This window comes from Ruditapes philippinarum, unplaced genomic scaffold (assembly GCF_026571515.1).
Source record: "Ruditapes philippinarum isolate M1 unplaced genomic scaffold, ASM2657151v2 ctg3465_1_1_1_1, whole genome shotgun sequence".
NCBI lineage: Eukaryota > Metazoa > Mollusca > Bivalvia > Venerida > Veneridae > Ruditapes > Ruditapes philippinarum.
The window spans coordinates 1-143,266 of record NW_026852323.1 but is presented as its reverse complement, the minus strand read 5'-3'; the positions used below and the strand labels follow the sequence as shown (position 1 = coordinate 143,266).

Genomic DNA, 143,266 nt, shown 5'->3' with positions numbered 1-143,266 from the left:
GTAAACAAAGCAAAGGGATAATAGTAAAATTACAAGCAAAAAATAAACAAATAAAACGTGTTTCACTATACAGTAAGATGTTTTACATTGTTTTCGTTTTTTCAGTGTGCGACGAATACTTCGATTCTTCCGACGGAACCTCGGATATTGACGAGGAAATTAGCCATTTAGAAAACACAATACAGGCATTGACTGCTGAGAGGGATAGACTTAAACAAGAAATATTGGGGCAATAAAGACACAAGGAAATTGCGCGGGAAATCACCTAACAATATTGTTTTCTTTTTTTTTTTGTTGCAGAAAGACTATGACATTTTTATTTATATATTTCTAGAATTGCTTAACGAACTTGTTTAAACAGTTTTGTTAGGCTTGCTCAGCGCTTTACAAATACGTGTTAGATACGTAAAATGTCGAAACTTGCCGAAATTTTGAGAATATACATGAATATTTTACTTACATTGTAAGAAGAAATACACAATACACAACAAATACAGAAGGCTTTCGGTGTTTGCATAAATTGCTAAACTTGTATTTACTTAACGCTTAAATATGATTTTTCATTCTTCATTCAAAGATTTTTTTCTTAAACAGCGGCTCGAAAGTTTCCACCCCACCCTGCCCATTATACCCCTTTTTAGAATCAACTTCCCAGTAACATAATATTATGGTATGGCTATTCCAAGGAGACGTGGTTAAGTTGCAGTATAAATTTACGTGACTTTCTCAAGATTTTCTTCACTAATAAACACATATTTCAATAATGACAAGGATGTCTTCAAAGTGTCTCACTGTCCTAAAAATGTGTATTTATAGATTTAAACTTGTTTTAAAATCCACGTTTAGGACGTGCACGTCCTCTCTATTTAACGCTCATGAAATGGGTTGTCGATTACCAGGCCAAGACCACCCAGCGATGAATACTATCAAACCCCGCGTACTGGTTACGCTACTGCCATCACACAAATCACGTGAGGATGATCTTATCACATGGTTGTATCAAGCTGGCGGATACGCCAAAGAAATCGTTGAACAGTTGTTCTATCTGTAATAAACAGCGACATTATATAATTATTACCCCTCACTTTTTTCGTAATGCTAATTTCCCATACGCCTCTGGGAGTTATTTTTACTGCTAATGCAAGTGTACCACGTGACTAAGAATTTTGTACTGTTAAATAGGTAACAGTATTTTTTAACTGTATAAAATCTGGTCACGTGGTCTATTTTCTAAATAAAATGAAATAAAATGGCCGCCATTTTTTCTCGATTCATTCTTATTTTCAACGTTAAAGCCCGATAGGACATCAATTTCTTCTCTGGAGTAACTATGACACTCATAAAATTTAGTTGTTTGCAACCTGGTGTGCTTTTCGCGTATAAAATATCTTTTTGTTGAATAGTCAAAAAGTGAACATCCGTTTTCAACGGAAGTAATTTCAATGTAAATAATAATTATATGTGTCAAACTGGAACATGCATACGATTTAAGCACGCAACAAAGGATTATTTTACAATTTTAATCAGTGAAACGTTACAGATATGGTGGACACACATAGGATATCATCGTTATTTTGTCAAAAACCATGCTAAGAATATTCTGGAAACAGAAGGATCAGATTTCACAGATCATAACCGTGTAAATGGGTTAGTGATAAAACCTAGCTTATTTTATATTTATGATTTGTAGATATCATCACTTGCTTAAAGAATAAAAGAAAAAGAAAACTTCTTAAGTAGGCCTAAAGTACACTTAAAACTTATGTGCTATTTAAAATAATATGAAAATACTGTTACCCGAGGCGTAGCCGAGGGTAACAGTATTTTTACGAGGGATGATATTTTTACTGTTACTCACAAACCCATGTGTTATTTATTTTATTAACCCGAACTAAAATACTGATCTGAAATTGTCAACTAAATCTAACTGTAACAAAAATAAACCAAGAGTAACAATAACTAAACTGTCCTTACCTTTTAAGTTTTAAGTGAACTTTAGGCCTACTTTTCTTTTCTCGGATCGGCTACGGAAGAACCAGGAAAGAGCTTGCAGATGTTGTAAAGAGAATTATTGATGAAGACGGTAGAAAGACCCCTTTTAAGGACAACCTACCTGGTAGGAAATGGATGAATGGCTTTTTTTCACGTCACCCTGCTCTTAATTTGCGTACCACCGTACAACTAGGGAAAGAGCGGGCCATCATAAGCAAAGGCAAAATAATGAAATGGTTCGAGGATTTGAAACAATACGTTACGGACGAAGTTGGTGATGCTAATTTGCTAGAAGATCCGAGTAGAATTTATAACGCAGACGAAAGTGGAATCTCTTTGTGTCAGACAAAGAATCGCAAAGTTATAGGAGAGATAGGAGCACCAGTTGTATAACAATATGGAAATTCTGATAAGACTCAAATGACCATAATGGCCGCAGCAAGTGCCGTTGGTCATTATATTCAACCCATGATCATTTACCCCGGGCAGCGGTTTTCGTACAACCCTCTTGAGGGATTTGAGGAAGCTGCCATGGGTCGTTCAGAGAACGGATGGATGGACTCCGAAGTTTTCATATCATGGTTAAAGGAGGTCTTTATTCCATGTGTTGAAGCCAGAAAGGTCAAAAAGCCCATCCTGCTACTCGTAGATGGGCATAAGACTCATATTACAATGGAGGCATCTAATATATGTGTGGAAAATGGCATTGAAATGTACTGTTTATTAGAACATTCTTCTCATTTGACCCAGCCTTTGGACTTGCGTCTTTTTGGCAGTTTAAAGCAGTCATGGCGCGAGGCTGTACGGGCGTATCAGTCAGAGAACATAGGTGAATTTGTAACTAAACAAACCTTTGCAAGAGTCTTCAAGGAAGCATGGCGTAAAAGTGCGAAGATCGAAGCGGTGATAACGGGATTTCAAGACTCTGGTATTTTCCCATGGAATCCTCAGAAAGTTTTGGCATCTGTGAAGCTCGAACCAAGCACCATGTTCATTGAAGCTCCAGCTGCTAAGAAATTGACGACAGATTCTGACCCAACAATAATTACAACACCTGTTATTTTTCCAAAAACCACTGTCTTGGGATCAGTTGTAGATCACGTATTACGACTGATTCTTCTCCTGTCGCGTCCATGCCAGTGGAGTCGACAACTACAGCAACTACTGTTGTTACAGCAGCTTTAACTCCTCCTACATCAGCTGGTAAATTATCGCCGTCAGATATTGTAAACGAATCTGTGCTTGATGCAATACCTACAGCTTCAACTGATTTAGTCACCACTCCATCTAAGCCATCTACCGTCGTGTCTCTATCAGTGGAGCCGACTGATACATCAACTGCCTCCATGTCTACTGTGACACCTAACATTACGACTGATTTTGTTACAACACCATCTAAATCTTCGGATGAATGTGTTTCTAAAGCAACAGACGAATCTATATCACCATTTAGCAAACATTTAATATTCCCAAAGACTGAAACAAAGAAACCAAAAGCACGTAAAATGATAATGCCAAAAGCAATTACAGGGGAAAAGTACAGACAATGGTTGAAAGAAAAAGAAGAAAAGAAAGAAAAGGAATTGAAAGAAAAACAGCAACGACAGAGAGAACGATTACAAAAGAAACTCAAGAGAGCCAAAGAGCTGAAGGAAAAACAGATTGCACTCGAAAAGAAACGGAAGGATAGAGAAGAGGCGAAGAAAAAGCTAAAAGAACTGAAGGAGAAAAAGAAGCAAGAGAATGAACAGATCATAAAAGAAATTGAGGCATCCGATTCGGATGATAATATTGCAGTAAGTCCTACAAGCTGTTTTAAGTGCGAAACACCTTATGAGGACTATATACAGTGCTCAAATTGTTTCAGGCGCTTTCATCTTACATGTGTTGCCGATGAACTTACCGACTGCCCGGATGATCTTCCTTTCGAATGTAAATACTGTTAGTGTTAGTGCAACAACATATATTCTCCACATATAGAAGATGAATAGATTCAGCAACACAAATTACTTGATGCAAACTGTAGTTACAATGTAATATTGTCGCTTAAAATATGCTATCGTTTGAATTTTTTTTGGTATTTGAAACTATATATTTTCCTTTTCGTTGACATTCAATACTTTTGTTGTAGAAATGAATATGTTTAATAAATTTCTTGAACATTTTAAAAATACTTTGATGATTGACAAAACGCTTTTCTAAGGTAGATTTGTGCCATGGCTTTTAGAAATTAATATAAAATGATACACACTTAGTATTCTTGAATATACTACAAAGTACGAAAATGGTGTTTATTTGTTTACGCAACATATTTTTTAAAAAAGTTCCTCATGTTCGGAATTAGGAACACCAATGTTCGGAATTACAATCATTGTTCGGTATAAGGGGCAGTTGGTAGATCTTTTGATCGGACGATAACGCCTTTATTTGTATTCGTTAGTGTTCTAATACCGGCGAAAATTGTAGCATAATCACTAATCTATTGAAGAGTTGTCTCTCTTTAGTTTAAAGTGGTCATAATATTCCGACCGAAGTAAAACGCGGCTAAAGTGTTCGGTAATAAGTACACCCGCTCTATTGTTTCTTTTAAAGAGCTCGCTTTGAGGCTTTGCCTTTTTTATATTATTCATAATTAAGAATTACGAAACAAAAAAAATGCGATATTCTCTGTTACGATTCATACATTATTATTTGATTTTCATGAGCTTTAAAAATGGTGCGCTGTTTAATAAATAGAGGATATTGAATGAGTGTAAGTTCAATACTGAATTTATTGCACGAGTTCAATAAAATTATATAATGCGAGCCTTTATCATATACCCAAAATAAGGACCGTTTAAAGAGAAATAAGTCATTTTTCATTGACGCGCCTATAGTATAAAGCTAACATTTAGCGCGTCTTTACACTATGTTTGTATAACGCTAATGACGTCACGTCAAAATATATGCACGGCCGTGCAATACCATGTTTACGGAGTCGCAAATCGGCACGGGTGTGTGATAAGTTATTTTACCGCTACATACGGTAACTGCCTGATATCAAAAATAAGCCCCGCCCTTTTCAATTGCTTATATTCTTATTTTTATCAGCATGTGAATTCTACAATTTTATCTCATACCCATACAAGTCTTGAATCAAGATGCGATAATGATTTATTTATAATTCATTTTTCGATTTCAATTACGAATAAATTAGATAGCGAATAGTGAAACCCAAACTAAATGTAGTGACATAATTAACACTGCAAATGACATCATCGCCTTCGATGTCCACGTCATACTATAAAGTAACATAACAAACCATGGACAATTTTCTTTTGAGAACTTGTAAATGTTGACTTTATTTCGCCAAATTATCATTTAATAAGTGAACAAATTGTTTCGTCCAAATAAAATATACTGTACGTTAATTTTTTAGTATACTGTAGATAACTGAGGAGTCTAAGTTCTTGCATACAATACTGATATTGAATTTGATCTTCTTTGACCTTGATCAAGTATTTAGATACCATATAAATTTACTGCAACAGAAACTTCTGTTTGATTTGTTTTCTTTTATTTAAACAAATAAAAACAGTTTTATTTATTTATTCCATTTTGACAGAAAAGGTTTTGTTTTTTCCAGATTTTCAGACATTGAAAAGTTTTCCGTTGTAACGGGATATGTCCCGAACATAGAAAAGGTTTCAGAAAAGATGAATTATACAAAACAAGGTTTGTCTATTTTGTTATAACTGGGTTTTACAACAGGCTTATTTTTCAGCAAGATCATCTATTTACTGTGTTTTTTTTTCAAAATCTGTCTAGTAATAAATTTTTCATAGGGTATAACTATTACTAATTTCATATTTCTATGAATTAAAGAATTTTCTTTCAAAGCAATTATAGATTTGTCTCTACCCCTCTAAGTTGTACCTCTGAAACTTTTCCTTTAAATCTCATTTACATGTACTTGTGTCTAATCTACCCGGTATCTTTATCATGTCGTCTGCAATAATAGCGTTCCTGAATGTCGTCTGCTATGACATAGATTTCTCATTTCTTAACAAGTTCGTATAATTCCCACTTTATCTTTCACTTTACTTTCTTTCCTCTTTACCATTAGACAAAAGATTTACAAGTGCCCTCCGCACTTTGAGAAATTCTGTTTTCAAGAAATCACGAAAAGATTATAACCTTCTCACAAATGACAAGTCAAAAAAATCATTGTAAGAAATATCACCTTTCTTTCTTTCCTTCTATCTTTCTCTCTTTTCTATAGAACTAATTATTAAATTAACAAAACTTTCCTGTCGAAAATGATGATATCTGAAAGAAACATTTAGTGACCATCTACAACTTAAAGATATTTAGCTCATCAATTGTAATCATAAACAGTCTGCAATCATCACATAAAATGTGTGTCTGCGAATTAAATTCGAATTTTCTTACTCTTAAAATAGTTTTTGTCCTTAAACTTTCAGTATTCGATGTCATTATTTAATATTTGCTTGCATAGATTTTCATCAGAGACCAAAGCCGAGTTAAGAGAATGGACGCAGAAATTGGTACAGTTAATAAAGAGACACGAGAGGGCGCTGCTAGCCCTCAAAAACGCTAAAATGGTAAATTAGCATTACTTTAATATTGTTTCCATGGAAATTATTTTCTATTGATATGGAAGTATATTTTTCTTTTAGCACACGCAAGGAACAGGACAGGGCTAGAACTATTTGAAATATTACTGTACAACTTTGTTAGAACTTTTAACACAGAAAACGTTGTGTGTTTTCTACAATGGACAAAATTCGTTATGTATTTTAAAGGCCCAATAAGATTCGAATTCTAAATCTTTTTCGGTAATGGTTTTTTTTTAATTATTAATTATCCTTTCATTTGAATATAACAAATTTACAATATAATTTTGTTAACAGAAATTGGAAATCCAAAGACAAACTAGACGAGTACAAACTTTCTCTAGTGACACAGAAATCCGCTCTTAGATATAACCAAGATGAAAAGAAACCAAGAACCGCTGCTATAAAGGTTCGTAACTTTCTAGACAGAAAGAAAATTTATTGGGTAAACATCACTTTCAGTGGACATTATTGTCGTCACTTCCGGTTCTGTTCATACGTAAAGAGACATTTTCTTTGACGTATAAACTAAGACGAAATAAATGTTCCGTTAAAATAACCCATTTTCTTTCGTAAATTTCTGCCGAGTGTATTGAATAATTTATCTACATGTATTCTATATTTTTTTAATTTACTCCAGTCATTATATATTTTGTTGATTTGTTTATAGCTTATGCAAGTATTGCTAGAGAAGAGAACGCTTTTACACGAGAAAATCCTCAGAGAGTTGGAGACAAAATTCCTGGCTGAAATAACCCTTAGATAGAAAATAAACAAGTTATGTTCTCAATTCCTTTTTAATTGAATCTATAAACTTAAAAGCAACAACTATATTTTTACACGTATTTGAGTTCTAATTCACTGATAAGATTGGCTTGACAGGCTGACCTTGACTGGTAGCACAAAACCAGTCAATGGTAAATGAAAATGATCGGCAAATTATGGAAACAAATCTTAAAATACCTTTTTTTAATTATCCAACAGAGATCTTCCTTGGAATCGTCTTCTAGTGGGAGGGGTATTGAGTTTTTTCTAGATGTAAGAAACACACAAGACATTAAATATGAAACTTTTAATAAGAATGTAAAATTATCTTTAAACTGTAATATAAAAAAAAAGGTATCTAAGTTCTTCCTCCTCATTTCTGATTTTTTTTAATTATTCTTTAATTATAAAATATGTTGAACTGACATCACATGAGAATGGAAATTGTTACAAAATTCCTAAAATCAGGAAGTACTAGTAAGCATGTTTATTTTCTTGTTTAGATTTCTCGAGATATGGAATATGAAATATGATAAACAAGATCAACAAGGAAAGGCGGCGTTCAATGAACGCAACCCCCTGACATAGTTGATATGATGGTAGATAGCATTACAGTAATGATGACTGACAATAAACAGGTTATAAAATTCCGGAAATAAAGTGATTCCTCGGAAGCATTAATCACAACAAAATAACATAAGAATTGCAGACTCGGTTTGATTGAGTCTGTACATGAGGGATAATGAATAAGTGCAACATCCCTCACGCCCCCTAGCACCGGCTTGAGCGGTACTCAATTCTCAACACTTTATAGTGTTGGCATCAATGATCCCGAAGGACCAGAAAATATAACAACACTGAAGTGAAGTACGGGGCAACTTTTTTGTCGCACAAAATTTACAACTTTTCTATATCAACATATTCGTAAAGATGGTCATTCATTAGCTCGACTTTTTTTTTTGAAAAAAAAAGTAGAGGTATTGTTATAGTCAGGTCGGCGTTCCCGTTGCCATTGCCGTTGCCGTTGCCGTCCGCAAACTTGTACCTGAATCATAACTTTTTTATTTCTTGGTGTATTGTCTTCATACTTGGCCACAACAACCCTTGGGACAAGACCTTTCAGTAGACCACACTAACCTTGACCTTCATCCATAAATGACCTTGACCTTCAAGGTTAAAAGTCCAATTTTTGCTTGTTCATGCTGTTATTGGCTGTTACTTTGTTATTTTTGAATGGATTGTCTTCAAACTTGAACATAATAATCTTTAAGGATATCCCTTAAAAATAACCAGCCAGACCTTGACCTTCACTCATAAATGACCTTGACTTTGAAGGTCAAATTATTGAAATTTTCATTTTTTTGGCTTTTATTGGCTGTAACTTTGTTATTTTTGAATGGATTGTCTTGAAACTTGAACATAATAATCTTCAAAGATTACTGTTAAAAATACACCGAAAGACCTTGACCTTCACTCATTAATGACATTGTCTTTGAAGGTCAAATTATTGAAATTTTCATTGTTTTGGCGGTAACTGACTGTAACTTTGCTATTATTGAAGGGATCAACTTCATATTATAAGAGAACATTCTTAAGGACCAGACCTTGTTGTTTATCAAACCCAAATTTGCTTGGGCTCTTTAATGACCTTGACCTTGAAGGTTAAATTACTGAATTTTCTCAGATTTGTGCATTAAATGACCATAATTATATATTTATTGGTGTGTGTGTGTGTCTATATATATATATATATATATTTACAACAACAACAACTAGAATTGCGTCATTGTTTCTATTTATAGAATTGCGTCATTGTTTCTATTTATAGAATTGGGTCATTGTTTCTATTTATCGAATTGCGTCATTCTTTCTATTTATAGAAATTGCGTCATTCTTTCTATTTTTAGAAATTGCGTCATTCATTCTATTTTTAGAAATTGCATCATTGTTGCTATTTTTAGAAATTGCGTCATTGTTTCTATTTTTAGAAATTGCGTCATGTTGCTATTTTAAGAAATTGCGTCATTGTTGCTATTTTTAGAAATTGCGTCATTTTTTCTATTTTAAGAAATTGCGTCATTGTTGCTATTTTTAGAAATTGCGTCATTTTTTCTATTTTAAGAAATTGCGTCATTGTTGCTATTTTTAGAAATTGCGTCATTTTTTCTATTTTTAGAAATTGCGTCATTGTTGCTATTTTTAGAAATTGCGTCATTGTTTCTATTTTTAGAAATTGCGTCATGTTGCTATTTTAAGAAATTGCGTCATTGTTGCTATTTTTAGAAATTGCGTCATTTTTTTTTAGTTTTAGAAATTGCGTCATTGTTGCTATTTTTAGAAATTGCGTCATTTTTTCTATTTTTAGAAATTGCGTCATTGTTGCTATTTTTTTTAGAAATTGCGTCATTTTTTCTAGTTTTAGAAATTACGTCATTTTTTCTATTTTTAGAAATTGCGTCATTGTTGCTATTTTTAGAAATTGCGTCATTTTTTTCTATTTTTAGAAATTGCGTCATTGTTGCTATTTTTTTTTAGAAATTGCGTCATTTTTTTCTAGTTTTAGAAATTACGTCATTTTTTCTATTTTTAGAAATTGCGTCATTGTTGCTATTTTTAGAAATTGCGTCATTTTTTCTATTTTTAGAGATTGCATCATTGTTGCTATTTTTAGAAATTGCGTCATTGTTTCTATTTTTAGAAATTGCGTTATGTTGCTATTTTAAGAAATTGTGTCATGTTGCTATTTTAAGAAATTGCGTAATGTTGCTATTTTTAGAAATTTGCTTAATGTTTCTTTTCATATATATATACAAAATATATAAACAAAACTTATGTGACAAGACAGACCAACTAAATTTATAAAAAGGAAACATTAAGATATGTTCAAACCTTTCTATGTTTGCGTTTAGAAAAAGTAAAAAGTCGAGCGTTGCCCCCGCCCGGCGGTGGCTCTTGTTTAAAAATGTTTCAATCCAACCAGTGGAACACATAATTTATGATTCTAATGCTTTGGCGAGTTTTAAAGTAAAAGTTAAGACACTTGGCAGAATTAAAATGGATCAAGAACTTACAAACGCCTTTCCCACTTGGCCTAAATGACAATATTTTTCAACAAGGTAACATCTCTAAAGATCCTAACATTGATATATTTTCTATTCTGAATATTCGTAAACGTAAATCCCGATCTCACGGAATACTTAAAAATGGCAACATCAAACGTAAATCTAAAATTACCCTGTCTGTCATCGACTTAATTGAATTGAGAATTAAGTACCGCTGAAGCCGGTGCTAGGGGCGTGAGGGATGTTGCACTTATTCATTATCCCTCATGTACAGACTCAATCAAACCGAGTCTGCAATTCTTATGTAATTTTGTTGTGATTAATGCTTCCGAGGGATCACTTTGTTTCCAGAATGTTATACTTCACAACAGCAGGTGTCAAGTGCCGTGTGGCAGCTGTAAAAAGTTGCCCCGTACTTCACTTCAGTGTTGTTATATTTTCTGGTCCTTCGGGATCATTGATGCCAGCACTATGAAGTGTTGAGAATTGAGTACCGCTTAAGCCGGTGCTAGGGGGCGTGAGGGATGTTGCACTTATTCATTATCCCTCATGTACAGACTCATGTTTCTAAATTCATAATTTTACTATTTCATGTTTAAATCTGTTTAAGCCGGTGCTAGGGGGCGTGGACGGTAAAATTGATAAATACAGAATCCCTAAAGAAAGCCCAACACGGCAAAATTGAAAATGTTGCAGGCTCGGTTTGATTGAGCCTGTTCATGGACGGTACTGGAAAGTGAAAATTACCGTCCACGCCCCCTAGCACCGGCTTAAGCAGAATTCAACATTTAAACATGAAATAGTAAAATTTTGAATTTAGATACATCCAATACGGCGGTTATCATGGAACCTTCAATGTGACACTTCCGTGCCATTCCATGAAAAGCGGCGTATGGTCCCCAAGTAATAAAAAGCTTGTGCCCTAAACGAGAAAACAATGAGCGGAACCAAATAAAATGGAATTTTGAAAGGGGATCAGAGGTTATGAAGCCTGCATATCACAGATAAGACGTCAAAAGACAAGTTAAAAAGCAGGCAACATATCCTAAGGGTGATTCAACATTATTCAAGTAGGAATATTGGAACCACCCAATTAGAAAATGCCGAAAAGTTAAAACTAAAAATACCACAAGCACAACAATAATGTCGTGCTGAACGATCTTCAAGGATCGGAAATATAACATCCCTGATTGAATGTACGGGGCGACTTTTTACAGCCACCACACGGCACAAACAACGCTGATGTGGCGATAAAATATAGAAAATAAGAATCCCTAAAGAAAGCACAACACGGCAAAATTGAAAATGTTGCAGGCTCGGTTTGATTGAGCCTGTTCATGGACGGTACTGTAAAGTGCAAACTACCGTCCACGCTCCCTAGCACCGGCTTAAGCAAAATTCAACATTTAAACATGAAATGGTATAAATACCTCAAACCGAGCCTGCAACATTTTCAATTTTGCCGTGTTGGGCTTTCTTTAGGGATTCTGTTTTTATCTATTTTATGATCACATCCGTGTTATTTGTGCCGAGTGGCGGCTGTAAAAAGTCTCCCCGTACATTTAATCACCCTTAGGATATGTTGCCTGCTTTTTGTATTTTCTGATCGCAAGATCAGTAAATACAAAGCTAACATCCACGGTCTAACACAAAATTTCCTTACAGACCTAACAACGCAAAGTAGTTCTCACTCAAAACTGCTTAAAACCAGCTATTTAAAAGAAAGAATAATTTTTAATGTAGGCATTTAACGAATTACAGTGCATTAAAAGTTTAGATTAGTCAATAGAAAAATATATTACAATCACAAATTTCGCGGATGAATATCTTTTTTTACCCTATGAAAAATGTTCGGCTATTTCCGTAAAGCTAAAGCAATGAAAATGCTATTTTTAGCTATGTCGATTACCGAATACTCCAGAGCGTAGTACACAAATAAGTCTGACTGTCGAGTAGTGGAATATATACATGCCCGACTGTTTCGGCGAGAAGATTTTCGCTAAATTATGTTCATCAATGTTAAACAACAGGTTTATCGTGAACAAAATACCTCGAAATTAATAAGGATTACAAACACGAAATGGAAATTCTCAATTTAGAATTTCAATTTATTTGTTTTTATTCAAGCTAAATATGTATTACTTCACCGTGGTGCAGCGGTAGCGTGTGAGAGGCATCATGTTCAAATCCTAGTCGATGCAACTTTTTTTTTGAAGTGTCTTTTTAAGGAAGTAGCCACGATATGCAAGGATAAAGTGTGGCTGTCATAAAAAATGAAAAAAGATTTTTTTTGACGCAACTCTAGTCATGCAAAATTCCATATGTATCAATCTCAAACTGTTATAGAAAAAAATCTAAACGCAGTCGCTGCGTAAGATGAATTATAGTATATAAAAATTAACTTATACAGGAAAATACATGCAGAAAGTCATTATGATTTAGATTGCAAAGATCATAAAATACCACAGAGCTTGCAGCCCTTTGATTAAATTTGTCTTTTGACGCCTAATCTGTGATATGCAGGCTTCATAACCTCTGATCCCCTTTCAAAATTCCATTTTAATTAGTTCCGCCCATCGTTTTCTCGTTTAGCGCACACGCTTGTTTGAGCCGCTTTTCATTGAATGGCACGGAAGTGTCACATTGAAGGTTCCATGATAACCGCCGTATGAACACATCTGCGGATGTTTCTTATTTCAAAATTTTACTATTTCATGTTTAAATGATGAATTCTGCTTAAGCCGGTGCTAGGGGGCGTGGACGGTAACTTGCACTTTCCAGTACCGTCCATGAAGAGGCTCAATCAAACCGAGCCTGCAACATTTTCAATTTTGTCGTGTTGTGCTTTCTTTAAGAATTCTATATTTATCTATTTATTGAGTCTGTATATGAGGGATAAAGAATACGTGCAAAATCCCTCATGCCCCCTAGCACCGACTAGGGCGGTACTCAATTCTCAACATTCAATGATCCCGAAGGACCAGAAAAATTTAACAACACTGAAGTGAAGTACGAGGCAAAAATTTAACAACACTGAAGTGAAGTACGAGGCAACTTTTTACAGCTGCCACACAGCACTTGACACCTGCTGTTGTGAAGTATAAAAATCTGGAAACAAAGTGATCCCTCGGAAGCATTAATCACAGCAAACTTACAAGAGAATTGCAGACTCGGTTTTATTGACCCAGGTACTCCTGGGCTCTTGGTCACTGACGCTTGTTACTGGGTCGGGTGGGGGCTGCGTTCATTGAGCGCCGCCTTTCCTTGTCGATCTTGTTTATCATATTTTATTGAGTCTGTACATGAGGGATAAAGAATACGTGCAACATCGCTCACGCCCCTAGCATCGGCTTGAGCACAGACACTTGGGGTTTGGAGCTCAAAACGCCTTTAAAATCCAAATAAAATGCATATTTGTCAATCCCAGCACATGTACTGATCATATATATCAAAAAAAATTAATATAAGCCGTTTTGAAAAAATTTCATATTTCAACATCTATAATAATTATTATAGATGTTGAAATATGAAATTTTTTCAAAACGGCTTATATTAATTTTTTTTGATATATATGATCAGTACATGTGCTGGGATTGACAAATATGCATTTTATTTGGATTTTAAAGGCGTTTTGAGCTCCAAACCCCAAGTGTCTGTGGGCTTGAGCGGTACTCAATTCTCAACACTTAATAGTGTTGGAATTAATCATCCCGAAGGACCAGAAAAATATAACAACACTGAAGTGAAGTACGTGGCAACCTTTTACAGCTGCCACACAGCACTTGACACCTGCTGTTGCGAAGTATAAAAATCTGGAAACAAAGTGATCCCTCGGAAGCATTAATCACAACAAAATTACAAGAGAATTGCAGACTCGGTTTTATTGACCCAGGTACTCCTGGGCTCTTGGTCACTGACGCTTGTTACTGGGTCGGGTGGGGACTGCGTTCATTGAATGCCGCCTTTCCTTGTCGATCTTGTTTATCATATTTTATTGAGTCTGTACATTAGGGATAATGGAATACGTGCAACATCCCTCACGCCCCCTAGCACCGGCTTGAGCGGTACTCAATTCTCAACACTTAATAGTGTTGGCATCAATTGATGATCCCGAAGGACCAGAAAAATATAACAACACTGAAGTGAAGTACGAGGCAACTTTTTACAGCTGCCACACAGCACTTGACAGTTGACACCTGCTGTTGTGAAGTATAACAATCTGGAAACAAACCCAGATCAGCGGCCACATCCGGGTCGTTTGATCTTAGTCTGCACTGTTAGCTGTTCATTCAGAAATTATTCGGAAATTTTCCGACAATGATGCATTGTTTTGTCCACATTATAAGATAAATAAGCATATTTAAATATTACGTAGAGTAAATAATTGAAAGAGCATCGAAACACGAGGCTATCTGATTTGTATGAGAGGGGCGTACCCATGAGAATAAATTGGATTGCCGAGTGTTTTGATGTTCTTTCTCTTTGTCTTTTGCATCACAGGCAATAATCTGTTGTCACAATATGAACTCCCGGAAAAAAAACTTTTCCTATATTGACGCAGTTTTGTCTACATTAAAAAAATACAACCATTTAAATATTAAAAAGGGTAAAAGTTAAAGGATCTCATTATCGAAATGCCAACAAATATACAGGTTGGCCAGACAACAATCTTATGTAGGATAGGGTCTAGCCTGTAGAAGTTTTTATTTTGATGACATAGTTGATGTTTCAAACTAGCAGCTGTATGAGTAATTAATTATTTAAGTGTTGATATCGCAAAGTGAACTCCATGGAATGGCACGGAAGTGTCACATTGAAGGTTCCATAATAACCGCCGTATGAACACATCTGCGGATGTTTCTAAATTCAAAATTTTACTATTTCATGTTTAAATGTTGAATTCTGCTTAAGCCGGTGCTAGGGGGCGTGGACGGTAACTTGCACTTTCCAGTACCGTCCATGAACAGGCTCAATCAAACCGAGCCTGCAACATTTTCAATTTTGCCGTGTTGGGCTTTCTTTAGGGATTCTGTATTTTATATATCTATTTCCTTGTGTTCATGAGCGTCACTTAATTTTCTAACAATTCTCAAATTTGATACAAATATCCCATTTGTTAGTATAACATTACTTTGAGATATTTATTCTCAATTTAGTTTGTTTATATTCTACAGTGATACAGATATGAGAAAACTTGCCCACCAACTTTACTGTCAGACATGTCGGTCATACAAGTTTGTCATCTATTGTTTATGCACGTTTTCACATTAAAAATATCCCTTGCAACGGGAGTAACACTGCGCGCATGCGCAGCATGCTCTCATGTTTATCAGAATATCACTGATAATCACTGATAAAGATTAAAGGTCGGCAAAATCATTTAAACTTGGATCATTCAAAAAAACTTGTTTGAGATGTGGCAAAACCATGTCTAATTAACCTATTTTTAGTAAGTCGGTACTTTTTGTTTCGTTTAGGAATTACACAATTGTTGAGGCAAAAATGTGGATTTGATTAACGGAACTTGCATTTATTTTTAGTCTTATTCTTCTTACATTAACATATTTAACTGTCATGAGTCTTATGTTCATGAAGAGTTGTTGCACGTTTTCAAATAGCTTGTGTTTTAAATTATTAGCCAATTATTGCATGACTAAAAAGACAGATATAATTATGCAAACTGAAAATAATGAAATGTGAAAATGTGACTGTTCTAGATAAAGCCTACAGTATATGAGTACATGTATATAATTATTGATTTATATATTTATTTATGTTTTATTTTTTTGGGTGAAATAAATTAATATTGATCCAAAAAAAATCATAAAAAATATGCTTATTTAATGATTTTGAGGGTCATATGGATTCTTTGAACCAAATGTTGCAAACACGCAAATTATCCAGTTTTGAGTCTCAAAATCTAGCTGAAAATATAGTTTTGACCCATTTCATTTGTCATATGTATACAGAAAGCGTTGTACATTCAATTCAAGAGGTATTGCCATTTATGCCATGAATCGCCGTATTTAAGTAGCTGATAATACATACAAGACACACATTTTATTTGCCTTTCACCTTCTTAAAGATCACCATTTTCAGCTATTTGTGTTCTTTCCTCTTGAAAATAATTATAAAAATAACAACATAATAGCTCAGTTTATTACAATATTATAATTTTATTTCTCCATGTTTACCTTTTAAAGTTGTATTGATACTATGTAATTATGTACAATAAAAGTTATATTTATGTTATTTAAAGTGATATCATGCTGACGTGTAATATAAAATGAAAACAAATATGACAAAATGTAGTCATTTTGATTTCACCTGAACACTCACCATTTACTCTTGTATGGACACAGTGTCACTTTAAGTTTTGTTGTGTAGTTCTGAATAAAAAAGACGATCGTTTCAATAAAAGTTTCTCCTATGAAAAACTTACCAAATATGTAATTTTATTTCTGCATGAAAATAATTGACTACTTCTGTCACGTTTACATAACATTCCATGCCAGAAAGTCTGGGTTGAAAAACCACTATACGTCAGAAGCAGTTTAGATGTAAAATCCATCAAAAACAAGGTAATAAGTTTTCCTTTTTGAAATTTCGTTAGACTTAATCGTTTTAACTGTAATATGGAGAGTGAAGCTTGTAGCATTTTCAGGCACCGGTAATAATTCAAATGGAATCACCATTTTGTGATGTTATTTCTAAAAAAACAAGCACTATAAAAGAGTTTACCGTACGTTTATTTCGAGGAATGTCACTTGGATTCCTTCAGTTTAAACTTTTTAAAATCTAAAGCTACTAAGTTAGAAACTGGTTGTTCAGTATCTGTCGCCCCGAACTTTTAATTGGATAACCCAACGATTGTTTCAACAATTTAATTCATTGAATATATATATATATATATATATATATATATATATATATATATATATATATATATATATATATATATATATATATATATATATATATATATATATATATATATAATAAAAAACGCTAATTTAAATTTGCCGTAGCTTTCGGCCTTGCGGCCTTCTTCAGCAGCATTTATTTTACATACAAATATATCAAAACAAAACAATGGAAGTGACGTTACGTATATGTCAATGAACGACGCCCGCCGTGGAGTTGCTTGCCATCGGTTGCGTTATTCTTTGGTATTAACTCCATATGATCTATATAGAGGATATTTGTTTGTTTGTGTGTAAGATGAAATTTTATTTCATCGAATGGGCTTTAAAAACAGTATTCAGCCACGAGTGAGAATACTGTTTTTAAAGTTCACGAGATGAAAGAAAATTACATCTTACACAACAAACAAACACATTGTCTTTTTATTTTATGCTTAAAGACAAGTTAAAACAAAATTTCCTTAATATTAACGTTTATATTTCCCCATTGAGAGCCTCATTTAGTCGAATTTCTCATTAAATGGGCTGAAAAAGAAGTCCGAAAATGAACGTTAAATGGCTGTGATGTTAGTCATTTTATTAAAAAAATATCAATGATCTTTTGTTTATATAATAAAAAACAAATATCAATCCATATTTCTGTTAATTACAGCGAATCTATATTCGACCTGGCTTTGTTAAATGTAAGCGGCCGCCATTTTTAAAAGTTGTGTAACTCACGGGAGGAAAATAATTGTGTTTAATTCAGAGGGATGTCAAATATAATTTTCACGGATAAATCAGTAATCCACTGAAAAGCATAAAATAAAGGTTCTTAATTTGTTGTTCCACAAATTTTCAATTTTTTCTTTATTGGTCATTCCCGTATAGTTTTTCCAGCCCCATTATTGAATCAAAGGGCTGCAGCTCTATGGTATTTTCTGATCTTTGCAATCTAAATCATACTGACTATCTGTATGTACTTTCCTGTATAAGTTTATTTTTATATACTATAATTCATCTTACGCAGCGACAGTTTTTTGATTTTCTTCTATAACAAATTGAGATTTACATATGGAATTTTGCATGAAAAAAAAATAGAATTGCCTCGACTAGGATTTGAACCATAGGCCTCTCACACCCTCAACGAGACCGCTTACCTCTGCACCACGGCGAAGTTATACATATGAACCTTGAATAAAAACGAATACATTATGTAATTCTAAATTGAGAATTTCCATTTCGTGTTTGTAATCCTTATTAATTTCGAGGTATTTTGTTCACGATAAACCTGTTGTTTAACACTGATGAAAATAATTTATCGAAAATCTTCTCGCCAAAACAGTCCGACATGTATATATTCCACTACTCGACAGTCAGATTTATTTGTGTACTACGCTCTGGAGTATTCGGTAATCGGCATAGCTAAAAATAGCAATTTATTTCACTCGTTAAACTTACCAGTCATAAATATACATGTAGGATTTACTTCCCTTTGTTTACAATCGGACTCGCCGAGGCGCATGCGTAAACTTAAAAGCAAGCGTCCATAGGACCGGTAAAAGCATGCGCCCCTCAGTTTTACTTTTAGCGTGAAAACAATCGGACGTTTCACTTATGCTCGCTTGTTACAGCGATATAGTTTCTTTTGTTGGACTTTTATTTATTTGTTTTTTGTTTATTATGGCTGAAGCAGCGGTTCGGGCCGCTAGTGATAAGGATGACAGTTTTATTGATACCGAAAAAAGTGACAAATCTTCGACTTCGGTGAAATCGGTTCATTCGAAATCGAACACTAAACCACGTGCTTCGTCTAGTGGTCCAAAATGCAGTGTCAAGGATTTGGATAAAAGAGTTTCGGATATGGAACGTAAGTTTGACTCTGGTTTTGAAAACTTTTTCAGTCTTTAGAAGCTTTAAAATCTACGTCACAGTATACAGAGGGTTCAGCCCTGCTGAGAACTGTTGATAATATGGGACAGCACACAGTGGGTTCAGCCCAGCTGGGAGCTGTTGATGAGGGTAGTAGCACTTTGGCTCACAGACCTCGTAGATGTATGAACATTAATGATGATGCTGTTACAGATGATATTTTGTCCTTGCATCCTAGAGATCAAGAAGAGACTTGACAGTTTTGGTCTTTGTGATGATGTTGCCTCAATTCATTCATCTATTTCTGACAGTTCAGCACCTCGTAATGATGCTTTTCAGGGGTATTTAAATCCAGAAATCCTATTATGTTACAAGAGTTATTTGGCTCAGATAGTTCACAACATGATGGTGCTTCTAGTGGTTTAATTTTAGATGATTTACAAGTGTCTATACTTAATAAATCATGGAGAGCACAAAATCCGGAGCGTATTTCGGCTTATAAAGAAGAATATAAATCTTGCTTTCCTGTGCACGAGAAAAGTGTAGAATTTCTAGGGGTTCCTGGATTGGATGAATTATTGGAACCTATGCTACAAAAACGACATGAGTGCAAAAATGACAAAAGCATGGGGTAAAAGCAGACAATTGTGCACTCAACCATTAAAGTCAATTGAAACACTAAATTACCAAGGACAATTAGCGTCTAGGTTGAACATTATTGCTATTTCTTATATTCAAAAAAGTTTAGGTAGCTTATTGTCTACTCTTAAGGAAAAAGAACCAAATATGGACAAAGCAGTTCAAACTGTAAGAGATATTTTTTGAAATGTCGTCAAAAGCCTTGGATCAAGCTGGAAGATCAGGGGCGTTTCATCATTTTTCCGTAGGAAGGCCGCAGTATCAGATTCGGGTTTAAATACATTTGAAAGACATTTCAGTCAAAAAGTTATGTATTTGCCTCTTACGGCAGATGGTTGTTTGGTTCGGGTCTGCAGTCTAAATTAAAAAATAGGAAAGAACAAAAAGACCAGTTAACAAAGAATTTAGTTCCCAGAATTTTTTTGAAAGGCAGAAAAAAAAACCTGAAGACTTTTCATATGAAAGGTCAAATTTTAAGAAGGCTAAAGTACAGCATAACACTGGAGGGCAAAGATAGTCTTTTCCATACAATTTATCTAACAGAAGGACTTTTCCATTAAGTGGAAATAAAGAAAATAGACGGAAAGATTTCAAGTCTCAAAGTGTGAAACCTAGAAGCACTGGTGCTATACCTACTTTTCGTATCCCAAAGAAACAATGACCAGGTAAGAAAAATTCTTTGTCTAGAACCCCAGATACCTGTTGGGGGTCGTCTCAGATTTTTTGTGTCAATGTGGAAAAGATAAACCACAGATCAATGGGTAATTTCAGTAATCAGAGAAGGTTACAAAACTAGAATTCGAGAAAATTCCTGCATTTATGGGTGTTCGACATACTGTCGTTCCCCAAAAAGATATTCCTATAATTTCAAAAGAAATTTCTTCTTTAAATAGAAAAAGATGCTGTAGAAATGGTTCCATTAAATCAACAAAATCAAGGGTTTCTACAGTACATTATTTCTTGTCCCCAAGAAAAATGGGGAGTTAAGAACCTGTTATAAATCTGAGACCTCTGAACAGGTATCTGGTCAAGAAACATTTCAAAATGGACACATTATCGAAAATAATAAATCTAGTAAAGCCAAACGATTGGGCATTTTCAATAGATCTCAGCGACGCATACATGCATATCCCAATTTTCCCAAAACATCGCAAGTATCTAAGGTTTGCATTTCAATGGAAATGCTATCAGTGGAAAGTAATGTGTTTCGGCCCTACTGTAGCAACAAGAGTGTTTACGAAAAATTGTTTCAGTAGTTGCAGCTCACTTAAGAACACAAAACATACGTCTAGCAGTAAATACCTAGACAAAACTGGTTATGTTTAAATCAAATACATCAGCATTTACTCAAAGATCAGTATGTTTTGCCTCAATCTCCTCATAAAACTAGGATGTTTGGTCAATCTAGAAAAGTCAAATTTGATACCTCAACAGATAATAACATACATTGGGGCAGTATTCAGTCTGAAATTGGGTCTTATTCTTCCAACAGAAGAAAGGTTTTTGAAAATTCAGAATACCATCTTGGACTTAGTCATGGCAAGAACAAAGCTCAAAAATTTCCTTCATTTTATTAGGTCTCATGGCTTCTTGCTTGGAACATATTCCAAATGCTCGACTTTTCATGAGACCTATTCAACTACATCTGCTCAGTTTTTGGAAAACCTTCAAGTCATTCAATTGGACATGATCATTCCATTTACTTTCAACATCTTCAATCAAAAATCAAAAGATGGGGGTTTTTAAATCCAGCCAAAACTTTTAAAAAGGGCCCGTTTTCATTACTTTCAGAATTTATCAAAGTAAAAAAACCCCGGGGATTCCCCAAGAAAATTTTTATGGGGGGCTTTCTGGGGAACCAAAATTTTAAAGGGAAACTTCTTTTTAATCAAAATAAATTTGGGCCCACATAAATTCTCAAAAAAAGGGGAAGCTGTTTTTTTTAACAGAAACCATTTTCAAAGTAAAATTTCGGGAAAAACCCAGTTTTGATAAAAACAACAACCGACTTTTGGGAAAATACATAAACAAAAAAGGGGGGAAAAAAAATTTCAAGAAAAATTTTTCATTCGGGACTTAAAATTTTGGACTTTAAGCTTTTAAAAAAACAACTTTTCATTGAGGGCATTCACATAGTGGGAACCACAGACATTTTTGGGCAGATCCATTTGAGCAAGACACAAAATAAGGGCAACACAGAATTTGGTCCCTGAACCAATTTTTGTTCAGAAAATTTTTCAATTACGGGGAACTCCTCTAATAAACCATAATTTTGCATCAGTAGACAACATCAGACTCCCAATTTTTTCTCCCTGGTTCCGACCCAAATCAGAAGCGTTTGCGATAGATTGCTCTGAGTATTTCATGGGGAGAACATGTATTGGCGTATGCTTTCCGCCTCTATTGCCTTTAACCGAGAATACTGACATATATACAGCAGTTTTTCCATTGTCAAATTAAACTCATTAGCTCCTCATTGGCAAAGGAAACATTGGTATCCGGAAATTCTGAACTTGTTAGTAGCATGTCCCCTAAACTACCCTGTAATTCCCAGAGATCTACTAGTTAAAACCAAAAACTCTTTTGATAAAACATCCGAATCCGGAAATTTTTCATTTAACAGCTTGGCTGTTATCGACAGACAATACGAAAAAGACTGGATTTTCTGAAAACACTAGAAAATTGCTCAAAGCAGCCTGGAGATCAGGTACTGCAAAGGGACTATGGTAGCAAGTTCAGAGTTTTCAATAGCTGGTGTCGTACAAGGAAGTTGATCCTATTCTTCATCTCTGATTAAATATATCACAATTTCTAACAGACATGTTTCATAACAGGTTTACAGTATAGAACAATAAGTGGTTACAGGTCTATGTTATCAGCTTATTCATCCCCCCTATTGATGGTCATAAAGTAGGTCAAACACCCTTATATAATTCAACTACTTAAGGGAGTTTTTAATTCTAGACCGCCTACAGTCAGATTGATTCCTGAATGGGATTTGCTGAAAAGTGTTAAAGGCTTTACAAAAAGCACCTTTTGAACCTTTACATAAAGCTCCGTTGAAGGTTTTAACATACAAAACTGTATTTTTTATTTGCAATAACTACTTTCAGGAGATGTAGTGGCTTGCAGTCTCTGAAGTTAGGAGAAGGTTCAGTAAATATTCAACAGAAAGGTATCACCTTTATTCGTCATGGTTTAGCTAAACAGGACAGACCATCACATTTCGGAGCAAACTATTTTCATACCATCTTTTCCAGAAAATATTAAATTGGATCCTAAAAAGGTGTTTATTTTATTATTTGAAAGCAACTGAAAAAATATAGAAAGTCTGGGACTGGTGAAGATGAAACAAAACTTTTCCTTGGGTTAAATGAGCCACATAAACCAGTTAGTTCTCAAACGTTATCAAACTGGATTGTTCAGAAATTAAAGTTAACACTTCAAGATGATAAGGTTAAAGTTAAAGCTCATAGTACCAGAGCTATTGGTCCATCTTTTGCATTGTTCAAGGGTGCATCAATTGAATCAATTTTAGCTTCAGCAGACTTGAGTAGAAAGACTACTTTTACACGTTTTTATCTAAGAAATGTAAATAGTACTTCAACAGTGTTGAAAAACTTGAAATAAGTTTTTTGAACTAAAATTAAATTTTAACTTTTAGCGAGTCGCTATATCAACTTATTGAGGGATTTTTCATATTTATGGCACTCGATAAAGTGCATTGGTATATACATATATAACATATATTGTGTACATTAGTGAAGATAGTGTTCTGAGAATATAGTGGACATAGTGTTATACAAGTGGAAACAGTATTGACAGTGTTGTTCTGTACATTTATACAAGAGGAAACATATATTCTGTACATAGTGGAGAATAAAGAATGGATTTTTTCATGTACATATTGGGAACAACAGATACATATTTGTTGCATAAAAGATTTTTGTCAGTAGATATTACCCTACACCACCATCAGAGGTGAGTATTGCTTTGAAATCAATCCTACATGTATATTTATGACTGGTAAGTTTAACGAGTGAAATAAAATTGAAAAATTTGTAATCAAGTTAAAATTTTATGAATAAGTTAAACTTACCAGTCATACTAGTTTCCCACCACCACCCCTTGGTAATATTTGGATGGTGTAATTGTTTTCACTTAATCAGTAAAAGGGGCGCATGCTTTTACCGGTCCTATGGACGCTTGCTTTTTAGTTTACGCATGCGCCTCGGCGAGTCCGATTGTAAACAAAGGGAAGTAAATCCTACATGTATATTTATGACTGGTAAGTTTAACTTATTCATAAAATTTTAACTTGATTACAAATTTTTCAATTTTCATTGATTAAAATGATATTCATGATAATCCGAAGCTTTACGGAAATAGCCGAACATTTTTCATTGGGTAAAAAAGATATTCATCCGCGAAATTTGTGATTGTAACCTCATATTTCTATTGACTAATCTAAACTTTTAATGCACTGTAATTCGTTAAATGCCTACATTAAAAATTATTCTTTCTTTTAAATTGCTGGTTTTTAAGCAGTTTTGAGTGAGAACTACTTTGCGTTGTTAGGACTGTTAGGAAATTTTGTGTTAGACCGTGGATGTTAGCTATGTATTTACTGATCTTACGATCAGAAAATACAAAAACTGTATGGTCGTTCGTTGTAAAAATGCACCGTTAATGGATCGTTGTACTTGGTTCGTATTCTGGATAAATTTAGAAGATGTATTTGGTACAACGTATCCCCTGTTTCACCTATAGAGGATATAAAATGAGTGCAAGTTCAATACTAAATTTATTGCACAAGTTGAATAAAATTATATTATGCGAGCCTCTGGCGAGCATAATATTATTTTATTCAACGAGTGCAATAAATTCAGTAATGAACTTACACGAATTTAATATTCTATTTATCACATACCTAAATTAAAGACCGTTTAAAGTGAAACAAGAGCCATGTCAACATGGCCATCCCCCGCCGAAAGTGTTTGCTCATTGGAAGAGTGTATATGTAGTAATAATTCAATTTTAAGAGGTCTTTTGGTAATGAAAACTGATGGCTGAAGTGATGACAGATTTGAAACCTATGTGAATACTGCATGATGGCTGAAAATAACAAAGGGCAATAACTGAAAAATAATGCAGGGTAGGTTATCATTCTTGTGTGCTGCACCCACCTCAGTAAAATCTATCCACCTATGAGGTTTCAAGTTGATGCCTCAAATACTTTTTGAGATAAGCTCCCAACAAAATACTATGAAAAAGAACAAATGGCAATAACTCAAAAATTGTTTAGGGAAGAGTTATCATTCTTGTGCACAGCATTCCTCCTCAATAAGATCTATCCAGCTATGACATTTCATGTTGACATCTCAAACACTTTTGAGTTATGCTCCACTCAGGTGAAAGTATGAAAAATAACAAAGGGCAATAACTCAAAAATTATGAAAGGTAGAGTTATCATTCTTGTGCATTGCACACCTCCTGAGCGATGTCTATGCACCTATGAAGTTTCATGTTGATATCTCAAAGGCTTTTTGAGTTATGCTATGGACAAAAATTAATTTTGAAAAATAACAAAGGGCAATAACTCAAGAATTATGCAGGGTAGAGTTATCATTCTTGTGCACTGCACTCCTCCTCAATGAGATCCATCCACCTATGAAGTTTCAAGTTGATACCTCAAATACTTTTTGAGATAAGCTCCGGACAAAATAGTATGAAAAATAACAAAGGGCAATAACTCAAAAATTATATAGCAAAGAGTTATCATTCTTGTGCACAGCATTCCTCCTCAATAAGATCTATCCACCTATGACATTTCATGTTGACATCTCAAACACTTTTAGAGTTATGCTCAACTCAGGTGAAAAATTAAGTATGAAAAATAATAAAGGGCAATAACTCAAAAATTATGAAAGGTAGAGTTATCATTCTTGTGCACTGAAAACCTCCTGAGTGAGATCTATGCACCTATGAAGTTTCATGTTGATATCTCAAAGGCTTTTTGAGTTATGCTATGGACAAAAATTAATTTTGAAAAATAACAAAGGTCAATAACTCAAAAATTATGCAGGGTAGAGTTATCATTCTTGTGCACTGCACTCCTCCTCAATGAGGTCTATCCACCTATGAAGTTTCAAGTTGATACCTCAAATACTTTTTGAGATATGCTCCGGACAAAAATGGCGGACGGAAGGACGGACAGACGGAGACTATTTCTATATCCCCCGCCGCCTTTTCGGCGGGGGATAATAAGAGTCATTTTTCAATGACGCGCCTATAGTATAACGCTAACATGTAGCACGTCTTTACGCTATGTTTGTATTACGCTAATGACGTCACGTGAAAATATATGCACGGCGTGCAATACCATATTTAAGGAGTCGCAAAATCGGCACGGGTGTGTGATAAACATGAATATAACGTTCGCAACGCTTACAATAGACTGCGTAGATTTACACGTGATCTGATTGCGTACCTTGTACGAGGCCCCGTTCACACCAATAAGTGTGTCTGATGTAATGACATATGGACAAATCACACAAGGATCGCAGAAATTCGGCTGTTGCAAGAATAATTTGTTGTGTTTTTTATGAACAAGAATGTCCTGTAGGTTATTGTCTCTTCCATATGCCGTAATTGGAGGATTTGGGAATACTTCTTGCATTCTGATTGATGTGTGTAATTCAGGTAGGTGTTTTCGTAATATTTGTCCTATATTCGGGAGCGCTCTGGAAACTCGAAATAATTTTGGGCATAATATGTTATACATCCTGGCGTCCTTCTCTCTGTCTGTTAGCAATTTGGTTTCCGGAGCATATCTTAACTTCCATTTGGGCCACAATATTCAAACTTCATAGGATGATTGTCCATATTGGGTAGAAGACCCCTATTGATTTTGGGGTCACAAGGTCAAGGGTCAAGGTAACTATAACCTTAAAACTGAAAACAGTTTCCGAAGCATAACTTAATGAAGTTCCATTTGGCCCACAGTGTTCAAACTTCATAAGATGATTGTCCATATTGGGTAGAAGACTGGTAGAAGACCCCTTTTGATGTTGGGGTCACAAGGTCAAAGTCACTATTACCTTAAAACTGAAAACAGTTTCCGGAGCATAACTTAAGTTCCATTTTGCCCACAGTGTTCAAACTTCATAGGATGATTGTCCATATTGGGTAGAAGACCCCTATTGATTTTGGGGTCAAAGGTCAAGGTCTTTATTTCCTTAAACTGAAAACAGTTTCCGGAGCATAACATAAGTTCCATGTGGCCCACAGTGTTCAAACTTCATAGGATGATTGTCCATATTGGGTAGAATACCCCTATTGATTTGGGGTCAAAGGTCACTATTACTTAGAAATTGAAAACAGTTCTCGGAGCATAACTTAACTTCCATTTGGCCCACAATATTCAAACTTCATAGGATGATTGTCCATATTGGGTAGAAGACCACTATTGATTTTAAGGTCACAAGGTCAAGGTCACTATTACCTTAAAACTGAAAACAGTTTCCAGAACATAACTTACGTTCCATTTGGCCCACAGTGTTCAAACTTCATAGTATGATTGTCCATATTGGGTAGAAGACCCCTATTGATTTTGGGGTCACAAGGTCAAGGTCACTATTACATAAAAACTAAAAAACAGTTTCCGGAGCATAACTTAAGTTCCATTTGGCCAACAATATTCAAACTTCATAGGAGATTGTTATTTGAAGGAGGTAATACATGTACTTTTAAATTATTTAATTCCCATGCAGGGCTAGCACTGGCAGATTTTTTCTTTGAGCCAATTTTTCGTGGCAAAAATTGCGTGCCTGTATTTTATTTTCAAGAAGGCAATGGTACTGCAAAATAACCAGAATTCAATTGTCAGACTTATCTATAGCATTAGTTCATATATTAAAAAGGCATGAGATATTTAGAAAAAAAACATAAACTACATGTATATCCAACTTTATTTTGGTAGCTACATTTTTATCACTTTAAAACTGATCATAAAAGCTTGCGGCTCAGTAGCTATAAGAATAACATTTTCCAGGCTAATTTGGTCAGCAATGTTTTCATAAAATCTAAGGTAGTGGCATGACAGTGACATCAGAACCACATTCCAATGTGCTGCTTCAGCTTGCTTGGTTAATGCCAAAGATTTGGTTTGAGGACTATCTGAAATTATAAAAACAGAAACATTTGAGAGTAAGAAGAATAATTATTGAAGAAGAAAAGAATATTGAAAAGTTCAAAAGTTAAACTAAACATAATTCAGGGGAAAAAAGCCAAATATTCATTATAAGAGTAAAGTAATTAGCATAAGTTTCCTAAAAATATGTTGTATGCTTCTTGAATTTTCCATTTACATTTCACAGCCATGTATGCCATTTGTAACAAGAATGCTCCAGATAGAGGTTATGTACAATTAAAGTAAGGTCAATTTTTTTTTCAGGAATACTAATTGTCAAATATACTCTTTGTCAAATTTATGCTTTTTTGGAGCCATTATTAGGTCAGATTTAATTTGCAATTTTTTAAAAAAAAACTTCTATTCTATAACTCTATAATAATTCCTTTGATCTTTTTAATTTTATCAACAACAATAAAATTATATGAATGCAAACTTACCTTAAAGTCATCCATTTCATAACCAAGCTGTTGATATGATTGGCGATAATCTTAAGATGCCGCTAGTTATTGTTTCATATTGAATATAAAGACTAATTATCAAGCGCACATTCAACAATTCACACCAATTAGTGTCATATTTATCAGCTGATAAACATGTAAACATACCATGAGGTCAGTGTATTAGGCTGTGTACTGTTTATATGGAAGGGAAGACCAGTCAATGACCCCACAAAAAGGAGACTGTGTCACAGTGTTTTGTGATAAGAAGCTGTAAAGCGGAAGTTGTAAATGGAAAACCAAATGTGTACTTTTCCATTCTTAAAATAGCAAATGCTAAATTTAGACTGGATATTCCAAAAGTTATACTTTTCGTAAGTTGGAGCCAATCATGATTTTCTTGAGCCAATTTAATAATTTTGGAGCCAATTTGCTCATTGGCTCCTGCCAGCGCGAGCCCTGCCCATGTCTTACAAATGCTTCATCTTTACTAAAAAAAATCACTTTCGGGCATATAATGCTCCGCCTTGCGGTGCTCTTGTCTTACTATCTACTTTATTTAATTCTGATTCAATATGTTGATCTTAATAGCCTAGTTTCTGTTACCGAGTTTTAATGTTCCCCGTATGTTTTTTTCTAAGTCAATTCATTAGTACATATTCGCGTAGCACGGAGGGCAAGTTCAAATTGTATTGACTGATTTGTCAATTCCAGATGAGACGAGTCTGTATGCCAGTTAACAGGTGTTTATCTGTTGGTTTAGTGTAAAGGTCTGTTATTATATATATATAATTATATATATTTGGCTTTTGAATTGGGTTCAATGATTTAATTCATTAAAGTGTCGATATATGTTTTTTCAGATAAAGAATTCAAACCAGCCCATTGTGGAGAAGATGGTTGTTTGATCTGACGATTTTTTGTTGTTAGTTTTGTTCTGTTTTTGCTTCGTTGTCAGGGACGGCCTTTTTTTACAAAATTATTTTCAAACATTGAAAGCAGAAAAGAATATAAGCATACATATTAAATATTTTTTATATGCTTTCAATTATGTCTCGTGTTGTAATTTAATTCCCACAAATGTATTATTTAATGAAAGTAAATAGCACAAAATCCATGGTTGCATCTTAAAATATGCGATATCACATTTCTTGATTCATCGAACAAACGGTTAAAGTTTCTTATTTCAATTTTGCTAGTTGGTTATTTTAGTACCTAATAAGCAGTAAGGGCTATAATTTTGCATATTTTGACCTATTTTTGCTAATATGCATGGATTGTAAGTGCCTTTGTACATTACTTTCTTTTGATCATGGCATTTTTTTTCAAATGAACTTGTAAAATAATAACAAGCATGAACAGACCTCCATGTAGAACCGCACACCTAACTCCTAATTAAATCCCTGGCAGCATTAAATGCCACTGTGTCAATCTAATCATTCATCTTAAATACCCTTCAACGAATGGTCTATTTCCGTTTATAAGGGGGTGTATGAACACAAACATTGCGCCAAACACTTTGGAAAAAAAACTCCATTCAGAGTATTTCAGAAGCTCGTTACAACGAACTAATCAAACCTTTATAAAAAAATCAACAAAAAATTTAGCTTCAAAACTCTATTCTAAAGCATTATATATGACAAATTGCAAATCATGATAAAAAAGATTAAAATTAGACTAGAATATTGCACTCAAGGTTACATAGAAAACATAAAATGATGGGTTGGTCCAAAAATAAGCTATGTATCTTCAATTTCCATATACACATCTAGTCTATAGTCTATGCTTGCACTGACCCATCAAAAATAAAACACAAAATTTATTCAATCATACTTAAAACAGCACACCTCCAAAGTGAGAAAAAATAAATCTTCCAATTATCTTTCAGAAATAGATAGGCATTCACTATAAATATTCAATTTGCAAACAAACTACGACAGAATTTACACTTTTCATAAAATTTAAACCCACTTGATAATGGGATCAGAGAAATTGCCGCTAATATTTCAACACATACTGGATATCAAGTATCATAAGCTATACTAAATTTCTTTTTTATACATTTGACTTAAGAAACATTTTTTTAAGATTTCATAAAAAAATAAAAACAAAATTCTGGAGACGTGCTGCCTTAAGAATATGCTTTTCACTAAAACAGGAGTGATCAGTGATCATATGTGTTGCCTCATGATAGCCGATTGCATGTTGCAGCTGCAGTGTAGCAGGAGTCACAAAAATCATTAACAGTGCAAAACACAGTTTCTATTCAAGGACCAAAAACCATTCATCCGGAAAACACATTGGACCTGATAATTCTTGTAAAGTTTGGATGGAATTGCACAAGTTGATATTGAGGAGAAGTGCGGACAAGTTTTGTGACGGACAGACAGGCAGACAGCGGAGAAGTTATCCCACTACTCTGTAGAGATGACACAAACAGGAAGCTGAAGATTTAACAACTGACGTGAGACATTTTGTAATATATTTAACTAGGATTATACACATCAGCAGCTGTTGCTGACAGTAATACTGTAAAATTGAACTCCATAATAACACTACAATATTATATTCCATTATTGTCAACTGTAAAAATACAAAAAACACCAATAAATATCCAAGAAAATATCTCTCTCTACGTTTCCAAAGTCTATCTTATAACCTGTCAACATAATTTTTGCTGACATATCCAATCTTCTTTAAAGTGGCATCTTTAATGCAAAATAACAAATAATATTCAAAAACGGGGATTCAAAAACAAAACAAGATATGTTTGTAAAACATGTATGCACCCTATCACCAGCCAATTAGTCATGTGATAAGGTTATTATGCATGACTTCTGACCCAGTGATCAAACAATTAATAAGGGTTATAAAGTATCTACTGGTCATGACTTTGACCCCTTGACCCAAAACTCAATAGGGGTCATCTGCTGGTCACGATCAATCATCATACAAAGTTTGAAGTTCCTAGGCGTTTTTAGTAAATTGATCAGAAACCGTTTTTACCTACAAGGTCAATGTGACCTTGACCTTTGACCCCTTGACCCCAAAATCAATAGGGGTCATCTGCTGGTCATGACCAATCACCATGCCTAGGTTGAAGTTCCTATGCCTAAGGGTTCTCTTTATTATTGATCGGAAACCGTTTTAACATACAAGGTCAATGTGACCTTGACCTTTGACCCCAAAATCAATAGGGGTCATCTGCTGGTCATGACCAATCACCATGCCAAGTTTAAAGTTCCTAGGCCGAAGCTTTCTTTAGTTATTGATCAGAAACCGTTTTTACTTACAAGGTCATTGTGACCTTGACCTTTGGGCTTAATCCCAAAATCAATAGGAGTAATCTGCTGGTCATGACAAATCACCATACCAAGTTTGAAGTTCCTAGGCCTAAGTGTTCTTGAGTTATTGATCAGAAACCGTTTTTACTTCCAAGGTCAATGTGACCTTGACCTTTGACCCCTTCACCTAAAACTCAGTAGGGTCATCTGCTGGTCATGACCAATCATCACACAAAGGTTGAAGTTCCTAGGCCTAAGCATTTTTAGTAAATTGATCGGAAACCGTTTTTACCTACAAGGTCAATGTGACCTTGACCTTTGACCCCTTGACCCCAAAATCAATAGGTCATCTGCTGGTCATGACCAATCACCATACAAAGTTTGAAGTTCCTAGGCATAAGGGTTCTTAAGTTATTGATCGGAAAGCATTTTTACCTACAAGGTCAATGTGACCTTGCCCTTTAACTCCTTAACCCCAAAATCAATAGGGGTCATCTGCTGGTCATGACAAATCACCATACCAAGTTTGAAGTTCCTAGGCCTAAGGGTTCTTTAGTTATTGATCGGAAACCGTTTTTACCTAAGAGGTCAATGTGACCTTGACCTTTGACCCCTTGACCCCAAAATCAATAGGGGTCATCTACTGATCATGAACAATCACCATCTCAAGTTTGAAGTCCCTAGGCCTAAGAGTTCTTTCATTATTGATCGGAAACCGTTTTTACCTACAAGGTCAATGTGACCTTGACCTTTGACCCCTTAACCCCAAAATCAATAGGGGTCATCTGATTGGTCATAACCAATCACCATACCAAGCTTGAAGTTCCTAGGCCTTAAGGTTCTTTAGTTATTGATTGGAAACCGTTTTTACCTACAAGGTCAATGTGACCTTGACCTTTGACCCCAAAATCAATAGGGGTCATCTACTGATCATGACCAATCACCATACCAAGTTTGAAGTTCCTAGGCCTTAAGGTTCTTTAGTTATTGATCGGAAACCGTTTTTGCTGAAAAGGTCAATGTGACCTTGACCTTTGACCCCTTGACCCCAAAATCAATAGGGGTCATCTACTGATCATGACCAATCACCATACCAAGTTTGAAGTTCCTACGCCTTAAGGTTCTTTAGTTATTGATCGGAAACCGTTTTTGCTTTCATGGTCAATGTGACCTTGACCTTTGACCCCTTGACCCCAAAATCAATAGGGGTCATCTACTGGTCATGACCAATCACCATACCAAGTTTGAAGTTCCTAGGCCTTAAGGTTCTTTAGTTATTGATCGGAAACCGTTTTTGCTTACAAGGTCAATGTGACCTTGACCTTTGACCCCTTGACCCCAAAATCAATAGGGGTCATCTACTGATCATGACCAATCACCATACCAAGTTTGAAGTTCCTAGGCCTTAAGGTTCTTTAGTTATTGATCGGAAACCGTTTTTGCTTTCAAGGTCAATGTGACCTTGACCTTTGACCCCTTGACCCCAAAATCAATAGGGGTCATCTACTGATCATGACCAATCACCATACCAAGTTTGAAGTTCCTAGGCCTTAAGGTTCTTTAGTTATTGATCGGAAACCGTTTTTGCTTTCAAGGTCAATGTGACCTTGACCTTTGACCCCTTGACCCCAAAATCAATAGGGGTCATCTACTGGTCATGACCAATCACCATACCAAGTTTGAAGTTCCTAGGCCTTAAGGTTCTTTAGTTATTGATCGGAAACCGTTTTTGCTTACAAGGTCAATGTGACCTTGACCTTTGACCCCTTGACCCCAAAATCAATAGGGGTCATCTACTGATCATGACCAATCACCATACCAAGTTTGAAGTTCCTAGGCCTTAAGGTTCTTTAGTTATTGATCGGAAACCGTTTTTGCTTTCAAGGTCAATGTGACCTTGACCTTTGACCCCTTGACCCCAAAATCAATAGGGGTCATCTACTGATCATGACCAATCACAATACCAAGTTTGAAGTTCCTAGGCCTTAAGGTTCTTTAGTTATTGATCGGAAACCGTTTTTGCTTACAAGGTCAATGTGACCTTGACCTTTGACCCCTTGACCCCAAAATCAATAGGGGTCATCTACTGATCATGACCAATCACCATACCAAGTTTGAAGTTCCTAGGCCTTAAGGTTCTTTAGTTATTGATCGGAAACCGTTTTTGCTTTCAAGGTCAATGTGACCTTGACCTTTGACCCCTTGACCCCAAAATCAATAGGGGTCATCTACTGATCATGACCAATCACCATACCAAGTTTGAAGTTCCTAGGCCTTAAGGTTCTTTAGTTATTGATCGGAAACCGTTTTTGCTTTCAAGGTCAATGTGACCTTGACCTTTGACCCCTTGACCCCAAAATCAATAGGGGTCATCTACTGGTCATGACCAATCACCATACCAAGTTTGAAGTTCCTAGGCCTAAGGGTTCTTTAGTTATCACTCGGAAACCATTTGGTCTACGGACCGACGGACCGACAAGTGCAAAGCAATATACCCCCTTTTCTTCGAAATGGGGGCATTACAAAGAAGGCTCTTGTAATACTATTACTTAAACAATGTGTAATGACAGTGATACATGTAGGTTTTAAACCCTTAGTTTTTAATCAGATGTGCCCTTTTCAGGAAGAAATCAGTTTTAGGCAGAAATTTGCGGTAGTCATGAAAGTGAATAATAATAATAATAATGTTAGTATGAAGAGAAAAAAAATTGAAACCTAAATCAAACAAACTTATTTAAAGACAATAAAAAACAATGATTGAACACATAAAACAACTTCAGATCTGACCTCCATTACAGTTAAGAATACATTACTGATAAAACAAAATAAATTGTTTGAACATACATGTATTGTAATTGGTGATATTTTTTATACACTGAAGTTTGAGTAACAAATAATGCATGGTATATGCAAATTTATTAATAAATTCCTAAATTTACATTAGACTACTGATGGAATAAAACTAAAATGAGCCACGTCACATCAAAACCAACATAATGGGTTTGCGACCAGCATGGATCCAGACCAGCCTGCGCATTCGCGCAGTCTGATCAGGATCCATGCTGTTCGCTTACCAACCCTATAAAAAGTAGAGAAACTGATAGCGAACAGCATGGATCCTGATCAGACTGCGTGGATGCACATGCTGGTCTGGATCCATGCTGGTCACAAATGCACTATGTTGGTTTTGTCCTGACACGGCTCAAATTTAAATAACGCCAGTAAGCTTTCATTATTTTTACAATGTCACACTTACAACTTTATACTATATAAGTGGTTAAGTTAGCGACACAAAAATAAATGGCAAATTTCGCATATTGACAAAAATTACTAAACTTTCCTCTAGCGTAATAAATATCAACCAATCTATTATTAAATTCTACACTTGCATGATTCGCTGATATTTCCTCACAAATCTCTGGAATTTTAAATTTGCTAACTTTTTGACATGCGGAAATATCCTTGTATACAGTAAACAGGAATTGCATTCAATATTTAAAAACACTCTGTATAATACAATGTAATCAGTATAACTTATCTATCATTATCTGAATACTAGGTAAATTATGTTTTTTACTAATTTATTTTCGGGACAAATTTGTTTTTGGGACACCCTATACAACTGTATCTGGTGCAATCTCGGATCCCTGGGACATTATGTCATATACAGGTGTAACATATGAATCTGTTTAACAACGAACCCCCATATCCATACTGCAACACTGACAATATTTTAGTAACACATTCAAACCAATACCTTTAAATCCAATTATAAAATTCAAAATTAACAAAAGTGCAAAAAGCAATTCTTCTAGAAGTAGTTAAACTACTTAAGCAAACATCACAGTTTTATAAGCAAGGTAAAACTTCTCATTTCTACACAGTTCTAATAAGGCAAGCTCATTTTTTACAAATATTTCAACAACAATATCATAAATTATGGCAACTTAATTATATATCAACATGTATTAAACATTTCAGTGATAAAATGATACCACCAGTATAAAAAACATGGCAGACTATATATCAGTGCAACTTTAACTAAACCCTATACTTTATACAAATGGTGGTATTCCAAACTTAAAATCGCTAACACTAACAAAAATAAGTTACACAAACAAAGCAGGGTAAATGTTAAATGCCCAATGATTGTACAAATCATATCACATACATACATGTATAATCATATTTATTTATCAAAAAAATGATATTCAATGTCAAATGTGTCATTTTGGTATTATAGCTGACGTAAGATGACACATAAAAATTTGACACAATGTGTCACAATTGTCGAAAAAATTGGTACCTTGATACCTCATTGATTATCGAAAAAAAGAAGAGAAAATGAGGTATATATGACCAAACCAAATTTTTTAGCTACTAGATGAAATAACAGTAGGAGTATATAGTCTAAACCAGGTCATACATGCCTTAATCATAATGCATGTGTAAATAATAATAATTATATGCCTAAATGGCCATACATGTGCAAATAATCATAATTATATACCTAAATGACAATATATGCATAAATAATCATGATTATATGCCTAAATGACCATACATGCAAAAATAATCATACTTATATGCCTAAATGACCATATATGCATAAATAATCATAATTATATGCCTAAATGTGCAAGCAAAATAAAGTCAAATACTTGCTTCATAATACAACAAAATATTTTTAGTAACACATATACAATATCCCATCGCTAAAATATGAACTTCAGATCTTCCTTGATCCCATTAAGTATGTTTGGCAGTTATGTATGATTACATAATGGTACATCTTGATGCAAGTAGTATTGGTGTCTCTTCTGACATTAGGAATATGGTTCCATTAAAATGTTCATTTTCTTAAATAAAAGACAGCAAATTGTTATTTGAAAATTTATTTTGTGGCTTAAGCTACACTTGTGAAGAACTTTGAGTTGTGCTTGCTACTTGGTGATGCTTTCTGGACTCTTTACCTTCCCTGGAACAGACAAAAGCATTTGAATATGACTGAACAATAGAGTCTTTAGAGTAATAAAGGTAACCCTTACAACAAAAGCCAAAATAATAACTTAAAACAATAGTAGCCAGCTTATATATTGGTGTCATTTTAACTGGCTGCATATTCTTAGGTTGCTCTCTTCCTTTTTGAACTTTTGTTTTTCTTTTTGAATAAATAGAAGTTAGTGATGCATATTTGTTGTAATTTTTATGGCATTTACTACTATAGCACAAACATGTACAAAAAGTACATCTGTAGTATGGGATACTGAGGTAAATATTGCGGTATGGGCCATAACATGGTATACCACAGTATATTTGTCCTGGTGGTACCCAGCTCTACTAGGTGTGCAAGATGCAACCATTCATTACAAAATATCACATTTGGCCATTAAAATAAAAGTGAGTACAAAGGAAGGGATGGAAGAACAAACAGGTTATCACACACTCCTCTACAATTAATTTGAGGTGATGAACATAAAAAGTAATATTTCCCATACCTTCTATGATGCTTTGTACGTTTAAGTGTGGCTGCATTGGATATCCAGGGAAGAAGTTTGCCTTTTATTACATGATAATTTCTCTCCAGTTCTCTCTGATATTCCTTCTGCTCATGTGTAATTAGTGATTTATTTCTGTGTAGGGCATCACAACACCTGGAAAATGAATAGAGGATATTGAATGAGTGTAAGTTAAAAACAGATTTATTAAATGAGTTGAATAAAACTATATTATGTGAGCTTCTGGCAAGCTTAATATTATTTAATTCAACAAGTTCAATAAATTCAGTAATGAACTAACATGAATTTAATATTCTATTTATCACATACCAAAAATAAATACTGTTTGAAATGAAAAAGAACTTTTTTCATTGAAGCGCCTATGATATAACGCTAACATTTAGCGCGTCTTTACACTATGTTTATATAACACAAATGACGTCAAGCAGCACAGGTATGTGATAAACATTTGTTTTTCTTCCATTCAAGTCATGAAAACACAAATAATGTTTTATGTTTACCTGTTTTATGCTTATCTTGCTAAAAATCTTGTCAATCTCTCAATTAAGACATAGCCATTCAAAATTTTTAGGGAAAATTTAAAAATATGCAGTGCCTGAACAGCAAACAGTGCAGACCATAATCAGACAGCATAAGGGTGCAGACTGCTGTGTATAATGGCCATATTAGTAGCTGAAAGCAGGCTAAAGGTTATTTGAAGGATGCTGTTTAATTTACTTAATTTCAAAATAAAACAAGTAAATAGTTGTCTAATAGTAAAATACCTTAATATATTCTGCATCTAACTATAAATAGGGAAGTAGCAATGAAAAATACCAAATAAAATTATCTTAAATAATTAAGTGATTAAAATGTCTTGAATCACAAATTTCATGCACAACTTTTGGTATATGAATTAACCTGATGTCAAAATCACAATTTAGAAACTTATTATCAAAGGCCCTACGAGAAAATTTCACTTACTTTTTCAGGAAATCTTTGAAGCAGAGTCTCAACTTGTTATGATGTTTCATTCCAACCTGTTTCCCTTCAGCAACTTCCTTCAGGAATACATTTGCTACCTCCACTGGTCCCTGTAACAAGAATTTGTAACAGAGTTACCAACATTCCCTGCTTAAGGAAAGTTTTACATGAAGCACAAAATTGTGCCATTGGTATGGATCTGGACATTCACTGCAAAATTTTTTATTAATGCTAGATCTACACATGCAAGTTACAATAATTTCATTTAAGAAATTTAATGATATAACTCCTGTGTATGTGTCAACAGAAATACATTTGTATAGTTTTCACTATTTCAAAGCCACAAAATGTGACAAATACATAATCCATACAGAATATGGTCAGTTACAGGTTATATTTTGTGTACAGTCAGTAACTTTTTGCATCGATCAAGGTATGTGGGCAATTCACAAATGACATTTAATATGACAATAATTTATATATTCCCCTCACTCTGTATTTCCAGAATAATTGTTTAATTGTTAAAAATGACCCAAAATTGAAAATTGTTGTAACCTTTTTTTCACTTAAATTGGATAAAGAAAAGCACAAAAAATATACGATTTTTAATTTATTTTGAAGTATATTTCTTAATTATCTTTTGCATATCTTTCTGTTTAAAGTGCCCCAGTTGATCTACATAAGAAATTCAACTTTTATGTTTTTAGGCTTTTGGGACCTCAGTGGAGTTTCTTTAAGCTTTAACCTCAAAGTGTGACCTTGGGTTTTTATGGGGGGGGGGGGTGTCTTTTCAAAGCGGAAAGGTCCATTACATTAAGTCAGGGTGGTGAGAGTTAAATGATGAATAAGTACGTTTTCATAATTGCAAAAATATGACATGAGGTTATCAGATGAATTCAGGATAATTTGTTTAAGAAAATACCTACAAATAATTAATCAAATGTTGAAGAACTCTTAACCATTAATTGGAGCCAGCATAATTAAAATATAGACAATACCTGGTTAACTGTGGTACCAAGACACCCCTGCATTACCATCTGTAACATCTTGGTATCTGGTGGATCCTGTCTCAGTGCAATAGCCAACTCCTTCGTCTTCTTCATAATATCCTCAATAGCTACTTCAATCGGTGATAGAATTACCTACAATTAATATAATATATATTCATTTTCTGTTGTTAACATAGCATGTTTGTTTGTTTGATTGGATTTTACATCACACCGGCACAGTATAGGATATATGGAGACGTTCCAGCTTTACTGGTGGAGGAAGACCTCGAGTACCCTTCCATGCATTATTTCAGGCACAAACGGGCACCTGAGTAGAACCACCAACGTTCTGTAAGCTAGCTGGATAGCTTACCCACATGAAGCCTCCAAAGCCTCTTGAAGGATTTATTCCCTAAAGGGGTTAGGGGCAAGTAGTTTGAAGTCAACAACATTAAATACACGGTCATGGGCTCCCCTACCTGTCACACAAACACATTTTTTATGTATGACTTATGGCACATTTTCAATTATATAACAGTTGAAGAAATAATTGTGTGGTCCTTTACCAATAATTTTAGCTCCAAGTGTTCTTTATTGATGTTCAGTTTTAAGCCACAAAAACACTGCAAACATCATTATGGAATTTTCCTGTTTTTTCTGATGGAAAAACCTATCAAGCGTCTGTCTGTGCACAATCTATGTTCAAGCAGGCAGCTCATTAGAACCGTCTATCATTTTACAATAGAGCTTCACCAGAGACTGATAGCAATTGTTGAACACTGTTGAACATCAAGAGTCAAAAGGATGGGTTTTCAATACTTAACTTTCCTTATGATTTTTTCTGAGAACTGTTCCAATAATACACAATTATTTTGTGCCAGGATTCAAACCAACTAGGGTAAGACTCTTAAAACCTTCCACTAAGATACAATGAATGGAATACAAGGATCAGATAACGCAAATTAATGCAAAATATAGAATTATATTCACCTGCTCCCTGTTTATAACAGAGAGGCGTGTCTTGACATATGGGAAGAAATGATTGGTTGTTAGAATGGTTTTCCTCTTGTACTGTTCTTGTAGCTCACCATGAGCCCTTCCATCAAGAGTAAATGGTGTCGCATACATAAACCTCTCTGGAAATATACAATACATTTATGTGGAGTAAAAGTATGTACTTTGAACATATTGAAACTGAAACATTTAAAAGTCCTGCTCTGAACACCAGATATTGATTAAAAGCAATAGGTCAAGGTAAAGCAATTCGAAGGAAGCCTTCTTATTAATACAAAAGGAGATAAATAAATATTCTAGCTGTACAAGTCTGCTTTCCCCTATATCATTAAATTAAATTAAATTATATATACTTACAAATAGAAATGTTTTTATTGCTATGGAATAAACTTTGATAACTTGAAATTAAACTGAATTTAAACAAAATTAAGCAAACCACTCACTGATGTTAATGTTTTTCTCATAGTAAGTCACCCGATCTCTCAACTCATAAGAATCAAAATATGGCTCCACATAGGTGATCTGTATAAATGCCTACAATAACAAAATTATCACAATTCTGAATTTACAATAAAAATTCAACAAAGGAATAATCACAAAACTCTGAAATACTTTCAATAATTCAATTGAATAATTATTTGTTCATCATTATTTAAAATAACATGCAATTTTGAATTCAGATTTTGACACTTTTTTGTGGAATTAAATCGAAACAGATGAGCCATGACCTAATGGTTAATGGGTCTGCCTCACAACACAGGGATCATGGGTTCGAGCTCTACTCAGGTCACAACCATGTTACCTCATATGACACCAATACTGGTAATTCCCATGGAAGTAGACACCTACAATGTAAGTGGCTAAAATATGCTACCAGCCTTGATAAAAAAAACAAGTTAAAACAAACAATTTTTAAACTTTAGATTAAATAGAAAAACTGCTAAATCAAAGAAACCTACTTTGTTTTGGTCAAGTTTTTCCCTCTCTACTGTATTAGAATCCTTAATCATAGATATTACATCATGTCCAAACCTATCTCCATAGAAACTCTGCAAAATAAAATTAAAACAATCATAATAATTACAAAGCCTTTCAATTCTATTCTGGATGCTTTGAATTTGGACATGTCCAATGTAATATCGTGGAATTTTATTATCCAGCCTGATTAGACTTCAAGGTTGTGCACACTGGCCTTATTCTATACTGATGGCATAGTGCTGCTAGAATTCTTTGGCCTAATGAGTTAACTGATTACTTTTATTTAAAAAATCCCGCGAAGGTAAAATAACAGCAAATAAGGACAATAAAACTAATATAAAGGATAACTTATAAGCAGTAACTAACCTCTAGTCTGTGAGATATTTCTGGTAGTTTAGTAATGGCTGGTTCCTTGTACACAAACTCTTCTCCATCCAGGTCACCAAACTTGTGCCCATAGAAACCAACACGAAAATAAGTGCCAAACATACGCTTACCCTCCTGTAAAATTCATTACACAAAACCTTTAATAAATGTAAATGTATAATTATGTTTCTAGAATAAACTGATTTATATCTTTTCATGAACATTCTGTTTTAGATATGGCTCTTGTTATATCCAATTCTATCCAAACATCTGTACATTGAAAAGTTTACCATGATGCAAAACAATAAGACAAATGAGATTTTTAAAATCATAAATACTGTACCCCCCCCCCCACCCTTACTCAACCACCCCCATCCTTGTGATATCATGATTTATCTATTTCTGTAATATTTTAAATTAGATATTTGAAAATTACATGAAATAAACTAACCTGTTTAATGACTTGGTTGAAAGACTCTTGTAGTTTACCATGAAGATGTGCCAACTTCTTAAAATCTCTGTTATGTTCATGTATAGGTATTAGAACTCTGTACACCTTGCTTAATGCCTCGTACATTCCAGCCTGAAATATACCACATGATTTACATTACAATCAAGCAAGAATATTCTAAAATGCCTTGTACATTCCAGTCTAAAATATACAACATGATTTACATTACAATCAAGTAAGAATATTCCTAACTGCCTCGTACATTCCAGCCTGAAATATAGTATTATACCACATGATTTACTTTTTAATCAAGGAAGAATATTCCTAAATGCCGTGTACATTCCAGTCTGAAATATACCACATGTTCTACATTACAATCAACCAAAATTACTGATGACACTGACAAATGCTTTCCAACACAACTTTTTCCAGAGCTGGCCAATAATTATAAATTTTGGTGCCATGATTTGTTTTGTTGGATTACACACTGACAGTCACACTATAAAGGTCATATGGCAACTGTACAGCTGAACATATGGAGGAAGCCCTCTGGTGCCCCTCCATGAATTATTTTATGCACAAACAGACACCTTAGTACAACAACTACTGACATTCTGTTAACTAGCTTGACAGCTTCCTCACATGAAAGAATCCAAAGTCTCTTGGGAAATTCTAACTGAAAGTGGTGCTGGGCAAGTACTTTGATGCCAAAGACCTTAATCATTTGGCCACGGAAGCCCCTTTAAAATAGTAAGCAAGTACACAGAAGGACATAAGGACAAAATGGCTTTACTGGCTATTATTAAAATGTTTTGGTCAATTTGTCAGAAAAAAACTGTCATCTTGACAACTGTGTTCAACAAATTTAAGTTTGAAGTGAATATCTTTTGAAAGTTATTTAGCAGTGATCATTAACAATCAAGTAAACAAAAACTCTCGCCATCAAGTTGGTCAATAAAATGGCTATAAAACATCTTTCTCCTAAATCTTGAGCTAAAAAAACGTTTGCTATACATAACTTACCATAGTAAAACAGCTTGCAGCTTGTTCTAGCAGACCGACCAGACCATTCTCTGTGAAGTACATGCCGGTACAAATACCTTCCTCATCTGGTGACACTATATCATCTGATACGGCACTCTCCTCCAGCACGTTAGGTGTAATACGCTGAAACTCCACACAGCCTACAGGCAGGTACGTCTTGTCTTCAAGCATGTTCAGATACTCAGATATCAGTCCAGCTGCATGGACCAAACAATGGGCTGCTTCAGCGTGGTTACCTCTCTGTAAAGGAAAAACATAAAAATGTTATCTTCTGTTTTTTTTTAAACAAGTTAAGTCTTGTTGTTGAGTTTTAAGTCGAACCAACACAGTATAGGTCATTTGGCGACTTTATAGCTTTACTGGTTGAGGAGAATGACCTCAGGTGCCCTTCCATGCATTATTTCAGGCATGATCGGGGACCTGAGTAGAACCTCAAATTTTTCGTAAGCTAGCTGGATAGCTTCCTTATATGTAATGCAATTAAAACACTTCAAAACTGAAAAGGCAGACCCTTTCCATAAACCATAGTCAAAAACACTTATTCCTGAGGGTACCTGTTGTTTTTGTTGTTGTTTTTTAATATAAATATCAAATGATCATAAATCAAATAGTAAAGAAGTTTTGGAACAATTTCTTGACTCAATGCATTACCTCACTATGTTTGGTAGCCATATTTTGTAGCCATGTCAGGCGGAGATCAGGTGATGTCTGGTAACCCTTGGCGATTCTGTACATTAAATCTAGCAACATCTCTGGATCTTCCTGGAATTCTTTCATCTTGACAGTGTCTGACAGAATCATGTGCAGGTTGAATACTAAATCTTTCACCTATAAATACAGAGTAATATCCACAAATATACAACATTCAATGATACAGTTACCTCCCTTTATAACAACAGATTCATTTTACTGTAAAATTAGATGCTTTGTTAATATTTTTTAAATGTTCTTTTTGTCGTTGTTGGGTTTTACATTGCTCTAACACAATATATGTCATATGGCAACTTTCCAGGATAAGTGGTGGAGGAAGTCCTCAGGTGCCCTTCCTAGCATTGTTTCAAGCACAAATGGGCACCTAAGTAGAACATTCTGTATGCTAGCTAGATAGCTTCCTCACAAGAATAATTCAAAAGTCCCTGTCGGGATTCGAACCCATAGTGATGAGGGGCAAATGGTTTGAAGTCAACAACCTTAACAACTTGGCTATAGACGCCATCTTTATTTATAATACTTTGCCAGAGTTGTTTAATTGTTACAGTGAAGATAATGGTGAACTTTTGAAGTGGTCACCTTCAAACATAAAAAACACTCTCAAGTCCTAAGTGAGTAGGATAACTTTATAATTTTTCACAAAGAGACAAGACAAGAGGGCCATGATGGCCCTGAGGTTGCTCACCTGTATATAGCCCCTCCCCCCCAGGCCAATTTTTACCCAAGGGCTTTTATACGTTTATTTGAATGGTAGCCCAGTTTTGAATTTGTATAATAATTTGAAGAGTGGGTTTGGTTATGAACATTATTAAGATCTTATACCAGGAAATCTTAGAACTTATATAAGTAGAATACGTATGTCTTCATATGCATGACTGATACAAACCGGACATTATGGTGTAAACAGAATTCCTAGAAATGAATGATATTGTATATATTGTAATCTTTGTGATATTGAAGATGAATACCATTTTATATTAATATGTACCTGTTTTCTTGAAATTCGTAAAAAATATATTAAGAGATACTACTATGTTAGACCAAGTATGTTCAAATTTATTGAATTGTTAAATTGTAATAATAAGAAAATATTGTGTAACTTGGCTTACTATATCAGAGATGCTATGGCTAATAGAACATCCATGTCTTATAATATGTAATAATGAATGGTTAATCCTCCATGTAGGAAGTAAATAGAATATTTCATGTTGTATTCTTTATCTATATTTTCATTGTTAAAATTATGTATGTTAAGATCTATAGCTATATTTATGTACATTAAATGTCATGTGACTATTGTATAGTATATTTAAATTGTACAAATTGTAAGATGATGTACAATGTACAAATCTTGAATAAAATTTCTGTTCTGTTCTGTTCTATGTTTATTTGAACAGACTTGGTAGACACCCATAAGAAGATGTTTCAATTGCTAAACATCTAAGTTCTAGCTCATTGGGTTTTTTAAGTTTTTACTATACACATATAGTTAAAATCAATGACACCCCTGGGGCAGGGCCAGTTTTGACCCCCGGGCTTTTATTTGAACAAACTTTGTAGATATTTACTTAAAGATGTTTCATGCTTAATATCTAAACTCTAGCTATTTGGGTTTTTTCAAAGAAGATTTTTAAGTTTTTGCTATACACATATAAGGAAAATCAATGACCCCAGGGGCGGGGCCAGTTTTGACCCCAGGGCTTTTATTTGAACATACTTGGTAGACACCCATTAGAACATGTTTCATGCTAAATATCTTAGCTCTAGCTCTTTGGGTTCTTTAAAAGAAGATTTTTTAAGTTTTTACTATATGCATATAGGGAAAATCAATGATCCCCTGGGGCGGGGCCAATTTTGACCCCAGGGCTTTTATTTGAACAAACTTGGTAGACACTCACTAGAACATGTTTCATGCCAAATATCTAAGCTCTAGCTCTTACGGTTCTTGAAAAAAGATTTTTAAAGTTTTTACTATATGCATATAGGGAAAGTCAATGACCCCCCGGGGAGGGGCCAATTTTGACCCCAGGGCTTTTATTTGAACAAACTTGGTAGACACTCACTAGAACATGTTTCATGCCAAAAATCTTAGCTCTAGCTCTTACGGTTCTTTAAAAGAAGATTTTTAAGTTTTTACTATATGCATATAGGGAAAATCAATGACACCCTGGGGCGGGGCCAATTTTGACCCCAGGGCTTTTATTTGAACAAACTTGGTAGACATTCACTAGAAGATGTTTCATGCCAAATATCTAAGCTCTAGCTCTTACAGTTCTTTAAAAGAAGATTTTTTAAGTTTTTACTATACACATATAGGGAAAATCAATGATCCCCCGGGGCGGGGCCAATTTTGACCCCAGGGCTTTTATTTGAACAAACTTGGTAGACACTCACTAGAAGATGTTTCATGCCAAATATCTAAGCTCTAGCTCTTACGGTTCTTTAAAAGAAGATTTTTTAAGTTTTTACTATATGCATATAGGGAAAATCAATGACCCCCTGGGGCGGGGCCAATTTTGACCCCAGGGCTTTTATTTGAACAAACTTGGTAGACACTCATTAGAAGATGTTTCATGCCAAATATCTAAGCTCTAGCTTTTAGGGTTGTTTAAAAGAAGATATTTAAAGATTTTTCTTTCGGTTGCCATGGCAACCAGAGTTCTGCATGGAATTAAATTCTTTGAACAATTTTTAAAGGTGACCACCAAAGGAACATTCCTGTGAAGTTTGGATGAAATTGGCTCAGTGGTTTATGAGGAGATGTCATTTAAAGCAAAAGTTTACGGACGGACGACGGATGGACGGACGATGGACGGACGCCGGGCAAAAAGCGATCACAAAAGCTCACCCTGTCACTTTGTGACAGGTGAGCTAATAAAAATAGAAAAGTAGAATTACCTGATCTGGAAACGTAGTCTCCTGTAGTTCTGTGTCAGCTTCAGCGTATGTCAGTATAGTTTTCAACGACTTACGTAGGTATTCTTCATTAAAATCCTGATTTTGACCAACCAGTGAACTCAGTGACATAGTAACTTGCATCTTTACTCGGGAAAAGTTCTACAATGAACAAAAATACTTTGATGACAATTAATTCAAATGATTTAAATAAGACAACAAGCAGATGAAGTTTCAACCCATTCCTTTAGTAGTTTTTTTGATACCAACTTGCACGCAAAAACTAAAGCAGTGTGACATCGACACCTGAGTGAGTACAATAGCTGTCCCTATTTTTTTGTGTAATTAAGCTTATGATACACATGTAACATCAAACCTGACTGTTTAAATGACTGTTTTGTTAATTTCCAAAGTTATGACAAAAAAGAATACTGTATCTGTTGAAATTAACTTTATTGAACTCATCCAATAAAGCTTTCAAAATTTATTAAAGGAACATGACTATGTGTCTTAGGAAAAAAATAACCATTTAAAACCAACATGAAATATCTTACATTTCCTAGTTCAAAGTTTTGTCTCATCAGCATATATAGAGAAGCGCTGGCCTGGGCACGCGTGTTACCTATACATGAGCTACAATGTCGCAGCAGACGCAGGCACAGATCTGCACACTGTTCTGTTTCCTCTTCAAACAGGAGGTCCAAAAACTGTAAAAAAAAAAAAGAAATTTTAATATCATTAGAGCGAAAAAATTTTTACTCATCAAAACTAATATCAAGTATGTTTAGTAACTAAAAAAGAAATAAATGAATAAGAGAAGGAACAACATGTCAATACCAACAACAAGATGTATTATTAGATCTATCAGTTTCGATTCTATATATAGTATTATAGATTTAGAAGATATATAAAATAAAAGAATCTTAACTCATGTAAATCCATCTCAAAAACAAAATAAAATCATTTAACTTGTAAAGTGAAAAACATCAGTCTGAAGCAAAAAAGAAACTTCCTTGCATTAAAAGGGTGAAATGTAAAAAATGTATAAAGCGAACAAATCTCAACTTGTATAAATAAATTTTTGTCATCAAATTCAAAGAAAACTGTCAGAAAATGTTAAAACAAATGTAATTCCCTCAATCAACTTGTGTATAATTATTATCATTATACTATATCTTACCTGTATTTTGTTCACACTTATGTTTGCATTCAAATGTTAATTAAGTTATGAAAAGGCAGAGCATTAATTTTATCATTAAAATAAGCACTATTTTGTGTTGACACTTATTAGCCATAGTAAACATATACTGCTGTCTTACTCATTGAAGTTGATACACTTATCCTTTGATGTTGATGATGAACTGTTCCAAAACTCAAAACAAGACATGAGCAAGCCAGAAATTACTTAAGCAAGTCAACAGAAAATAGTACTATAACTGACAGCTATTTACCTTTGTAACAAGTGACCTTTGTGAACTAAACATGTGTTGTAGAACAAATGTACTCTGGTTAAGTCCTAGACCATGTAGAAGTACCCTCAATGCACTGCTCAGTAATGGTTGCATCATCTCTGAAGCTTGGGCAATCTGGAAAAGTTATAGAAATCATTATTGTATTTTATATTCAGTTTAAAAAGCTGTTGAACTTTTATGAAGTGGTTAAACCTCTTCCATCAGTATAGAGCTAGGAAAGTCTGCACATCTGTGGGGCGATAGTTAAAAGACAAGGTTAGTTTACCTGCAATTTAAAGATTTATCACATACCCGTGTAACTTTTGTGACTCCTTAAAAATGGTATTGCACAGTCGTGCATATATTGATGTGACGTCATTTGTGTTTTACAAATGTAGTGTAAAGACTTGCTTAATGGTAGCGTAATACTATAGGCGCGTCAATTTTGCATAAATTGACATCCTTTTGGTAATTTGTGTGAATTTTAAGTGCCATTGATAATTTTCATGAAAATTAGCATTAATCTGGAGGCATGCTACTTCAACTTCAAATTGACTATTCCAGATTCCAAGTTGGGTAAATCCATTACATAAATTCAGCAGGTTCAGCATCAATCAGGTAAGAAAAACCATGTTCCTCACAACCTTCCACTATTTGATAAACTGATTCAGTTATTACAAAAACCAACCAACCTGTATGATGAGTTCTAATGTATCCAAGGCAACCATGCTGACTTCTGCTGCAAGGTTACCTTCTATATGTGCGTCTGCTTCAACATCTCTAGGTTTGGGGCTGTAATATTTTATCAGATGCATAGTTAAAATTTATCTTTAAAAAGAGGTGGCAATAAAATGAGACCAATTTATTTAGTCTTTATATTCACTTTTTCTTCAGGCTCAATTCTTTAGGCAGCAATAATGGTCCCTGTAATAATAAACAAAGTGTATTTTTTGCAGAGCTTTTTTTATTATTATTATTGGTTTAACATCGCACCAACACAGTATAGGTCATATGGCTACTTTCCAGCTTTCCTGGTGGAGGAAGACGTCAGGTGCCCCTCTGTACATTATTTCTGGCACAAATGGGCGCCTGAGACGAGCCACCGATGTTCTGTAGCTTTCTCTGGATAGCTTTCTCACAAGAAGAGTCTGAAGCCGCTAGCGTGGCTCAAACTTACAGTGGTGAGAGGCAAGTGGTTTGAAGTCAACAACCTTAACCAATCAGCCATGAACCCTACACTAGTAAAGCTGTGAAGCCATCCTAGTACCTTTGACAATAATAAAATGACTTAAAGTCCAAAGCTTTCTGGGTCGGTTTTTGGGAATTTCAGCAGACCTTGACCTTTCAAGAGAGAGAAAATGCCAAGTCTTCAGTTGAGTTAATCATTTTTCATATCTAGGATTGATCTGCAGTGAAATATTTGGACTAACAATAATCAAGTACATCAAAACATGTCACAATCAAGGAACCAATAAACAACAAGCAATTATCATAGTATTGCAAGCAATCCATAAGTCCCCTACCGGTTAGAACCCCAGCAACATTCTGATTTCAATTTTACCAGTGAATAAATGACACGAATGAACTTAAATCTTTTGAGTTCTAAGTTTGTCTATTTCACAGTAATGTGTTAAGTTTCCCTGCCTAGTAAGGAAATTATGTTTATACAACCTTGTCATATTATTACGATGTGGGATTTTAAAGTAAATCCTATAAGGAATGAAGAAGTTGGAGTAAAAAATACCAATTTCTCGAAAAAAATCTAAGTTCAAGGGGGACATAATTCTGGAAATAGTCTTGCTAGAGTATTTAACCTTCTCAAAAATGTTGAGTGATAATAAGAAACATATATATGAAGTTTGAAGTAGATACATTAGGAAATAAAGAAGTTATTTAAAAAAAACGTTTTTTTCCATAAAAATTCTAAGTTCAAGGGAGGTAATACTGATAATTTTTGTGCTAGAGTTGTAAACCTTGTCACATATGATGTGGTTGATGACCAGAAACTTATATTTAAAGTTTGAAGTAAACACCTTAAGAAATAAAGAACTTATAGTGAAAAAGCTGAAAAATTCAAATCAGAAATCTTGAAATTCAGGCTAAATAACTTTTGAAACTAAAATCAGTAGACAGTAAATCAATAACTAAGGGAGATTATTACATACCAACTGTCATCATAGAATACCAAAGATGAGAACATTTTATAAACACACAAGAGTATAAAGAGAAGAAATGATAATTTTTTTACCTATCAAAAGGTTCATGAGAATGCCTCCATTGAACCTGTTCTTTCCTCCATCTTAGTTTCCCTCCTTCCATTGCAGCTAGAGGACTCTGACCTACTGCTGGTGGTGTCCTGTCACCTATAAACCAATTATCACAATTCACAGAAATTACAAATATCACAAAATAAGTGACTATCCATATAATGAAAACTGCTGACTGGTGTTCTATTTACACAGTTACTCTAACTTGACATATTTGATTCTTATTTTTTCAAGGTTGAGGGAAGATGGACAGAGTAAGGGGACCTGTGTTGCGAGACTTGATGAGACTTCAAAACAAGGTCTTATATATTATATTTCAGAACAGCAGATACTTAAAGAATGAAGAATCTGACGTTGAAAAGCAAAGGTGGTGGTAGTGTTAGTTATTTAACCTTCGGTACACAACAATAAGCCACACTAAATTCATCAGAGCACAGTTCAGCTACGGCATTGTTCCTGGGCAGGCTGTCAAGCAGTTTACCAGAAATAATTGCCTTCACTTTTGCAAAAAACTGGTGATTTCTGCACATGCCAGAGCAGAAATACAGTGTGAATGACCTTAGAGAAGATTTCGTGATCAATGACAAATGAAAGAGACCTACACAGTCCAGGTCACCCGATGGACAGTCCAACACTTTACCTATTGAGCTAACTGGACAATACTTTGGCAAGATAGTTATCCAGTAAGATATTAAATACCGCTGAAGTATGACTGTAGGTGATTCAGTCAGCAATAAACATACTGCTGGAGACTATGAATAAACAATATATACATACAAATACATTATAACTGACCATTCAATCTTTATTAATAATTAATATAATTAGCACCTATGTCTTACCTGATAAGCTCATGTTGGCACTTTGTCTCCGCCTCATCATCTCCGCCCTTGCATTAGCTCCGCCTAGAATAGCCTCTTCAAGGCGGGACTTCATATCAACACTTTTCTTCATGGTTTGCTGGGAAAACTGGGCCATGCTTTTTTTACCCTGGTATTCAATGGGTGTAAAATTATTATTTAAGTGAATATTTACATATACATTGTATATTTTACAATACAAATATAATGTAACTATTCACTACACATGTTCAGTGCTAAATTAGAAAAGTAAACACGTTTAATTTTAACAACCCATGTAACTTTAAAATCACATATACATGGGAATTCATACCATATATAACAATGTCAAGTAAATAACTATACATTAAAGGTACAGGCAAACTTGTGAACACTTCTCCAGCTTCATAAATTATGATGTAACTTGTACCTATGGCATCAAGATCAAAGTTTTATTAATGTATGCTGTTTATGGTTTTGGTCACATCATAATCATTTTCTTTGGAAAATAACTGCAAAGAATTTATTTTCATTTTTATCTGAGAAAAGTTACATGTAACTAGCTTTCAGTGTTTACATCACACAAGTTTGACTGTACGTAGGAAGTTGTACTAGCAACAAAGCATTATGATTATATTGAATAAAACAACACGGCTGATAATTGTACCTAAAATAAATAATCAGCACATCTATACAATAACACAACTATTTTCAAACGTTTCCTAAAAGTGATAATCTTTTCCTTGTCTATAAAAGTTTAATTCGAAAACTATCAGTGCCAACAGGATAATGCAGTCCTTAACAAGAGCTGTCCGTAAGACAGCGCGCTCGACTTTTTTATTGCTTGCCAATAAAAAAAGTTTTTGCAGTAAAAGGCAATACAAGAATCTCTGTATTTTTAAAGTGAACTAGTTGTTTGATACCCTTGAATATTACAGCAATGTTTATATGACATAATTTATGGTAAAGTGAACAAGTGGATAGGAATGAATTTTTTTAGATTTTTTAAGTTTTTTAGTGCTTGCCTATAATACAAAACATTGACAGTTAAGGGCCATAATTCAAATAAAATCTTTGACAGAATTACCTTCTCCTGGACATGTTTGGGAATCATGATTGTAAACAAGTATTCCAACTTTCAAATTAATATCTCAAACAGTTCAGTCAAAAAGTGGACTGGTACTAAAAACTTAACCAAGATTCTAAGTCGATAAAAGGCCTTAATTTTTAAAACAAATCCTTGACAGAGTTACCTTCTCTTGCGTACAGATGGGGGAAATGATGTGAAATAGCATTAAAAGTTTCAAAGCAATATCTCAAAGGGTTAAGGCAATAAGTGGATTTTACCCATATTCAATGTATTTTCTAAGTCAAAAAGGGGCATAATTCTGTCAAAAACCTTGACAGAGTTATGTCCTCTTGTCTGTTGATGAAGGTCGTGATGGTAAACAAGTATGGTCAGTTTCAAAGCAATACCTCCAATGGTTTTGAAATAAAGTGAGGTGGTACAAAAAACTTAACCAAGCTCAATACACTTTCTAAGTCAAACAAGAGCTGTCCGTAAGACAGCGCGCTCGACTTTTTTATTGCTTGCCAATAAAAAAAGTTTTTGCAGTAAAAGGCAATACAAGAATCTCTGTATTTTTAAAGTGAACAATGGCCATGAGCATTAAGATATTTAGTGAAGAATTATTTTACTGAATTGAATATTACAGCAATGTTTATATGACATAATTTATGGTAAAGTGAACAAGTGGATAGGAATGAATTTTTTTAGATTTTTTAAGTTTTTTAGTGCTTGCCTATAATACAAAACATTGACAGTTAAGGGCCATAATTCAAATAAAATCTTTGACAGAATTACCTTCTCCTGGACATGTTTGGGAATCATGATTGTAAACAAGTATTCCAACTTTCAAATTAATATCTCAAACAGTTCAGTCAAAAAGTGGACTAGTACTAAAAACTTAACCAAGATTCTAAGTCGATAAAAGGCCTTAATTTTTAAAACAAATCCTTGACAGAGTTACCTTCTCTTGCGTACAGATGGGGGTAATGATGTGAAATAGCATTAAAAGTTTCAAAGCAATATCTCAAAGGGTTAAGGCAATAAGTGGATTTTACCCATATTCAATGTATTTTCTAAGTCAAAAAGGGGCATAATTCTGTCAAAAACCTTGACAGAGTTATGTCCTCTTGTCTGTTGATGAAGGTCGTGATGGTAAACAAGTATGGTCAGTTTCAAAGCAATACCTCCAATGGTTTTGAAATAAAGTGAGGTGGTACAAAAAAACTTAACCAAGCTCAATACACTTTCTAAGTCAAAAAAGGGCCATAATTCTGTCAAAAACCTTGACAGAGTTATGTACTCTTGTCTGTAGATGGAGGTTATGATGGTGAACAAGTATGGTAAGTTTCAAAGCCATACTTGTAATACTTCTGAAATAAAGTGGGGTGGTACGAAAAACTTAACCAAGGTGTGACGCCAACGCCGACGCTAACGCCGACGCTAACGCCGACGCCGACGCCGGGGCGAGTAGGATAGCTCCCCTTTTCATAGAAAAGTCGAGCTAAAAAGGGCCATAATTCTGTCAAAAACCTTGACAGAGTTATGTACTCTTGTCTGTAGATGGAGGTTATGATGGTGAACAAGTATGGTAAGTTTCAAAGCCATACTTGTAATACTTCTGAAATAAAGTGGGGTGGTACGAAAAACTTAACCAAGGTGTGACGCCAACGCCGACGCCGACGCCGGGGCGAGTAGGATAGCTCCCCTTTTCATAGAAAAGTCGAGCTAAAAATGTTTTTTTTCTTATAAAGTCAAATATTTGGTATGCAGAATTCTGAAGTTGACCATCTCTTTTAAAATCTAATGGCTTTGTCATTTAAATATTTTGGACAAGCCTACTGCATCACTCAATCATTACCCCAGCCATTCCACCACTTGTCCAAACAAAACCATGGTATTGACATAGCCAATACAAAGACAAATGGATTAGGCACAAAAATCTCTAATTGTTTTTCCTTGCTGTCCCCGACATCGCCAAGATAATATTACACTGCTGGTATGGCCGACTACTAAGGATCATAGATATCTGCATGACTTTAAACCCCATCAGGGGCGAGCTGTTTGTCTCCCTGAACAAGAAACTTTACACCCATTGCTCAGAACTGGTTGGGTCCATAGTGGGTCAATAAGCTTTAAGCGTCCTACACAATCAAACTAAAACAAATTCTGTATAAACTAAATAACAGATTGGCAACTTTGAACAAAAACTTCCATGATGGACTTAAATTGAATTCTCATCCAAATTTATGACAAAAAATAACACACAGTTTCAGCAAATAATAATATATTGTGGATATATAAAAGCAATGAATTTGAATATACCTCTTTCAATACCACTGAATGTTGTTTACTGTAATTCACTATACTTTTTAAATATAAATCTTTCAGAAAATGCTAATGATAATATAATATCAACGATGGGCAATGAAACAGGTACATTCAAATAAACTAAAACATATAAATATACATATGTATAAAGCATTATTGGACATTAACTATCATTATGTACCAGTCAGTTGCAGTCCAGGCCTATCCCCCACCCCCAAAAATATAACAGGGACTTTGAATTATGGATAAAAAAAATCCCAATAATGGTTCCACACCCTACAGGAGCAAAAACATGGTGCAATCTTAGCTTTAAATGCCCCTACATTTTAAGATGGAAATGTCCCCTTGACAACCCCCATATACAGCTGTGCTGGAACATGCTGAAGATAAACACTTGGCTCATTTTGTTCAGCATTCCTCTCCACTGCCTCGAGGGGCCCTGTGTGGGAGTGGGGAGGAGGTGGGGGTGGAAGGAGCAGGGTCAGGATCTGGATCACAAATGACTGATGCATTATACAACACTAAGTTTTGATAACATAATATGGGATATGGGTTTTCACTACAAATTATAAACACATAATTATATAAATTTTAAGCTGAACCTTTTTTCAACTACATTTGTAGTGAATTTTAGACTATAGTCAAACTCATCATGGCCTTTCTAGGAAAAGGCTATAAGCATATTTATTTTGAATCCCCTTATTTCCTCCATAAATTATTATGAAATGCTTACATGATACACTTGTAAAAATGAAAATTATTAAAAATGGGTCAAGCATGACAATTTAGAATAATGACCTTTATTTAAAAAATGTCATGCATGACCTCAAGAATTAAAGGTCAAACTGAAATTGATTAAATTCCTCAAAACTAAAAGTATTTAAAATATCAAGTTTTGGATGGAAATATTAATCAATTTCCATCTGATTCAATTTTATATTATTTAATTAATCATAATTATATACGAGTTCATTTTATTTTTCTATGATGTTTCAAATATTTAAAATATTAAAGTTTAATCTTGTTTTTTTTTCCATCGTTTAATAAGATTTTCTTATAAGACCCAAATACTAGTAGACTGGAGAAGTTTCTAATCATAAACAAATTTATTTCAATTTTGTTATTCAGCACTAGTCCCCCCTATAAATTAAATAATACAGACTCCCACTCATTAGAATCTGTCTAACATCATGTTACTGTTCAGAATTTTCAATTTTTTACACAAAAAACATAATAATATTATAATCATAAACTCAGATTCTACCCAAGCAAAGCTATATACAAAATATGCATAACATATATGCATTAATAAATGCAAACTAAATAACTTTCTATAGAAAACTGTTCCAATAAACAATTTCATATGCAAATAAATAACAAAATGCTGATTAATATTTCAAATCAACCAATCAAATGCAAGCATGCTAGATGCTGCGCAGTACCTGATTGGGTGAATCATCTTTACTGTTGCTGCGATAGAGCATTCCCGTTCCTTTGAGAAAATCTTGCGATTTCCGCTGAATTCCTTCCCACAAGTCACTTTTGGACAGAGATTTTGGCAAACTGGCGCTTTTTAAGCGCGACAATGTACTTGTGGGGCTTTCTTTCCAATCCTCGAGGGTCTCCTGCGAGTCACTTAGGTGCGGGGGCATAATCGTCATATTAATATTGGACCATTTAGCCTGCAGATAATACACATTTGACAGCCTATGTACAATTATCCAACTGCAAATCAAATCTGTTATTCCAGAGAATTATCTTTTTTAAATATTAAAAAAATATTTTTCTTCTTTTCCACTTATAAATTTCTTTTTAAACTATTAATTTTCAAAACAATTTTTCTGTTAAATTATTATTTTTTTCTAATTTATTTATTTATTTTTTTTTAATTTTTCAGGTAATATGAAGTTTTGCTTATGTACACAATCATCCCTGGGCTGATTTTTTTTTTTTACGTGAGCAAATTTACATGGAAAATTGGAGTTAAATTTTAGTTATTAGTACTTCATCAAATGCATTATACACCACACTTCTATAACTCCAAACTTTTATCACAAACTCTCAACTACTTTTTTATGCATCCCATGCAATGTCAGGTACAGTGGGTGGGGTTATGTGTTGGTTGCATGACTGTACAAAAACTGACCTTCCATATCATTGCCCTGTTTTTATGGTTTCCATGGCAACATTTAGTGTTTTTATCTACTTGGACATGCTTATTTTTGCAAGACAAGTGATTTTTTAAAACATGCGTGTTTAATCAGTGACAAGTCCAACTGGTGGAATTTTCTTGATGAAAACGTTAGTAAAACCAAAAATAATATTCACATGCTTGACCTTTGACCTGAAAATCTAACAAGTGGTAACACTCCTTTTATTTCTATATATATATCTTCCATCAAGCAGTTACACATACCGACATGGTATGATGGCACTTAAATTTGATGACTGAATACTGCTTAAATGGGTGCCATGGGGTGTATGAAGAATGTTGCACTTTTTTATTATCTCTCATGAAGAGACTCAACCAAATGGAGTCTGCAATTTTCATATAATTTAGTTGTTTGTGATGCTTCCTATGCAGATCACTCCTTTACAATAGGTAAATTATGTCATGACCTTGAACTTTGACCTATTTATTAATACAAAATCTCAATATTTAAACTTCTAAATTCATCTCTTTAATAACAATAACATCATAGTCAATAAGAACTTTATAATGCTTGCAACAAACACTGAAATTTATCATTGTGCTGTTTTGTATTTCAATGACCTTGACCTTTTACAAATACCCTTACACATGATGTCCAAAGGAAATTGTGTAAATACCATTACATTATCATATCCATTATAGGTAACCATTTGTAACAGATAAGCCTCATAATTTGTTTAAAGACATAGGAATTACTGTAGATCAACTCAAGGTCAAATTACACCAAGGTCAAATAACAGAAGGTCAAATTACACCAAAAAATGAAATATCATAGTACATGTACAACCCAACAATGTGCCATTTATCAGAATATTCAATGTTATGACATCCATATTATATAACAAGTTATGACCGGTGATGCGCAAGTGTGATAGTGTTCAATTAAAGATCAGTTGCCACTCATGCCAGCTTTGTGTTACAATAAATTACTATCTAGAACAATGTCAAGGACATCTCAACGCTTTTGAGTATAGAAATATTGAATGATTGTTGTAGAATTACAAATTTTTATCATGAAATAAAGTGTGAAAATAAAAATGTTTTGTGCATATTTATGACTATGATTGATTTACCCCGGTACACCCACTTGAACCAAAATCCCCCTATTTTTTGGTCAAATCCCCTGCTTTTTAAAGCCAAATCTCCCTATCTGGGTGTCTGGAAATATGGCATGTATGCAAAAGACTGGAGTTCATACAAATTCAGAAACAGTAAGTCAAATGTTGGCACTGGGACTAATATAAGACATAGCTGTTGTCTACTTAAAATGTTAAAACATTTTGGAAAAAAAACTTGAGGTCACTCAAACTTTCTAATCAATACTTATAGCCCATAAACTTTTAAGTCCTCATATAAGCTAGTCCAGTTTTCTAGGAACTTTCGCTTTAAGGGAAGGTGAAGGTAAATAAAACTAGAACTGCCACTATCATGGCGTGAATACCCCCGCATACCACTTTGTCAGAATCAACAGTGGCCATTTAGAGCTCAAGGACAACCTCCCTGCCAAATCTGAGGTTACTAAGCCAGTGCATTGCTAAGTTATGTATTCTACATGCTTCAAATGTGAAAATGTCAAAATAAATACATTGCGGACAGGACATTCTTTAGCAATTGAGAAGAAAAGCTTTTTTTTGTCAAGGTCCCTGTGACCTTGACCTTTGACCCAGTGACTTCAAAATCAATAGGGGTCACCTTATAGTCATGATCAACATCCATACCAAATATGAAGACTGTGGGTCAAAGGAATCTTAAGTTAATGGGTGGACAAACTTTTTGAAGTCAAAGTCCCTATGACCTTGACCTTTGACCTGGTGACCTCAAAATCAATAGGGGTCATCTACTTATCATGACTAACCTCCATGCCAAATATGACGACTGTAGGTCAAAGGAATCTTAAGTTATTGGGCGGACAAGCTTTTTGAAGTCAAGGCCCCTGTGACCTTGACCTTTGACCTGGTGACCTCAAAATCAATAGGGGTCATCTACTAATCATGACTAACCTCCATGCCAAATATGAAGACTAAGGGTCAAAGGAATCTTAAGTTATTGGGCGGACAAGCTTTTTGAAGTCAAGGCCCCTGTGACCTTGACCTTTGACCTGGTGACCTCAAAATCAATAGGGGTCATCTACTAATCATGACTAACCTCCATGCCAAATATGAAGACTAAGGGTCAAAGGAATCTTAAGTTATTGGGCGGACAAGCTTTTTGAAGTCAAGGCCCTGTGACCTTGACCTTTGACCTAGTGACCTCAAAATCAATAGGGGTCATCTACTAATCATGACTAACCTCCATGCCAAATATGAAGACTAAGGGTCAAAGGAATCTTAAGTTATTGGGCGGACAAGCTTTTTGAAGTCAAGGCCCCTGTGACCTTGACCTTTGACCTAGTGACCTCAAAATCAATAGGGGTCATCTACTAATCATGACTAACCTCCATGCCAAATATGAAGACTAAGGGTCAAAGGAATCTTAAGTTATTGGGCGGACAAGAAAAAACCGACGGCCGGACGGACGGACGGCCGGACGGACAGCCGGACGGACGGACAAGCTGATTCCAGTATACCCCCCTTACAACTTTGTTGTGCGGGGGTATAAATTAACTTTAAATGTATGCTTGTGCCTAAATCACAAGGATAGTGAAGACCAGTTTACACAATGCCAGCAGTCAAATCAGGACACACTTGGCTGTTCTACCCTCCAACATTAACCCCTTGCTTTTGGCTGTTCTTTTTTTTCCCCAATATTAAACCCCTTACTCTGGGCTGTTATTTTCTCCCCATATTGAACCTGTTCTTTTCCCCCAATACTGAACACCTAACTCTTGGCTGTTAATTTTAAGATATTAAGTGTAGTAAGAGTTAATCAAACCGAGTCTGCAATTTTCTTGTTATTTAAATTGTGATTAATGGTTTTTCGAGGGATCACACTTTTTTTCAGAATTTTAAAACAACAACAGACAGATAGGAAATTATTAAATGTCAGGGCAAATCTATGATACAAAACTGTTTTGCTTAAACATAGGTAATTTAGCTTTACTATAAAACAAGTCCTTGCAAATTTCATTTATTAGATTCTAGTCTCTTTCCTGTACGTAACCAGTACTTGTGTCATATAAAGAAGCATGACTGTGACCAAGCTTGAACCTATTACCTCTGGGTTGAACGGCAGACACTTTTTATACTACTGGACCAATGATTCCCTACATATGAGTATAATTATTATTTAGCAAATGTACAAATTTAACTGTAAAATTCAATCGTAACATTTCACAGGTTATGGCTAACTGATCATTACTTAACTATACAAATTATGAAATTTGTCAAACATGCAAAGCAATTCACATGATGGTGTAATGTCAAAGGTGGTATGTGTTATGTCAAATATATACTTGTGAATATGAGATGAAATTTCATAATAAATTATATATAAAAAATGTAACCAAAAAACAATCAAGATATTCTATTAGATTATTAGTATAAACAAACCAATTCACTTTAAAATTCAAAATCTAATATCAAGCTACAAAACCAAATTGTTATTTCACTTTAATGAAAGCATTTTGAGGCAAAAAAAATCATTGGTAGCCATTAAGTTAAGCCTTAAAATACACCAGAAGAGCAAATTTAATCAAAAATGAGAATTTCAAAGTTCCTTCTTTATATAAGCCGCGTCACGACAAAACCAACATAGTGCATATGGGACCAGCATGGATCCAGACCAGCCTGCGCATCCGCGCAGTCTGATCATGATCCATGCTATTCGCTATCAGTTTCTCTACTTGTAATAGAGTGGTGAGCGAACAGCATGAGGCTCAATGACCATGAATCTGCAATTACTGTTTGCAAAGACATGTAAAACTCCAAAACTGCTTCTCCATTAACAGTATAATGTATTTGAATTTCAAATATATAAGTTTAAAGGTAAATTATTAGATAAGATAACTTTCAAATATGAAGAAATTTAAGTACATGTAACTGGTGGCTATTTTTTTTAATAAACTGGAGCAATGTTAATTCAATCTACAAAATATCAAAACTTCAACAAAATATTGGCAATATATATTAACCTAAAGGGCTTTGAATAGGAGTTTGATTCTACAGTATACAGGGATTTTCTTTCTGAATAATATAACCCTTGAAATAAGAGAGCATGATTTCGGACTGATATAAAAAAGGTCTATCTGATTAATCAATTGTGCCGCTACTAAGCATGAATGATATGGAATCTTGATGAGCATCTGGTCATCTTAAGTTACAGATTGACCATTGTCTTATTGCCTTATGGTTTCAGACTGACCTGCGCCTTATGGTAATGAATTTATGTTTAACTAATTGTAACTTACTGACCTTTGTCTTATGATAGCTGATTGAACCTTGTCTTATTTTCTTATGATAACTGACTGACCCTTGTCTTATGATAACTGACTGACCCTTGTCTTATGGAAACTGACTGACCCTTGTCTTAAAATAATGATTCATGTCTAATGATAACTAACTGATTCTTGTCTTATGATAACTGACTGATCCTTGCCTTATGGTAACTGACTGATTCTTGTCTTATGATAATTGACTGATCCTCATCTTATAGTAACTGACTGATCCATGTCTTAAGATAACTGACTGATTCTTGTCTTATGATAACTGACTGATTCTTGTCTTATGGTAACTCACTGATCCTTGTCTAATGGTAACTGACTGATCCTTGTCTTATGATAACTGACTGGCCCTTGTCTTATGATAACTGACTGGCCCTTGTCTTATGATAACTGACTTGCCCTTGTCTTATGATAACTGATTGATCCTTGTCTTATGATAACTGACTGACCCTTGTCTTATGATAACTGACTGACCCTTGTCTTATGATAACTGACTGATCCTTGTCTTATGATAACTGACTGACCCTTGTCTTATGATAACTGACTGATCCTTGCCTTATGGTAACTGACTGATCCTTGTCTTATGATAACTGACTGACCCTTGTCTTATGATAACTAACTGATCCTTGTCTTATGATAACTGACTGATTGTTGCCTTATGATAACTGACTGATTGTTGTCTTATGATAACTGACTGATCCTTGCCTTATGGTAACTGACTGATCATTGTCTTATGATAACTGACTGACCCTTGTCTTATGATAACTAACTGATCCTTGCCTTATGATAACTGACTGATTGTTGCCTTATGATAACTGACTGATTGTTGTCTTATGATAACTGAGTGATCCTCATCTTATGGTAACTGATTAGCCCTTGTCTCATTGTAACTGATTGGGTCTTGTTTTATGGTAACATATTGACCATTGTCTTATGGTAACTGACTGACTCTTGTAGTAAGTTTACCAATTGACCCTTGCCTTGTATTACCTTAATGACCCTTGTTTTTATGATAACTGCTTGTCACTTGTCTTAGAGTAACTGATTGACCTTTGTCTTCTGGTAACTCACTCACATTTGTCTTAAGGTGACAACAGACACTTTCCGTGGTACTCGCATAAATGTCATTTAAACCAACTTATTTTAGTGATAATTGTTATTTATCTAATCTTTGTGCATTAAATATTGTTGATCATCATAAAAAATAACATATTTGAAAAAAATGCCTTTGTAAATGATTGATTTTTAATAAAAATCCTAAAATTTTAAATCGTCATATCAAAGTCATTTTTTATTTTTTTGTCATCAAACTTTTGGAAAATAAACATACTTATAATATCTGGGGAACCGTGTCTCAAATTTTTTCTATCTTTTCTCAAAAAAATATTACGTAACGTCAACCATTTTATGCGACTTTTTTCACCATACATATTACGTAATTAAAAATAATTAAGACGCTGATTGAGCAAACAAAAATCCCTGACATGGTTCCCTCCGTAAATGAATTCCCTTTCATGTGCTTTAAACCGCATGTTAATTGCTTGATTATTAAAAAAGTTATGCCGATTCAAAGTTAGTCCGACCCGCATCAAACGAAGTTTCATAAATCAGCTGTTCTCTCTCGGACCCCTACGTTTCACGCTTAATAATTGCATAAAACACAAATATCGCACCAGAGAGGGTCACAAATTGCGGTAACATACTCTAACAACATTTTATGACCCATTGACATCTGACCAATTAAAAAGTTGCTGATTAATATCAGTTTATAACAGAAATTTCTTCAAATCTTAACGTGATTTACCGTCTGTCTTGTATCGGTCGCACATGTCACGTGACTTTCGGTAAAATTTGAGGCACTCGGTGGGGGGAAATGGAACGTATTTGCGGACCGCTAGCGGGGTATTTAATTGTTTCACTTTTGAAGTTTATTATTATTATTATTATCAGCATTTCAGCATTATTATTATATTATACCAGTGTCACTCTGTGTACTCGTTTATGAAATTCCGTTAAAATATAAATTAAATAACAAAAAAACTGAGCTTCTGACGGTCTTTTAAAGTCCATGGTAGATGTACAAATGAGAACGGGATATTATATATTGTTTCCTCCAAATTGATATAAATCTTAGACAACCTAAAATGGTTTAGAAATTTGTCAGGGACACCTTACCACAAGTCATATAGGCGTTCACATAAAAAATGTTGTCTGTTTTTGTTGTTGTTTTATATATATATACTTGACATTGTTAGAAAACGAGGTTGAATGTAAAGCAAGCCCTTGAATCCGTTCAAAGTCCATAAACTCAATGTAATATCTATCAGATTAACGGGACAGACAAATTATTTTCACACATTATGGATATTTAGCAACTATATTTTTAATCAACCCCGTTCGCAACCCACGATTGATAATCATGTCACATAACATGTAATAAATGATAAATGTTAATGGTTCGACCGTGGGTATCCGACGATGGATTATTTCTGTTTCATACATTATGTTACGTACATTGGCCGACAATTTCTTATTTTATAAAAAAGGGTAAATAAAAGGTAGACGATATTCGGTATTTGTACGATACATGAATTACGAGTAGTATGGACTGGTAATTCACGCATATATGGAACTACCGATTTCCCTCATTGATGCCTCAGCAGGAGGCAGAGCGTTATCGATAATTGACAGGTAACGCGAATAGCAGATAAAAATGGTACAGGTATCGTTTTAAAACGTTTAAAAACACATTTTTTGGACTAACTGCTCCCAGAATTAAATCACGAATGTGTTCAGAAAAGATGGATAAATCTACTAAGCAAAAAATCTCATTTTAGGTATTTTCAGTGATAATTGACTCCGTTGTCACCTTAAGTTAACTGCCTGATGCTTAATTTCCTCTTACTCAGTAACTCACTGACACTTAATGATAATCAATAATGTGTTTTTACAATTATGAACACCAGTCAAAACTAGACCTATCACTGAAGGTGATTAATACCCCCACCAGCAACTTTGACTCTTGAACAATAAGTTGTCTGAAGAAAAATTTGAAATAAACCTACAGTAAATAAAGTACCATCAGCACTGTGTACAAAGACTTATTTCAATTTATTGCAATCCCAACTATCTTGATCTTGATATAAGCTTGCTATATACACCAAGTTTGATAACAATATCTCATTCCTAACCCTAGTAATTGTCTGGTAACCATTTTTCTACTTTTAGTAACTGTGACCTTGAACCCAGGGAGTCCAAATGCAATACCAAGTGCGGTCTTCATGTAAGCTTGCTAAACACCAAGTTTGATTACAATATATGATTCCTAACTTTAGTTATTGTCCGGAAACCATTTTTCTATTTTTAGTAACAGTGACCTTGACCTTGGCCCAAGGGGGTCCAGATGCAATACCAACCGGGGTCTTCATATAAGCTTGCTATATACCAAGTTTGATTACAATATCTCATTCCTAACTTTAGATATAATAATAATAATAATAATAATAATAATAACTTTATTTACCGAAGGTAACACATTAAGACATATACAGATTGCAACATCTTATTTACAATGTGGCCTTCTAAAATAAAAATAAAAAATAAAAACACACACACAAAAGAACACATATAACATGTAAAAAGAAATGATTAAATGGTTATCACAATTTTAACATATATTAACACATATACTGAACATTCATACAATTCATTTTATTTATCATTAAACATAATACTTCCATCAGTGCATCATTTTAATCTGCAATTTAAAAAGTAAAATTAACTTACAAAATTAACACAGTCAAAAAAACTTGAAACTAAGACAGACACCCATTATTAGAAAACATAATAATAAAAAAACACATGTATGAATATAAAGAGCGTATCCTGTATATATAAGACATACGGACCATGCTAAATTTGATTAAATAAGTATTTCTTGAAACATTTCTTAAATATTGGCAATTTTGCTTTTCTTCTTATAGTCAGTGGTATGGAATTCCAAATAACCATGGCATTAAATTGGAATGTGTCATTAAAATAATTAGTACGTGGTTTGTAAGACGAAATTAAATTTCCGTGAGATATCGATCTTAGATTATACTTTTGATTATTAGATATGGTAAGTAAGTCTCGGATATATTGAGGGGACATATTATTCAATGCTTTATATACTTGGACACCGCTGTGAAAAATACATCTTTTCTTGAAAGGCAATATTTTTAATCTTTTGTATAAATTTTCTGATTGTTTTCTCATTGGAAGGTCTAGAATAATTTTGCAAATTCGTGTTTGTATTTTGTATATTTGGCATATATATATTTTTTGTTTTCTTTTCCCCATATATTACAACAATAATCAAAAATAGGAAGAAGGTATACATTATAAAAAAAGCATGTGAGATTCCTTATTTAAAAGTACTTTATACGCCTAAATAAATTAACTTTAGAGTTCAATTTTTTACACACATCATTTACCCGACAGTGCCAATTGAGTGTATTTTCAACATAAATACCAAGCAGTTTTTTGTGATTCTACATTGTCAAGAGTTGAGTCGTTAATTTTCAAATTTAATGCTTTTGCAATCTTTAGCTTTTGTCTACTACCTACCAGCATACTTTTAGATTTTTTAGGGTGTAAAAGCATATTATTTATTTACACCACTTAATAATCATAGTAAGGCTATATTGTAGTTTTTCCCCTATAACTTATATGTCATCTCCAGATTTATGCATCATGTGTAATCATCAGCATATAAATCTATGTTAACATCCTCGCAAATATTTGGGAGATCATTTATATAAAGAAGAAACAGTAAAGGACCTAATATTGAGCTTTGTGGAACGCCAGAGTTAACATATTGTACGTCAGATTTAAAGTCTCCATTTTGAATTATCTGTATACTATTAGACAGGTACGAATGAAACAGTTTTAATGATGTGACAGAAAAGTGATAAAGTTTCAGTATATAAAAAAAGTATTTCATGGTCAACTAAATCAAACGACTTTTGCAAGTCTAAAATGCTGTAGTTATATATTTGCCACTATCAACATCTTTTAGCCAGGAGACTTTCAAATGTTTTGGGCCGTATTGCATGAATGATTCTTTCGAAAACCTGATTGTTTATTATGTAAAATGTTTGTTTTTTTGGAAAAAATGCTGTAACTGATTAGCTATGTGACGTTCAAAAATCTTAGAGATTGTAGGCAAGATAGAAATAGGTCGATAGTTGCTCGGATCATCTTTCAGTCCAGATTTGAAAATTGGAATAACTCGGGCATTTTTTAATTCATCGGGAAATATTCCTTGTCTTATACTGTTATTAATTATGCTAGCAATCATTGGGGTCACAAAGTCACCACACGATTTTATTATTTTTGGACCTAGTTCATCTAGTCCAGTGGCTTTATTTGCATCTAGTTTATCAATAATGTTTTTAACTTCAAATGCAGAAATGCTTTCAATTTTGAATTCTTTCCATTTCAATTTATTATCTAACTTATCCTTCAATATTTTAAATTCGTCGTTAGATAACTGTACTTTTTCGACAATATTAGAAATGTTTACAAAATGTTTGTTCAATTCATTTATAATATTAGCATGATCAGTAAATGTAGTATCGCCAAAAGTGAGCCGTTCGGGAATAAGTACATTTTCCTTTTTACCTAAATTAGTTAAATCATTAATATTTTGCCAAATGTATTTTGGATTTTTTCTTTCATTTATTGCATTATTGAAGAAATTCTTTTTGCTTTTCTTAATCTCTGAGTTTATTTTATTTCGTAATAATTTATAATTATCGAAATCTCCATTTTTGTGATATTTATCTCTTAAAAATATCATTGCTTTAATTTCATCAGTGAACCATTTAGGCTGTGCATCAAATTTAATTCTCTTTTCTTTTATTGGAGCATGTTTGGAAACCATTTTTCTATTTTTAGTAATGGTGACCTTGACCTTGGCCCCAGGGGTCCAGATGCAATACCAACCTATGTCTTCATATAAGCTTGCTACATACCAAGTTTGATTACAATATCTCATTCCTAACTTTAGTTATTGTCCGGAAACCATTTTTCTATTTTTAGTAATGGTGACCTTGACCTTGGCCCCAGGGGGTCCAGATGCAATACCAACCGGGGTCTTCATATAAGCTTGCTATATACCAAGTTTGATTACAATATCTCATTCCTAACTTTAGTTATAGTCCGAAACCATTTTTCTATTTTTAGTAATGGTGACCTTGACCTTGGCCCCAGATGCAATACCAACCGGGGTCTTCATATAAGCTTGCTATATACCAAGTTTGATTACAATATCTCATTCCTAACTTTAGTTATTGTCCGGAAACCATTTTTCTATTTTTAGTAACGGTGACCTTGACCTTGGCCCTAGGGGGTCCAGATGCAATACCAACAGGGGTCTTCATATAAGCTTGCTATATACCAAGTTTGATTACAATATCTCATTCCTAACTTTAGTTATTGTCCGGAAACCATTTTTCTATTTTTAGTAATGGTGACCTTGACCTTGGCCCCAGGGGGTCCAGATGCAATACCAACTGGGGTTTTCATATAAGCTTGCTATATACCAAGTTTGATTACAATATCTCATTCCTAACTTTAGATATTGTCCGGAAACCATTTTTCTATTTTTAGTAACGGTGACCTTGACCTTGGCCCCAGGGGGTCCAGATGCAATACCAACCGGGGTTTCCACATAAGGTTGCTATATACCAAGTTTGATTACAATACCTCACTCCAAACTCTAGTTATCGGCTGGAAACCATGATGTGGACCGACCGACCGACGGACCGACCGACCGACAAGCTGTCTCCTATATACCCCCCCTAAACTTCGTTTGTGGGGGTATAATAATTTTGCATTTGTCAGCGCCAGTATATAGCCAGGCCAGTTTTCACTATAGTACAGTCTGACAATTTCAAAATTGAATAACTCTTCAATTTTAGTATTTTGAAATTTAAATAATTTACTAGTATATACATATCATATCATTTACCAGTTCAAAAGTCAAGGCAAGTCAGTTACACAAGCTGGGAAGTCAAAAGAGTAAAAAGCTTTATTCAGCTTACCAATTCCAAGTAATATAATACATACTGATTTACTGAATGTCTAAATAACCCCCAAAAAATAAACAATTGTTAATGAAATGCTTATTGCTTATTAAACATTAAATCCAGAGTTTTTACTTTCATTTAGAACATAATGATTTACTTTTATCAAGATCTACTAAATGATAGGATATTACCAGTTATATGCTATGTGTCATTTCTGATTATGTATATAATAGTTGAATACCAAATGTCCCTTAAGTAGGTTACACAGAAACAGAGATATTAACTAAGAGAAATACCTGTGATGTATAGAAATCTACTTAATATATCTATCTATATTGTTATATATAATTGATTGATCTGAATACAATTTTTTATATTTTTATTGTCATCATCAAATTAATACCCTAATACCACATTATTTTACCTTTAAAAGTGATAAAAAAATATTGCACTGGATTTTTATTTAGGAAAGTAATTTAGTAAATAACGACTGATCTTTTAATCACAAATCCAAATAAATTCTAACATAATCTAAACATGATTTTCTCGGTACGTTACGATACCGAAATCAACTTGATTTCGGTAAAGTTACCGAAATCAACTTTTCATTACCGAAATCAACTATTTAAATCACAATTAAGCGTTTTATTATATTTTTTTCATTATAATTTATTACAATGGGTTTAGTTTGACTTTAATGCAAAAAATCAGTTCGAAATAATTTATAATTATGAAATTAGAAACAAATATCTAAATATCCCTGATTTGTCACAACCGAAATATATGTTACCATACCGAAATCGGCTTGTAAAAGTTAAAATAAATATTTAAATTCATCTTTTCTAATTCATTAATATAAAATAATTCAAAGTGAACCACAAAAAAAGGAAAATGACATATAATAATAAAAAATGATGATGTTATAGATAAATACGTATGTTATATCATGATTACTTCCCTTGTTATTAATGTATCGCATTATCGAAATCAAATTATTACGATTTCAACAACCCCTAAATAATTTGAGGATAATTACCTCACAAATATGTTCTTTATTTGCCTTTGATTATAATTGTATTTTTTTTTGTTATGAATCCTTATTTTATAACGACTACAATTTGCATAAATTTCAGAAGTCTATGAAAAAAGGTATTTCAGTGAGTTTTAAACTTTGAATCAAAACAAGGATTTTTCCAGCAAACATAAGATGATTCATGGAATATTATGTTCAATATTCAATATATATATTGCGCTTGCATGCATAAATTTCAAATAAACAGACGTCAACCTACAATATTTTTATAGTCTGCACTTCACTCATTTTATCATTTTCTAAAATATAAAGACATGAAGAACACTAAAGTCCTATAGACTTAAAGTAATATGATTTGATTAAATTAAAAAGACGTAGCGGTAGCCATGAATCATATAATCATAACACCTTTACTAATAAAGATCAAACATACACGTGCTCGGACAATGGAGGTGCTAGTTGACATTACATTCTCGTTTACTACAATCCTTTAATATACAGCCGCGCATGGAAACTTTAAATCATCCAAACAACATAATTAGACGTAATTAGATTAATCTGTTACATGTTTAATGATGCGTTCCTGTATATAAAATGTATACTGTTTTGCAATTTTTTGATGTCCTTGATACGTTATAACATATTCATAACTACATATTTTACTTATTGGAAAAGTTGTTAAATCATGATTTTATGTTGATCGATTTAAAATCCTTTTTCATATCTGTAAACAGCATAAATTTCTGGAATGACTGATATATTATATTTATATGATGGAACAAATTGAACATTTAATACTGACACTTTTCAAATTTGTAAAGTTGTACGATATGGTATTTATTGTACCTGGTTGAATATGTGCTGTTATTTTGAATCTATTCAATTTTAATGAAATTTACAAAATTAGGAAAAATGAAATGCCGGGTGAAGCGGTACATGTTGTGTATTACTGTATTAAGTAAGGTGTTAAATGATTGAGACAGGAGATGCAGTTGACAGATATACAATGTACATGTATGTTAAAAATAAAAGATTATAATGAACCATCTGTTTACATGTATTTCGTAATAAACATTAAAAACTAAAACATATGGATGGACAAGGGTAATTTGACTAAAATATAAAAATGATGTCATATAATAAAGAGTCCCCATAACATATGTTAGCGATTTGTTATTATATTGTTGAACTGTTCAATAAAAAAAGACACAGATTGCTGGATTACAAATATAAAACACAAACTTTCCAATTTCCAATTTTACTGCCTGAAACATTATACAATGTTTATGGCAAATTTTAGAGCAGTCGAATTATATATCTGTATTCAAATTTATAAAAGAAAATCATAACTTCCAGAAGAAGTTGGATATTTTTACTTCATAAAACAGATACATGTACAAAATTTATAATTAGCTCTAACTCACATTACACGTACAGTATTGTATTTTTCCATCATAGTCCGATAAGTTATCCCATCCGCTCAAAATTAGCATTTTAAAAATACGATTTGTTTAGAAAATTGTTATGCACGACAATCACGTGCAGATATATAACATGCTTGTGCTAATGTCTTGTTATAAATGTCGTGATGTAATACATAATTTGCGTATCAAATATCTCTAAACCTGCAATATATTTTATTGCATAATGACTTAAAGTAAGTCAACCCCTGTTCGAAAGTTCATTTCATAGGTTAGAACAAAATTCTTACTTCGCAAATTAATATTGTACCGTGTTAAATGAATATATTCTACTTTTCAGTTGCAACTGAACGCTCTCATCAATGCAGTCGGGTTTTCTTTAATTTCAAAAACATAAATTATCTTAAATAAACACTATACATGTATCATATGTGTATCATATATACATAATTTAAACCCCACAGCTGATTTCGGTAATGCTAAACACATAACTGGATGTAGAACAAAGGGAAGTAACTCTAATTACATTTTTGTTAATAACATCATTAAAATAAAATATTTTCACTAGATTTTTTAACTGAAAGTCTATTTTACTAATTTTCATCAAATAATGAAGAAATAATAGCAATATTTTAACTAGGCTAGTTTTTACGAGTTGATTTCGGTAATGAAAAGTTGATTTCGGTAACTTTACCGAAATCAAGTTGATTTCGGTATCGTAACGTACCCTGATTTTCTGCATTTCAGAAATATTTACCAATCAAGTGTAAGCTAACATCAACCAATTACAGGTATGCTTATATAGCTGGGATCTGCCTCAAAATTTGATGAGAGATTTTAACCAATCAAATAAAAGTGGCTATATTTGGGGAGTGGCTAATATTTTCAACATTAACCAATCAAAAATAGGAAAGCTCCCAAACACTCAAATGAATAATTATTAAACAAAAAATATCCAATTAAAGCAGCATTTATTTCAATGTATATATCACTGCTACCATTCAAGGGGAAAGCAAATTAAATAGTCTAATTGTTTCTAACTGATGAAAAATGATAGAAACTTACAAAAAAAAAAAATTTAGGAGGTGGGGCTTTTACCTGAGGTCATGTATTAATCAACCAATGAAATAAAAGAACTCCAAATCTACTGTTAATAATCAGATATGGCCCAGGAATGCTCAACCGCAACAAAAAATGTTAAATGTTCCACAAAAATAAATTTAAACAATCATTAAAATGCAAGCAAACTGAAAAGAAAAAAATTGTGTTTTTGTTTTGTTTTTTTTTGTTTGTTTTTTATAATTAATGTGAGGTTTTTATATAAATGGGAGTAAATAAAAGAACAACTGGATCATCCATGCCATATTATCATGGCCTGAACTGTTTGTTATTCAGCCAATATTGATTTTGAAATTTGTCCAAATATGATGGAATGGTTTTATCCAGATTGAAAGGAAGATAACTCCATTTAATTTTTTTTAGCATGGTAAGAATAAACATGTTCGGAGACTAAAGAAGGGATGATAAGAAAACTAAAACATCCCTTTTTTTCTCTGTTTTTTTTCTTTAAATCTATGATATATTGGTAAAACAGAGACTTCCTAAATGATTCAAGGTATAGCCTATTTCCATTTCAAACTACATAAACTTCCTTTCACATATAGGACATATAGGCAATTAACAAATATATATTTGTACATACTGATCTAAAAGTCTACATTTTAAGAATATGATTTAAAAAACAGAACTTTTTTTATTCACTATTACCAAAATCTTTAACTTTGTAAAAATAAATATGGAAAAGAATATTATCTCCAACATATGTGAAAGAAATTTTCAACTACTAAATTCAGGAATATATATAAATAATCGAAACTTAAGTTCAAACTTTTACACTAAGTGGACTTACTCAACACTCACTGAACTGATATAACTTTATTAATTTAACTAGCTCCAAACACCACAAAAACTATTTTGATTTTTTTTTTCCGTTTCAAATGAATTCCTATTTTGAAATATATCCCTAAACCTGCAAAATTTGTGTAAAACATTGCATTGCTTTGAATTTGGTACAGAACATTTTAAAATCAAAGGTTTTCAATATCAAAATACAAAAATTCAGCTATCAACAGTATAGAGCCTGGTCAAACTTCACGGTAGTGCAGGCTGGCCTGGCCCTATATTACAGTGGAGCCTTGCTAATCCGAACCCTTCTAATCCGGAATCCTTTCTTATCCGAACGAAGTGTCCGGTCCCGATTTTATTAGTTCTATTTTCAATAGTAAAAAACCTTTCGGATCCGGAACCTGTCTACTCCGAATTCCGGACGATTTTTTCAATTTTTGTTCTTATTTTACTCTAAAATTTGCCTCTCGGATCCGAACAGATTTTGCCAAATGTCACACCTTCATTCAAAATAACAAATAATCAGGTGTAAACATACACCAAATTGATAAGTGTTATTTCGCTTGATTAATGGGTGAAACGTGTGATCTGCGAAGGTGTGAAAATTACACTTAGCTTGCCTTGATATCTTCTATAATTGCTTAATTGATTGTTTTTCGTCAGCTTCTATAAATATTTTGATATAATGCAAAAGAATTCAAATATCTTTTAATCCTTTGTAATCGATTCAATGATACGTGATTAAGTAATGAAAATTTATGGAAACTGTCAGTGAATTCGGATAGTCGCTGAATCGGATAAGAGTAAACAACAATTGACAACTGCTGGTACGAATATTTAATCATGTCTCGGCCTCCTGTTTAACATCGTAGGTTAACTTACCCTTGAGGACATAATATTTTTGCTTATTTATTTATTTTTAGTTCTTTATTTTTGTATTCACATGTATTAAAATGAACGATAAGAGACTGCAAAAATAAAATATCTAAATTGCACTTTCAAATGCATTCCCGTTTTCTATACTTAAACTATTTTGCAAATAACATGAAAAAAACATGATAAAAATCTTCTAATTCGGAAACCTTTCTAATCCGGAAACCTTTCTAATCCGAACATTTATTCTGGTCCGGACGATTTCGGATTAGACAGGTTCCACTGTAGTATAAAAGGCTACCCACTTTCGGTTCGAGAAAGCTAAGGGATACACTTCAAAACTGTACTAAATAAATCCCACAAAGTGTTAAAGTTTCAACAAGATGGGTTAATGATGCATGACCAAGCTATTGCTTTTAAAGGTTAAAAAAAATTAACTTTGAAAACTAAAAGTAAATAATTCTGAAAGCTAAAAAAATAGAAAGCGAAAACTTATCCAAATGCCATATCAAGCTAATTAATCAATCTATTTTGATAAACAGTCTTATTTATTTGTGAAAAGAAGTATACAATTATATTGTCATTGTTACATATTGTTACATGCATATTAATTTTAGTTGCAATGGTGTTATGTTATGCAATAAGCATGCAATTCAAACCAGCAATTCAAACCATAATGCTCGTTACTTTCAAAAATTCATTTCTATTAAACTACGTATTTCTACTTTAATTTCATCGTCACTTAATTGAATCTGTCCAGACATATAAAACAAGTGTATCAGAAGAAAGAAGGAATTCAGTAAAACATATCTTTTTCTTAAAAGAACAAAGATGAGGTAACTTTCAATTCAGTACCAAGATGCTGGAAATATTACTGAATATATGCATTTTCTTTTTTTTATCATACCATTGTAAATTCCATGTCAAAAGTCTAATCAGTTTTGTTTTTGTTTTACTTTTGCTATCTTAAAGGTCAAGTTACAGTATGTTTTTCTGAATGTCTGAAAATTCAATAGTTTTAATAGCATTTTCAGTCTAATTGCATACATATGAAACCTCTTATGTTCTAGGATGAATAGGAATTCATAAATTCCTGGCAATAACTTTAAAGTAAACACTTAGCATGCATTGTGGCTGAATGACCAAGTTCCTATTCTGACCTAAACTATTATATACTGTATTGCATTAATGACTGTGCTAAATTTATACCTAAACTTGATCATGAATATGAATTTATGACTGGGATAGACTTATGACTTGGATAGACTTATGACTGGGATAGACTTATGACTGGGATAGACTTATGACAGGGATAGACTTATGACTTGGATAGACTTATGACTTGGATAGACTTATGACTTGGATAGACTTATGACTGGGATAGACTAATGACTGGGATAGACTTATGACTGGGATAGACTTATGACAGGGATAGACTTATGACAGGGATAGACTTATGACTGGGATAGACTAATGACTGGGATAGACTTATGACTGGGATAGACTTATGACAGGGATAGACTTATGACTGGGATAGACTTATGACTGGGATATACTTATGACTGGGGTAAATTATGACTGAGTTAATCTTATGACTGGGATAGACTTATAACAGTGATAGACTTATGACCGAGTTAGTCTTATGACTGGATACTTAATACTGGGATAGACTAATGACTGAGTTAGTCTTATAACAGGGATAGACTAATGACTGAGTTAGTCTAATGACAGGGGTGGACTTATGACAGGAATGAACTAATGACTGAGTTAGTCATATGACAGGGATAAACTAATGACTGAGTTAGTCTTATGACTGGGATGGACTTATGACTGAGTTAGTCTTATGACAGGGATGGACTTATGACTGAGTTAGTCTTATGACAGGGATGGACTTACAACTGAGTTAGTCTTATGACAGGGATGGACTTATGACTGAGTTATTCTTATGACAGGGATGGACTAATGACTGAGTTAGTCTTATGACTGGGATAGACTTACGACTGAGTTAGTCTTATGACAGGGATGGACTTATGACAGGAATGAACTAATGACTGAGTTAGTCTTAAGACAGGGATAGACTTATGACTGAGTTAGACCTATGACAGGGATAGACTTATAACTGGGATAGACTTATGACTGGGATAGACTTATGACCGAGTTAGTCTTATGACTGAGATATACTTCCGACTAGAATATATTTATTATTAATGACAAGTGATGGATTATTTACAGAATAAAAGAAAGTGTCTAAACTTATGATTGAATAAAAAGGTTAATTATAAATGAGTAAGACTTATGACATAGCAAATACAAGAGTGACTTAAATTGGATAGATGTTATGCTATAAATACCCTGTATTCAAAGTTAGAGATGGCATAGTAAATGATCTCTAGTATACAGTTCAGCCTGTCGATTTTCATATCAGACCACCATTGACGTAACACTGACTTGTCAACATTCTTCAACACCCATGTGAAACAGATCAACAAGTTCCTCGTATCCTCGGCGTTCAACTGGCATTTCCTTATCTGTGAAATATCAAAATAATTGTCAATACTGTACATTATACAGTCAAAGATAAAAACCTACTAAAAATATATTTTAGAGCATTTTTTTGGTTATTACTACAAAGTTATATCGCAAACACATAAATTTAAGTTTATCTGTGTAAAGTTAAAAAAAAGTCAAACAAGTAATAAGTTACATAAAGTAACAAAACTATTAAAAATAAAGATAAAAATTTCAGTCCATTTAGATGGCATCAGAAAATTATTTTTATTGTATATAACTTTCATAAATAGCTATTCAGTATTAAACAAAATAAATGTTACATCATAACAAGACCTGTCAGTAGAACAGCATGCTCAACTATTCTCAGTGCTCGATAGTAAAACAACAGCCTGGATAATGTAAAATTTTCTAAGTTGAAAATCAGTCATTATTTATGTAAGAGTTATGGACCTTGGATAGTAACCTCTTATTATGCTCTCAAATAAGTGTGTACAGTTTCCCAGGATTCCTTTTAGAAATTTTGCAGATACCACTTGCATGTAAAAACTTAACCAAAGACTGATTCCTACCCTAGGATGAGTACAATGGCTCTTCCTTTTCCTCAAACAGTAATTACTTTTTAATCCATTACATTTTTTTAAGTAATTACATTTTTTTATTTAAAATTATTTTTTAACATTAAAGTAAAATTAAAAATCTTGCATGATATCACAATTTTTAGCTAAAAATTGTGATATCATGCAAGATTTTTTTATTTTCATTAAGAACTAACTTATTTTTCCTAAATTTGACAAAAAATCTTAGTCACGAAGCTGTCTGAATCGAAGGGGTTTCACTGTATTAAGAAATTATAAAATATAGGAAAGATAACACACTTTGGCACTGATATCACCATGACTCTGTGATGGTTCACTGTATTTGCTGAACAAGTTTTGACCGGCTATAGCTAATGCTACACGTTGATTTATCGTGTCCATCTCCTCGTCTGTCCGGTAACGACCCTCCATGTTTGGATCGTACACCTGCGGTAAAGCTGGAATCATTCGAAGTATGAAATACTTTATTTTTATACAATATTGTACATGTATATAGACTTACAGTAATGGATTGAACGGTGATACTGTTGAAATTATTTTAATGTTAAAAAAACATTTCTATTAAAAATAATTCCTTTTTTAATCAATTACATTTTTTAAGTAATTACATTTCTTATTAAAATTATTTTTATTAACATTTACACATTCATTACATTTTTAGCAAAAAAAATACATTTTTATCCAAAAAAATAAATACATTTTTATGCCCCCCCACCCCAAAAAAAATACTATTTACTAAATACTATATAACATTTTTATATAAAATATATTAAAATTAATTACAATTTTATTATAAATTAATTACATTTTTATCTAAAGAATAACATTTTTTTTTTTTTTTTTTTTTTATATATATCGAAATAAAGAGATATGGCCACTTAAACTAGGTTCTAGTAAATGTTTAAACATTCATTAACAAATCAGATAATACAGGACAATTGATGTTATTTGGAATTCAGCAAAGGTAGATCTTATGGCTGTGACGAACAAACTTTTATTGTTAAAACTTCACAATGCATTACTGTTCACAATAGAGTGGTCAAATTACATACTGTCCTTATTACTGATATAAAGACCAAGTTGTTAAAACAAAAGCTTGTTTATAACTCTGGATAAGAGTGGAAAATCCACTTTTTTACCAAGTTCCGGAGTTTCGCTATTACATGTATTAATAAACATTAATACACTTGTTACTATATATAGTAACAAAATTGCCTATGATTTCAACTGATTATGAGTGTCACGTGACCTATTATGAGTTTGCGGCCCGGGGCCGAGAACTAGTTATCAGCCCGCAGAACATGTGCACGTGCACAAACTGAAACAATGACGTCATATTTTACGTCATCAAACAGTTAACTGTAAAAGTGAAAGTAGGTTGTCAGCACGAATTGCTTTATTTTTATTATGAGAGCTTAAGCGTATTTAGTACAAACACATTTTTGTTACTATTGAAATTTGAAGAAATAATATGACAAATTCATTCCGAAAAAAAATGAAAATAAAACTTGCTTCTAGATTCTACTGCTTTCAACACACAAACAGTAAACATCTCTGTACAGAACAGTAGAAGAGTAGACAAGAATTTCAACGAAAGAACTTTGTTGTTGTATTTTTTTTAAAAAAAAAATGCTACTAGAATCTATTAGATCTACAAAGTGTATTAAAGACATTAATACACGTCAGAGTAGGGCCGGGAGGTGATAATCGGCCCTGAATGAATAATGGCCCTCGGGCTAAAGCCCTCGGGTCCATTATTCATTTTGCGGGCCGATTATCACCTTCCGGCCCTCTCCTGCCGTGTATTAACCTCTTATTTCATTCATATGTAAAATCTATAAGAAACAGGCTCAAACACAATAATACAGATACCAAACAGTGAGTCATACCTTTTATAGTAATACCAACAAGAGGCAGGTAGAGAGCGGCCAGCCTCGCTTTCATCTCAAGGTCAGTGTATCTAACATCAAGGTCGTGGTTCTGTAGTAAATTGCCGACCACGTTGATGGCTTTGTGATGTAATGTAGGGTTACTGTGAATAGTAATATCAATATTTGAAAGCCCAAATCATCAATATCAGATCTATGAGATTGACTTTATACTGTTTTATTCTCATTAATTATAAGAATTTTTGTATCTTATGTGTAGATCCATATTCAATTTTTTTTGAAGTGTATATTGCTGTATTCATGAAGCAATGTTTAAATTGAAACATTCTGTTTATATTTGATACAGCTTTTATTCCCGCCTTAACGCTACATTCCGTTTAGCGTATGATTATATGGACATTGCGTCATTTGTTATTGTATAAACATCTTTTTTTTTTCTGAAAAGTACAAAACGTCGAAAGCATAAAAAAGTATTTGTATTCATTAAACTGATTATATACTGTATACAGTTTGCTGATCAATTTTATCATTCTGATATTGACATCCCTAAAACTGATAAAGAGTAGTTCCTAATTCAAAGAAAGATAAGTCTATTACTGAATTTCAGCCAGGGTCAATGTTAACCTGTTCTTATGAAAAGAAACTATAGGAAATAATTCACTACTTACTTTGTATCCAATGCCAGTGATAGATCCTTTAAAACCAGCCCTGTCAGATAATGTTGTGACTGGAACTCTGGCGTCAAGTCGTAGAACACGCCTTTGTTGGTAATAGTACTGGTGGAAGTGTATGAGGACTGGGAATCCTGGGACGTTATACTGGCGATACTTGGCGTAGGACTACTACTGTTGGCTGAAGGTGTCAGAGGCGTTCCAAATGGCAGGTTGAGAGTGAAGTAGTGCTCGTGAGCACAGATTATACGAAGAAAGTCCAAGTGGAGGAGGCGTAAGCTTGTGGCGTCTGTCAGGGACTTAATCTTCAGGTTCACCTGTTTTTATCATATTACTTCATTATTTACTCAATTATAAACAATAAAACAGCAACACTCTTCCTTAGAACGCAGTCATTATTATTTCTAAACATATAGGAAATTATGACCAAATGGCTGTAACATTTAGATATTTGTAATGGAAGTGCTTTCGTTGAAATTTAGTTTATTATAATTATGAAGAAGTTTTCTTGAAACTTTTTTAAATTCAACAAACCAACATATATATACTTTTATCTTGAAAATATTTTTAAACAACATACTTTTATGATGAAAATAATTTTAAACAACAATATTTGATATTCTAATGGAATTTTAGTAATTACAAATTCCTGCAAACATTTAAGATTCATACAAAGCAAACAAACAAAGACTTGCCTCATAAGTGTACTGCTTTACAAGCTGGAATACAAATCCCCTGTCCATGTATGAAAGCAGATCTTGCAAGAAGAAAGCCAAACTTGTGTTCAAACTGCGGATCATTGGTGGGTCCTGCAATAAAGATAAATACATATCTCTAACAAATTTCATACACATGAAATGTCTGCCCAACAAAAAAATATTTGAGTTCAATATACAGCTACCTTGACATACCATTTTCATGAGGCTTAAGTGGTTCAGTGGTAAAGGTCACTGACTCCAATCATGTGTCTCTCACTGTTGTGTGTTCGAATCTTGTCAGCCAAATTAAGCAAAAAGCTAAGACGCCTAGGAAGCTGGATCTCTAGGAAGCTATGTAGGTAGCAGATCATACATGAAAAATACATCTGAAGTTTTTCTCCACCCAGTTGGTTTTGTAAGTGGTAATACAACTTCCACACTGTGTCACAATGACCGACTTATCAACCAGAATTTAGTTGTGACTCAAAAGAATTCATTCCTATAATCCATGGGTTGAGAATCAGATGCGTACAACATTGCCACTTAGACAATGCTCATCATTTACTCAGAGAAGAGCTTCCTATTACCTACTCTTCAACTGTATAAAAACCGATACTTTTCTTCCCATTCATCTCAAATACTTCCATATCCTACAAAAACAACAAGAATTCCCAAACAATTCCTTACCCTGACATATCTGTCCACTATGTCTTTAATGAGCATGTATACAAGAGACTGTACATCATCTATAAACTGTGGTGGAAACCTCATTTGTCTAGGTGCACACAAACTGTCTGTCTTTGATAGATGCTCTGCCATACTCTTTATCTAAAAAAAACCCCAACTTCTGGTGAATAATTTCCTTATATATCAGGCTGGATTTTCTAGGGACTAATATGGTACTGTAATGGTAAATATTACCTTTCTGTACCCCTCAAAAGAGGCCATACTTAGAATAACTTAATAAATACTTACATTGTATTCCAGAATGAGTTACAAGCTTTGAATACATGTACTACCAACACAAGTTGCAAATTTACATTTTTCAAAGAAAATACAATTTAGTGCTTAACTAAAAAATTTGATTTTCGTTATTCTTTTTCCAAACTATCATTAACATGTAAAATAATGACTGAAAAATTAATTCCTGTTCATGCCAGCAGCTAGTGTAAGAATCTTGTAAAAACAGCAAAGTGAAACAGAAAACAAGTGTCAGACAAGAGGAAATAAATATAAAGAATATATTTAAAGTATTAAATTCCATATCTGACTTTATGTTGAAGATTTATCATATAATCAACTAGGAGCTGTCAATGGTTCACTATGGCATGCCTTTTTTATATTCCAATATTTAAAATTTAATACACCAAAAGAGCTGTCAATAGATTGCACAAATACTTACCATGATTTCAAAGAAGAACCAGGAGTTAGATAAAGCAGTTTCTCTAGTAGACCCACTCAATACCACCCACTGCAGAGCAAATTCCTCATGGACAAGCTGAAATAGTAAACATAAATTGTTTTTTATTTAATATTAAGATGTTCTTTTTTTGTGAACAAATAAATTCTTGAGTAAAGTGAAATAAACTAGATCTTTAGCAATGTAATATGAGATATGACAATCAGCTGGTTGAAACAATGGTTTTCAACCCCCCAATGAAAAATATTCTTATATGTACCAACATTTTTAATAACTGGAAGTAACAGATAAAAATCATGGTAGTGAAAACACTGAAAAACATAAAACAAATGAAAACTTTGTTTCACACATACCTTTCTCCTTGATTTACCAAAGGCATGGGCAAACTCTTCAGTTCTCATACTTCCAGCTCTGTTGCCTATAAAGCAGAGGAAAAGAAAGAATCATGTGGATTTTCACATTTTAATTATAATCAATGTCCAAATATAGAAAGATTTTCACATTTTATTACATGCTTTTCGATGGATTATAGAAATATATCAGTGATTTATAAACTGGTAATTTCACTGTTTGAAACAGTGAAATTATCAATTTGATAATTTCACTGTTTTAAATTTAAGCCCGTTACGTTGTCTCAGAGAAATACCAGCGTGCACAGTACTGGAAACCAGCTTAATGACGTGACGTCGTAAATGACGTCACGTTGCATTATAATTTGGCACGCTTTTCATTTAGTACTAGGATAAAATGTCTTTTTAAACGTTTCTTAGCATGTAATAAAAAGAAAATATGTTTAGTTTAGTGTAAGATCGAAATATGTTTCACCTCGTGAACACCCAAAGTTCATATTTCACTTGTGACAGCACCACTCGTGAAATATACCTTTTGGTGCTCACTCGATGAAATATATTCCGATCTTACACTGAACTTAACAAATATCCTCTATTTAATTACAATCAATGTCCAATTATAGGAAAGATTTTAACATAAGTTCAGAGAGCATGATTTCAACAAATTTTTTCTTGTTCTATGACTATGACAATTTATTAACATCAAGACATATAAGACTAAAAGCAAGATTTAACTAATGTTTATTTCTTCTTGAGGAAGGCAACCTAAAAGATTATTATAACTATATGTACATGCAAACATTTTGCTAAATATTTTAAATGGTCCTATCCAGTTTTGGAACAATCATCAATTTAAGGGACAATATAGCCACACCTGTAAAATATCAAGGGGAGCTACTCTTAGCATCTCTGACAAAAAAATTGACTGTTCCTGATGATAATGGTCTCAACTTTGCAAGAGACATGTTGTTAAAGACAGATCAGCAAACAATACAGCCTGGTTAAATTTATATTTGGACTTACTAAAGAATCCAGCCATCTCGGCCTCTGGTGTTGTGGGTGTGGTCAGATCTGGGTTGCTTGTGCTACGCTGGTATGCTTGTTTATTGATCGGCAGGGATGATGGTCGGCCTAGAGTGGCATATCCACTGCTCATCTCCATTTGACCTACATATATAGGTAACAAAAACAGTATGGAAAAAAACAAAAAATATTTTTTGCCCATCACTTCATATGATATCTGTTTCTCTTCATTAGATTTCACACTTTGCAATAAAAATATCCGATTCATTACTTCCTCATTAAACTAATTTCTAATTTCATCTTGGTCAATGAAAATCTTATGTCAACTGCCAAAAAAAATTAAAATAAGAAATTCTACAAATGTTTTCATTGAAGAAAATGTATGAATAATAAGCAATAAGGGGAGAGTATATAACGGTATATAACAATGGTTACAATAGCTCTTATCTGGCAGTAACAAACAGCTTTTTTTTCTGAATACTTACTGCAATATCCTTATTTATTTATTTACTAATCCATTTGATACTTCATCACAAATTGAATAAAAATAACGAAAATTTTTCTTTTCAGAAAATTACATGCAAAATGATGTTGTTCATCATTTGAACTTACCAGGCATTGCTCCTCCTGGGTGGGGTAATGTACAACAGTACTGTATATAAGCTGCTAGTACAGAGTTTCTACCATTGCTGTCATTCTTGTCCTCTAACATATCCCTTACCCTCTGTACAATCTGGGCCATTGCATCAAATGCTGGCTGTCCTGTGTTCACTGTATTGGAAATAAAAACTTAAATTTCAACACAAATTTCAATGAATAAAAATTCAAAATAATCAAATAAAAGAATTATGAAAAATGGTGGAAAAACTAAGTAGATCTATATACTAGAATATTGTTGTGTTCATGTAAATCCATCAATCCTTTGTTGATTCGAATTTTCTTGTTTTTGTTTTTTCAGACTTGGACAAAACCGATGTACTGTTATGTAGATGCACAGGATATTTTTTATTTTCTCCACAAATTTTCCTCTTTAAGTTATGTAGATATTTCCAAATCAGTTATGTACATTTACATATTATAAGATGTACTTCACTGAATTCTCTCTGTTAACATTTACATTTAATGAATTTTACATTTATAGGTAATAGAAGTTGATCAACTAATTAATGTGACTAGAAAATATGAGAGGAAAATTTTCTTGAGACATGACTTATTCTTTACATAATTTTTACTCACCGACTTGTCCACTCAATGTAGGGGGTCTAATCATTAATAGAATTAATTTATCCAGAATCAGAGACAGGAACTGAACCAAGTTCTCTCCCCTGGCTCTAATTAGGTCACTCAGACTGTGTTTCAATTCACTCTCAAACTGGGACTCATTTTTGCGTGGTGGAAGCTTTTGCTCTTGTGCCAGTCTACACATTGACAGAAATTTGTCAATCTTGTCATCCTGTAAAAAATTTCAAAATATTTCTATTACAATTGTTACACAAATGATAAAATATAATTTCCTTGAACTTAAAGATGATGCTTGTTAAGTTGTTCTTGCAATTAAAACAAAACAGAAAATTGAATTGTGACACTTTTAGTATAGCAAAAAGTAACTAAATGACCGTAACTATGCACAGTAAGGTTGCTATGGCTAAAAATCAATAGGGGTCATCTTCTAGTCATTACCAACCACAATACCAAATATGAAGACTGTTGACGCAATTGAGCGGACAACCTTTTTTAACTAAAGGCCCCTGTGACCTTTGACCAAGCAACCTCAAAATCAATAGGGGTCACCTAATGGTCATGATCAACCTCCATGCCAAATATTAAGACTGTGCGTCAAAGGATTCTTAAGTTATTGGGCAGACAAGCTTTTCTTAGTCAAGGCCCATGTGACCTTGAACTATGACCTCAAAATAATTATTGGGTCATCTAATGGTCATGACTAATCTCCATGCCAAACATAAAGACTGTGGGTCAAAGGATTCTTAAGTTATTGGGAAGACCAGCTTTTTTTAGTCTGACCTTGACCTTTGACCTAGTTAGTTCAAAATCAATGGGTGTCATCTACCAGTCATAACCAACCTCAATGCCAAATTTGAAGACTGTTGACAAAAGCATTGTTACATAATTGAGCAGACAAGCTTTTAGAGCTTTAAGGCCCCTGTGACCTTGAATTGAGCTTAAACTCAATAGGGGTCATCTAATTACTCATCATGACCAACCTCCAAGCCAAATATGAAGACTTTGGGTCAAAGGATTGGGTGGACAAGGAAAAACCGAAGGACTGCCGGATGCCCGGACGGACAAGCTGATTCCAGTATACCCCCCTTACAACTTTATTGTGTGGGGGTTTAAAAAATTTATAATAAGTGGTTACGTTGGCACCGACACCGACGCTCGAGTGACTAGGACAGCTCTACTTATTCTTATCGAATAGTCTAGCTAAAATCTTAGCTAAAAAAAAGATAAAAAATTAGAATCAACATTTAAATTACCTGTGTATGTATGGTAGACACTGACTGTAATTGCACACTAAACACCCCTTTATGATTATCTACCCATTTCATTCCAGGTAATGTATGAATCTGCAATAAAAATTAGTGAACAATTTGTGTTTAAATAACTTTAAAAAATCTTTCCAAATTTGTAACAAGTTAAATACTATGCAAGTTTTGAATATCTAAAAAAAAATAACTTCTGATATTATTATTATTATTATTATTATCATTAATATCATTATTATTATTATTATTATTATTATTATTATTATTATTATTATTGTTATTTTTATCCAAATTAGAAATAAAATAAAGACTTTTCTTCAGCTTTCATTATAAAAAAAAAATTTAATTTCTAAAACAATTTACAGTTCTGTTATAAGTGATAATACTTAATATTTCCTGGCTTCAAATTTACACTATCATGGCATCAAGTTAACACCATTGTTGCTTTAACTTTACACTCTAGTTGGTTCAAGTTAACATTATCATGGCTTTTAAGACTATCATGGATTCATGCTAACATTATTGTTGCCTTAAGTAAACACTATTGTAGCTTTATGTTATGTTATGGGCAATATTTAACACTACTGCAACTTAAACACTTATATGGCTTCAAGTTAACACTATTTGTTTTTCTTCAAGTTATTGCAATTATAATTTATCAAGTTAACTATATCATATGTTTTGCACTAAACACTAAAATTCCATACAGCATAACATTTGCTGTATGCAAAATACAGTAAACTCCGCTTATAATGATACTTAATGGATCGCAGAATTTATATCATTACAATGGGGTATCCTTATATCAGGGAGGCAACCAATTTGAAAACAACTGTTGAGACCATGGTAACCGGTTATAAGCAATATCATTATAAATGGATTTTACTGTAACTATGTTCAAAATAGGCAAATATATTTTATGAACACTTGGCTGAATATGATATACATGTACTTATAATGTTCTGGTTGTTATTTCTCTTCCATTTTATACACTGAGTTAATAGAATTATTTTAAAGATATGATAAGAATATTTCTCTTCCATTTTATACACTGAGTTAATAGAATTATTTTAAAGATATGATAAGAATATTTCTCTTCCATTTTATACACTGAGTTAATAGAATTATTTTAAAGATATGATAAGCATAGATTTAAATTATCAATATAGAAAACCAGTCTTAAACTCCAGCATCTGATTGGTTGGTTTTTGAACAATGTCTAACCTCTAATTGGTTGGTTATGACATAAGATTCAAACTGACCAATCGTTATGTTGAATTTTTCAAAGATTTATTATGATTACTGTTATCAATAATAAAAACCTTAGACCCTTAACCTGCTGCAATGATGTAATAGATTTTCTGTGCTTTGATTTTTTTTTAAAGTCCACTCAACGGTTAAAGCTGCATGCCTCCAGATGAGCCAACTTGCTGGCCATGCCTCAAGATAAGCCAAAAATATTTCAAGAAAATCAAAATTGATAAAAAAATAGATTTTAAGAAAATTAAATATATTTCAAGATCAAAGTAATAATGTACATGTTATGTGGGACAAATGACTGACTTTGCAGTATTATCACCATATTTCTACTGTGTAACTAACACAGTAAGGGGCTATTTTTGCATATTTTGACCTATTTTTGGTCATTAAAATGGATTGCAAGTGCCATTTGCAATGTGAAAATTACTTATTTTGTTCACTTCAAAATATTTGACTTTGAAATACATTTGCAATTTTGTTGTGTGAAAATTAGCATAAATCTGTTGGCATGCCGTTATAAGGAATTTCATTATCAAAATCTAAAATGTTGAGATACCAACATTATAAAGAGCCTGATCAGACTGCACAGAAGGCCTGGCCTGGTGGCAAAATGTAATCACTGTTGGTTCCAGCAGGTTAAGGGTTAAATGCTTATTTCACATGCATATCATACTAAAGAACTCTTTTCTGGAGATTATAGAACATGATATATAGTATAGTAAACTGATGATGATGCATTTAAACATTTCAGAAGAAATATATGGATACTGCAATATCATTATTATATTCTCTGAGCACTTATTTTCGTGGTTTACATAGATTGGTCACCAATGAATTTTAGATCCAACAAAATTTCATTTCATCTACTCACATTATTTACATTTTACCTTTTGGAAAAATAAAGAGTCCAGAATTTAAGAACCCACAAAAATGTTCTTTGTGACAAAACCACGAAATTTCATGCCCATGAAATTCAGTATATTCACAGTACTCACATTAGATTTTATGTAAACATAATACATGTATTTCTATTAATATCAATGAAATTCATATATTTTCTGACACCAAATGATTAAAGCTGTTCTCCAAAAATAATAAACTCTGCTGCACTCAATCATGGGTTTTGGAAATTTTCAGAAGGGCAAAAAAATTAAATGTCTTGATAAAGAATGTGTTAACTTAAAAATAACAACAGGCCACAAACAAACACATTTTTTTCTACTTTTCCCTTAATACCTTTTATTGATAAGATTTATAACTACAGTCAAACTTCATTTGCTCAAACTCGAAGGGCCTGTGCAAATTTGTAAAAGAGATGGGTAGGTCGAGCAAACTAATGTTGAAGAATTATCATGTATGATTAGATCGTATTTTTTCCGGAGGCCGGACGGCAAGTTGGAGCGAAAGGAGGTATTCCAGCAATCTGAGTCTGAGTGAATGAAGTTCAACAGTAGTAACTTAGCAAAAGCATGAAGAGGGACTTTCTGTGCAAATCAAACCAACATACCAGTGGTAATTCACCTACATCAAATCCACTACCGCAACAGAAACCTAATGGAAACTACGGATCTATGTGTAGCATTGATTTAATTTATCTTTATTTTATAGGGGGAGGGACATTTATATCTTTTATTAATCTACCTTCATAAAAGTGGGTTCAAACCCATTACAGAGATTTTCAATTCTTTTATGTAAGGAAGCTTTTCTTAGTAGTTTAAACTCTTATTCATTCAATAAATTGCATATATACAACATTAACATGTTTCAACACAGAAACACTGGATTAGAAAACCAACAAAAAATACTAAAATCAATTCATCTGCAGTTAAGAAAATTCATAAAATTGAGATACAACAAGAGCCGGTTGAACCGGGTGATGCTCCCCAAATAGGTTTTGGACACAGGAAGGTATGCCTCTTGTTGTGTCAGAGTTATGCCACAGACAAAGTTCAAAGTGTAAAAACAACCCAAATATTGTGCACAACACATTGTCTCAATATGGTGATCATTTTTGTGAAATAGTTGTAAAATCTGACTTCAAATAACGAAGTAATGTGCCGGAAATGATTTTGCTGCAAGGTCATGCTGTGACCTTGACCTTCAAGGTAGGGACCCAAATGATGCATGCATCACGCCAATTCAATATGATGATCATCTCTGTGAAATAGTTGTTAAATCCGACTTCCAGTAACAAAGTTATGGGCCGGACACGATTTTGCTGCAAGGTCATGCTGTGACCTTGACCTTCAAGGAAGCGACCCAAATGACGGCGCGACACAATGTCTCATTGTGGTGATCATTTCTGTGAAATAGTTGTAAAATCCGATTTCAAATAATGAAGTTATGTGCCGGACACGATTTTGCTGCAAGGTCATGCTGTGACCCTGACCTTCAAGGTAGTGAGCCAAATGTTGCGCACGACACGCCATTTTAATATGGTGATCATTTCTGTGAAATAGTTTAAAAATCTGACTTCAAATAAGGAAGTACATGATTTTGCTGCAAGGTCATGCTGTGACCTTCCAGGCAGCGACCCAAATGTTGTGCGTGACAAGTCATCTTAATATGATGATCATTTCTGTGAAATACTTTTTGAATCCAACTTCAAATAGTGAAGTAATGGGCCGGACACGATTTTGCTGCAAGGTCATGCTGTGACCTTGACCTTCAAGGAAGCAACCCAGATGTTGCACCTGACACATCGTCTCAATATGGTGATCATTTCTGTGAAATATTTTTAAAATCCGACTTCAAATAATGAAGTTATGGACCGGACACAATTTTGCTGCAAGGTCATGCTGTGACCTTGACCTTCAAGGAAGCGACCCAGATGTTGTGCGCGACACATCGTCTCAATATGGTGATCATTTCTGTGAAATATTTTTAAAATCCGACTTCAAATAACAAAGTTATGGACCGGACAAGATTTTGCTGCAAGGTCATGCTGTGACCTTGACCTTCAAGGTAGCGACCCAAATGTTGCGCGTGACATGTTGTCTCAATATGGTGATCATTTCTGTGAAAAAGTTTTAAAATCCGACTTCAAATAAAGTTATGGGCCGGATACGATTTTGCTGAAAGGTCATGCTGTGACCTTGACCTTCAAATAACAAAGTTATGGGCTGGACACGAATTCAGGACGTACGTACATACGTACGGACGGACGGACAACCCTACGACTATATGCTCCCTCGAAATTTTTTGGGGAGCATAAAAATGCTGGGGATATTCTTGATATGTAAACAATCTATAATGGTTATCACAATCTTGTCAAATATGATGAAATGACATTTTTAGGAGACTCTTCACTTGAAAAAAACATATTTATATCAAAGAGTGTTAGTAAAGGAAGAAGATGGTTCAAGGTAGTCTTACTGTAATGCTTTCCCGCCAAAAAAAATTCAAACATCAGCAAATATCGTAAAAAATCAGTCATATCCGGAATGTTATTTTTTCAATTTTTCATAATCTTCGGTATTCAATAATTTTCAACTGTTTATAACAGGAATATAGTACATAAGAATAAGATGAGTGATTGCAAATAATCTAATGACTGAGATTTCGAAAAAATAACGAACCAGAAAAAAACGATTTGCTACGATTTTGGTCAATGTTAGAAGTTTTTGGCGGGAAAGCATTACAGTAAGACTACCTAAACCCTAACGATGCTGAATTGTAAAATGCAAAACTTTTGTCACCAGTATAAGAGCCAAGCCAGCCTATGCATCCCTGCACTCCTTACCAGGCTATATACTGTTGGCTTAATCATTTCCAAATTTCATTTTAATATCCCTAAAATTGATAATGGACTATTGCATTATGTATGTTGGACAAGTTTATTGCGAAAATTCAGCAAGGTCAAGGTTAACATTCATGGAATCATTGTGTAGAATCAGAAAAACAAGAAAGTTTCAGTCAGAGTGAAAAACGTGTTAAGTTCCAAGTTTATTCTCTTACTTTTGACGACGTCACTTGCTACAATTAACAGTAACAGTTTCAATATTTATAATCCATCTACAAATTATCGAATTATTTGCCTTAACACATATCCATAACTTTTACTACACACACAATATGTATGTAAATAGCCTTGTTATCATTTCGCTTCAATGGTTAAGGTGGGAAAAAGGGAGGTGACAAAGTGGTAAAGGTGTCTCCTTTTCAGTCCAGGGATGGTCACTTTGTGGGTTCAAGCCCTTCTTTGGTCATCACCATATATAAAACATGTGAAATCCACATTGGTTATTTAAAGGAGCAGACTCACGAGTCGTTTAAATAATCTTCTAGCTTTCATCACAATCAAGGTAAATAAATATGTCTACACAAACTAAACTAAAAGAGAAAACTTCTTGATTTACTCAGACATGCATTAACCATTGACAATTCAAAAATTATTACTCAAACCCTTGACCAGGGTAGAACTATGTATTTCAAAGACCCTGTCTGGCCTAATTAAAGTAATTAAAAAAAAAACCAAAAAACTCAGGAAACCCATGAAACATAATAAAATCTTTACATATTCATTTTATATGAAAATCCATGAGACAACACCTGTAAACATATTATAGACGCATGCACAACTCGTGTTATACTTCAACAACTATTGTTTTACTTACGTCTGGAAATAAGATCGAGTAACTGGGAGGTAATTTCTCTACTGATACTGGTAACATGAAGTCCCCAACATGAAGTCTTCCATCCCTCATCAAAGGTAGCCACTGCAAATATGTATTTCATGACTGAAATCTTTGTTTCTTTCTTATACATGTATTGAAATAACATGTACTTAGAAAAAAAAAATCATATTGAGTAGTATTCTTCTGTTGTGGAAAAATGTCAATTTTTCTCTATTTTACGTTAAATTTAGAAACACTTTTAACTACTTCTTACCCATTAGATCTATATCTCAAATTCTATATAAATAAAAAAAAAGGAATAAGTCAAAATTTCTTTGAGCAGTAATAATAAACCACGCACACTTAAGTGGCACTATTACACCAATGGATTATATCTCTAAAACTGGGTCTCACAATACCATAAAATATGCAAAGGAATAAAAAACAACATACAGTGAACCCAACTGGAGTTTCAACAGCTGACGCTGGTTCCCCTTTCTTTGTCTGACAGCTGATATGGTAAAAGGTAAACAGTAAATGATGGGCATCAGTAAGATGAGCTGGGAGCCGAATCTTCACCTCTTCATAGAAATCTGGAGACCTGAAAAATAATCAGAGTTAAAGCACCAGTCAATTGCAGTACAGAATTCCCCTTCCACAGGTAATAGCAGGGACTTTTGTTTTATCAATTTCTTGGTCAAGAATCAAACCCTGCAGGGAAATTCAGATAGAAAATGCTCTGCTAAATGAGTCTAAATTGAAGTAGAGTATTATGCCAGCCATGAAAAAGATTAACTTGGCATTTGTAAAATGAAGTTACATTTTAGTTAAATAGTCCCGGTATTTTATCATAGTTACAATAGGACAAAAAAAATGTTTTTTCTTCCTTTGGATTATGGACTTGTCATTTTGTCTCATTGCCTTCGTAATCAACAAAAAAGTAATGTCAGGAATATTCAGATTTTTTATTTCCGTTAAAAATACCATGTAAATAATGTAACAGGCAAATAATAATGCGGAAACCACTCTAACGGGTTACATACATGTATATAACTTACTTGTTATGATAGGTGACCGATGTGTAAGCCTCTCTGGATAATTCTGGGCAGTTTGACTTCCCAAATATTGCCTTAAATACAGGGATAGTAAACACAGATAATAAAAGGTGGTATGGTATTTTGTTCAATCATATTTCTAAGTCTAGTTTAACATGCAAAATATAGATTCCATTCAAATTTTAATTTCCATACAAATTGTAAACTACAATATCCATACAAATTGTAATTTCCATACAATTTGTTATTTCCATACAAATTGTAATTTACATACAAATTGTAATTTACATACAAATTGTAAAATGCAATATCCATACAAATTGTAATTTCCATTCAATTTGTTATTTCCATACAAACTGTAATTTCCATACAAATTGTCATTTCCATACAAATCGTAATTTCCATACAAATTAGGCACTTAATCAATAAAGCAGGCATATATTGCATGAAAGCTTGACTATCAAGCTTGACTAAATTCTTGATCCATATTGGTAGCATATGCTGGTTTTAGAGTATTACAAAGTCCTCCATGGTAAAGCGTCATAAAGACTTAAAATCAATAGTCATTTTCTATTTTGTGTTTTAAGAGTGCCAGGGACATAAAATTCTTTATTGAAAGGTAGCCATTCATGGAAAGTTTGGAAGTTTTAACTTCTACCTTGACGCCAGGGCCTGAAATATTATAACATTGAGACCACAGCAGCAAATACTATATCTAAACTTAAAATTCAATTCAATATATGAAACATAATCTCTATTTCTGTAAAATAAAATTTTATATTGCAATATATCATATCATTCCTTGATCATGAGACAAATTCTTGCAATGTATAACATACACTGTCAATTGAGCCGTCCAATTAGCTAAGTAAGTAGAGTGTTGGACTGTGAATTGGGCAATCCAGGTTCAATTTCCAGACAGTGCAGGTCACTTGTTGCGATTGATCATGAAATCTTTTCTGCGTCATTTGCACTGTACCTCTGCTTTTGCTTATACAGAAATTTCAGTTCCTTGCGAAAGTGAGGGCAACTGGTACTGGTAAACTGCTTGACAGCCTGCCCATGAACAATGCAGTGGCTGAACTGTGCTCTAGTAAATTCAATGTGGCTTACTGCCGTGATACGAATGAAAACTTCCAAAACCACCATCACACTCTTAAGAAAATTCTTTGAAATAACAAGGTGCCATATGAATAAACGTAGAAGAAGTTTATCCCAAAATATTGACAGAAAACTTACCTGTAATGCTCCACTTTCCTCCTCCCCATGCATCAACTGTATCTTAACAGCGATATTTCTGGCCGAGCCCTGTCTGTTGGCAAAGTTCAAACTTCTTGGATACACGTAAAGCAAGTTTCTATAAAAACAATACATACATTCATCACAATGATATCCCTTGTATTTAATGTTTTTTCCAATTTTTTGGTCACAAAATTTTTTTTTTTACATCTTCTTCTTATGAACCGAGTCTCTTTGTACATTCATACAATTAAGTCAAAGACAGATTTGGAGAATTTATCCCTTACCACCCTCCATTTGCTAAATGGAGTTGTCCATCATTCAATCTGGACAAAACCATACAACAATTTTAGGGGAAAATTTCAAAATCTAAACTGACTGAATAGGGAAATGTGAAGACCATGACCAGAAGGCACAGTCATGCCGGCTGAACCTCGTCTGCACAGGTTGTATAGGTAAAATTAGCTACTGCCAAGAGGGTAAAGGTCAATATATTTCACCTGTATGTTGTGGCCATAGAGAAGACCTCGTGTGTGGGAAACTCCAGGATTTCTTTGATGGGTTTATTTTTATCTTCAGGATAGGGCTCAACTTTCCACAGATCTGCTGTCAATACTTGTTTAGGCTCCTCTGGGCATGGGGATATATCAAGTTTTAAAGTTCCTGAAAAAAAATCATTGCTATAAATAGATTTGTCTCTATTAAATCAAGCTAAATATAGAAAGATATACAATTCAGTATCTTTAAATGCAACTAAGGAGAGAAATACTGAAAAACAAAAAAAAATCCTTTTATGTAAAATCTTGCTTACTTATAAATGCTTAATCCATAGTAATTTTGTTTCCTCAACAACTATTCACTATTTTGGAATGACTGTCAAATACCATAGCTTTAAAACAGACCATGTTCTTAACAGCCAACATTTCAATCAGAGAACACCAACTATAAGTCAAAACCAGTAGCTCAAACAATTTCAAACCAATCTTGACCATTGCCAATTTTCAAGGTAAAGTAATCTTGCTATTTGTCGAAAACTTCACAGAAAAGCTACCTTGCTGAAGATTCAAAAATGTTAAAAAGATTGTTTAATAACTTGAAAAGGAAATCTTACCTGGTATGCATTTGACTCTCTTTAGGACATTTGATGGTCGTTTTATATCAATAAGATATTTGTACAAGTCTTCATCACTTAATTTGTCCCCTTCCTGAAATAAAAGTTTTCTTTTTTTTTCAAATTTGATTTATAAGAATACTTTTTCAATACTTTTGAAAAAAAATATTTATAATTTCATTCTAGGGACACAAGATACAGATCCTGTAGCGATCTTATATTGTTGTTTGAAATAAAAAGTAAATTCTGCAGTAGAGCAACTCAGCTGAAAGAAAACAATGAAACGTGTCCAAAAATTAAAAAAAACAAACATTTTAGTTCTCCTTCAGAAAAATTAAAGTGTTCAAATTACCTTTCAAAAAAAAAAAAATTTCATTGGACTCTGCGGATAGATTTTATTTTAATTTAAGCTTACAACGTACTGATACCCAAACACCATAAAATTCTCAACAATTGTCAAAGTCCCTTTCCAGCAAGTATATTAAGTATGAGAAGAATCAATCTCATCTTTCTTAAACAGATGATTTTCATTGGAAACTACACAATATAGGGAAAATACTAGCAGAGGCATATCTAGTAACAATTGATGTTTCCGCCCTATATAATACATATATGTATGTCCATCCTGCACCGAGACGGCATAATAGAAGGGTTCCCGCTGTCGCTCGCCAATGGCGCAAATATATTAATTATGGCGCCAAATGCTACAATATATTAATTCTAGCGCATAAAATCTTTAATTGGCAAATTTTACTGCGCCAACATAAGATGAAAATATCTGGCAACAAGTACAATTAAAGTCATTAAGCGGCCGCTATTATAGCTTTAAAATAATTGTTAATTGAAACATCAAAAAGCACTAACATGATAAATTTAATATCACACAATACTAACATCATAAACTTACCTGTTTAAAGAAACTTGACACAGTCAAGGTCACTGGTCTGAAATTACTGAGATTTCCACCATAATCGTCTGGAGACCAACTACGACGTTTCTCGTAACCTGATCTCCCACGCTCGGTGCTATAACTTCGGCTTGCAAGGATGTCATCTTTTGGTCTCTTTCTGAAGCTGTCGTACTGTCCTGGTTGCATTCCACTTCTCCTATCTACATAGAAAAAAGTGACAAATTATGTTAAATCAGTGGACTTTTGTAATCTTCTTTAAGTATGTCTCTGTATGGCTTATAAAGTACTCTATTCAAATCAATGAGGTTAAAGGTACATGTACTAAATAAACAATATTTAACTGGAAATACTTGGTATGTCAATAGGATAGGGATGCCCCAATATTCCACTGTTTTGTCAGTTTTGTCAAACTACAGACAGATAGCCCGACAGCAGGATAGCTGAACATTAGGGGAAATCTACATGATAATGATTAAGAGCACCAAAGACCCTGTTTTATTTAGTTTGTCATATTTTATATACAAAATGAAAACAATTTACCTAAACTAGCAGCCCGAGTCATCTCCGACTCTGACCTGATCGAGTCGACGGATGTTTCTCTCTCGTAACTGTGCGCTCCATTAACAATGTTCATCAGATAGATGGCAGTCCAGGCAAACGGCATACGGTACTTGCCAAGACGCTCACAAAACTGTGCAGCATTTGATCGATATTTGTCTTCTTTGCTCTGTTGAGGAAAATAAAAATACTATTCATAACTTATTGTATTTTAAAGGCAATTTATTTTCAACATCATGGTATTAATTTTGAAAAAGCATTTTTTTTTAGGAGATAAAATTTCATAAGTTTTATACCCAATGAGAATAAGTTGAATGAGATATAACTTATCAGTAATTTTTATTCATGCAACATTATCAATTCCATGGAGTAACACAAAAACAAGTTTGATTTGTAATAAATGATCTAGATAGTTTAGCAGTCTTTATATCTTATAGGAATCTTTACTTGTTTGTAAAACCTTAAAGTACATAATTCCGTGCTTGTGCTTTGTATTGTGTGATCATACACTTATGAAGAATGTTCAAGTTTTCTAACATAGATTTCTGATTTAATGATCCCCATGAAAATGCTTTCTTAAAACAATACCATGAAAATATTTTTAGTGTTTTCTTTTGTTTTAAACATAGTAACATGCACTCATCCCAAGCAAGCTAAGAAAACAAGAAAAAAGTAATTTTTATGCAGTATGGAAACCATCCCATAAAGTTAACATTCAAACATTTATTTGTAAAAATGAAGCATGTTGAGCGAAAAGATATCAGTTTGGTAAAAGTCCTATGATGACATTACTGTAAAAACTGTTTGCTATTTATAATCAATTATATGTATTATTTTATTTTCAACTTTCCTAGTGCACTTAACTCGGGTTATCACAAACATGTATACTTTCTTTTTAATTATCCAAGATAAAATAAGCTATAAATCTAAATTTAAAATCAGTCATTTACACAAAATTTTCATAAATCATTCTTAACTCCCTTAATCAACATAAATCGTTTGTACTGTTCAAGTGAGACTAAAAAGTTTTGAAGCACCGCCCTCAATACCATATTCCTGTATGTACCAAACAAGGCGCTCAAATGTTTAAATATTAAAATCTTGCCTCTAAACCTGCCAAAATGCACTCTAAAGAGGTCTAATTCATCTGTTCTCATCAATTTTTTCGATAATGAATGAAAAATGTAAGAATTGGTGAAAAAAGCGATATTTTTCTACTTTGTGATCATGATTTCTGCAAGCGTCTAGAGGTACCGCTCTAACATGATAGTGAGTTAAATCCGTATTGTTTGTGCTTGTATAAAATACCAGTAGGTACGGTACAAGTAATTGTAACAAGAGCTGTCGGTAGGACAGCACGCTCGACTATTCTAAGTGCTTGATAGTAAAAGAGCCTTAATAATGTTAAATATTCTAAGTTCACAAAAGGGCTAATTTTTTTTTATAAAATATAAAATTGTCCCAAAAAAGGCACAAACCCTTCAGTAGTTATGGAGATAACAGCTTAGAAGCAAAACTTTACCATGAATTTTTTAAGTTGAAAAAGGGAAGAAAAATCAGCCTAAATGCAAGATAGAATTATGGATCTTTGTCAGTGACCTACAATTCTGACCCTAAATGCATATGTGAAGTTTTAAATAAATATCTTTAATAGTTATTGAGATATGTAAAACTTGCATTTAAACATTAACCAAGAGACTAAGTAGAAAAGGGGATATGAATCAGCCTTAATGCAAGATAGAGTTATGGAACTTGGTCAGTGACATACAATTATGACCCTCAAATTATGACCCTAAGTACATGTGTAAAGTTTCAAGTAAATATCTTTGAAGACCTTTAACCTTTAACCAAAATCTCTAAGTTTCAAAGGGGCAAATAATTCTGCAAATATTGCAGACAGAGTTATGCAATTTTGCAAAATGATGTACATTGTTACTATAAAAAAGTATTGTAAATTTCAATTGAATATCTCAAGCAATAATTGAGATATTTGACTTTACAAAAAAACTTTAACCAAAATTTCTAAGTTTCAAAGGGGCATAATTCTGTCAATATTGTAGGCAGAGTTATCCAACTTGTCAATCTGATGTACCTTGTTACTATAAATAAGTATTGTAAGTTTCAATTGAATATCTCAAGCAATAATTGAGATATTTGACTTTACAAAAACTTTAACCAAAATTTCTAAGTTAAAAAGGGGCATAATTCTGTCAATATTGTAGGCAGCGTTATCCTACTTGTCAATCTGATGTACCTTATTACTAAAAATAAGTATTGTAAGTTTCAATTGAATATCTCAAACAATAATTGAGATATTTGTCTTAACAAAAAACTTTAACCAAAATTTCTAAGTTAAAAAGGGGCATAATTCTGTCAATATTGTAGGTAGAGTTATCCAACTTGTCAATCTGATGTACCTTGTTACTATAAATAAGTATTGTAAGTTTCAATTGAATATCTCAAGCAATAATTGAGATATTTGACTTTACAAAAACTTTAACCAAAATTTCTAAGTTAAAAAGGGGCATAATTCGGTCAATATTGTAGGCAGAGTTATCCTTCTTGTCAATCTGATGTACCTTATTACTAAAAACAAGAGCTGTCTGTAGGACAGCACGCTAGACTATTCTAAGTGCTTGATAGTAAAAGAGCCTTGATAATGTTAAATTTTTTAAGTTTACAAAAGGGTTAATTTTTTTTATAAATTCTTGTTATAGGCCTTAGAGAGAGTCTAATTAAACAGTATTGGCTTGACTATTCGGAAAGTAATGTCACAAGGGTGTTTTATTGAGTATAATAATACTAATTACCTATGAATACATAAATTTGACAGAAAAGGTACAAAGGCTTGTTATTAAGATGTTTTATCAAGTAAATCACTGCTTAATTATTATGAATGCATAAAATTGTCCCAAAAAAAGGCACAAACCCTTTAGTAGTTATTGAGATAACAGCTTACAAATGAATTTCTAAGTTGAAAAAGGGGAGAAAAATCAGCCTAAATGCAAGATAGAATTATGGATCTTTGTCAGTGACCTACAATTATGACCCTAAATGCATATGTGAAGTTTTAAATAAATATCTTTAATAGTTATTGAGATATGTAAAACTTGCATGTAAACATTAACCAAGAGACTAAGTAGAAAAGGGGATATGAATCAGCCTTAATGCAAGATAGAGTTATGGAACTTGGTCAGTGACATACAATTATGACCCTCCAATTATGACCCTAAGTGCATGTGTAAAGTTTCAAGTAAATATCTTTGAAGACCTTTAACCTTTAACCAAAATTTCTAAGTTTCAAAGGGGCAAATAATTCTGCAAATATTGCAGGCAGAGTTATGCAATTTTGCAAACTGATGTACATTGTTACTATAAAAAAGTATTTTAATTTTCAATTGAATATCTCGAGCAATAATTGAGATATTTGACTTTACAAAAAAACTTTAACCAAAATTTCTAAGTTCCAAAGGGGCAAAATTCTGTCAATATTGTAGGCAGAGTTATACAACTTGTCAATCTGATGTACCTTGTTACTATAAATAAGTATTGTAAGTTTCAATTGAATATCTCAAGCAATAATTGAGATATTTGACTTTATAAAAAACTTTAACCAAAATTTCTAAGTTAAAAAGGGGCATAATTCTGTCAATATTGTAGTCAAAGTTATCCAATTTGTCAATCTGATGTACCTTATTACTATTAATAAGTATTGTAAGTTTCAATTGAATATCTCAAGCAATAATTGAGATATTTGACTTTACAAAAAACTTTAACCAAAATTTCTAAGTTAAAAGGGGGCATAATTCTGTCAATATTGTAGGCAGAGTTATCAAACTTGTCTATCTGATGAACCTTGTTACTATTAATAAGTATTGTAAGTTTCAATTGAATATCTCAAGCAATAATTGAGATATTTGACTTTACAAAAATACCCCGGTCACATATTCACGGAAAACGCCCACGGAAGAGCCACGGATTAATTCCGGCATCGTCCGTAGCTACCCGTACTGGTCAGTAGCTCTCCGTACTGTAACCGTAATCAAACGTAGTAGTCCTTGTATATCCGTAGCGATCCTTGACAATTTTTGAACATGCACAAAAATTTGCTACGGAAAAATCAACCGTAGCGTATCCCTGCTAGTCCGTATTAAACCGTACTGATACGTACTGGTCCGTACGAAAACCGTACTAGTCCGTACTGATTCGTAGTCCACCAACTTTCCACGGTTTGGTACGGAGAACTACGTATAAGCTACGGTTTTAATACGGATTAATACGGCATTGCCAAGGAAAGCCACGATTGTAATACGTTGTTCTACGGAGAGGCAAGGATTAGCACGGTCTTATACGGTTTAATGCGTTGCAACACGAAACGGTACGGAATGGTACGGTCCACTACTGTTAAGTACGGATGAATTAAGTATCATGTACTTTTTCAAGGGTATAAAATTTAAAAAAAAAGACATATTTGTTGGAACATTCAATAAATGATAATTGCCATTTACTGGCTGCAACTTTATATTGAAATGGCTCAGAATGCGGAGGCAGTGGTCGAGCTGCTTGATGACATGCATAGAGGTTAAAATGTATTAATATCGTACTACAATTCATACATAAGTAATAGAATAACATTTAATGCTACATATTTTAAGTTTCTCATAAGACTCGGACGCTGGCCTTCAGTGATAATAAGATTAATTAACAAGCTTTTTACATATTTTTAAAACATAAACATTCACGATAATTAATGTAATTGTAAAATGAACAGCAAATTTTAAAATTAAAAGAGAAGCAGTATTGATGAACATTTTTCCTTTATGATTACTAGTCTATATCTAATCAGGTAAAAGAAGACAGACGAGATGGTGGACTAGAAATGGGCTTTTACGAAGACCGCTTCACGTTAAGTACGAGGCTCTCATGGCCGAACTTGTTGAGGATCCAGCGTCCTTCAAAAAATCAACTTTAATCGGACCTGATGTGTCTCGGGGTTTGGACGCGATTAGGCCGAATCCTCTCCGCCAAAATCATTGAACTCTGCAATTTGTTTCTAGGTGTTCTTTTCTTGTGAGGCAATTTGAAAATGAGCAAAAAGAGGTTGTGGACGGATGTCTATTAGGGCCGTATAAATCCATGGCAATTCGTTCTTCTCCGTATCAATTCGTTCTTCTCCGTAGCAGACCGTACTTATTCGTACTAACCCGTGCTTTTACCGTAGCAGACCGTACTTATTCGTAGTAACCCGTGCTTATACCGTAGCATACCGTAGTGTATCCGTAGTGCATCCGTCCTGATTCGTGCCGCTCCGTATCAAACCGTGTCGGTCCGTAACAATCCGTGTCTCTCCGGGTGCTTTTGGTGGTAAATCCGTCGGACTCCGTACTCATACTATTGTGTGTCCGTACTGGAACCGTAGCGGACTACGGAATTTCACATTTCCGTAGTAATCCGTGAACGATTAGACCGTAGCTCTTCCGTGACATTATCCGTGAATATGTGACCGGGGCAAAAACTTTAACCAAAATTTCTAAGTTAAAAAGGGGCATAATTCTGTCAATATTGTAGGCAGAGTTATCAAACTTGTCTATCTGATGTACCTTGTTACTATTAATAAGTATTGTAAGTTTCAATTGAATATCTCAAGTAATAATTGAGATATTTGACTTTACAAAAAACTTTAACCAACGCAGACGCTGACGCGGACGCTGACGCCGACGCCGGGGCTACTACAATAGCTCTCATATTCTTCGAATAGTCGAGCTAATAAGTATTGTAAGTTTCAATTGAATATCTCAAACAATAATTGAGATATTTGTCTTTACAAAAAACTTTAACCAAAATTTCTAAGTTAAAAAGGGGCATAATTCTGTCAATATTGTAGGTAGAGTTATCCAACTTGTCAATCTGATGTACCTTGTTACTATAAATAAGTATTGTAAGTTTCAATTGAATATCTCAAGCAATAATTGAGATATTTGACTTTACAAAAAGCTTTAATCAACACAGACGCCGACGCGGACGCTGACGCCGACGCCGGGGCGACTACAATAGCTCTCATATTCTTCGAATAGTCAAGCTAAAAAATAACATGAAACCTTGTGATATACAATTATGTTGCTTCATAAGCATCAATTACCATAAAAAATAAAACAAAACAAAATAATGTTCTGAAACACAAAAACAGCCCCTGCCTTATATCTTACCAGGAAATAACCAAAATTTTCAACATTGTGGTGAAATTTCCAATACTTTGATGGTCAACAAGCTTTATAGTTCAATTTTGAAGTTCAAGCACTTTTGAAGGAACCAAGTTTTCCTATTTTGCATGCACGTTTTGTATCACATATTTCACTCGCTACCAATGATTTATTAGTTTAATTTGTCATAATGATAACACACTGAGGACTTTGTTTTCACCTTTTCATCACTTTTAATAACACATAATTATCATGTGATATTTTACAACATGGCCAAAGCTATACCTAAAGCAAATATTCTTATGGATGGGCTCATATGTAGAAAACTATCAACTTTTTGCCATGCACCCTGTCATCCTTTAATTATCAAGCACAACTGTCACGACCAAGCCTGGTCTAGGGCATTAAGTGGTCAAAGCCATATTAGATTTTCAAGCCATCAAAAGCAGGCTTACAACGGTGATGTAATGATCAAGATTTAAGCTGTCCACATGAAAGACAGACAGACAGAGGGAACAACAAGAGCTGTCCGTAAGACAGCGCGCTCGACTTTTTTATTGCTTGCCAATAAAAAAAGTTTTTGCAGTAAAAGGCAATACAAGAATCTCTGTATTTTTAAAGTGAACTAGTTGTTTGATACCCTTGAATATTACAGCAATGTTTATATGACATAATTTATGGTAAAGTGAACAAGTGGATAGGAATGAATTTTTTTAGATTTTTTAAGTTTTTTAGTGCTTGCCTATAATACAAAACATTGACAGTTAAGGGCCATAATTCAAATAAAATCTTTGACAGAATTACCTTCTCCTGGACATGTTTGGGAATCATGATTGTAAACAAGTATTCCAACTTTCAAATTAATATCTCAAACAGTTCAGTCAAAAAGTGGACTGGTACTAAAAACTTAACCAAGATTCTAAGTCGATAAAAGGCCTTAATTTTTAAAACAAATCCTTGACAGAGTTACCTTCTCTTGCGTACAGATGGGGGTAATGATGTGAAATAGCATTAAAAGTTTCAAAGCAATATCTCAAAGGGTTAAGGCAATAAGTGGATTTTACCCATATTCAATGTATTTTCTAAGTCAAAAAGGGGCATAATTCTGTCAAAAACCTTGACAGAGTTATGTCCTCTTGTCTGTTGATGAAGGTCGTGATGGTAAACAAGTATGGTCAGTTTCAAAGCAATACCTCCAATGGTTTTGAAAATAAAGTGAGGTGGTACAAAAAACTTAACCAAGCTCAATACACTTTCTAAGTCAAAAAAGGGCCATAATTCTGTCAAAAACCTTGACAGAGTTTATGTACTCTTGTCTGTAGATGGAGGTTATGATGGTGAACAAGTATGGTAAGTTTCAAAGCCATACTTGTAATACTTCTGAAATAAAGTGGGGTGGTACGAAAAACTTAACCAAGGTGTGACGCCAACGCCGACGCCGACGCCGGGGCGAGTAGGATAGCTCCCCTTTTCATAGAAAAGTCGAGCTAAAAACAATATGCCTTCTATGCCTTCACAGGATTGGCAAGGTAGTGGCATACAAAATTTTCCAGCATCCATTTCCTTCCTAAGAACATTCAAGTAACATTTAACTTTGAGAACATAAAAGATTTATTTTGTAAAAGTTAAAATATACCCAAACAACCAAAAAATGAGTAAATGCATGAACGCTTACCCTCCCCGGCCATTTCTTCTGGAAAAGTTCTCAGTTATTTTGAAAGTGTTATCATAAAATACAAGTAAGAAATAAAACGGGTAAATGGTTATCAGCATAATATTGCTTATATTAATAATATTACATGTATATTTAAGTAATTCACATGCTGTATAAGGTTAAACTAGCCTATGGTAGTTTAATTCTTTCACAACCATTGTTTCTTCCATAATCCAGAATTTTACTTGTGATATTTTCTTTTTTTCTTCTAATCCAAAAATCATTTTGTTGTATTTGTTCACATGAAATTTACACAAAAGTTAAAAAAATTTACAGTACTCAAAAGAGTCTTATCCGAAACATATATGGCTTAATTTGACAGTACTTTAACTTCTTATCTGAAACACATAATATGATTGATTATGGGATTCAAACATGTGAAATAGATTCTATACACTCTCTCTACTGAGCTACAAGTACAAGAGCAGTCTATATTTATGAACAAGCATATACCATAGCATTGTTTATTGTAAGATGTTATATAGATATGAGTAAAAATGCAGAAATATTAAATCAAAAGGGTATAACCAAAATCAGGTAAATCATCGGGAAAATAATAATGTCCAATTTAAGGAAACTATGCAGGTTAAAATTGGGTTATATAACAGACATCCATTTATACAGGGTTTTTAAATACTATTGCATGTTTGTAACATCACTTTTCATTGGAAAATCTTGATGTTTATATAAACTTTATACACCGCTGCTGTTAAAGATTCTTAACAGGTTATATAACATTATATAAACAGTTCTTTCTAATATAACCCTAAAATAGCAGCTCAGGTTATATGTGCAAACAACTATTAAGGATATGGTCATATAACCTGCACAAAAAAGGTCATATAACTTGCCAAGAAATTGTGTTAACTAACAATATTTCACACATTCATTTATATAGGGTTATATAAGAAACACCCATTTACGCAGCAGTTCAGGTGATATATGTAAAGCAACCATTCAAAATATAACCTGCCAAACATATTTTCATAACTGATAACATAACAAACATACATTAATATAAGGATATATAACAACCATCCATTTATATTGGGTTATATAACAAACCTCTATTTATATTGGGTTATATAACAAGAGCTGTCCGTAAGACAGCGCGCTCGACTTTTTTAGTGCTTGCCTATAATACAAAACATTGACAGTTAAGGGCCATAATTCAAATAAAATCTTTGACAGAATTACCTTCTCCTGGACATGTTTGGGAATCATGATTGTAAACAAGTATTCCAACTTTCAAATTAATATCTCAAACAGTTCAGTCAAAAAGTGGACTGGTACTAAAAACTTAACCAAGATTCTAAGTCGATAAAAGGCCTTAATTTTTAAAACAAATCCTTGACAGAGTTACCTTCTCTTGCGTACAGATGGGGGTAATGATGTGAAATAGCATTAAAAGTTTCAAAGCAATATCTCAAAGGGTTAAGGCAATAAGTGGATTTTACCCATATTCAATGTATTTTCTAAGTCAAAAAGGGGCATAATTCTGTCAAAAACCTTGACAGAGTTATGTCCTCTTGTCTGTTGATGAAGGTCGTGATGGTAAACAAGTATGGTCAGTTTCAAAGCAATACCTCCAATGGTTTGAAATAAAGTGAGGTGGTACAAAAAACTTAACCAAGATTCTAAGTCGATAAAAGGCCTTAATTTTTTAAAACAAATCCTTGACAGAGTTACCTTCTCTTGCGTACAGATGGGGGTAATGATGTGAAATAGCATTAAAAGTTTCAAAGCAATATCTCAAAGGGTTAAAGGCAATAAGTGGATTTTACCCATATTCAATGTATTTTCTAAGTCAAAAAGGGGCATAATTCTGTCAAAAACCTTGACAGAGTTATGTCCTCTTGTCTGTTGATGAAGGTCGTGATGGTAAACAAGTATGGTCAGTTTTCAAAGCAATACCTCCAATGGTTTTGAAATAAAGTGAGGTGGTACAAAAAACTTAACCAAGATTCTAAGTCGATAAAAGGCCTTAATTTTTAAAACAAATCCTTGACAGAGTTACCTTCTCTTGCGTACAGATGGGGGTAATGATGTGAAATAGCATTAAAAGTTTCAAAGCAATATCTCAAAGGGTTAAGGCAATAAGTGGATTTTACCCATATTCAATGTATTTTCTAAGTCAAAAAGGGGCATAATTCTGTCAAAAACCTTGACAGAGTTATGTCCTCTTGTCTGTTGATGAAGGTCGTGATGGTAAACAAGTATGGTCAGTTTCAAAGCAATACCTCCAATGGTTTTGAAATAAAGTGAGGTGGTACAAAAAACTTAACCAAGCTCAATACACTTTCTAAGTCAAAAAAGGGCCATAATTCTGTCAAAAACCTTGACAGAGTTATGTACTCTTGTCTGTAGATGGAGGTTATGATGGTGAACAAGTATGGTAAGTTTCAAAGCCATACTTGTAATACTTCTGAAATAAAGTGGGGTGGTACGAAAAACTTAACCAAGGTGTGACGCCAACGCTAACGCCGACGCCGGGGCGAGTAGGATAGCTCCCCTTTTCATAGAAAAGTCGAGCTAAAAACCACCCATTTATATTGGGTTATATAACAACCATCCATTTATATTGGGTTATATAATAACCATCCATTTATATTGGGTTATTTAACAAACCTCCATTTATATTGGGTTATATAACAAACATTCATTTAAATAGGGTTAAATAGCAAACATCCATTTATATTGAGTAATGCAACATACATTTATATTAGGTTATATAACAGACAGTCATATTTATTGGGTTTTATTAAAAATCATTTTATATTGGGTTATATAATTTACATCCATTCATATGTGGTCATATAACCTATCAAATAAATTTTTAATGAATTTAAGATACTACACAATTGCTTATTTTGATTAATATAAAAAGAAATTCATAAATTTGATGCAGCAGGGTTTACAGATTATGTGAATATTAGGATTATCCAATGAAAAACAATGTTACAAAAAGGTGCAGTGCTATAAATTTATCTATTACCTTTTCCTCTTTAATGTAAGGATCAGCACACTCTGATATATCCCCTTGTTGTAGCACCTTCTCCAGCTGAAATAAAACAATACTTTAAATCTATTAGCAAGAAAAGCCTCTTTATTTACACATAACAAAGTTTGTCTTTTTTCAATTTATACCTATGTAAACCTATATTTACAGCTGTTGTCAGAACAATTATAATGTACCAGTAAGTTTCCAAGGCAAGAGAACCAATTTTTTTCAAAGCTTACAGGTCTGAGGTGTCTGTGTTTCTGTGGTGACCTACAAAAGGAACATATTTTTAAAGTTTACCTACCTAAGGAACATATTTTTACCAACCTAAGGAACATATTTTTGTGGTTAACTTTACTTAGAAACTTATTTTTAATGTTTACCTACCTAAGAAACTTATCTCGAAAGTTTACCTACCTATGGAACATATTTTTAATGTTTACCTACCTAAGGAACATATTTTTAATGTTTACCTACCTAAGGAACATATTTTTAATGTTTACCTACCTAAGGAACATATTTTTAATGTTTACCTACCTGAGGAACATCTTTTTAATGTTTACCTACCTGAGGAACATCTTTTTAATGTTTACCTACCTAAGGACATATTTTTAATGTTTACCTACCTAAAAAAACTTATTTTTAGTGTTTACCTACCTAAGGAACATATTTTAATGTTTACCTACCTAAGGAACATATTTTTAATGTTTACCTACCTGAGGAACATATTTTAATGTTTACCTACCTAAAGAACATATTTTTTAATGTTTACCTACCTAAAGGAACATATTTTTTAATGTTTACTTACCTAAGGAACATATTTTTAATGTTTACCTACCTAAGGAACATATTTTTAATGTTTACCTACCTAAGGAACATATTTTTAATGTTTACCTACCTAAGGAACATTTTTTTTAATGTTTACCTACCTAAGAAACTAATTTTGAAATTAATCTACCTAAGTAACTGCTGCATTTTTTTTTAAGTTTACATATTTAAGAAACTAATTTTTAAAGTTTACCTTCCTAAGGAAAGTGATTTTTAATGGTTTGCCTTCCAAAGTGACTAAATTTTAAGTAATTGCCTACTTCAGGAACTTACTTTTAAAGTGTATATGCATACAGGACATATTTTGGAGTTTAACTTCCCATAGAACTAATTTTTTAAAGTTGACTTGCCTATGATTCATACTTTGAAAAAACAGATACCAAGTTTATTATTTGCTTCAATAAATTCCTGCTTTATATGTCAAACAAGTAATAAGTCAATTTCTTAAATTATAACCTTGACCTGATAATGTGTAAATCCTACAAAAGCAGGTAACTACATAACAAAAATATCTGTTCTGGTTCTATGAAAAACAGGGAGTAGGTAAAGTGAAGAAAATCTAGAAATTAAATACACTGTATGCTCCCCCTTAATCTTTTGAAGACCATAAAAGACAATGCTTCTTTTGGGTTTTTTTTACCCTGTTTTCAAAACATTTTTAGTCATAACTCTGTAGTCAGTCGACCCAACTGGTTATCTGGCTAATTAACCAGTTATTTCTAATCGTCTGTCCACCTAACTGGTTATCTGGCTAATTAACCAGTTATTACTCATTTTGTTCACAAGTGACTGTTAATTAATCCCACATGATTTCTGAATTAGCTTTAAGAGTAACAGAACAAGAGCTGTCCGTAAGACAGCGCGCTCGACTTTTTTATTGCTTGCCAATAAAAAAAGTTTTTGCAGTAAAAGGCAATACAAGAATCTCTGTATTTTTAAAGTGAACAATGGCCATGAGCATTAAGATATTTAGTGAAGAATTATTTTACTGAATTGTGTGATACCCTTGAACACTGCAGCAAAGTTTGAAATGTTTAAGTCAAAAGAGGGCTGGTAAGAAAGAAAAAAAAACTTTTTTAGTGCTTGCCTATAATACAAAACATTGACAGTTAAGGGCCATAATTCAAATAAAATCTTTGACAGAATTACCTTCTCCTGGACATGTTTGGGAATCATGATTGTAAACAAGTATTCCAACTTTCAAATTAATATCTCAAACAGTTCAGTCAAAAAGTGGACTGGTACTAAAACTTAACCAAGATTCTAAGTCGATAAAAGGCCTTAATTTTTAAAACAAATCCTTGACAGAGTTACCTTCTCTTGCGTACAGATGGGGTAATGATGTGAAATAGCATTAAAAGTTTCAAAGCAATATCTCAAAGGGTTAAGGCAATAAGTGGATTTTACCCATATTCAATGTATTTTCTAAGTCAAAAAGGGCATAATTCTGTCAAAAACCTTGACAGAGTTATGTCCTCTTGTCTGTTGATGAAGGTCGTGATGGTAAACAAGTATGGTCAGTTTCAAAGCAATACCTCCAATGGTTTTGAAATAAAGTGAGGTGGTACAAAAAACTTAACCAAGCTCAATACACTTTCTAAGTCAAAAAAGGGCCATAATTCTGTCAAAAACCTTGACAGAGTTATGTACTCTTGTCTGTAGATGGAGGTTATGATGGTGAACAAGTATGGTAAGTTTCAAAGCCATACTTGTAATACTTCTGAAATAAAGTGGGGTGGTACGAAAAACTTAACCAAGGTGTGACGCCAACGCTAACGCCGACGCCGACGCCGGGGCGAGTAGGATAGCTCCCCTTTTCATAGAAAAGTCGAGCTAAAAATTACCACTAGAATCAAAGATCAACTGTCACAGAGAAATTTAGCCTCAACTGGGGACCTTACAAATCTGATGCTTTCCCTATTGGGCTTAGTAGGGCTAACTAGGTGCTACTGTTTGTAGTTTTCACTCAGTAACACAGCAGAAAGCCACAATGAATTTAGAGCACATTTCAGCCACCCAATTGTTCCTTGGCATGCTGTCAAGCAGTTAACCAGTACTAGTTGCTTTCACTTTCGCCATGAACTCAACTGATTACTTCAGTACATGTCAGTGTAGAGGTAGAGTGCGAATGACTGTAGAAAGGATTTCTTTATCAATCACAACAAAAGAGACCTGCGATACCTGGGAATCGAACTTGAATCTCTCAATTCACAGTCCAATGCTCTACCTATTGAGCTAACGGAACAGCTTTAGGACTAACCAGGCACCACTGTAATCTATTAATAGTATCACACCTACCCTGATTACAAGGAAGACATCTGGTGAGGGATATGTTATACTGAACACTCCAGCTTTACTTGTAGTAGAGAGGTCCTGGTGGGGAACATGAAACCTGATCATCTGTTTAAAATTGTCACCATTCAAGTCAAAGTAGAAATTTTCCGATATCTAAAAACAGAAAAAAAATCCAAATCTTCAAAATACAGCTTATGCCAAAATACAGTAAAACAGAACTCCACTGAGTTCTAAAAGGTTTAAAGCATCAAATTTGAATTTCTAAAATATTCAACTTGGAAACTTAAAATTTCTAACATAGTTCAACTTGGACACTTAAAACAGACAGATATGCAAATGCTAATGCAGAGATATATATACTCAGAATTAATTTATATAGTATTTTAACTATTTCTGAGATATTCTTATCCAGATACAGGTTAATTTTCTTTTTTAGGGTCATTTTTTCCCAATTAAAACAAGAGCACTGCATGCAGTGTTAATGCCCATCTGTTAAATTAAATTAACCACTTAAGTTGAAAAGGGGCATAACTGCCCGTTGTCTTACAACTACCTCTTGTCATGATTGGCAAGTATTCCAAGTTTCATATTGATACCTTAAAGATCCTGTAACACATTTTTTTCATGGTTTTATTTCATAAATATGATGCTCAAATTAAGATTTGTCAATATTGTCAGTTCCAATAAGCATTATTTATAAAGATATTACCCAATTTAACATTTTATGTACATAAAGGGAGGTAATTAGAAATTTATTTTCTATAAATTCTAAGTCACAATTTTCAATAAGAAATGAGTGCATATAAATAATTGATTAAATATAATGTGCACAAATATTTGCAGTACACATTTTACATATTCTTTGATGTTTGAAAATTGTTATATTTGCATAATTATATACATATATAATCTTTTGCAAGTGTGGTATACACATAGTAACAATATCAGTCACAAAACATACAGGATCTTTAAATATTGTTTGAGTAATGGGCTACATTAAAGTTTGTGCATGACGACAACGATTGAGCAATCATAATAGCTCAACTTTTTCTTCAAAACAGAAAAGCTAGTAACTATCCTAGGAAAGCAGAGTGTGGGAATAATAAAATTGTGCACACAAATCACTGGTCAAGACCTTCATCAAATAGTAAATCACTTCCTTCATCAAATGGTAAATCATTTGTCAGTTTTTAAAATCCAGTTCATACTTATAACATATTTGTCATGAAAACGCCAGTCTACTTTATTATCATTATTTAAACACCTACAATATACACCTCTGAATCAATATGCAGGAATTGGGCCCTTCTTTGAATTATAAAATTTCTGTTATAATTTTAAAGGGATTTCAGTAACCATTTAGCAATCATTGAAGTACCTTGTCAAACTTAATGGAAATCCAGACTGAGCAACATGATATGATTATAAGAAAATCAAAGATAGGCTTGCCTACTTAACTTTCCATCAGAGGAACAAGTTTACATATGAACCCCCAAATACAGCAATCAAATGTCATTTAAATTTTATCTTGATATAAATGTCTTATATATTTTGTACTTATGGTAAGTATAACATTTGTAAGCTAACTATAGACATACCTTTTTCCTTTCTTTTGCATCATACACAGCCATTGTGGCAAATATTGGCTCTACTTCAAGCTCTAGTCTGAAATCAAAGAGATGATTTGTGGATAATATGTATTCTAAAATATTTTTACACCATAAAATGTAATGGTTTCTGAAAATTTACCGGAATTAAAGACAGGGTAAAAGGAACGATAAAGTATATTCTGGAACATCTATAAGCATGGTTTCATTTTCCAGAATCAAAGAAAAGGGTATATAAGTGTGTATTCTGGAACAACTCTCATGGTTTTCTAAAGGTGTTTTCCTATCATATTTTTATCATTAACTTTTCAAACTATTCCTAGCATTTTTTTACTATTACAAAATATAATTACTGAAATTTGTTATGAAGTTATTGAGATTGCTTTGAGACAGTCTCTGTCTTCACTCAAGGTAATTTTTGAAGCAATACACATGTAGAAGTCAGGGATTTTTCTCTTCTCTAAAACTGATCTTGTTTTGATATGACAGAAAAGATTTAGCATAATTAAATAGAGATCCAGATATGTGTGGTAATAGATAACAATATAATGGTCAAATTTCATTTAATTTTGCAAAAATAACTTTGAAGTTTTATGGGTTTTTTGGGGTTTGGTTTACTTCTGATGTTGATGAGGTGAGTTGATAAAAACACCTTTCGAAACAAAACAAAAATCTACTTAGGAAGTAAAGATTACTAATGGTTTATAAAGTAACTTACTTCAGTTGAAGACATTTAACAAGAATTCTGTGTCCAAAGTGTTCTGTTGGGGCCATCACAAAGGCTCTTTTCTCAATCTGTTCCTCCTGTTATATAAATACACAAAATATTTATAAATTACTTGAAACTAAACAAAAGTTAACTAAATACAAAAAATAAATACAACAATGATGCTGATAGGGATAAGTCTTCACTACTAGTATAAAGCTGAGCAAGAAATTTTTACATAGTAATAATTTCACCTTGACATTTATCAAATGCTTGTGCCATTGGCATTATAATTTAACAGAATCATTTAATATGGTCATTCAAACAAAAGTTGGATTTCCTTTCTTAAACACATCATTTCTCAATAGGAGTCATAAAATCAAATTTAAACCAATAGTAGGTTTCTAAAAACAATCAAGTAAAATCTAAACAACAAAATATTCCCATTGATCTAAAAAAAAAAGATGGAGCTAACTCCTGCAGATTTTACGTTCACTTATAATAGTACAACACTACATATTATACAAACACAATAATTACTTATCAACTTGTTTCATATAAATTTTATTAATTTCAAATGTGTAAATAGATCACACTTACACATGGTTTATTTGTAATATGCTGTTAGGGCAATGTATAAATTTTCAGTAGTAATAAAACTAATTGCCATTCATTAAAACCATTAAATATACTTGTATAATTTTACAGCAATTATATGTCTAAATTGTTTTAAGTGTAGCAGTTTGTTTGTTTGTCTGTTTTGATTTTTTTCTTTTGACATATCTTGACAGTCAATCCACTTAGCCGCCTTTCCTGGATAACTTACCAGTAATAATAAACTCCTCTGCAAGTAACCAACTACTTATCTCACATGATTTCTGAATCAGTAATGAAAGACAATGACCATTAGACTCAATGTTCCAAGAACAATTGTCAGAAAAATTTTGCTTTTCCAAAGGAATGAAACAGTAACCTGTTGATTACAAATGTGAAGCTCTCCCTATTCACCTAAGCTGACAAACCAGTGTAGCAGTTATACATACGTACCTCGTCTTGTGGTGGATATAGAGTGAACACTGTATCTTGACGGTGTTGCTGTCGCTGGATTTCATTGTTACGATCCACCTCTTCTTGTGACACTCGGTCAAACAAGTTAGGCAACTGTGCATCAGCTTGTGACTGTTTCAAATCAAATATACTACTTGCCCAACTTCCACGTGGAGTTTCACTCATGTGAATAGACTGGCGCTTGTTAGGTAAATCCTGTTAAGAAAATGATAAAAGAAAGCATTTAAATCTTGCATTTATTATTATCAATTATGATATATTAATTTATCAAAATATCTTTAAACCAAGAATACACCCTTGTTAATACCTCAATCTTAACAAAAAAACATATTATGGTCTTTCTGATATGAAAATAATTAAACATTGCTTGAAAAAGCACTCTCAAGTTAAAGGGACTCCACTGAGGTCTTTTGACATGACCAAAAATATTTCTCAAAGTTTAATGTTCCATTTGATGAAGGCCTAGAGCAATAACTTGTGTGCAAAAATTCAGATAATTCACACACTCACTTTTTCCAGAATAAATATTCTAATTGTGAAAACTGAAGCAAAATTGAAAAGCGTTCCAACGCTTTTCACTCAAATCGGGCTAACAATAGCCCAAAAATATGATTTCCAATTAATTTCTGAGTAGATGTTTTAATTATCTTCAGTATATTTTTATGTGCCCAAGTTGATTTATGTAAGAAATTCACGTTTTACATTTTTAGGCTTTTGGGACCTCAGTGGAGTTCCTTTAAAAATAGACCTATTTTTACTGTTTGAATATTGCTTCAAAGTTAGATAATCTACATACCTTATCTTGCTCACAAACATCATCAATGTCCACCTCATATTCTTGCTGGACCAAACATTCTCTGTCTATATTCCTGTTATGTGTGTACTGCTGATACCTGAAATACCAGTGTACAGTGAATTTATTTTTGCTCGATAATGACCCCAAATTGTGGCCTCCTTACAAATGCCAAAAAATTCACAAAAATGTGAAAAAAAATCACTATAAGCAGAATTGTTTATCGGTACAACACAAAATAATGAAATGATAATTGACAATCTTGAGAAATTTGGTTTATATTTTTTAAAGGAATCAAAAAAAAAAAGCTTAAACAATATACATAATCATTAATTGTATAAATAAAGTGAATACTAGGGGTATGGGCTGTTCCGAAAAAAAGAAGAGAAAAAACTCACTGATGTAGCCAAAAATATCTACATTTGTATATACATGCACAACATATTGTCTTCATCTTGGTGCAATTATGTTAAACATTACATTTTGAAAACATTTAGAGGGAAGAATCTTCATGATTAAACCCTTTCCCTGTTAAATACATGTATCTTAAATGTAATTGTCCATCTTTCAATCTGCACAAAATTATTCATCATTTATAGAGAAAATATGTACTGCCAAGATAGCAAACAGTGCAAATGATGATCAGGCGGCTGATCTTGGTCCGCACTGGTCACCTGGGTAGATTCAGTTGACACCAGCAGGCTAACGGGTTAAATACACATCATATATATCAAACATATGCTGACGGGAGCATTTTTTGGGCATTTAGATACCATATCATTTAATCTATGAGTTATGATATAATGCTTTTTTTTTAATTTGCTTTTTTTTGTGTATTGCTGTTTACCTTAGCTATCGGCTTTTCATTAAACGCCCTATCAACCCGAGTGATCAAAAGTCTATGTTGAATAGTCACAAATATACTACAGTTAAAATCTATTATGTTACTGAAAACACTTCAATCTTCATTGCTTTACAATGGTTAAGTACAATATGTAATCATTAACAGAAACAAAACAATATTTTGTCACCCTCTGGCCGAAACAGGTTAACTCCTACATTTAAACATTAGGAGTTAACCCATTGCTGCACTAAGGTGACAAAATTTTATTTGTCAAGAAAAAAAATGAATGACCTTTAAATTTTTTTAGTTTTTTCTTACCTGCGACTGACTATAGTATAATCCGCAGTGTATCTTCTTACACAGTCAAATACATGTGGATCTACTTCCCCTCTGTAAGCAATAATGAATATTACATTTATCATCAAATTTATATATATAATATACAAGAAATTATGTTGTTTTATCACATCTGGCACCATAGTTTTCCTAATGTAAACCACCAGGGGTCATGAAAAAACACCAGCAGGATGCCTTTATTTGAGGCAAAGTTTCTTATTTGAAACTTTCACAGCATGTTTTTAAGAGCAAAGCAAAAATGGTATGGTTGATAGTTAAAAGTGACAAAAAAGCCCAAACGGACGACAATGGAGAATAGGGGTGGGGCTTATGTAAGGATAAAATGTACATGTTGACGTTATACTTTGACCATTTAATGAATCCAGCTGTTAATAATAGATAAACATGTTTTTGGAATCTTTATATAGGTATTGCTTAGTTCCTCTAGTTTAAACATTTATTGCATCTACAATGGCATGTAACTGCAAGAACAATACAGTAAAGCTGGATTTTTCTTTTTTGCACCCGATTTATCCTGGTGCAAAAAGGCAGAATAGTCTTATTCATCTGCCATTACATTTCCTTGGGCTTCAGATTGATCTTATATGCATAATGAAACATATGGAGTCTTTTAAAATGTGAACTATCAGAGGTCATTTAATTTGTGTTAATAATGTCAAATTATTTATGTCACGTAGAAACTTTGTTACTTTTATTGTTTAACAGATGTACAAGGAAATTAAAAAATAAACCATTCTAAATATATATAATAGTTTACTTCTAAACAATATGCCAGTCACATTTCTTCCACTTCATTTTAAGTTACAAACATGTATACATGTACATGTGTAATTTTATCATTATGACACAACATGACATACCCTATTTCTGGCACAATGTGCGTCACTGTGCGGCATCTTTTTGGTAATGAGAGCACTTCAATATCATCATCATCTGGGTAAAGAAGTCTGTCCCGGTATGGGTCCCGGTCAACTAAAGTCTGGTTCTGAACCACAAACTCCTCAAAATCTGGCGGCTCTGCTACATCGACACTGCCTGTCAACTGGAAATTACAATCCGTATTAATGTATAACTACACTCAGTTCTGATTATGGTACATTTTCATTATGACCTTATTACAAGGAAATAAAATTTGTCTTTGCAATCAGCTATACTTACATGTATTTGTATAAGCTTTATTCTTACCAAAGTACAATATTGTAACAACGTTGGTAGAACGTCATAATATTGATAATGAGTATAATAATATGCAAAAACTAAAGTTGGTGGATTAACATAAAGGAATCTTCCCCATAAGGCATATACATAAAGATTTATAAGGACACAAACCACTCTTGGTGTTGAGCTACAGTCAGGTGCAAAAAGTATTGGTGAAAAGGGAAGTAACTGATGCATGCTTAGGAAATAGGTTACTTTTGCTAGTCTCTCTTTACTAATTACATCATTCTCAAGGCCAAATATGACGTCATAGAAATTTGATGACATCATAGTTCTAGAATACTATTGTTTACCTTTGGAAATTTTTGAGTGTTAATGACTGTGTCAAATATTGTTAAAAGATTTTGTGCAGTGGTTCTACTTAAAACAAACCAAGAAGTGGAAGGCCAAAACTTAACAGCAAAAGGAAGTTTCAGGTGATGATAGGGGGGTATATTTGCTGGCATGGAGTGGGGACTTTAAGAAAAGTGACAGTTATTATTAGCTCTGCAAAGTACAAAGGCATTCTTCAGGATAACATTTGGCCTGTTATTGTAAGACATTTTCCTGATAATAATTATTTATTTCAAGATGATAATGCCCCAGGACACATATCTCGCTTACTTCAAAAATATATAGCTGACAGCATTTTAAAGTCCATTTCTTTGCCTGCACAATCACCTGACATTAATATTATTGAAAATACATGGTTATACATCAAATGAAAATTCAATACAGACACCATGTAATCAACAGCAATTACAAACTTTTTAGTGAAATTCAGAGGATATAAATGGACATCCCTACAAGTTATGTTCAGAGCCTGTTTTTGTCTTTACTCAGAAGGTTATTGTCAGTTATCAGACTGAAAAGTCACTTGACTGAGTATTAAGGTAAGAAAACAATTAGTTTTTGCAGTTTGAGCAAACTAGTAACTAGTTTATATGAAGGAAATCTATGATTGATTGATTCAGATAAATCCAATATGGCCGCCAAAATCACCAATACTTTTTGCACCTGACTGTAGCTTTTCACCAACTGAGTTTGTGTACCTTAAAATGTTTCAATATTACCTTATATAACTGCAGATGTAAGATAAACCAGACCTTGTCTATATGATGTTTTCTTGTCAAACACATTCAAAACCAAAAGAAAAACAACAAGCCTTTACCTAAATTGGAAAGTGAAAAATTGCCAGTATATAAAATAAATCATTAGAAATTGTCTCCATTTTTTTTGGAAAAATTCTCATTTCTAAAATTCGGAGAAAAAACTAACTGTAAACAGTTGATGTTTTCTCCACTACTACCACTTTTTGTGGTTTTCTCAAAATTTGATGGTAAAAGGGCTGAAAAACATTCAGCCTATTTCTACTACAGAACACTGGGGTTTTTTTTACTATTTTTTTATACTGTCATCAATTATAAAGGATCTGAAAGAGTTTTTTTATACCTCTGTTAGGTTCACACCACTAACACTCCTTGGGAGATCATTGAATATTGTTGATGATATCTGTTTTCTGACTTCAGCAGCATTACCCTGTCTGTAACAATCAAATCACATGAGTATCGTGAGCACATTTGTTAAAATTAAAAATATTCTACAATTCCATTTTTTCTCCAAAAATAAAAATTTCCTATTGATTATTTTAAAAAAATCATTGAAGACATGGTTTTAAAATAGAACTTTGTTTTATACATGTATATATATATTGTACTCTCTATTGTGCTTGTAACTTGTCAAGCAATATTATTTTGACATAAGTATCTTGATGGCACACATCAGAACCCATCAAAATAACAGTTAATTAACATCTTAACTTTTGGACTTGAATAGTATACAGTCTGTCAACTCAAATTTCAGATTTTAATATAAATTATTTATTGTTTGTTTAATTGGATTTTACGTCACACCAACACATTATAGGTCATATGGCGACGTTCAAGCTTTACTGGTGGAAGAGACCTCAGATGCTCTTCCATGCATTATTTCAGGCACAAACGGGCACCTGAGTAGAACCACCGACGTTCCGTAAGCTAGCTGGATAGCTTCCTATCATGAAATGATGAAAAAAATCCAAAGTCCCTGTAGGGATTCAAACCCACAGCGGTGAGGGGCAAGTGGTTTGAAGTCAACGACCTTAACCACGGACATACCTTAACAGTCTACATCTACATGCCACAATTCAACAGTCGGCTGTCAATTTTTCTTGAAGAGTTTTTGTAATAAGCTTATTATTGACAACTGTAATAGGTCTCTGATTTTGTTTAAAGTAGGATTATGGAATTCAGCGCTTTAAAGAGCTCATTTGGGACAAAAATTCCATGTACCTTTCCAAAAAATGTATAATAATTAAATATGTATACAGCAAAAAAAAAAACAACAAATAAGGCCTAATATAATATTGTGATGGATATAAATGTTAACGCATTCGACACAACAAGATGGCAGAAATCAACTATTTTGAGCGCAAATGAATCTCCCAGAAGGGACTGTGAGTCTGGAATGGAGAAACACTTCATCCCCCCCTGCAAACACCTCAAGACACTTCACCCCCCCCCCCCCTTCAGTAAGACACTTCACCATTCATCCAATACTTTTTAAGTTTTAAAATGAAATGGAAAGTATCCTATTTTTAAATAGAGCCTCTTATCCCTCTGTTATTGACAAGACAAATGAACTGGATAACTGTCTTCAATATTCAGATTTATGCGGGGGGGGGGGGGGAGGGAGTCAAAGACAGGGTCTGCAAAGCCGGCCCGGGCTTTGGGCTTGCCAGGTTGGACTACACATGTACATTCAACAGGAAATCAAATAAAAACAATTGATGTTTTCTACACCTATCAATAAAATTTTCAGTGTCAGTTCTAGTTGGGCGCTGCCATTTTCAATGTAACTCAATGCTAAGTAGGGGAGGTATTCCAATAACGAAACAATCACAACTTTTCAGATTAATAATAATCATCAAAGTTTCCGAGTGAAAACTGAAGTGCATGAAATATTGACCGACACCTTTAAAATGGAAAAATGACTTTTTTTAACCGACTTCCCCGTTCATAGCGAGCTTGAAGAGCTGGCTCAAAGGGCCTGCTCTCAAAGCAAGATTTAGGGTAATGTGAGTACCTGCTAGATAGTGATAATTTTGAAAACTTTTATCGGAAGTACTGAATTGACACATCACAACTTTTCGAATTACAAGATAACGATAAAAGCCGAGGAATTCTGATTGAAAACAGATGCGTAGACTGGTGTCCTGTGCACTTTTATATGTACCAAAATAGGACATGGAACCAGAATAAAAAGAAGCAGTGTTTAAAATACCAAATGACAGTTTTAAAATGGAAAATGTAAAATAAAGTTTAACAATTATTTCACAGTCAAAGTAAATCAACTTACAAGCTCACTTTGAGGCTTTGCCTTTGTCATATTAGGCTTTGCCTAATAAATTTCATATTATTTGGATTTATCTGACAAACAAAATTAGTCAAAACGCAAGCATTTGCAATATAAAAACCTTTAAATCAACCCAAATGATACTTATTTTTATGAGTCATAAATTAAATAAAAAAAAACAACACTGAAACCTGACAAATCATAAACACTCGTCACTGATAAACAAATTTCAATTTTCAGCAAGATATATCACATTTGTACTTTAAAAACAAAAACTTAAAAAAACTGGCGGTGAAGCAATGGTAACATACTTATTTAATTTCTGTGCAAAAGCTCTTTGGCCTGAGCCAGACATTTTTGGATGCTGAATGAATCTATCGTCACTTCCGGGTTCGATCTGAGTCTACAAGCGCTTTGTTTTTAATCGGGATAGAATAAATACCGGTATCAGGAACATACGGCCCGATTTTATTTTTTTTTTTAATTTATTATTTTTCTAGGTTATTATTTGGTTTTAGATATTGTCGTTATTTGTAGCAATAAAAAATAGTTGATAATGTCAGCTACATTATGACCAATATACTGACTAAAATTAAGTTTAAATATTATTAGAGCTATAACAGTTTGCATATTACCTAACTTTAATTGTGGTAATCAAGCCCTGGGTATCGTCTCGATTTATTCAGGGAATATACATAAACAATTACAATATTGTCACATATATCAACTTGCATATATAAAGCACACAAAAATGCAACAAAAATAATTATAAAATTAATAAATTTGTTATATGTTACCCTAGGATTGCCAATTAAGCTAAATTAAAGCTTATTTCCAATAGGGTCCATTTACTGTAACATTAACATAATATTTTAACTGTTAGAGTAGGGCAAAATCAGTCTAACATTATATTTCATGAGAGTAATTCATTTAAAAGATAAAAACACAAAACGAGAAAGAGCAAAAATAAAAATGTCAAGGTATTCTTTTCGAATGAAGGGATGCTGGCACAAATCCTTTTAAAAAGATATTGAGGATGTGACTTGACGAGACTTTGGAGGCTATTTCAGTACAGTTAGCTGTAGGAAAGAAAAAGTTCTCATATAGACTCAATCAAACCAAGTCTGCAGTTTTCATGTAACTTTGCTGTTTTAATGCCTCCGACCAGGAATCATTTTTCAAGATATTCAAACGTGAATGGGTTATGAGGAAATTTAAGTATCTATAGGGAATCAGGTGATTTTTGGTCTGCAAGAAATATATAGCTGATGTTGAATTTTGTATAAATGTCAGTTACAAAACTACCTGGTCGCAGCTTACTGTACACATTGTCTAGGTTAATTATAACGTATAAAGCAAAATGTTTTTGTCAGTGATGCCAAATAATTGAACTGTATTCTACCTGTGGTCTTACATATAAATGTTGTATATTCATTTCCTTAACATTTTAATAACAAGTTGAAATGTTTCATTTAATAAAGCGGGTTAATTGGTTGCATGAGAAATATTAGGCCCAGTTTAAATATTTGGAAACGGTCACCCCAAGATATTTTGATGTTTTTAAATGTTGTTGAATAGGGACAAATTACAAAATGTTTCTTATGCGAGATTGCGAGTGCTTTATTAATTTGGATCAATTCCATTTTCCAGTCTCTCTCAAGTTATTGGGATCATTTTTAAAATTTTACAATGCTGCAGAAGTAAATATATGTTAACTACGATGTTATCAGCATAGAGACGGACCTTAATATTTATGGTTGTTGCTATATATTTCTAGTCCTTGGGATCATTGAAAATTGAGTAGTGCTCAAGCAGGTGATATCGTGTGTGAGGGATCTTGCACGTTTTCATTTTCCCTCGTGTACAGACTAAATGAAACCTTTTCTGCAATTTCTTTGTAATTGTGCTGATTCTTATGCTTCCGAGGGGTCTCTTTATTCAAGATATTCATGGAAAGAATTAATGTATGAAAAGAAAAGACAATAATAGAGTGCTAGTAAAAGCACCAATTATTACAGGGAATCTCGTTTATAGGTCGCTACTCTGAGACAATTTTAGTCAAAAATGTCATAACTCAGCAAATTGCTTCAGAGTTAATACGTTGAAATTTTATAGATGGGTTGATAATGGTCAACATCTCCAATTGCTTTAGCTAGAGAAATCAATTACTTTAAATCTGTTGTTTGACCTTTGTGAAAACTATTGTTAGGCATATAATTATAAGGCATACTCATTGCGTCTCACAGCTTCTCTTTTGTCTAAATATATGCTTGAGGTGGTAATTTCTCAGGATCTTTATACATATATAAGACGAAGCCGGATTTTCTGATGCAACATAAAAGTGCTCAAAGTCCTAACTTTAAATTAAGTGTCAAAAAGAACTTGGAACAAGACAAATATAAATGATCTATTTTCATGTACACATGTAAAATATATGTACCTATGGTGTAATTTCATGTTTTGATGAGTCTCAGTATCAGAAATGTCCAAAATCACAGTGTTATTATCGCATAAACATTTTTTCTCCTAATATATTAAAATTCATTGTTCTGAATACGTAGCTTCATGGATGTTTGAAAAATAATGTACAATTTATATCCAATCAGTGGCTTTTTAAATTCAAAGTTCAAGTCTGCAGGCTATGCTTTAACAATCTATTCTCTGGAAAGCAGCTTTTAATTCTTTCAAGTAGAAGTATAAGAGATGTAATTCTTACACATAATTAAAAGAATAACTAGTAATAAATACAATTAATTAATTCAGGATGTGTCGAGCTTAAATTTTATTTCAAATTATATATATGCAATTAATCATGTGTATATATTTCAAATACCCTTTAAACAGTTAAGTACTGTTAACATATGTACTACCTAATTATTATAAGCTAAACTATTTTACTGTATTACATGTATTGATTTAATATGGAAAGTATTTAGTGGTGTTTAGCCAGATGAGATATGGCCAACTATTACAAGATTGGCATAGTACTATTGATACATCCTCTAAGTGTTTAGTGTATCGTACATATAAAAATACTCATTGTTTTGAAAAATATCTAGATGTACTTCCTTTTGACATAGGCAAATATTTATGTAAATTTAGAACAATGAATCACCTATTACCAATCGAAAAAGGCAGACATTTGGCAATTGATCATAATAATAGGGTCTGTTCCTTATGTCCGTATCAAGCTATTGGTGATGAATTTCACTACTTATTTGAATGTTCGTACTTTAATGACATAAGACGTAAATATCTTCTTCCCAGGTTTTACGTTCATCCCAATATTTTTAAACTTGACACATTAATGAATAGTTGTGATAAAACTATTCTACTAAAATTATCTTTATTTTGTAAAAACATTATGTTAAAATTTAGATAACTAATACTTCTCATTCTCCGTTCCCATTTGTTACAATATAAAATACATGTTGTATTGAATTCAGTACTTGATGAAATGAACAATATGATCTCCTTTTTGTTTATTTAGCTAGTCATAATTGTATTTTTATATTGTGATATTAGTGATTTTTGACTGTTATTTTTCTGTTTGTTTGTTTGTTATAACCAGTTGCATATTATATGCATTGGTTTAATAAAAACTGAAACTGAAACTGAAACTATCAATCGCAACTACTCGGCCCTTTCCGTCAGTCTTCGGATAAGGATAATAGATAATAGCCGAGGCTGTTCCGAATGATCTACTATTCCCGAAGTTTGACGGAAAGGGCCGAGAAATTGCGATTGGACTAGAATATAGGGAATTTCCAGTTCTATATATAGAAATTCCCGGAAAACGGTTTATGAACGTGACACAATTAATTTTGATCGTTTCAATTCAATTAACACGTTACAGTATGATTTGATGTGATTTTAAATTAATTTTAGCCGAGGTAAGTTTATTTCCGACATTTTTCTTGCCACATGTCTTTAAACAAGTATAATTTAGTAAACACGTACATGTTAAATTAAACTCATAAAACTGATAAGTTGTTTACGCGTGTCACAACAGATACATGTATACATGTAAGTAATAAACTGCCAAAGACTGAAAGAGTGATATAAGAACTCGTGTCGTGACAGACTGATTTTATTGGAGATGTTCTTTTTTTTGTAAATCAACCATATAAAGATTAGTTGGACTTATAACTGGGCAAACTGTTGAAACTGAATTTTAAATAGGTCAATCCAGTTATAAATTGTAATTTCAAAATGTACTGTACATGTACAGTAGTCAAGTGCTCACTGTAGCCTACTGTGCTTAAAATTAATAAATTGGATCATTGAAAGTCAAACCCTTAACAAGTATATGAGTTAATAGAAGTCTTTTCGTTTTATAGTCTTATTAGTATTAGTATGTTGTATGTAATCAGCTGTATATAGCCAGGATTATTAACGATTTTCCAGATGAAATTTTGTAAACACCTATAAGAGGAACAAATCGAGTCTATGCATCTCTTAGCTCCAGCAGGGGTGAGGTGCCGGTGGTTTTGACCCCAGGGTTGGCTTTAAGTTTGTAATAACAGACATTAGTCAAAAATCTTATCTTACCTGTTTTGGCGCCATATGACCTAAATTGTTTTGTATGTGCTGTGAAACCAACCAAGCAAACTGTTTAGATATTAAAATAAGCACCTTTGCAGAAATAATAAGATAATACATAATGAGAAGTATAATAATAATTATCATGCTGATATTAATGTTACTGCATTCATCTCTGTTGAATTGTCTAACAATTCAGTTGTTTATTGATAGTCAATCCTAATAGCATGCTAAATATCTTAAATGGACTTGTCCATCTTTCATTGTGGTCAAAACTCATTCAGCAATTTTAGGGAAAAAATAGCCAAATAGCGAATAGTGCAGTTGCATGTTTGATCATTCTGCACGACAGAATCTTTTGCCACCAGCAAACTAAGAGTTTTGATAATTATCGAACATTATTCAGAACTTTGAAAGTGCAGGGATGGTAAAATTAATTCTCCATACTGCCAAAGTTATCCCACTTGTACAGACATAATAGTAACAACATGCTTTAGATGAAAATGAACAAGTAAGTCAGATTCAGATTTTGGCCGGCCCTGATGTAATGTTGCATTTTGAACTTCCGTATGCATTATGGAAAGTCATGTTTTTGGTTTTGTCTTAATATATATCATTTCTGAAAACTTTAAGGAAGAAAATAAATTTTTAAAGCTCTTTACGTGTTTAGATCATAAAGATTTAAGCACAAAAAAAGCATAGACATTGAGGTATCTGATAAGTTAGTGACAAAAATTGAAATTGAATAATTTATGTAAATGTGACAAAAAAAGAGGCTGAAGTGTCAGACAAAGAATTTGTATGCATTTGAAAGAGTCAATATAATGAGTATTTTTGTATTTTCCCCTTAGATGTGCACAAATCTAATTTTAGCTGGACTTTATGAACACATTCTGGCATTTTGTGTGCAAGTTGGTATCTGCAAAACTCCTGAAGAGAGTAGGTTAAACTTAATAAACATAATAGGAGGTCACTATCCAAGGCCCATTACTAGACTAGCATGGATTTTGACAGCAGTATGGGCCATTTTTGAACTTAGAGAATTTTACATTATCTACACTCTTGTTTTACTATAAAGCACTGAGAATAGTCTTAATTCACTATTTATGGGAAAAGATGTGTAAGTGGCCTGATAGCTCAATTGGTAGACTAGAGCTGCAGTATGATATTCCGAGGGTCCCGGGTTCAAGCACTGTTCAGACTGCACATTGTTCTCTACCATAACATTTGCCACCCAACAGGCGACCGTGACCAGGCTTTAGCTCAGATTGTAATTAGCATTATATACTCTAACCCTGAGAAATTCGGGGACGAATTGCAATATAGCAGGAGAGTATGTCATGGTTCAGAATTGTTCACTATTTAGGGAGCAGCCCGATAGCTCAGTCGCTAGAGCCGTGGTGCGGTATTACAAGAGTTTGAGCTCGAGTCCTGGTTAGGCTGCACATTTTCTTACCCTGTGACATATTTTTTTGTCTGACCTACTTACAGATGTATATGACATCTAACTTACAGTTATGCATATACATGGTATAATCATTGATTAAAGGCCCATTATATCATTATTTTCTTTTTAAAAAAATTATTTTGGGTATTGGTATCTTGTTACAGTTTCCAAAAAATTGCTCATTTGCTATATAGATGAACTATCATTTGCTTCTGTTGCTATATTAGTAATTCAGGTATGATTATAGTGAATAGTATTTTGTATGGAAGTTAAAATATTGTAACTTTGTTTACTTTTTTCTAACTTGATGATCACTTTGAGTGCTACTATCTTCAGTTGTTTAACATCTAAATCCATTATTAAACATTTTAAACACATGTTTGACATTTCTAAAGAATTGAAAAAAATATGGATTTCCAAGGCAAAATGTGCCTTTAAGTTGATGCATGTGGAAAATGGTGGTAATAAGAAGGCAAAATTTGCCTTTTGAAACATAACTGTATATTAATAACTTCACATTAGCATCATTAGTACTTTAGTCTCTTTTCATTCCTAAAAAATGTGTAACATTTCTTTTCAAGATAAGAAAAGGGGAATCCCTGGTGAACGTCCAAAACAAATAACGACAAAAATTCAAAATATTAGAAGATAAATGATAATCTAGTGTATATTGAGGGTTGACTGCAGAACTGTTGTAATTCCTTCCTTGTTTCATACAAGTTATGTCAGTTTTGCGGTCAACCCTCCATATGCTTAATTTGTGTAATGTGTTTGTTTATAAGCTTGCACTGTAGTTTTAACTGTCCATGTATGATTGATGTGAGAGATTTTGATAAGAAAATGCTAACAAATTCATCAATAAAGCTGGGCTTATTTATGTGGCATAATGGCATTTAATTATCTACCGACAACTGAGGTATTGACTGACCCATCCTGCTTTAAATATGTAATAGTCTATTTAGAATTTAAGATTCAATGACAGCATTATTTGAAATTATTACCTTTAACTTGCTGGAACCAAAAATGATTAGCCTTTGCCACCAATAATTTTTATAAGGTGCCACTGGTCAGCATGCACATCCGTGTAGTCTGACTCTGGGCTCTAATTCTTGTTGGCAGCTCAATTTTTGTTTTTTGATGTTAAAATCACTTGAACTTTGAATGGACTGTTCCAAATTAAAAGCTGGACAGGTTCATTATAGAAATGTAGTAGGTTGAGGGTTCATAAATAGAGTTTGGTTACAGGTCAGCATGCAGAAAGAATTGTGCAACCCTTGCCAGCTCTATGTAAACATAATTACTCTCAGTTTCCGCAGGTTATATCGAGGGTCTAGAGCAAAACTTGTCTATCTGCTTTTATTTCTTTATAAAGATGGACCAGTTTTACTCTAAGCTCTTGAAATTATTAAAAGTGTAGAAGCAGAAAATTTCATTGCATTTCATAACCGACCCTGGAGTAACTACAAATTAAAGGTCTTGAGAGAGTCTTAATCAATTTGATCGACATTGAAAATTTTTGTCTGAAATATTACAGAGTGGAAATATGATGTTTTCATAGGATATAGAAAGTCACAAACTTAAATTTGCCTTGAAATTAATATTAAACTATATATACATTTACTTATAATTTTGAATTTTGAAACAACACCAAGAAATATGGATAGCATAATTACAATTTCTTTCTATGTACATTATAACCATTTGTCATTGATGATACTTTAAAAGCGCAGTAAAATTTATCTTGGATCTCCAAAGAAAAAAAAAATGAAGAAAACATAAAATATATAGTTTTACCTAACATGCATGACAAAATTGCTTTAATATTAATTATCTGTATAAAAAGACGCTTTTTTACAGGTACACTTTTCTTGTGTACCTACACAGGGTTTATTATGTCACTTGCATTAAATTAAAGTTAAGATAAGGTTGATGAATAGAAAATCAATGCTTGTAAAATTCAATTGAAGTTTAAGACATGAATAAACTTATTTTTAATTTTCGAAAAAGTAAAATCGATCAAACTGTTCAATTTGAATAACGGTATTGTATTTACTTGTATTTGAATGACGATCTTTTAAAAAAGGTTGAGTCATTTGTATTATGATTTTATTATTATCAAGCAGAAATTAAAAAAAAAAAATCAACCCTTGTTAAACATGGGAGAAGGTTAATATTTGCTGACACTAGCTGTTATATGTCAATATCTAGTTTATTCTGGTGTTCTAATTTTACATGGCTTTAAGTCATTTTTACTGCATCTTTACCAGTGTTTTTGTATATTTTATAAAGATCCTGTATATTACATTTGTATGTCAAAATTTTAATTATGTATCACAATTTAATTTGATGTCGTTGCCCTTGACATCGTATGACGTTGACATTATTTCCTGTAAACAAAGTATACCTAATGAAGACTTTTGAGGGACAAAAAGCTGTATATTTTGCAAATAAAATGATGACATTTTAAAATCGAAACTGTTGATTTCTATATTCAAACTTACATACTGACACTGTAATGTTAATGGAGCCGTATATAATCAATGTATATGTATGGACAATATTTTTCTGCCGATCAATAATCCATACACATTTGAAAAAATCAATCATTTTGACTTGAATTAATTCAATTTAAATGTGCATTTATAAACAAAACACATAATTATTGCATCATTAATGTACTGAAATCATTTTAACAGGTATAGAAGTGTCAAATTACAGACTTTTAATTTAAAGTAAACTAAACTAGTTATCAATATCTACTAACACTTGTCAATGCAACGTGCCTTGCACTGAATCAATGACAACTTTGCGTCCGTCTGTCAATCTGTCCATTGCAACATTTTCGTGTCCTCTGCTTAACTTTTATACTATGAAAAGTTTATAAGATAACTTGACATGAAGGATCACTATTGTTGGGCAGAACGCAAAATCACTACCCCCAAAGGAAAGGTCACACTTAAAGGTCAAATGTCACATTTTGTTTACTAAAATCACCTAGCACTAATGATCTTATTTTGAGGTCATTTTAGTCACCTCTCTTCACACTTGTTAGCCATTCCAATGTTCTACTGTGACAGGGGATAAAGCTGACCTTCAGACTGCCTTGTTTCTAAAGAAATTTTATTTGTTTGTAAATACTCTGTCAAATGGTTAAAACTGTTAAAAAATTGTACTTTGAAAAATTGGATTATTTGAGCTTACCCGGTAATTAATTTTATCAGTTTAACTTTAATTTAAATTACAAAGTTACAACATAATTTATGTAAATCATTAGGTTGAATGAAATTAGAATGGCCAAATGGTTAAAGACGTTGGCTTCAAACCACTTTTTTGACTTGCCACACACCGCTGTGGGATTCGATTCCCTACAGGAAATTTGGATAATCTTTATTGAGGGGAATTAAGCTATCATGCTAGCTTAAATGGAACATCAGTGGTTCAACTCGTGTGCATGTATTTACATGCAATCTGCATGGAAGGGCACCTCATGCAGGTCTTCCTCCATCAGTAAGGCTGGAAAGTCACCATTTGACCTTAGGATACAGTGGGTTAATTGGTGCCAAAATAAAAAGTCAACCAGAAAAAAAGAAGTAAAAGTGTCATTCAGTTAGCTGTGAAATGGTTAACTCTAACAGTAAATTTTATTTATACACATGCCTGCAGTTATGATATTGCATTAAAACCCATGTTATCTTCCTTAAAGGGACTTCCCTGTGTTTTTTTTTTTGACACATCATGAAATTATTTTTTCAAGATTAGTGTACCAGCTGGTGAAAGTCTTAACCAATAACTTGTGGGCAAAATTTTAAGATCATTTTGCTCAGTCTGTTTTTCCATAATAATTGTTTTAATTGTGCAAAATGACGTAATCAGGAAAAATCATGTAAAAATTGCTTTAAAATCAAATCAGTCTAAGTATGGTAAAAAAAAATATTCTCAGTTTAATAATGGTCGAGTGTATATATTTCATTATTAACTTTTGCATATTTTCTGTTTTTAAGCACCCAAGATTATAGATATACATTTTGTACATAGGGGTGTGGGTCATCGGATAAGTGATGATCCGATATGATCCACGATTCAGCACTTGCGATTCACAAATCGAACCACGAATCTTTTGTTATCAAGACACCCATAAAAACATGAACATTAGTTCTGAAAACATGTTTATTTTTTTTAAAACAATACTAAACTTTATTTTCATTAAACATAAATGCAATGCAAATATTAATTAGGTTAAAAGGTTGAAAACGAGTCGCGCCAATATAAAATTCCACCAGCAAAATTTACTTTCAATGAAAATGAGGAAAAAGCAGTTTGTAAAGCATGCCATGGCGAACTGACTTATACGGGTGGTACAACAAACTTGTCTAATCACATGAAAAGACAAAGTTTTTTCAAAAATTCGAAGTAAATTTTGCTGGTGGGAATTTTTATCGGCGCGACTCCTTTTCAGCCAATACATGTGATGTCACACTGACGTATTAACTTACGTTTATACATGTCACGTTATTATAAATCTATACATAAGCAACTAAAATATTTATTTATTTTCATTTATAAACATAGTGCTTAAATAAGGATAAAGTGATTCCTTTTTCGAAAGTAAATTGGCTTCCCAGCTCAGCATCATGGTACATGTTTGTTTACTTCCTGTCTTTAATGAGCAAATTATTTTTATGTAAACATCGCATAACTCATACACAAATTGATTTTTTTGACATTTTAAAGTGTGAGAAACAGTGAATGTATAATAAACAAATAAGATCGCGATCCACGATCTCTGGACTAGCTGACAGATATTTGTACTCGATTTTTCATTTTGATTCGTGATTATCCGAGTACTCGGATACTCGCCCCAGCCCTAGATATACTATTCTCAAATTTGATATTTTGAAAACAAAAAGTTGATGAAGCCCTAAGAAATTTAGAATGACCATTTATCGGATGAATAATAATATTTTGTTCCATAGAACACTTTATATTATCTGTTATATAAATACATGTATATGTAATAGCAAATTCCATTTATAATTCTTTTGTGGTTTGTTGTTATGTCTTTTACTAAATACTATCTATGTAATTATTCATTTAATTTAGTGTTCGGGGCATCCGTGGCCAAGTGGTTAAGGTCGTTGACTTCAAAACCACTTGCCCCTCACCGCTGAGGGTTCGAATCCCAATAGGGACTTTGGATTCTTTCATGTGAGGAAGCTATCCAGCTAGCTTACGGATCATAGGTGGTTCTACTCAAGTGCCCGTTTGTGCCTAAATTTATTCACGGTACAGCACCTGATGTCTTCCTCTTCCAGTAAAGCTGGAACGATGCGATATGACCTATACAGTGTCGATGTGACATAAAACCCCCCAAAAAAATAAAAAAAATGTTTAAATACTTGTGTTTTACCAGAAATTTTTTAAGAAACTTCGACGGCAAGGGAAAGCGACAGGAAAGAATGTTTCCTAATTTCTGGTAAGAAACAGCTACAAGAATGAATACCTAAACATTCTCAAGTGTCCAAGCTTTTTTGGCATCTGTTTAAAATTATTACACTTTATTAAAACGTCCACTACATGGTTTTTATAAAAACACTTTAATGAAAAATAAAGGCCCGACAATGAACGGAATTCGACATAGTAATCGACTTTTTTGTTCTTCTATTTAATAATTATCACACAGAATTTTGAAGAAATACAGTCATTTTCATTTTGGATGACAAATTAAAGCTGGACACTTAAAATTGTATTATAGACCAATTCACTTTAAAATTCCATCACCTTTATAAATTAATTTCATAAAAAAGTTTTTAAACTCTTTCAGAATATGATTTAAGAAAAAAATTGTAAAGTCATGATTATGTTTAATATTACTTGCACTCAGCTTATACAATATCTAGATAAAAGCTTTAAGAAACACTACAAAATTGGGTCAATTGTTCTATATCAAACATCTGTAAATATTTGTTACATAACTTTAATAGATAACCACAATAATTGTAAACACTAATTCAAATTATAACATGTTGTCAATGTTTGAGTCAATATAAGATTATTTATTACGGCACATCATCATATAACAAATTAAGGGGTGTCCATGGCCGGAAGGTCACCTGAGGTCTTCTTCCACCAGTAAAGCTGAAACATTGCCATATGACTTATAATGTGTCGGTGTGGTGTAAATCCAGTTAAACAAACAAAATTTAATACAACAAATTTAGCATGTTATATCAAACAATACTTTTCATACAATTAAATGGGGGTAATTTTGCCATGAGTGGGGAAGTAAAGAATGGGAAAGTAAAGGCAATGTGGGAAGTTTAAAGCAATTCGGGGAAGTAGAGGCAAATGGAGATAAAAGGCAAATTTGAGAAGTAAAGCCCATTTCGAAAGTAAAAGCAAATTTGGTGGGGGGGGGGGGGTAAAGCAATTTTTGGAAGTAAAGCAATGGGGAAGTAAAAGCAATTTTTGGAAGGTAAAGCAATGGGGGAGTTAAAGCAATTGGGAAAGTAAAGCAAAATTTAGAAGTAAAGCAATGGGGGACGTAAAGGCAATTTTTGGAAAGTAAAGCAATAGGGAAGTAAAGCAAAAATGGGGGAACTAAAAACATTAGGATGTTTAAAGCAAATTTTGGAGTAAAGCAATGTGGATACAATGGGGAAGTAAAGCATTGGGAAAGTAAAGCAGTTAGGGTGTAAAGCAATGGGGGAGTAAAGCAATGGGGGAGTTAACAATGGCAATGTGGAACTAAAGCAATGGGGAAGTTAGGGAATGGGGGAGTAAAGCAATAGGTGGTAAAGCAATGGGGAAGTAACAATTATTTTACTTTATTCAGACTTGAACAGCATTTTCTATTATCGCAGTGGTATGATGTAACTAAATGAAATAAATCAGCTACCATGTGTTACAATAATACATATATGTGTATATATGTCTATGTTCATGTTAATTAAATCATACCTCTAGACATAAGAGAGCTTCATGAAGTTGCCTTGCCTAGACTAGTCTTGTCATTTAAACCCCATTTGCCTTGCCTTTGTTGCGCGATTATTATAAAATAACATATATTGCCTGTTTTGTTCATACAAATTTTTAATTACTTGTTTTTTGCCTAAGTTGTTAACTGTTTTATTGACATTGCCGTTAGCCTTAACCATAATAATGAATTGCTTTGCCGTATTTTGCCATAAATACATAATGACTTGCTTGTATTGTACTTCTAATTACAATGATTTTGTCTTGTCTATGCTACCAGTAGCCATAATGACTTGCCTTGCCATGTAATGTTAGATCCACAATAATAACCTGCCTTGCCTTTAATTGTGCTAACCTCCATTATAATATTACCCTGCCTTGCCTTTGCTACCAATTATTATGCCCTTTGTCTTGGCTATGCTACCATTTTAACTGACCTGCATTGCCTGCTTTCCTTGGCCTTTAATTGTACTGTTACAGTGACCTGTTTTGCTATGCTACCATTCAATTTGACCTGTTTCCGTTGGCTGACTTTATTGCTATTGTGCTTCTGTTAAAGTGATCTGCCTTCAGCCTTTGCTACTTTTTTTTATTGACCTGCCTGCCTGACTGTCCTTGGCCTTTATTGTGCTGTTATAAGTGACATGCTTTGCCTATGCTAACATTTTAATGACCCTTACTATACTGTGCTTCTATCAAAGTGATCTGCTTTTGCCTAAAATTACTATTTAAATTAACTTTCCTTGCCTATACTGCGCTTACTAATAAGTGATCGCTGCCTTGCCTAAAACTACGCAATTTTTTTAATGACATTCCTTTGCCTTTATGGTGCTTCTATTAAAAGTGATCTGCCTTGCCTAACTACGCATTTTAATGACTTTTCTTGCCTATATACTATGCCTTTTATTAATGATCTGCCTTGCCTACTACCATTTTAATTACTTTCCTTGCCTTTATGGTGCTTCTATTAAAGTATCGCCTTGCCTAAACTATCACAATTTGAATGACTTTCCTTGTTCTATACTGGTGCTTCTTATTAAAATGATTGTCTTGGCCATGAGTCACTTGTAATGCCTTGCCTACAGTATCATATGAATAACATGCTTTTACTTTGATTTCCAAATAATAATGGATTTGTCCAGATTGCAACCAATTATAATGATTTTTCACTGCATTTAGACTATGGATTTTAAACACTGGAATAAAGTGTGTTGTGAAACTTAAGAATTATATTTTCCTTTTTTTTCTCAAATAAAAGCCACATTTTTAAATATTTGCATTTATGTATGTTTTACAGGGAAACAGTTCAATTGACATTATTTCAATGTGGACAGGGTAAAATAATCAGAGGGCAATGTTTAAAGTGTGCCAGACCAGTGGAGCTGTCAGGTTTGAAAAACTTTATAATTATATTTTTAATTTTATAGTTGAAAAATTGTATTACATGTTAAACTTACATGTACAAGTAAACTGTTTGAGTCATGAAAATAGTATGTTTGTAATGATAACCAATCTATGATAAAAAACTACATTATCTTTGTAGAGCGGGGTAAACTATTTAAATTGAATGAGGTTTGTAGTGTTTCAAAGTGTAACATCAAATGATTAATGAGCCGTGTCACGACAAAACGCACATAGTGCGTTTGCGACCAGCATATGGATCCAGAACCAAGCCTGCGCATCCGGCGCAGTCTGATCAAGGATCCATGCTGTTTTCGCTATCAGTTTCTTTACTTGTAATAGGTCTGTAAGCGAACAGCAATGGATCCTGAATCAGACTGTGCTGATGCGCAGGCTGGTCTGGATCCAATGCTGGTCGCCAAAACCTATTATGTTGGTTTTGTCTGACACGGCTCAATATTGTGTATGTGAAAAAGAAAGATACTTCGGAACTCGGTAACGGGGGTTTTTCCCATGTTGGGGACAAAAAGTGGTTAAGCATTTGATAATAAGCATAATGCGTTTGGTCACTCCTTATGAGAGGAAGTGCTTCATGAAGCTTTAAATTAACAAGTAAAAGTTTGTTTTTTTACCCTGGGAAATAGATCTGAATTAGAGGTGATCTTATCACAAGGTTTGACTGTAGATCCATCCATGACAAAATTGCAATTGCTAGTCTTGAAGGTATGAATATAATCTAGAGAATTTGATTAATTAGCATTTGTGCAATATATAAAATTAATCGTATGTTTTGTTTTTTTTTATCTTTTCTATTTAAAACAAAATACCAATAATCCTTAAAATGGGTTTCGGCTGAGGCTTTCCAAAAGCCTGAAAGCAAAACAAAAACAAAAATTAGAATTTTTCAAATTGGTCAAACTGGTTCCCAGGGACAACTGCATAAAAATTAAAGGCATATGATATAGAAATGTACCCAAATATTAAATTGAAAAATCTGTTATTGGTATGATCATATCAAACTGGACTCTTTTTTTAATGCATTCATGCAATTATTAAACTCATTGATTTGGGAGTTTTAGTTTTTAAATCATGATGCCAAATTTAAAAGTTTATTCCCTTGAAAAGACAGGGTGAACAAAATTAATGGTCTTAAAAAATTTGCACAGAAGTTAATGGGTTTTGCCGCCATATCCCCCCCACCCCCCCCCCCCCCCCTACTCCTTATATACCATGTGCCCCTGTCATGGTCAAAATATCGCATTAGATTGACTATAAGAGTCTATTTTCAACCATAATGAATTATCAAAAGCAATACATGTTTTATTTTTGATTTCATGCAAATTTGATGGGAAGAAAATAAAAAAAGTGTTTTTTGCAGTTGAATAATATGAACTGTAATGTTATTGAATAATGGATTGATATTGGATTATATCGTACCAAGGTATAATCCGAATTTCATTACATTAACATAAAAATATATATATTTTATATTTACATAATGTGACATTAATCATTGCATATCATAATGCTTTACTGTGAAGTGGTAAATGTAATTATACATGTAATTGTCTTAATTAATTCCATGCATTTTGGGAAGATCCATTTTACAACAAGACAAGATAATGGTATTGTATCACAGTTTAACATAAATACAACTCAGTTTTATTGATTTTCTAAAAATTTACCCCTTTTTGTTTCATCGATCTCTAGATAGATTTTCCCCTTTTACCCTTTCGTGATGTGTTTTTCCACCATTCCCCAATAATGTGAAAAAAAAGAATATAATAAAGGAAATGAATGTGACAATAAAAACTAATCGATAAATTTTCCTGGGTTATGTTTCCCCCCCCCCTTTACAACAGCCTTCTTATGCCATAAGATATTACCACCCTGAGGCTCTCAGACACGTTAACCAACTTGAGGCTGTCTTGTTACCACCCTCAGGCTCTCTTTGTAACTGCCCCGGAGGCTCTCTTGTTACTTCCCGATCGAGGCTCTCTTGTTACTAGACACTCAGACTCTCTTGTTACTGCCCCCGAGGCTCTCTTGTTACTGACCCAGGCTCTCTTTGTTACTGCCCCCGAGGGCTCTCTTGTTTACTGCCCCCCAAGGCTCTTTGTTACTGACCTCAGACTCTCTTGTTACTGCCCCCGAGGCTCTCTAAAATGTTACTGACCTCAGGCTCTCTTGTTAATTCCCTGAGACTCTTGTTACCCATTATTATAAAAAAACTAAAGGGTGAATTGTGAAGCCAAATTTGTGGGTTTAAAGGGAAATTTTGAGCATGCAGACACTGTCTTTTTTTGAAAATCAAAATTTGGCCCCCCTAAAAGGGCCAAAAACACATGTCTAATAATTTTAAACCTATCACTCAATTTTAAAATTCCCGAGCTTAAAAAGACCCACCAGTCCCTGAGTGGTTAAAACAAAACAATATACGATAAAAATTTTGTTTGGGACATTAAAAAGGGCCCCTTTATAATGCCCCCGAAATCTTAAATGTTCATTTTTAAAAATTTTTTTATTATTAATGGTTTTTCCATTGTTTTTAGTTTTTAAAAAAATAGACTTTTTAAACCAAAAATTTAAATGAAAAGATCTTTTTTTTTTTTTGCAGTAAAAAAAATGGTGTTTGTATTTTACATTTCCAAAAGATTTTTTTTAAATTTTTGCTAACTTTTTATGTCATATTCATTACTTTCATTATTTATTCATTACTTTCTTCAGGTGAAAAGCATCTAAAATGAACTAAAGAATAATTTTATTGTTTTTAAAAAATCATGTCTGCCCTTACTAAAGAATGTAAAATTTATTCATTTATGAGGCAATAATGTGCCTTTAAGCTTTAAGATATCCACTTTCAGAATATATATATATTTTATTAGGGAATTTTTTATGCTGTATAGTGTTTACTTTAAATAATTTCATAAACTGTTTATCCGCAGAAAGTTAGTAATTTTATAAAGATAACACATTTTTTGAAAAATGAAAGCATATGCTAATTGCCTTAATGAGTATGACATTTTTGTTAAATATGTTATATATTTTACTGAGTGCAGGATGCATGTATATAGCTTAAAACACCCTGTAATGATATTGAATGGTGTAATTTTAAAACGTTCGTATACTACATACTTAATCATGAACGCCAAAATTGGATATACATAGGTAAACACTCTTATCTATTTAGTTAAGTTTCAATAAACCGAAAAAGTAGATAAATTACAGCTATGAAAAACGGTTTGGTAAGAATTTATTTAAACATGAACAAGTGTCTGATTTTTTGAGTTTATGGCTTTTATCGTAATACATTAAATAGACCATAAAGAGTGTACTTTTAGTGCTTACTTAAGATTTCTTTATAAAAATAAGCCAATTTTGTGGTATTTTGTATTACAGTGTATTTGTATAGAAATATATCATTTATGTTTATTTTTGAAGTATTGAAGCTGCATGCCTCCAGAGGAGCCATAATGTTTCAAGAAAATCAAACTTCTTGAGAAAAATGAACTAAGACAGTGTAAGAATAGTAAAAAGATTCATGATTCATTAATGACTGATTTTGCAGTATTTATCATCATATTGCATTAATTTTGGTCTAAATCATTTTAGAGACGGCTTTTAAGATGGTTTAACTTTGTTGAATTTTGTGTTATTAAAGGTCTAATAGTCATTATAGCATAAAATTGGCTGTTTTTCCCTCTTTTGCCCATGTTATAACGGGACCAAAACCATGTGTTAACATATTTAGTCACGCGCTCTTGTTATAGCCCGGTTTTACCTATGCGCAATACATACAGGGCCAAGTAAACAAAAATTGACGATTTGGTCTGTTTGCCAAAGTGTTATATTGAAATTATTGATTCGAGGACCTCAATCGCATGACAGCGAGCAGCATTCAAGTAACTTATAATGCCTGAAATATGGCGTATAGACAACCCCGCTCAGAATCTTGGTTGTCGCCCTTTCTAAGAAACGGACAGTTGTCAATGTAAACAAATAAATGTCATTCAGTTTAACCTTCAAATTAACTTACAAAACAAGATAACAAAAAATGAATATGAGAAAATGTTGTTTTATTGATGTTTATATTGATAAATGCTCTTTATATTTCTTTGAGAGAATAATGTTTAGTGTCTGATATTCTTTTATAAACTTTTGAGCTTGAATTTTTTTTTTAAAAACGATTCTGATGTCCTACCGTCAATCTGAAATCATTCTAGGAATGTCTGAGGGTCATGTTTTGTCTTCGGGGCAGAGACTATTTTAATGTTGTTTCTTTTTTTCTTGAGTTAATAAATCTCCAATGTAAAGCTTTGTTAAATCAATTAAAATTCGAATTTTCGAAAGGTTCTGAGCATTTGTATTTCCCAAGTAGTTAATGCCCCGGAAAAATAAAACGCATACGTAAAACATGTAGAAATGGATAAATCCTTCCAAGCTCAAGGATTTAATGTATGTGTTTTGTATTAAATATACATCATGAATCTTTTTAAAAAAAATTATGCTATAATAGTGTCAACACACGTTTATTTCATGTTATAAAGTCTGCAGAGTCCCTCGGAACTGTTGGAGCCCTCGCCCTAATGGGCTCGGGCACCAACAGTTCCTCGGGACTCTGCAGACGTTATAACACGAAAAAACGTGCGTTAACCCTATATAACAACCATCGGTGACCTTGGTTCAATTTCCAGAAGATGCAGGTCAATTTTGTTGTGATTGATCATTAATGAAATATCCTTACAACATTTTGGTCATTTGCACTGTACGTCTGCTCTGGCATGTACAAAAGTTATCATTTTAATGTGAAGGCAACTAAGGACTGGTAAACTGCTTGATAGCCTGCACAGAAACGATGCAGTTGCTGACTAGCTGTGCTCTAGTGAGTTCAAAGTGGCATTCTGCTTTATATTACCGAGGTAAAAGCTAACATGCAGCACCGCCATCCCCATTATGAGAATCTTAGACTGCGTGCATCGGGTGTGCAAACTTGGGTCTGGTTGTATTTTTGTGGCAATAATTAACTTTATCATTTCAATCATGTTAAGTTAACGATTTAAAAATGGTGAAATATGTAATTAGGAAGAAATGAATAAAGGAGTATGAGGACATATCATCACCTTAGTGCAGTAACTGGTTAACTTCTTACATAATTTAATTGGAGTTAACCCGTTATTACACTAACGTGACGATATCCTGATCTTTGTTCCGACAATTAAATCGATTCTTTTGTTAAGAAGGATGTCAAAAGTTTAATTGCAGACGGATATTCAAGTACACAAAGTGACTAGATTATTAATTTTACATTCAAAGCTGTCATAAGTTTAAACTCAAACAAAATTGAAGTGAAATATGTTGGTTTAATAGCAAATGAGCAGAATAAGTTATGATACTCAAAATTTAATAATAATCAGTTTAAAGGGACTTGACTGAGATTTTTTTGACAAGACAATTTTGTCCCATATGTGGAACACTAGTAGACTGGTAAATTGTGTAGTACAGCATACAAATTTTCAATTCATTTTGATTATGCAAAATTGCCTAGAAAAAAAACACGTTTAAATGCTTTTTTAAATGCATTCAGCTATTAAATTTAAAAATGCTACCATTCAAACAAAAACAAATAATAAACTAATACGAGTGGACCTTTGATGAAAATTAATGTACAATCAATGATTCATTATAAATTATAGAATATTGAAAAACTCAGTTATTGAAATGTTAAAGTTTAGGGTTTCTTAAAAAGTTATTCCTTATTCTTATTAAAAAACTGGTTTTTATAGCAACTACATACATGTATATATAAACATTTGAACAGCAACATTATGGGTAAAAAAAATGTTTAGCATTTTTAATGCCTATAATAATTCTTTTACTCCTGTGTTATTGAATGTAATTATTTTTATAGCAGAAAATGTGGTAACATCAATTTTAAAAATGCAGTATTTTGTATTAAAAGCTTATCTTGAATTTTGAACTTAGAGCCGAACGCGTTCAATAATGACAACTTCCTGTCATCTCATATCTTTTTCAATCTATAAGTTTATTCAAATTGGAGTACATGCAGTACTATTTAGCAAAACTAAGGTCCTATATTTTAGACAATTACTTGATATACAGCAAATTGTTCCGTGTGCATTCGTAGAAGTAAGTGAAGTGTTGTTATCCTCCGCTGTAATGTCACCTTAGTGCAATAACTGGTTAACTCATATTTAATTTAGAAAGACTTAACCCCATACTGCACTAAGGTGATGGACTATGTATTATCTACTTATCAGTATGATTTATAAAAGTTATTATATATAGCCCTTTTAATATGTTTTTGGAATGCATGAAGCAATGCTAAAGAATATGTTTTAAAAAATATAAGTGAGTTTGCTCCGTCAAGATTTAACAAAAGATTTATAGAACTCAAATATAATATATAATTATGTAAAAATGTTTGTATTTATCATAAATCAAAGAAAAACAAAACTGTAGGTATTTAGAGCACCTATCTCATATGCCCCGATATTGTAGGTTAATTTTATGACCAGGAAGTAATTCACATACTGACCCGAGATTTATGCTAAATTAGGATCCATCCACCTGTTTAAAGACACAAAAAGCAGCTTTTGCTGTTGAGTACGAACCCTGGCCATGTCACCAGTCTTGCCCTTAAATGGTTAATTTTGAAGCACAAATAGGTGATAAATTTTCCACTATGCGCCTTGAGTATTAAGCAACACTATGAATTTATGAAAATAGGTCACTGTACGGTGGCCAATGAGAATCTAAATGTACAGTTACTAGAGATAATATGAAAAGAATGTAGCCGTGAAAAGGCTGTTGATGCCATTAAGCAATTTAGGGCCTGCCTTTCATTGCCACCACTGTTTGTCAAGGTCCAAGTGACACTGTAAAAATTCTTTGTTAAATACTAAATTCAGAAGAAACATATTTGATATAGATTCAGAGAAAATATAAGCCCAAGTTTGTTTAACTCAGTAAGGGATATTTCCCATGGCCGTTGAATAAACTATAGATAAAATCAAAGGTCACACTGACATTATCAATATAACTTTTATAACTTTTAAAAGATGCCATAGCTTGGTTAAATCTGAGTCATATAAGGTAACACAGTGCGATACTTAATTACTAATTTGATATTATAATTATTCAAATTATTCTTTAATTGTGGTAAATATATATGACATAATTATAAACAATAAATTTGTGACTGTTTTTAACCTTAAGTCTGCTGAGGGCAACAAATTCTACTCATGCCCAGTCTGATTGTAAATAGGTCTGTTACACTGTTCACTATTCCGAGTCAGTATTTTAATATTATGAAATTATTCCCTAAAAGTGATAAGTGGTTTAGTCTATATTAAAAGATGGACAAGTTCATTTAAGACTATAGTGTGGTAAAGTTTTATTAAAAGCATGTTTCTTAGAAATCTTAATATTAATATTAATCTTTACTTAACAGTAATTATACATCCTGGCACGGTTTTCACTCTCTTTACCACAATACTAATGTGGTAATTCATCATTCTAAAATATTGTTCATAAATCACTTATTTTACCACTTACTTGTACCACTTTTTCTTTTCAAGATCATATTAAAACATATTTTATTAAGAATATATATTGACTTCAGAAATGTGAAGGTGTTTTAAGAAGGCAATTCTCAGTGTTATTTCATTTTACGGTTTTATGTACATGTATTACTCAGTGTTATATTTTATAATAATGTAAAGAACTCGTCACTAATTTTAGGACAAGCGTGTGTAACCTATTATTGTGTCTAAATGTTACAAAAGCCTTACTGTAGCCGCACATTGCCTCGGGCAACAATAAAAGATGTTTTACGTCGTGGTCGTTCGGTGTTGTTGACGTAAGACATGAATATGATAAATAAATTAATTGTTGTTTTTTTTTACCTTTACATATATGAAGCTAATGGTTTTGCTTATTACGAACGTATAATTTGTATTTAAATGTAATTACATACATCGCTCGTTCTGCGCAATTATGTGGATTCTGTTCTTTATGTAACAAATTTATAAAGGATTAATTTGTACGAAAACCGTAAGTTTATAATTTCAGTTTTGTAAATTTACTATTACTTGTTATTTTTGTTTATCATTTATGTAAATAATAATAATATAATGTTCTAGAGTAAAATGCTGACGATTTTATTAATATGTCACACTTTATCATATTGGCATTAAGGTTGACGTGACAATGTTAGGTGACAATAAACCTCCAAAAAAAGAACAACTATACTGAACAGGAATTTTTTACGTAGATTTTTTGTGGTCAGAAGTTATATTGTACCTGTGCGTACCAATAACTATCTCACTGTCTCACCATGAGTTTTTTTTTTCAATTATTCGGTGGGCTGTGAAAATTCAGACAAGTTATTTATAATGTAAATTCAATACAATGAATAAAAACCCACAACTCATATTTTAAATGAAATAATATTCTGTATTTGAAATCACCATTTTCTTTTTTCTAGCGAGATTTTATTATTGTTTTCCTTATCTGATGATTTTGTAGTACTTACAATTGGATGAATTACCAATTATTGTATTAAGGGGAGAGAACTTTACAAAATATACTTTTCATGAAGAGTTAGATCTGAAAAATACCATAATTTCAGGAGAGAATTATCCTATTAAAACATAAAAGAAATGAAAATAACTGGATTCAATTTCATGTTAAAAACTTACAGTATACATAAGTCAGTACTGTTGTTATAAACTTAAAATGAATTATGAACAGTACACTGTATTTTTAGTCACAATAAAAAAAGTAAATATGTATGATCAGTTGAATGCAAAGTTAAGTGTCAAAAATATGTCAGATCTTTATAAATACATCATCTAAAACACAAAATATGTTTCTCCTAATGCATGCATCCAGCAATAACTAAAACTTATTGTGTATGCTATTATTTG

General features: G+C 33.1%; 3 protein-coding genes across 6 annotated transcripts; 2 read left to right on the top strand and 1 right to left on the bottom strand.

Annotated features, from left to right (window-relative positions):
* The first annotated feature begins 2,410 nt into the window (after nt 1–2,410).
* LOC132756670 (DNA ligase 1-like) lies at nt 2,411–4,507 on the top strand. The gene has a single exon (XM_060747805.1). It carries the CDS (start codon nt 3,126–3,128, stop codon nt 3,936–3,938), a length of 813 nt encoding a protein of 270 aa, XP_060603788.1. The 5' UTR covers nt 2,411–3,125; the 3' UTR covers nt 3,939–4,507.
* On the top strand, nt 2,422–3,106 carry LOC132756711 (uncharacterized). Its single transcript, XM_060747844.1, has 2 exons — nt 2,422–3,048; nt 3,089–3,106. Exons 1-2 carry the CDS (start codon nt 2,422–2,424, stop codon nt 3,104–3,106), a joined length of 645 nt encoding a protein of 214 aa, XP_060603827.1.
* Nucleotides 4,508–35,763: 31,256 nt separating the features above from the next.
* LOC132756681 (dedicator of cytokinesis protein 7-like) lies at nt 35,764–120,383 on the bottom strand. 4 transcript variants are annotated; one of them, XM_060747811.1, is made up of 49 exons: nt 120,268–120,383; nt 118,016–118,106; nt 116,227–116,408; nt 115,328–115,399; nt 114,169–114,265; nt 113,352–113,567; nt 112,317–112,402; nt 111,590–111,656; nt 109,995–110,144; nt 106,863–106,928; nt 95,936–96,122; nt 95,393–95,595; nt 94,486–94,579; nt 93,875–94,037; nt 93,375–93,492; nt 92,139–92,209; nt 91,534–91,681; nt 91,081–91,182; nt 90,422–90,439; nt 85,196–85,285; nt 83,937–84,153; nt 83,313–83,471; nt 82,701–82,844; nt 81,681–81,745; nt 81,310–81,405; nt 80,595–80,735; nt 79,905–80,018; nt 79,207–79,526; nt 78,539–78,681; nt 76,929–77,086; nt 75,894–76,070; nt 56,090–56,329; nt 51,254–51,401; nt 50,393–50,507; nt 48,837–48,936; nt 48,145–48,279; nt 47,248–47,400; nt 46,697–46,855; nt 43,739–43,915; nt 43,067–43,327; nt 42,044–42,175; nt 41,593–41,727; nt 41,208–41,297; nt 40,692–40,782; nt 40,225–40,370; nt 39,244–39,387; nt 38,246–38,355; nt 37,262–37,417; nt 35,764–36,741 (listed from the first exon to the last, which is right to left on the bottom strand). In XM_060747811.1, exons 1-49 carry the CDS (start codon nt 120,309–120,311, stop codon nt 36,675–36,677), a joined length of 6,558 nt encoding a protein of 2,185 aa, XP_060603794.1. In that variant the 5' UTR covers nt 120,312–120,383; the 3' UTR covers nt 35,764–36,674. The 4 variants fall into 4 exon arrangements, with proteins under 4 accessions (XP_060603794.1, XP_060603802.1, XP_060603809.1 ...); XM_060747819.1 differs by lacking the exon at nt 90,422–90,439 and having other exon boundaries at nt 120,268–120,337; XM_060747826.1 differs by lacking the exon at nt 56,090–56,329 and having other exon boundaries at nt 35,765–36,741; nt 120,268–120,337.
* Nucleotides 120,384–143,266: the final 22,883 nt, after the last annotated feature.

Excerpts from the sequence above, each read along its gene's own strand:
- LOC132756711 (XM_060747844.1), top strand. The coding sequence starts at position 2,422 with ATGGCCGCAGCAAGTGCCGTTGGTCATTATATTCAACCCATGATCATT.
- LOC132756670 (XM_060747805.1), top strand. The coding sequence starts at position 3,126 with ATGCCAGTGGAGTCGACAACTACAGCAACTACTGTTGTTACAGCAGCT.
- LOC132756681 (XM_060747811.1), bottom strand. The coding sequence starts at position 120,311 with ATGTCTGGCTCAGGCCAAAGAGCTTTTGCACAGAAATTAAATAA. Across the intron at positions 94,038-94,485 it reads GAGAGTCAAATGCATACCAG|GAACTTTAAAACTTGATATA; the intron begins GTAAGATTTCCT and ends ATTTTTTTTCAG. Across the intron at positions 84,154-85,195 it reads TGTCTACCATACATACACAG|GATGACAAGATTGACAAATT; the intron begins GTAATTTAAATG and ends AATTTTTTACAG.